Source organism: Protopterus annectens, chromosome 4.part0, assembly GCF_019279795.1.
Source record: "Protopterus annectens isolate FY-2018-M chromosome 4.part0, PAN1.0, whole genome shotgun sequence".
Classification (NCBI taxonomy): domain Eukaryota; kingdom Metazoa; phylum Chordata; order Ceratodontiformes; family Protopteridae; genus Protopterus; species Protopterus annectens.
In genome coordinates this window covers 1685438826-1685583004 of record NC_056733.1, presented here as the reverse complement: position 1 = coordinate 1685583004, position 144179 = coordinate 1685438826, and positions in this window count along the sequence as shown.

Below are 144179 nucleotides of genomic sequence, written 5' to 3'. Positions count from 1 at the left end.
TTTTTTTGACTTGATGAGTTTAAGTTCGCCACTTCTACTACCATTGTCTGTTCTGATTAATATACAGTGATTAACTAGATATAGATGGATTGAAAATTTTCCACACAGAGGTTTCTTACACTGTTTTGCTTTTGGACCCACTATACTTATTTAGTGGGTTGTTTGAGAATTCAGGGATACCACAGAGATTACTTGTTCTTTGGCATTTTTAGCTATCATAAGTTAGTACTCTGCTTTACATTTTTTAATTATGGTCTTAAGGTCCTGGGTGGCATGTTTCAGCATGGTCTTGACATAGTATAATAGGTATTTCTTGCAATTTTTTTCAGTTTTTTTTTCTGCATAGTATACTATGTCATTTAGATGTTCTGTCTGTCTATCACCAGCATTCAGTCCTAGTGGGGTACCTTAACTCCACTGAAGTGTATCCTGTGCTGTATTGTATATCTCACTATAAGAGAAAGAGTATTCAATTGATTTCCTTTGAACAGGTTTTTATTAGCAATGACTTTTAATAGATGGGTTCATTTATAGTGTTCCCTTACTTTTAGGTCCTACCTTTCTAATCTTTCAAATCTATCTATACAATAATTTTGGACTGGACAAGCAGGCCCGCTTTTGTGTCTATATTATAAGATCCTAGCTGACAGGTTCAGCGCAAACTCCCCCCCCCACCAAAAGGGCAAATATCTATCCCAGCAGAGTGCTGCCCCCCTGACATCTCAGATGCTCAGGTAAGAGCCGCCCTCTCCAAAGCAAAAAACACAGCATCAATAGGACCAGATGGTGTCCCGGGCTGCATCCTACATGAACTCCAAGAAGAGCTAAACCCAAACATAAAACTACTGTTCAATCTCAGCCTTACTGCAGGATATGTGCCCAAAGAGTGGCGTACAGCAACAGTGGTCCCTCTCCATAAAGGTGGTGCCTCAACGGATCCTGGAAACTATCGCCCCATAATCCTGACTAGCTTGGTCTGCAAAGCTATGGAAAGGATCATCATGGACCTCATAAATAAAGATATTGGGGACCTACAAACACTGGATCCTACCCAGTTCGGCTTTGTTAAGGGCAGATCCTGCCTCTTAAACCTAGTTGATTTCTCTGAAACAGTCACCAAGGCCATTGACGAGGGGAAGGTGGTCCACACAGCCTACCTGGACCTCGCAAAGCCTTCGATACAATACCCCACTCGGGCATTATAGATAAGCTCACCAGCTTAAATATAAACCCCTATGTCACTAGATGGATTGCAAACTGGCTCAAGGACAGAACCCACATGGTTAGAATTGCTGGAGCCATGTCAGACTCCAAACCAGTTACAAGTGGTGTCCCACAAGGCTCAGTCCTGGGACCTCTCTTGTTCGGTATATATTTCTCGGAGGTACAGGCCAACATGGAAGGACTGTGGCTGACCAAGTTCGCAGATGACTGCAAACTGGGTGCCATAATTGACTCTCCAACCGACACAAGCATCCTCCAAAAGGGCCTCATAGAAACAGACAACTGGTGTCAGAGCCATGGCCTCAAGCTAAATGCCAAAAAGTGTATAGTCATCCCCTTTGGCAAAAACAAAGTGCCCACAAATTACCACACAGGTGGTAATCCATTAAGTACAGAAGAAGTAATTAGGGACCTGTGGACACAAGTTGATAGCAATCTCTCATTTGACAACCACGTGGCCAAAGTGGTTAGAAAAACATTTTATATAGCCCACCTAATCATGAAGGGATTCACATCTAGATCAGGGGAGGTCATCGTGCCTCTTTACTCATCCCTCATCAGGCCCATAATTGAGTACAATGCCCCTTTTGGGATGTACCTTACCAGACACCTGCAGCAACTGGAAAGACCCCAAAAGTACCTCACCAAGAGGATCAAAGGGCTCAAACAGATGCCATATGCTGCCCGGTTAAAGAAACTCCAGCTCTACTCAGTGGCATACCGCCTGTTCAGAGGCGATCTGTGCCTGACGTATAAAGCCATGTCCAACCCGGAATTAATGGACATGCTGCACCACAGAAAATCCAAATCCCATCGAGCTACGCGCTCGAGAGACTTTAACCTCAGCACTAAAATAAATAGGACATGCTGGAGGGACAGATTCATAACCCAGAGGCTCCCTTCACTCTGGAGTAAAATCCCAGTCCAGGTTAGGCAGAGTCCCTCATTGACTCTCTTCAAGAGGAATCTTGATGAGTGGATGGGAGATCCTAGGTTTACCCCAGGTAGCACTTCTGTGTCACTGTTAGACAGAGGCACAGTATACTAACCTCGAAAAAGGGCATAGCAAAATAAATTTAAAATGGGTGGTGAAAGCCAAACACATTCTGGCTAGGCTTATAAATGCCTAGGGCAGATAGCCTAGTATGAACCTATGAACCTATGATGGTTGAAAACATCGAACAACATATGGTCAACACCATATGGTCAATGTCTTTAAATGTCGACCTTAAAAAAAGACAAAAGAAAAATGCACCCTAATAGGTTTAAGCAGGGGGACAAGCACTACTGCACCCACCACACCACCCACTACTTAAATATACCAACTCCAAGACCACACTACATTGCAGTAAATGGAAATTTCCCCTTATGGAGATTTCCATTTACACGCTCGAGATTCTGAGCATTTGATATTCTCGTGTCGACAATGTCAGATTCGACATTGTCGGCTATCGAGAATATGGTATAGACCCCTGCTTTCAGCTATAATCTGATGTGATCACTAATAAAGATATCTTTTTCTTGATAAAACAACAATGGTAGAGACTGTACAGAAACGAGTAAAGATAGTGATTTTAAGAACAGCAAAATGCCACTCAGGCTGACGATAATTCCAAAGACATGCATCTGGAGCATTTCTCCCTGGGCCTCCACTGAAAATAGGCTTTGTCCTAGTCAGACTTTCACATTCAACAAATGTTAAATAAAATAAAATAAATAAATAAACACATAAAGTGTTCAGAACAGTAACTACATTTAGTTATAAACTTGCTAATAAGATAAACAATGGCCATGCATTTTGCATTTATTTTACATATAAACCTGCCACATTAGCTGTGCTACATGTAATTTATCCAAAATTATGTTAAGTGTTAAGACAGAACATACAAAAATGTATTTTCTTGCTTATCTTACTCTGCTATAGTATAACTGCAATGCAGGACGGAGGGAGGGAAGGCATACTTAAAAATGCCAACAGTATCAAAGAGATAACAAAAAGTAAGAGGTTTTCCAGCCATAAAATGTGAGGATTCCCAGTATGCTATTTCCTTGCTTGCACGTGTGAAAGTATTAGACCTAAAACACATTCCAGGGTAGTATGTGAAATATGTCTACTCATTTCTATAATCCTATCACTGTCAGAATATTGGTGTTTTTGTAAATTACCCAGTTCCTGTTTGACTGAATATATGATTAGCTCATATTTTACTGTCCCAACTTTTTGCAATTTATAAGATTACAGAGACATTTCATATTCCAGAAATGTAATTTATACAGCTCAGTTTTAAACTTTATCCTTTTTGGACAAGACTAGTACTTCATATTTGGTTAAGTTAGCTACTATTTGTAAAATTAACTGATTTTAGCCATATGTTTTTTCCCTCAAAAGAAAAGCAATGTAAGGCATCCTTTGATAAAACAGGGGTACTTCAGGCATCCTTACTCACTGTTTTGGAATTGCACCAATTCTGACTAACAGGACTACACTCTTAAGTGTTTTTACTGGCAAGGCACAGGAACGTGTTCCTAGAAAAAAAAAGAAATGAGTTAACTGAAAGGTGTTAATCTGCTGAGCAACAAGGGAAGAACAAATTGCTACCGTATTGACATCATTTTACACCTCTGGACCCTTTTTATTCCTATTTCTTCTGCTGCAGATTATGTTTGTCCCTCTTCTCCATGATCTGACTAACTGTGCCCTGAGTTCTTATGTAGCTACTTCTCCTATCTACCAACTCCTGCTGATTGGTCAACCTTCCCCAGTTCTTTTTTCTTCCTTCATTCATTGTCTTTTTCTATCTTGATGTCACTCACTTGTTGGCCAATTCTGTATGTACAATCTCCATTCACTCTTCTGAACCACCCATGGCTACCTATCCAACTTGTTTTTTTGCTCATTATCCCTAGCTGCACTTTCCACAGTCTCCCATCAAGTATCTCCTAGACATCTGCCTTTCTCCACCTCTTTGTCTAAATTTGCTGTCCTCCTCTGTGCTGCTCTACTTGTCTGTCTTCTTCTGACTTGTATCTACCCAAATTTTACTGTTTCCTAACAGTCCTCTGCCTACTCTTTCCAACCTAACAATCCCTACTGTCTTCCTTTCACTTCCTCTTCCATCCTGCCTAAATAGTCCCTTAGGAGTAGCCAAATACTAATGCTTTCAAGGATTGCCACCTGTCCCTCTTTATACAGGAAGTCCCTGTTTGGGTAGTTGTGTACTCATGAAATAAAAATGCAAAAAAGGCAAATGTCATGATATTTTAGGCTAATAAATATTTTTACTATTTCTCTGATTATTATATAAAAGAGATATTCTATATCTGAAAAATCTATAAGCCTAAATATTGTGCTGTCATAAGGATGTTAATAACTAATGTGCTGACAACCTCTTTGCTCATGGGCAGAGGAGATATCAACCAAAAAGTAACGCAAAAAATCCTATAGTTACCTGTAAGGGCCACAGGTTCATAGGTTCATAGGTAGGTACTAGGCTATTGGCCCTAGGGCCTATATAAGCCTAGCCAAATGATACCCTGGCTTTCTCCACCAAAGAAAATTATTTTCCTGTGCCCCTGTCAAGAAGAGCCACAGAAGTGATCCCCAGGGTGAATTTCCTATCTCCCATCCAGTCACGTCTTAGATTAGAAGTATCATTGTGGAAACCTTTTCTTTTGCACAGTTCTAGTTACCAGTGCTGACTGATTCTTTTTTTCAAGAATGCACAATGGTTCCTCCTTTTTGCACAGCCTGGATGGACTAATCAACTTAAACTCAAAGGGTTTTGTCTAGACCCACACCTACCCACCAACGCCTTACTTTTAAGACACAGCTGATTAATTTTCTCTCGGGCCCAATAACCCACCCCACTATAATCTTGGTACCGAGCACCTACAATATTGAGAAGCTCTTTATTTACATGCCACCACAGCTTGGATTTCAGGCCTTTAAACAGCTAGGTAGGTGCATTTGCAGACATGCCAAACACAACCCAGATACAGTGTTAGACCTCCATTTTGGTAAACCTAGAGAGACCCAGGTGGCATAGCTAAGATTACTGCCCTCCTTACATTGTTCATGATAAATTATAGTTCAGTTGAACACTGTCTCAGAAAGCACTCATCTGCCTAACTGTACTGAATAAATAACTAAACCGGAATGAATTGTCTCCAGGCTTCTTTCTTTATTTTGACCAAGCCTAACCTGCTGGAAAATTTGCTAGCAAGTAACTTTGCTACCTAGCAGCAAGACAATACCTTTGCTTCACCATGGAAGCTAACATTGCACTGGTAACTAGAATTGTGCAAAAGAAAAGGGTTCTACAGTGATACTTCTAATCTTAGACATGACTGGTTCCCATGGCCCTTACAGGTAACCTTAGGATTTTTAGCTTTACTTTCTATCTGAAACATAATATGCTAAAAGAAAACATAAATAACTTGAATTCTAAAAGAAAAAGCATTTATTTAGGCAAAAAAATATCCGGTCCTTTCTATCACCTGTGAGTGTAGTGTGGTCTGCAAATTCTTATGTTTACATGAAAAATGTCCTACTTTGGGAATTTGAAAAGGTGGTATTTGTAATCGTTTCTAGCTCTCAAGCTTTCAGTGTATTTTCTCAAATTTCCTATAAAATCCACATCCATATCTACTCCAAAGCTTCTTCAACCATACTACTACCACCATATAAAACATACTACACATTTACACATTTCACATTGTACCCACATCACATGCTATTAATCTTTGAGGATCCCATTCTTTTTAGTACTTTATAAACAACTATTTTTTATTTTGGAGTACTGTTCAAGGTGTTCTTCCATATGATGTCCAATTATTTTCCTTGTTCATTTTCTGTCTTTTGCCTGTTGTACTTCAACATATGTTGTGAACCTTCATTGCATTCCTCCCTTTCTTAGGACCTTCCTGCATTCTCCACTCCCTATTGTGACTGCCACATTGCTCACTTGAGGTTGTGGTTATTCATTGGTTTATATGGGAGGGAGTCAGTTTTTTGTACCATCCATGTATTGTTTTATTCTGATTCTAGTTCTCATATCCTTTACTTTATAATGCTATAGTCTGTGTTTCACTGCCGTTCTATTTTCCTTTTTACAACTATCTGGTTGGAGACTGCAAAACTAAGTAAGTAAGCTATAGGCCATAATAGAAACTGCAGTACAGATATGATTTTATTTTTCAGTTTCTTTGTCCTCATCCTGTAATGGAGTTTGAGCCTCTTAATGAGACAGGGGCAATAAAAGATAATAAATTATTTTTCTACTTTTCATTATCACAGTACTATGTGTGGTCTGTATTTTACCTAGTATGTGAAAGCATAGTCATTTTTTTAATTTTTAAATTAACTACTTTTGATCTGCATTTTCCTAACTCTAGTAAAACCCTTTCTTGATCCATTATATTTTCTTCAATGTAAAAGACGTAAAAAGCACAATTTTGTTTAGTGTTTGAAGCTCAAGTTATTACAGGTGTTGTCACTGCTAACTCTGCTTATTCATTAACAATTGAAAGTTATCACTTCAGAGAGCTGCTGAATCACATCCCAACTGCCTTTAGGTTTGATACCATGGTTTCTTGTGTAGTCAAGTCGCTAAAAGCAAGATTTCTCTAACCCAAAATGGGAGTCTTTACCCATTTATGTACATACTGCTTGAGAGTAACTTGTCCTTAGTCTTCAGATAAAGATTTCTCCAATGACTTACTCTTTGAAAAATAGTTTTACTTTAGCTATTTATATTGATTTCAGCAAGGCATAATTCTGTCTGCAAAACTAAGAGCTGGGACCAATAAGGAAAATTATATAATTCCTGCTGTCTGGGGCGGCCACGGTGGTGCAGTGGTTAGCATTGCCGCCTCACAGCAAGAGGTTCTCCGGTTCGATCCTCGGCCGGGGTGCCTTCTGTGCGGAGTCTGCATGTCCTCCCTGTGGTCGCGTGGGTTTCCTCCGGGTGCTCCAGTTTCCTCCCACATCCCAACGACATGCTGCAGGTGGATTGGACACTCTAAATTGGCCCTAGGTGTGCATGTGAGTGTGCCTTCTTTGGAAGGTTGGGCGACGGGCTGGCAACTCGACACCGTAAAAACTCCACTGCCATTCAATGTGCGGACAAGGTGATCTGCTGTGGCGACCCCTAACCGGGAAAAGCCGAAAGAAGAAGAAGATATAATTCCTGCTGTCTAGTCTAGTTCATGCTAGCAGAATCACAATTTGACATCTGAGTATTAAAAAATGACAGGACCTTTATGGACTATGACAGAGAAAAATGTGAAAATAAAATAAATTATGACAGTGAAATGTTTCTGAACGTGATAATTTAGTGAAAAAAAAACAACTGGTGTGGGGTTAACTATATTGCAAGGCCAAATTCTTCTTTATACTAGCATTTAGGTAGACTATTGATGTACCACTGTATTTAATGATGAAACCGGGACATGATGGTTAAAGTGCATCTACTTCAGAAGGTATATGAAGAAATTCTGAACTTGCCTCCCTGGGTAACAGGTAAAAAAACATCAGTTTTCAGTTCTGCTCATAATTCATTACACAGTTATCATTCCTTTGGCTCATAAAATAAGAAACATAGCATTTGCTTTCTGCTCTTACATAAATGTTTTAGAAATCAAAAAAATACACATTTAAATAAAAGTAATGCAATAATGAAAGGAAGCAAAAGTAGGTAAAATAATATTAGTATGTGAATCAAGAGTGAAAATTAGATCCATTGAATTAACATTCTGTATTAGAAACTGTCTAATGAAAAACTTGAACTAATGCCTTTCTGGGAATTAAACCAAATTTCCGTTGACCATCTGTTCTCTTAATTCACAAAGCAATTAACCCCAGTAAGGTACAATAGTGATGGTTTTCTGCCATTACATAGCATATCAGAAGTTCAAAGAAAAATATCTGAAAATACATTAAAAAAACAAAGCACAGTAGTTGTAATACAGGAAGCCAAAGAAAAGAAAGTTCATTTTATGCAATTATATGGGTGCAAAACTTATGTTCTGTCTTTTTAACATTGAGAAAAGTAAATGTGGTTTCCATTTTCTACCTTCAACATACAATGCAAACATTGTGCAAGTTGATAAGATCACATTATCATAATAACCGCTGTTAGTGTATGTTCTCTGTCATTATGCAAGAAACAGAGAACATACACTAACAGCGGTTATCATGTAATATATATAGTTCCCACACATTAATCTAAATCAAAAACACCAGGTTTGGATGACATTGTATAAGTACATCATTTAACCTGATGCAGCAGGTGGTCATGCAACTTCTTAGGTTCATGATTCATATTACTATATTTCCCTCAGAAAGTTTCCAGACTTTTGTTACTGATTCTAAAGAAGGGAAGTACTGATTAATAACAGGGAACTACTGACCTTCCTGAAAAGTACATAGAAACTTATTATCTGACTGTATAATATACTATGAAGTGCATTTCAAAGTAGGTTTTACTGCATTATACAGTTCTGACTATTGTAGAAAACTTGCACTGGCATGTGCATTTATATTTGCATATGGAAGAAAAAATGTTGTGCTATATTTTTGTAAAATCAGAAAGTTATGAAAATATTATTATATATCTCCATTTTACTACACAGTTTATTAGTCATTGAGTACTTGGCAATATGTTATCATTAAGTGTTTCTCCATACAGCGATTATTATATTTTGCATTTCTGTCCTAATCCAATGTAATTATATATATATATATATATATATATATATATATATATATATATATATATATATATATACACATATATAAATAAATGTCTGCTATATTTTTTCATGCTTACAGTGATTCCAAATGTTAGCCAGTTGTGGTGGAACTTTTTGGGATTCTATACCCAGTATATGATACAATTCAACTTAAGAAAAAAATTCTTGAACCCAAAATTGGAACACAAGTTTCAAAGTAATTTAAATCCTAATTAGGAAGTCAGTAATATAAAAGCAGAACTCCCATTTACAGGATATCATTTAAAATGTAATTGATACTTCAATATGTGTACAAACACTTCCATTGTTTAGACATTCTTGTCAGTGAATTATAGGTTGGACTGATACTTTCATCCTCATTCTGAGTAAACTAAATATGAAACTATTGATACAAAGTAATTCTTACAAGTAGTAGTCCAACAAAGTTTGCATTCCTCATCAATTAAAAACAAGAACAGTAGCTGCACTGGACAAATGTTCTAGAAACTGAATTCTTAGTAGCGGTAGAGTAGAGTTTGTTCAAAGATGTTTTGCATCAAAATATGGAAAATATGTTTGTGAAATTTATTTAAATATAGTATTTTATTTTTTGTGCAGTGGAATATTTTTCCACATATATATGGAGTCTTCCCAATGGTCCATTTCCTTCACCCCACTAACCCATTCATTCTTCTTCTGGGCAACAGCCAGACACTTAACAGCATAGGCAATAGCTCTATGGCCTTTTTGTTCTTGGGCTGAAGGGTACCATTGGCTCATTTGCTTTGCAGAAAGGAACAAGAGTCAAACAAAAATAAGTTGGCCAGTTTTCTGTAGTAAGTGAATGTTCCTCCTCCACTACAGTCTTGCATGTATACATACCTCCAAACACATGTCACTCCCTGAGCTGATCTAGACAAACTGTCAGTGCCTCATGCACCATTGCTGTTATAGTCAGTGCTCCTCTTTATGTGTAATCAAGCAGAGTGACATACATCCTGCACCCCTGGATAGTTGTGCCAACAAATGCCACTCACTCCCACTGTCTCTCACTCATCCTCTCCAGTTCCTGTATTGCTAAATGCACACTAATTATCTGGAACACAGACAAGACTTCATGCTAATGTGCCATGCAGTAGGCTACAGTGGCATGTATTTATCTAGATTTTGGATCATCATAGCACACATCATAATTTAGATGTAAATTCCTTGCAGTTAGCACCATACTCTGCAGTCAAGCTATCTCTAACCTAAACTTATGAGCATTTAGATATTTATAGATTGGTGCTGTGAAACAAACAGTGTGATTTCAAATACAGTGAGAGCTCAAGGAAAAATATAATTTAATATACTCTTGATAATTATAGTAAATTGGCTTTAAATTTAAAACACAATAGGACATATATTTTTCCCAGGTTAATCAAATTACCTCAGTTAGATAAACTATTGGCATTACAGAGAAACACATTTTACTTCATTTTAAAGTTTTAGATTATCTCAATTTTGAGGCCATTCTGTTTGTACGGATAATACATAAAACAAGTGGCTTTTATACAGGAGTTTTGTTTTTAAACAAAGGCCAAAGTCTGCATCTTTTGTTGGTCATTATTATTTCATGCAATGAAGTACAGTTTTGATGATTTAGAGTGTCGCTGCAAAAGGATGTGGAGTCACTATTTATTTCCATGTAATACCATTGCTGCTGCATTTAAAAACACTGATATATCTGAATCAGGCTCATGGAGTTTTGGATTCTACCTGAGTTGCAAATATTTAAAGTGGTAGCTGTGTAGCATGGGAAAAACTATCAATATATCCCCCCTCTCTCTCTCTCTCTCTATATATATATATATATATATATATATGCATATACATACGTATATGGATGTGTGTGTGTGTGTGTGTGTGTGTGTGTGTGTGTGTGTGTGTGTGTGTCTGTGTAAAGCTTACATTTTAGGTCATTTAATTTGCTTTAATAATATTCCTAATAGAGCTTCAAGCATGCAGTTTGCCTAGACTTTATCATACATTTCTATTATTTTCCAGTAAAGCTATCATCAGCCCTATGTGAACATTGTCATGAGCATGTTTAAATCACCAAATGATTGCTTTAAATATATGTGAACTTTTGTTACAAACAGATTTTGTTTCACAAGCTTATCATTCATTTAAAAAACTCCATTTTGTATCTAGGGAGGGACAGTGTTCTCTGAAAGATGTCATAGATGGGTCAAAACATTTTTGTATATGTCTGTGTGAAGAATATATAAGCACGGTATTCATAAACTTCAGTGGAAATTATATGAAATAAAACAAGCTTGTGCAGGCACAAACACACACAGACCCCCCACACACACACACACACACACAAACACTAGCATTTACTTCAGGAAGAATTCTGAGTCCTTGTGTCTATGAATAAAAATATGCTAAAGAAACACAAATGGAACAAATTATAAAATAACTTACACTGAAGTGGCTACAGTTGTTGGTAAGAAGTTAGCCATAGTAATATGATGGACTCATTGTGATATCTTTAAATTTGCTAATGAGAAATAACACAGTACTTCATAGACAGTAGATAACATGCAAGAATGAAATGTGGGTTTAAGTTTGTCTATGTGTTTAGCTACATAGCCTTAGAATGCATCCCTGGGTATCTCCAGATGCTATCTACAATGCCACAGCTTGACAACATAAAGGACTTTGCTTTTCTTTGACTTCTGACACTGAAATATCTGGAGAACACTAGTGGGTTGCTGATGTGACATACATTACAGATGCAGCTGTGCACTTGCTCAGCATCATTGGTCACCATGTTATTTCCAGTTTGTTGTTCAGAAATACACATTGATTTCATGGCTTGTGACACATGAAGCTTTATGTCATACGTCTAGGGTAAAGCATTCATGTTATTAAGGCATTTTCTGTTGAAATTAGAGCAAGAACACATTGGATTTATACAGTTTAAGGACACCAACCCCTCCATGCATTACTGAGTTATATGCTCTTTGTTTTATATTCAAAGCTAAGACATGAAACCGAAGCTGTGCACTTTTTTGATTTTAAATTTGCAGTTTCTCTGTGAGAAAAGAATATCAGCCTTATATACTTTTTTCAATGGATTACAGCTAGATTAAAGGATCTAACAAATTCATTTTAGGAAAAAACCATGCCATTTGAAGTGATCATAAATAATCATGCAAAACAATTATTTTTATGGAATAACTCATACTAACACTAGGACTAATGCTTTTACACATGGTGTAGAGATGTGAAGAAAGGGCAAACTCTGTCATTTACTGTTGTGAAAAGAATTAATTACCTGCAAAATTATATTCTGCAATATGTGGCTAAAAACAAAAAAAATAGAGTATGTTATAATATTGTTGTAAGCTTATTTATCAGTTTGTTTGCCTGTTTATTTATTTATTTAATTAATTATCGCATTTGTTTACCAGAATGGTCTAACTGACTAGACAAGCTGCCCATTTTCAGCAGAGGCCTGGGTATGAAAGCACCACAAAAGAGTAAAACAATAGTGCATTTTAGACAATAAATGCAGACATATGTTAGGTCAGTATAAGTTAGCTACAGTTTGATAAATATTTTTGAGAGCTGTTATGGAAATAGTACACAATAAAAGAAAAAATCTCATAAAAATATTACATTTGAAAATAAAAACAGATAATGGCAAGAAAAATATCTGAAAAATTGCGAGTTTGACAATAAGGCAGGAGGTCCTTAGAAGTTACTATTAAAACACCTGTTAGATATTTTAGTGATACCTGGGTTGCTGCAGAATATCTGAATAATTAGAGATAAATAATCATATTGTGGGAAGTATAAGAGACCACATCATGAACAAAATGATAAATTTCCTGACATTGTTAATTAGACAAACACTGCAACTTAAGAACATTATATTAGGTTCATTGTGTTGAAGACAAGAAATTGTCTATGCTGTCATGAACAAGATGATGAGAAAAATTTCACCAGTCATAATTTGCTTAATATGTCACTTTGCTGACATTTGTACATGGGTGATGGTGAAGACTTTTTTGTAGTGTTCTTTTTTTTTTTTTTTAAAAAAAACAGCTTTGGTAAACTATAATTCTGTGTTACAAAGTATGGAGTTCAATAGCTGTTCAAAACAGTAGCTTCCATGTATGGATCACATGGGTAGGACAAGTAATATTGAGATCTGGTCGTGATACAGCACATTCTCGCATATCATCATAAAATGTCACAATGACAATAATCATACCATATACATTCAGTTTTATATAGCTGTCTGTTATTACGTTTCAGTGAAATAGAACTAGAACTGGCAGATTTGATTCTTATCAAAACTATTTTTAAATGTTTGCCCCTTTTCTTTAATTCCCTCATCACACAATTGTTTAAAAGAAGAAAGACCCTGCATGCCTTATTTAAAAAAAAAAAAAAAGGATAGCCAGATTCAGTAAAGCCTACACAGTCTGTTTACACTGTGTGCAAGTCACATTGTGGCATGCAAACAGTAAGGAGTGTTTTGGATTCAGTAAGCAGCTCTACAAGATGTGTACAGCTGTGCAAACAAGGTAAACACAGTGGTATGCTAATTACAGTATAAGAAGCTGAATTGTATGCTACTCAAACAATCCAAGATGGGGTAGCTATTCAGCGAGATATAAACCAAGTGTGTAAACTCAGTGCTGGTTTTCCCTGAGAATTCCAAAACTTATTAGAATACAGTCATGGAAAGATGTCTAAACAGAAACAATGTTAGGGGTTTCTTCTGCTTTAATTAATGTGTATGTGCAACAGGCTGAATTTTATGCTGCTGCTGCTACTAGACCAAGGGCAAGAAGGAAAAGAGTTTTCAGACCCCATTTAATGCATCAGAATCTACATGATGTGAAAATTTTACAGTGATACAGGGTGGATAGAGACACACTACAAGAACTCTGCGACCTCTGTCATCCTCAACTCAGAGCCAGGGCAAACCAAGGGGAACCCATAGCAGTGGAGGCAAAGGTATCTGTACCAATTAGACGTTTAGCTAAAGGAACTTTTCAGAGACCAACAGGGGACATACTGGGAGTGTCACAGGCATCAACATCCAGGATCATCCATCAGTTCTTGAATGCTATGCTCCAACATGCCAGTGACCACATATATTATCCCCATAATCCTGAGGACAGGGCCACAAATATGCAAGAGTTTTACTCTGTAGCATAGTATCCTAAAGTATTGGGTGCCATAGATTGTACACATATAGAAATCAATGCACCACCTGGGGAACAAGGAAAGCTTTAAATACATAGAAAGGCCTCCACTCTATTAACTGCCAAGTCATGTGCAGCGTCAAGGGAATCATCTTGAGTGTGTGTACTGGTAACACAGGCAGTTACCATGACTCAGATATATGGCGCACCTCCTAACTGTATCAGATATTCACTAGGGTTGATATCCCACAGGACCATTTACTGGGGGATGCAGTTCATGCATTGAAACCATGGCTGATGACAGCTATCATAAATACACACATACCTACTGAAGAATACCATTATGAGGCACACACTCAAACCAGAAATATTGTAGAGTGTGTGTTTCATCTTCTGAAGTTGCTGTTCTGATGCTTAGATCCATCTGGGGGAGCCCTGCACTGCAATCCATGTACATATACTGAAATATTCACTGTATATGCCATGCTACACAACATCATCCTGAGAAAACAGCTTCAGCAGCATCAACAAGGGAAAGGGGCGCACATCCCACCACTAATGGCAAGATCACCACAGCCTCACGCAGGTGAGGAGTCAGAGGGGGACCAGCAGCTGCTGTGGGTGTAGACAGATGTAGGTATGCTCAATATGCCCTCACATTGGCTAAGAGGCAATGCATAGCACACACACTCACCACCTAAGGGGCGAAAACCTTCCTCCTATGCACATACATATAGTACCATTAATGCCAATCAACTCTCACAACTTTTACCTACCCATGTAATTAGTGTGTACTCCTAGCATTAGATAGAGTCAGCCCTGAACTAAAACTGTTGCAACAGCTGGATTTACAAGGTAAGTGTAAAACCTGGAGTGTAATTTTTAATAATACAAATGAATGGCATATACTTGCATGTTGTTACTTGGTAGTGTAAACAAGTAAAAGGTGGGTGATTTGTACAGAAATGACTTTAACTGACTTTAATATGTGACAGTAGAGACTTATTTGACTTATATGTGTCCATTATCAAGTAGTGGGCCTCAGGCATCAAAGATTCACACACACGTCACCTCTCAAAAGCACTGAAGGGTCACAGAATGCCCTCAGTTTAGCACCATACATTTGCACTATAAAATAATTAAAGAGAGAATGTGGAAAGCATTGAGACAAATTTAAGTTTTAGACTTCACAACACTCACAAGATCATTAACAATACTGATGCAAAAATGCTGATGCTATCAGCTGTCTAACTTTCTAAGAACAATATAAGTTAAAGGTACAATTACCAAATCAACATCACAAATGCAGATATACTAAACACAAGTCAGCTATGCACCCTGAGCATCAGACACAAATGTTATGTATCCCTGAATCCAAAAGATAGAAAACAGGGATATAGCACAGTTATCACTTGCACAGGATGCTGTGTCGGGGGCAGGAAGCCTAGGCTGGCACAAATGGTTGGTGATCATGTGTGAGTAAGAAAGAAAAGGAGGCAGACATTTGGATAAAGTAACAAATGGCCAGTGACACAAAATGAGATTTAAGCTTCACAGCTGAATCACGTACTTATTGTGTGTGTCTGTATGGATCCTCCAGGCGAAATTGGTGTGTGAATGTCTGCATGAACACTGAGCTAGCTCTACATTTTAGTATGTTGGACAGGTGTAAGCCATGCATGGTGGGGGTAGCAGATCATTGTTGTCATACCAGACCATGAGAACTGGCTCTGCCAGGAGTTGCAATGACACATCCATGCCCACAGTCAGATGCACTGCTGCCACTTGAACATGACTGATGTCTTCTGGGTGAGCTCCCCTCATGAGGATGCCGAGGACAACAACCTCATGGCCTGCCATATCTGGGTGTGGACACCTTAACCACTGCAGAGCAGTGGAAGTAGTGCCACTTCAGGAATGTGATCCGGCATGGACATGTTGGCTAGCATCAGATGATGTGGCTGATTTATGCCCAAGAGACTGCTGTCCCCCTCTCAGAAGATGTTCCATCACAGACACTGCCTGCTCCAATGTGTCATTCATTTGATCCATTGACTAGGCAACATGGTGGATGCAGTCACGCATGTCAACCTGTGCCACATCAACAACCCTAACCATACATCTCAACCTGGAAACATCAAAAATCTGGACAAAGGCCCATGAAAAATAAGTACAAATTGGCACACTGATTAAGATAAAATTTGCATGCATAATTATGTAACCCCACTCACTGCAGTGGAAGTATGGGATACCAATTTTCAAATGCAAACTGAAGAACAGACAACCCAAATATGGCCCAAGACCCTCTAGTAAATGGTAACCATTTTTTGAAATGTGTAGCAAAAGAGCGACAATGTTCACTGGGAAGGGAAAGATGAAGAACCTGAATTTTGTTTTGGTGACTTGCAGTATGTGGGTTTTGTGGTTAAAAGTAGGGCATTTAATGGTAAGCAATATTCTAATCTTAGCAAAAGAATATTAGAGTTTGCTAGGACTTCCAGCAGTCATTCTCCATGGCCTGCTGATCTGTGGTGTAGCTAGAATTTGTGCCGTCTGGGGCTGTCTTTGAGTTTGCCATCCTTCCCCCTCACAGAATCATGGTCGAATGGGACCCCTCATACACAGCCCTCCCACCTGCAGCCATTCCATTGTCTCATTACTTGGCCCATTTTGCCCCATTTACCACAGACACTGTAATGTGCATACTGCTTTACTTCTACAATGATTACCTGGATTTCATTTAAAACTTTTATTTCAAATTTTATAGCACAGACACTAAAATACATCTGCTAAAAAAAGCAATGCAGTCTCAAAATGAAAATAGACTTAGCATTAAAACTTCTCTGCTCTTGAAACTCACATTCATTGAAACAGCATTGAAACCCACATTCAAATAAATTGCATCAAGCCAGTGGCTTATAAAGAATACTTTGGGCTGTTTTCAAATCATAGGCCCCTTGCACACAAAACATACATGTGTTCTTTGATACACCTTCTTGACTGTATTAAATTATATTCCTTGCATAATACAGCACACTTGTTAGAGCACATTTTAAATTTATTGTTTTGAATATTTTTCCAGTAAGAAATGAAACAAAATGCATGAACCAATAATCACAAAACTATCCAATCCAGAACATTTCCATCATAAAACTCTACTCAAAAGTTTTACAATCTACCAGTATTAGTAAATATGCACAATCTGTCCAGAAGTAAAAGTCATCTAAATAATTCCACGTTAAATTGATCTGTACCTACTGAAGAGGTCACACCTAGCAAACAACTTCATATTTCATTGTTTCATCTACAAATAAAGTGCCTGTTGCTCTTGAGGAATAAATTGCCTATGTTACATTACAAAATGATACGCTAGTAATATTGCAATAGGGAATGGATGGCAAACTGATAACAGGTTCATAGTTACTAGGTATCTCCACCAAAGAGGACATTCTCAGGACTGCAGCATCTACCCCCTTTAAAAGTACAACACAGTACAGTATCAGCAATCCATCTACATACCATTGGAGTAGAACCCGCTGCCTTCTGCATCAAAAGCAAGTATTCTACCTGTTGTGCTACTAACAACACAGTCTGACTTGACATAAGGAGCACTAAACTTCTCTCCTCTGAAGAACTATACTGCACAAGAAATTTGGAAAAAGCCAACAGCCAACATTTATTGGGGGGGGACAAAGGCCCAAAAACAAGGGACACATCTTAAACATTACTTGTATAATCTTGGAAAGTTGCTAGAATAAGATGTTTTCTGTTTTCATGCCTTTCCTGAAAGATAGGAAGACTGAAACTTAAATGGCTATCATTATTTAGTGAATTCAGTTCTGGCTGATTTGCTAGAAAACCACAGATTTTAAGAGGAACAGACCAAAACTTATATGAGCCAAACATCACACCTACAGTATCTTAAATTGCCACTGAATAGTTCTCACACAATTTAAATCGCCACTGAATAGTTCTCACACAACTTAAATAGCCACTGAATAGTTTTCATACACCTATTATCGCACACACGTGCACATACACACACACACACACACACACACACACACACACACACACACACACACATACACACCTATCTTAAATCGCAACTGAATAATTCTCACACACCTTAAATTGCCACTGAATAGTTCTCACACATCTTAAACTACCACTGAATAGGTCTGAAAAATTGCTTGCTTAAATAAATTTCTGACTCTCTGTAGAACAATAGATTTGGCACTGGCAAACGACACATACACAGTTCTAAGGAACCATAGATAGATTCCTTCTAATCCCCACTGAATAGTTCTGCAACTAAGTGCACTCACATCTTAAATTGCCACTGAATTGTTCTACAAATGAGTGTACAGTGCACACACACCTTAAATTGCCACTGAATAGTTCTGCAAAATCGCCATGAGTTACTCTGCTTAAACAGACTGGCACTGGCAGCAGTAACTATCGCCATGAATCACTCTGCTTAAATAAATAAATAGATTTCTGACTCTTTGTAGAACCATAGATTTGGCACTGGCAAGCAACACATATGCAGTTCTGAGGAACCATAGATAGATTTCTGCCACTCACCACTGAATAATTCTGTTAATGAGTGTACGCACATCTTAAATTGCCACTGAATAGTTCTGCAAATGAGCGCACAGAATATGTCTGCAAATAACCACTCTACTTAAATTGCCATGAATCACTCTGCTTAATGGACTGGCAATGGCAGCAGTAACTATCGAGATGAATCACTCTGCTTAAATAGATTTCTTACTCTGTCTAGAACCATAGATTTGGCACTAGCAAGCACCACATACACAGTTCTGAGGAACCATAGATAGATTTCTGCCATTAGTGTCTGCTAAAACACTAGGTAAAGCTTGCCTCCTTAGCCTAGCACTGAATAATGATAACAAGCAAGCAACACGTACACAGTTCTGATGAACCACAGATTTCTGCTGTACAGTTCTTCTATTTTTTCATTACAAGCTGGGCCCATTGCATGTGTATCAGCATACAATTTTTTTTTCTTTTTTTCTTACCTGGAGACTGAGTTTCTGGACACTGCAAAACTTTCAAATTGCTCTATATTCCCTTCAAAATGGTTCATAATAACAGTTCAACCAAGCTGATGTCATTCACACATGCCCCCTATAGGCTGGTGATGCGTGGTGACATCAGCTATAAATTTAAAGTTGTAAATTCAAAAATAAATGATAGTAAAAAATTGGGAATTAAAGGGACCACTCGTGAATTTGTGGCACCCCATTGTTTTGCCCTCAAAACCATTAAATACCATGGAATTCAGTATGGTTGAGAGGTATGAGTGCCTAACCATTTCTCTGAATGACCTATGGGAATGTTCCTGTACCTCCATGATGGCCCTAAACATATGCTGAGTGGCACAGGAAGACACACCTGGATCAGGTGGAGGATGGATAGCAGGCCTCCTCCAAGCACCCCTAACAACCATCCTGCACGGCACCTCGACCACACTTTGGTTATGTCCAAAGTCAACATGCAATGAAGCCACAATAACCACACTTCCCTGATCAAGTGTCTCCACCTCCACCTGCCCAATATCTCAGGGCTCACTGGAATGGGTTTGTGTAGGTCTACTGGCTGTGTCCAGTGGAATAACAGGGGATGGCTGAATGTCAACTTCAGTATCAGATTCAACCTCTGTACCCCCTTCCCCAATTGTGCCTATGTTTGGCCACCATCATTATCACCTTCTGCTGATACTCTGATATCAGGTGGTAAGATTCCTACATTTCCACCATCACGATCACCTATGATAATAAGCAACAGGTAATAAATGAATGGCTATGCTACTATAGTCAAATGTATGCTAACAAACTAATAGTGACACCACTACTGCAGACAGTACAGCAATACACACAACACACCTGACACCCACATCACACATATGGATAAAAGGAATATATTCCTTTGAACTGCTCATCACTACTGACAAAGAAGACATTTGGCTTACTATATGCAGTCGATGCTATGTTTCCCATGGATGATGGTCCTGAAGAAGTTAAGTAAAAGTTAAGGGCAACATCATCACAATTCACAGTAACAAAGGAGGTAAAACTTTTTGCCCTTTGTATGTCCATTAACTATACTTTCAATAAAAACTTGGATGACAAGTCCGACCTAAGCACATGTGTAATCAATCAAAATGTGTTGTTGACTGTAGAAAACTACAATCCCCCCAACCAATTTATTGTTAAACAGAAATAACATATTGCTGTAAATATTTTACTATACAAGCATAGTCAACAATTGAGATACCTAAGCCTACCTGGAAGCTCCTACTTGAACATACTTGCTGTCCATGAAACAGTAGCAAAAATGACAAGGACATGCTGTTCTTCACTAACCTGGGAGCTGTCTGGATCCCTGACAGTGGAGAGGAGCTCCTCATTTGCTGTTAGTGATGGCTCTGTACCAGGCCTACCTCAGTACCCATCCAATCACAGGCCACTGCAGCTGATCTCTTCCATGAAGATGACATCATGTCAGTGGCTCTATGGTGTACCTGATGATATGTCCTGTTATGGCCACCTATTGCCCTCATATCAGCAACTATCTGCTGGAAAATCTGCATTCTGCCAGACATATCTCCATGCACCCTCTCAAACAGAAATGCACTATGTTGCCTAAAAGATTCCATAATGACCTGTTTTTCAAGGTCACTGAAGAAGGGATTTTAGGGATTGAGACACCTGGGTACCATAGTCCTATATGACCTGAAACACAACAGAAGGTAATACACATAAGTATCACATAACTAAATAAATTCCTGTTTCTAGATAAAACAGACAAGGTAGCATGTCACTAGTACCCACTAGAGAAATATAAAACAGTCAAGATATGAACAACAAGAATTGTGTGGCTGTAGCAGTTTACATTCACAAACAAAGCAAGGCTGGATGCAAAACAAGGGGAGTAACAAAAGCAACATATCCTTGTTTGTGCCAAAAGAGAAATGCAGATTTGCTCTCCACTACCAAAAGAACAGGCAAATGACACATTTTGCTAACAAGCCATCAGTGAAATGCTAAAAGTGCTATTAAATTAACTGTTTATGAACATGTCTACAGATTTAACACAGGACATTCCAATTTAAGCTATTGCAAATGATGCATACCTATAAAATGCCCTGACAAACATGCCCATACCATCAGTTCACTTCTAAGTAATGCATACAGATAAAAGTAGCATTTACTAATTAATATGTTATATAATATTAAACAGATTTTTCTTAATGACATCTTAGCATATGCAGTATATAGATGAAAAATGGAAGCATACCTTCTCAATGTCAGCAGTCTTCTGTGCAGATATATTCCAAACTGATAGTCTCTTCTGTGTTATCCACGTAAACAAGTCTCATCACCTTCAGGTTCCCTAGCTACAAAGTTGCTTTTTATGGTGTTCTGTAGATTCAGGGCTGTAAGCATGGTGAAGATGCAAATGAGGTATGAACTCATTAGAATTGCTGAATCCCAAATACTTGGCTCCGTGTATCAGATGTAAATGTAGTACAGGCACTCCCTCTGTGTTTGTTAAAAATGGATTGCAACTGTGAATGGTTACTGGGAGGGAGAAGGAAAACACAACAGCAATGCAGACTACCCTTCCTCTAGTGGGTGTGTCAGGGTAGACTTACAAATTGTAAAAGTAATTTTATTAAGGTTGGAAATGTAAATAAGCAGCATGCAGTTCACAGGTTCTGTTCATCAACATCCAACCACCCATTTTATTCTTGACAACTGCATATTATTGCCATGTAATATCCTCACACATTTTAATGACAATGATATAGAATGTCTTACAGACTACATGTCTCAGATTACTGGTCAGATAAGACAAGCATGAGCCACAAACACAGAGAGGTAAGACGGAGCTGCATTTTTGTAAGCAATAGTCAAAAATAGTTGTGTGATCACTCAATGTATCACATCCAAAATTAATTAATGTATAAATAACTGTCTTATGGTTTGTTACTAATGTGGATGATGTTGCAGCTGGTTGTATGCAGAATGATTTCAGTTGCATGCTGCACAGCTGTTTGTGTTTCAAAGAGGGATAATGTGTTCTAAAGGCTCATTGGAGTGAGAGTTCAAATCCTGACCACTCTAAAAATATTCCATGTGTACTAATAAGAAGTTATGTACTCACCATAACATTCCATATGAGTAGGTATCTTCATTTGTCTGCAACCTGTGGGATACAGATCCGATCTCAGATCCGAGCCGGCAACTTCTAACATAGCATAGATCCAAGCTCCTAGCTCCTCCCCCTTACCCATAATCCCCTGCCTGCCCTGACTGACTTCAGATCAAGTTTGCCCCATAGCACAACAGATAACAGGTGTCCCAATGGGAACATATGCTAATAACATAAGAGCGATCCAATCGGTCAGGGGGAAGGAGGGGGGGATGGTTGCAGACAAATGAAGATACCTACTCAGATGGAATGTTATGGTGAGTACATAACTTCTTAATCTGAAGTAGGAACTTCATTTGTCAGCAACCTGTGGGACAGAGTCCCCAGCTACCTAAGTCTTGGGTGGCCTTCATGGAAGGATATTCCGGAGCACCGCAGAGCCAAAGGACGCTCTACCTCGGGAAACAACATCTATTTTATAATGGCTGATAAAGGTGTGAGATGAAGCCCAAGTGGCTGCGGAACAAATGTCATCCAGTGGAACCCTAGCTTGAAAGGCCGCAGAAGTGGCAATGGCCCTAGTAGAATGAGCACAGACTCTTTGAGGTGCAGGCCTTCCTGAACTCTGATATGCTAACAGAATACAGCTCGAGATCCATCTAGAGAGAAACCTTAGAAACTGATTTTCCGAAATTACTTTTGGCAAAGGAGATAAACAACTGATCGGATTGCCTATGACCAGCAGTTCTGTGGATATAAAAATGTAACTGTCTGTGTACGTCCAAGGAATGACGCTTGTACTCTCCTTTGTTATGAAAGTTGGGGAAAAACACTAGGAGATTGATGGATTGATTGATGTTCGCTTCTGAAGATACCTTAGGTAGAAAGGACGGATTGATTCTGAGATAAACCCTATCCGGGTGAAAAACCAAATATGGTGGTTTGACACAAAGGGCTTGCAATTCCGATACCCTTTTGGCTGAAGTTATGGCTACCAAAAAGACTGTCTTCCAAGAGAGAAATTTGAGATCAACCGTGGCAGCCGGTTCGAATGGGGGACCAGTCAAGGCCTGCAAGACTAAGGATAAATCCCATAGAGGTATCACCTCTTTAACTGGAGGCCTATGGAGGAAGGTACCCTTAAGGAAGGTCTTACACAGTTTGGAAGTGATAATAGGACCAGACTCTTGCCCCACATGGTAGTATGAGATTGCTGCCAGCTGTACCTTGACTGTGGAAGAACTAGCCCCCTGGTGAAAGAGAGAGGTTAGAAAATCTAGAATCGATGATATTGGGGCTGTAAAAGGGTCTAAACAATGGTGTTTTGCCCAAATGGTGAAGTGTTTCCACTTACTCCGATAAACCTTCCTGGTGGAAGGCTTGTGAGCTGCTACAAGAATGGCTTTGAGCGGTGATGAGATCCCGGGAGTCCTTATGAGGAGTGGAACTGGAGCAACCAAGCCGTCAGCTTGAGATTGACCAGGTTCGGAGTCGGAAGACCGAGAGGATGAGAGATGAGATCCGGAATGGGATCCAGAATCCATGGTGGATACACTAGGTGAGACCATAGGTAAGGGAACCACGTCTGACGAGGCCAAAATGGGGCAATGAGGATCATTCTGCTCCCCAGCTGCCTGGCTTTCTGTAACAATTTCAACATCAGGGGAAGAGGAGGGTAAGCATAAAGCAGACCGGGAGGCCAAGCATGAACTAGAGAGTCTCTCGGGGACTTCCCCGGAGAGGGGATCAGAGTGAAGTAATCGTTGCATTTTGTGTTTGAAGGAGAGGCAAAAAGATCGCAACAAGGTCGCCCCCATCGGGCAAATACTTGCTCTGCCACTCGGTGGTTGAGAGACCACTCGTACGGAGTCAGGATAGTACGACTGAGCCTGTCCGCTAAAATGTTGGACCGTCCCAGAATGTGCGTTGCTGTGAGAAAGCGGTTGGTGGAAATCGCCCATTCCCACACTGTCATGGCTTCGCGGCAAAGGGGGTAAGACCTGGTTCCCCCCTGTTTGTTGATGTACCAGACTACCGACATGTTGTCTGTCTGTACTGCAATTGTCCCTACTGGAAGAGATTTGTGTAGTGCTTGCAACGTCAAAAGCACCGCTCTCATCTCTAGGACGTTGATATGCAAAGAGGTCTCTACGTCGTTCCAAGTGCCTTGGACTGTTCTGCCTGAAAAATGCCCCCCCACCCCAGGCGAGAAGCGTCCGTGGTCACTGTGTCGACTGGTGGAGGTAGTGAGAAGGGACGGCCCGTGTGGAGGTTGGAAGAATGGAGCCACCACAGGACCGATTTTCTGCAAACCTTGCTTAAGGAAACGAGGTGAGACAGAGGGTTGCAAGACAGGGACCATTGTACCTGGAGGGTCCACTGTAGAACCCTCATGTTCAACTGGGCTAATGGCAGCAGAGGGATTGCAACCGCCATAGATCCTAGGGCCCTCAGAATCAATTCCGCCGAAGGAGTTTGCAGTTGGAGAATGGCCTGCACATGTAACATCAGGTTCCGAAGTCGATCTGGAGTCAAGAACGCAAGCATCTGTCTGGAATCCAGTCTTGCCCCTATAAAATCTAGCATCAGTGTAGGGATGAGAAAGGATTTGTTCATGTTGATGGTTAATCCTAATAGTGGAGCCAGACCGAGAAAATAGTCACTGCCTGAGCAAAGTAGATGCCTTGTTGGGGCTGTGAGGAGCCAGTCGTCCAGGTATGGAAAGACCTGAATTCCTTGGAGTCTCAGGTGGGCCGCTACTATCGCTAGGACCTTGGTGAACACCCTGGGGGCTGAGGTGAGACTGAAGGGGAGGACCCTGAATTGAAAGTGACTGGCTCCTAGCTGGAAGCGGAGGAACCTCCTGGAATGCCTGTCCACTAGAACGTGATAGTATGCATCCTTGAGGTCTATAGAGCACATCCAGTCATCCTCCCGCAATAAGGGGAGGACGGATTGCAATGTGTCCATTCGGAACTTTTGTTTGGGTACCGCCAGGTTTAGGAAAGAAAGGTCGAGGATGGGCATCAAGTCCCCCGTCTTTTTTGGCACCAGAAAGAACCTGGAGTAAAACCCTGATCCGACTTGATCTGGGGGGACGGGCTGGATGGCTCTTTTTTGTAGAAGCTGCTGAATTTCTGCAGCAGCCACCTTCTTTTGACTGGGTGGGACGTCGGGAAGGCTTCTGATTCTGGGGTTGGCTATGAAGGGAATTAGTTAATCTCTGGATATAATGAGAAGCACCCAGCGATTTGTTGTTATGGACTCCCATTTTGCCAGGTGCTTCAAAAAATGCCCCCCGACTGCCTCCAGAGTGGACCAGTCGGGAAACCACTCAGGGGTTCTGCGTGGGCCTCTCAGAGAAAGGTTCTCTGGACTCAAAATTCCTAGGACCCCCTCTGCCTCTGGGGCGGCATCCTCCCTGTCCTCCTCTGCCACGAGAGGACTGGTTGTCCTGAGCAGACTGAGACTGATGCGATTTTTGGAACCACATCTTCTTCTGACCCTTTTGGTTCTTGGAAAAGGACCTCTGGGGTGCAGAAAAGAGGACTCCGACGGCAGACAAGGTCTTCCCATCTTTCTCGCTCTGGACAAGAGTGTTTGCCGAACAGTGCAGAACCATCAAAAGGGGCATTTGCGAATGACGCCTTAAAGGGTTCCGAGAAGTCACAGTGACAGAGCCAGGCCTGTCTCCTCATGACAAGCCAGACTCCGCCTGCTCTAGCGGCTCCCTCTGCAGCATGAGACAATAGCCGCATAGAGGTATTAAAGATAGAGTGGAGGGTGGCCATTCGGGAAGAGTACAAATCATTGTCTCCCTCTGACATGGACCCCGGGGGGGGAAGCAGCGTACTCCTTAATTAGGTCCCGCTGCATCCTAATAACATGTGCCATATAGTTCAAGGCCCTCATAGAGAAGGTCGCTGAACTGAAGGCCCCGCTTCCCAAGACGGTCCATTGCGTGAGACTCCTTGCTTGGAGGATGAATCGTGGGGCTCTCCTGAGCCAACTCTTTCTTAGTGGCTGCAGCCACCAACATGGCATCCACATGGGGACCTCTGCTCCAATGTGATCTCTCTGCAGGGGGGCTCAAAATTTTGTCTGGGTGCTTGGGGATCGGCTCTACGGTGTCCGGTTCCTTCCAAGCCCTAGAGGATATGAGATCCACCAGGGGGTTGGGTGGAGGGGACCCCCAAGAGGTAGATGGTCCTGCCTTGAACGCCTCAAGGAATACGGACTCATCAGAGGAAGCCTTGGGGGCAGACCACCCACCTCTGATTTTGAGCATTTCCATGATGTCTCCAAAGGAGACATCCTCAGGGGGTGATCTCGGGGAACCTTCCCCTTCATCCAAGTCTGTATCTTCTGTGAGACTCTCAGGGGAGTCTATGTGCCTCCTTTTGCACTTTGCCTTGTGGGGAATCTCCTCGGGGGGGCTGTCTGAGGAGTCCTCATGGGCTGTAATCTGTTCCACTGGAACTCCTAAAGGCGCTGAGGCAGGCTGCCCGGAGGGCCGGGTGAGGGGAGCCAGGACCAGATGAGAAGGAGTGCAGGAGGGAGCCGAAGCCAGGACCGGAGGCCTGAAAGCACTCGACAGTGCCCTCTCCACCGCAGCGAAAGCCGAGGGGGAGCCGCTCTCAGATGGATCCGAGATCCGTCTCCCACTCGGATCCAAAGCGGGGATCGGACCCGGCACCGAGAACGTCAGATCCGAAGGACCAGTGTGCTCCAACCGGGATGGAGCCGAAATCACACCGAATCGCTCGGATCCGAAGCTTGGCCCACGGCGCCGAGAGGTCGGATCCGACAGACTCGAGGAGTGCCCAGCACAGTCGGCTCCGACCTACCCCCGGATCCAACGTGGCTCGGCTCCGAGCACTCCGAGCCTGGAATGCAGGTCGGAGAAGGAGCTATAGGAGCGAAAAAAGGGGTCGAGCTCCCCCCCCCAGAGGGGGGGAGGCAAGAGCACTCCCATCTGCATCTGGGCCTGGATGAATCTCATCATCTGGTCCATATCCGCGTCAGACATGCTAAAAGTGGACCTCGACGAGGCCACCGAGGCAGACCTGGAGTGTCACCTCGATGACCTCGACGGGGACTGGATCACCTCCTCCTCGGGTCCCGGGGAGAAACAAGGGGATCGGATCCGAGGAGGAGGAGATCGAGAAGACTTGGACGGGGAAGCCCTCTTGGCGGGCGGGGCCGATGAAGAGTCCTCGGCCCACCACTTAAGGTGCTTCTCCCACTGCTTCTCTTTCCTGGCCTCCCTATCCTTCAGAGCCGAAGCGGGAGGTTGAGTCCCGGTTGGAGGAAGGGAGGCAGGGGTGACCGCTACCGGGGGGGTAGCGGGCACCAAAGCACCGGAGGCCGAAGCAGAGTCTGGGGGTAGAAGGCCCGCCAGAACTAGCTTCGACCTTTGATCCTCGAGTGCCCTGGGGTTGAACGCCGCGCAAATCACGCAACCCGAAGAGAGGTGTTCAACCCCAAGGCACCTAATGCACCAAGTGTGGCCATCAGCCGGTGAAAGCTTGTGACAACACTCGGTGCATTTTGAAAAAATTGCCTCAGGGGCCTCCGACATACTGTAGGAAAGCACACTCACTAGGCCCCTAATTCAGTCACACACACACACACGCTACGACCAGCGGGGGAGGGAGAATTATTCTAAAATTAAAACAAATATGTTATATCTATAAAAGGAGAAAGGATAAACCTATCACACACACAACTAGTCACTCAGAAGAAAAAATACAAAAAAACTTTTTTCCTCACAAAACGCCAAGAGCTCTGAACCTAGCTGTTGCTTGAAGAGCAGCAAACTAGATCTGAGGTCAGTTAAGGCAGGCAGGGGATTATGGGTAAGGGGAAGGAGCTAGGAACTCGGATCTATGCTATGTTAAAAGTTGCCGGCTCGGATCTGAGATCGGATCTGTATCCCACAGGTTGCTGACAAATGAAGTTCCTACTTCAGATCAAACATTTTGTAGTGTTTATTTCATAGATTGCTTTTCATTACTTCAACTAATTTTCCATTTTATTTATTTCTTTTTTTTGCAAGTGTTCATGTGTGCATAGCTTAGCACAGACAAGAGAAACAGAGAAAATGAATGTAAGGTTTGGCTGTGCTTATATCATTAGGTGTGCTCAAACCAGGACTAGTGGCCCACACAGGAAGCAGACAGAACAGCTACAGATGGGGCATCTGTAAATGTATAAAGGTAAAAAAAGGATGCATTTTTGCAATTTTTGCTTTCCATCACACACCACTGCTATGCAATGTTGTGAGGTGATTAGCAAGGTTCTCCAATGTGTGCAGTCATTGAACACCTGCAGACAGTCAATAATTGAAAATGGATACATTCAATTAATTTGGTTGGGTACCGAGCAAATACACAAAGTGTTACTGATGCAGCTGTTAACAAAGAGAACTTAAGAATGAGTACAGAATTATTGAACTGTCAAGCAACTAGTTCTGCAGTAGTAGGAGTAATTGTAGGGTTAGAATATAGATGGTCCTGGGTTCTAATACAGGGCATACAACCTATTATTACTGTTGTGCTGGTGCAGTTTATAACAGTGAACTGAAAAATATACATGCTTTATTTCAACATTCTTGTGGCAATATTGATAAGTGCTGGACTACCATACCCATGGTCTTGTGTTCTTATACAGGATATTCCACACATTTTTACTGTTGGTCCATTTCTCATTATATGCACTCTCACTTATAGCACTTTAGATAGTGGAGCTCATATGAATTATATGTATGAGGAATAAGACACCCTTTTTGTGTTTTCAGATGCATAACTTAAGGTTATACTTTCTACTAAATTTCTATAATTCAGCTATCTGGACTTGGATGGCCTTCACAATTAAACAAGACTCATACACAGCTAATCTATATATAAGAACCTTGTCAGGTCACACACATACATGTGTAAGACCGCAAGCTGTCCTCTGTACTTATGAATGATTCCTGATAATGTATGAGCAGCACTTCTTCTGTGAAAAGATGGAAAATCAATACTGCCGAAGAAAATGCTTGTCCCTTATGTCAAGGTTTGAATACCACACTTTATAAATCAATTTTACCAGTGTATAAAGCCAAAAAACAAATGTGTCAGGTCATGAGACCCCTCAGTGCATGTCTGCAAACTTAACTCACCTGTTACCTTCCAACTTTCAAAATATATTTCCAAACCTAAACAGCAAATACCCCTCAAACTAAGGCCATGTGTCAGATCAACCTTCCAATTAAAAAAATATATATTTCCAACCTGCTTGGCACTGCTGCTTTCTCCTAAACACTGTGCCAATGTGGTTGGCATCATTGCTGAGATTTGTACACTACCAGTAAATCCTATATCAAGAATTGGTGGGAAATCATTAGTTGCCATTGCACTAGTTAGGATGTTAGACATATCTGTAGTTAGACATAAAGGTGCCCAGTTTAGGGCACAGAGGTGGGGTATTCAGGAGTCCAGGATATTTAATGAACTCCTAGTAAAGCACCACAGCCAAAAGTCTCTGCATGGAGACTAATCTTGCTCCTAGTACAAATCTGAGGCTTGGAGTAGTTTGGCTCTGGCTGTATCCAGTGCTACTAGCATCCCATGCACTGAAGAACAGTGTAGCCATCATTTTAATGACCTACAGATGTGCAAGAGGGATACTCACAACTAGTGGTTGACTTATTTTCAAGCTACTGACATCCCACAGCTGTTTAAGTATGATAATAAGAGAGTATTGGTAATATACAGAAAACTAAATATAAGCAAGACTGGTATGCATAATGCTGTTCTGCTCTTTTCTGTTCTGTCCACAGCTAATGCCAAAATAGAGCTTAATAGATGGGCTCATGCTGACAGAATGGAGAGACTGAGAGAAGCAAGTGGTATATGTGCAGCACAAGATAAGTATTATTGTAGCTTTAAAAGCTAAAGATAGATTTTTGGATTTTTATACAGTTGTAGCAAATTGAGCATGCATATCCTAACTGTAGAAGCAAGTATGCATACATTAGTCTGTTGCACAAACCAACTTTAGGATTCAAGTATAAGACTGTTGTCAGAGGCTGGGGGCTCAAATACCACGAGTAACAACTATATAATACTGTATTTCTTTAATAAACTGCATAAATTAAAATCTATGCAAGTGGCATAAATGCCCTGCTGTTAACTGTAATCTGTATAACTGAACCAAGCATAAGCCCGATATATGCACGTTTCAAGGATTACATTCAGCAATCTGTAGTTATAGTGCTTGTTAGGACATATACTTAAATATAATACTGCAGATATAATGCTTGTATAATTACGTTAATGCACTGCATGTCACATATGATGATACAAATTTTATCTCTCACCCAAACACTTATTTCTTTTTTATTTTTCTATTATGTGTCATCAAAATGTCTCCATGCCATCCATCTGTACCAAATCACTAAATGCTTCACAGCACAGAGAGGTAGGACAGCCCTAGTGGATTAGCCTGTCCCCTACTCCACCAGCTCCAGTACCGATGCCCAGCACATCTGGGACCCAATCTGGCAGCATTACCTCTGCTGCACCTGCACTACCTGTAACCTCAGGTAGGACTGCTCCAGGAGCTGGGGATGTAGTAACCTCTCGGAGCAGTGGCAGAAGTGGGTATTTCATCACCCACCAAGAGATGCCAGCGATGGTGTATGCCTACATCAGATGGGGAAGCTGCTGTCCCTCATGGTACATAGGAGGAGAAGATGTCAAGCACTCCAGTTGCCAGCAGAGAAACGGGACAGTGATGATAGTCCAGTGGGGGAGGACATGATTTTCACTGTCTCCATGTTTGATGGGTATGAACCTGTGTTGTCCCCTGCCTCATCCCAATCATGGTGTCCCCCACAGTCCTTTTCTCTTGTCTTGCTTGGTCTTGTTTGTTAGCATTTGCTTCCTCACCTACCCACCTTACCTGACCCAGGAATACCTACAACCCTTACCCAGCATTCTGCTCTTACTGAATTAAAAAAAATGAGCACCTGTCCCACAAATAAATTGTCCCATGCATACCTCTCCATTCTGCATGCATGTCTTCTTGACACACTTGCTTCAGTCCAATTTGCTATGCAGCATGATTATGTTGTTCTCACTCCCTTTTCAGGAGGTGATAGTCTAAATTCAGCTAATATTCTGCACATATTTTCAGTTTTTGCTGTTGAAAAAAATGGATAGCTATGGTTCTTTCCTACCTCCCTTTTGCACATTCTTGTATTGTTTTTCCTTTATTCTTCCCCTGCTTGCTCTCCATTTCACCACTCTCCTTTCTACCCCATTTTAATACCTATAATCTGGTCACAAAATATAATCACACACAACACACAAAAGTACCAGAAAAGGGAAAGGATCCCATCAATTTTTGCCTTCTATGTTTGTGCAGAGTTTGGCATCATGCACCAATGTCAAACAATGGTGAGCAGCTCTAAAATGCTGTGGTTACCTCTGAGCAGTGCTGCTTAACTTCACTGAAAACACTCAGCAACACATGTACTGTAAAGAATTACTGTCATTGCATTATCACTGTTTATTTAAAAGTATCATATATATCTGGCTTTGGACCCAGTATCATCTGGGCTCAAAGAAAAATGTGTTAATGCATTTGCAACTGCTGCCACATAGTCAGCTAAGCAGCAGGTATGTTTCATACACTCAATACTAACTCTCAGAATTTTAGAAATGAAGCTTGCATTTATGCACTGCTTAACTATGTGCAAACAGGGAAAGTAACGGACATGTGTATCTTGCATGCAGAAACACTTTCCCAAATGTTGCACAAACCTGCTGCTCACCACTGTGCTATCCAAAGTCAGTATTAGCATATATTAGCATATATTAATGGTGTTTACTGTCCATTTACTCTTCATACCATGAAACTACATGTGGAAACATAACAAACTGAAGGCTCAATCTAACAATACATCACATATTTGCAATGCAGCCATGTGTTACCTCCCCCATGCACTGCAACCCTGGTCTCTCAGAACTTGTACACAAATATATCAATTAACTACACAAATTAATAACAAATATGTGATATGCAATGCACATCAATCTGGTAACATGCAGAACTAGATTTATCTTCACAGTTGAACATGCCTACACATCCATCAATTGGCCCTGAGAACTATTGACCAATAAGGCTAACCAGCCATATCTGCAAGGCTATGGAAAGAATCATCATGGATCTTACCCAGAAGGACATAGCTGACCTTCAAAACTCTTGACCCAACACAGTTTGGTTTTGTCAAAGGTAGATCTTCCTTATTAAACCTAATGTACTTCTTTGGGAATGTCAACAAAGCCCAGGATTAGGAAAAACAGTACATACCATCTATCTTGATTTAGCCAAGAACATTGACACAATCCCCCATTCAGGTATCACAGAGAAACTCTCGTATCTGTGGATTAACCCATACATTACTAGATGGGTAGCCAACTGGCTCACCAACAGAGCACACACTGTCAAAGTTGGGGAATCCACCTCCAACAGTAGACCAGTTACCAGTGGAGGACTACAAGGATCTGTGCTGAGCCCTCTACTGTTTCCATACTATTTCTCTGAAGTCCAGGCAAACTTAGATGGCCTGAGGCTTACCAAGTTTCAGATGACTGTAAACTGGGCACAATCATATAGAGTCCTGCAATGATGCTAACATGCTACAGAAAGGGCTGACATAGATAAATAACTGGTGCCAAACTCAAGGACTGAAACATAAAGCACAAAAATGCCTCATTGTTCACTTTGGCAAAAAAATAGGCCCTGCTAATTATGATATAGATAGCAGCCCTCTAAGCTCAAAAGCAGTGGTGTGAGACTTGGGAACACAGGTTGATAGCAATTAAAACTTTGATCACCATGTGACCATAGTGGTAAGAAAATCATTTGACATTGCACACCTCATAAATGAGGGCATCACATGCAAGACCATGGAGGTCATAGCTATACTGTATTCAGCCCTTATAAGACCACTAATTGAATACAATGCTCCCTTATGTATGTACCTCACCAGATACCTGCAGCAACTGAAGAAACTACAGAGGTTACTGACCATGAGAATCCAGGGCTTCCAAAATGTGACATACATGGAAAGACTGAAACCTGGTCACTGTATTCAGTATCATACAGGCTGCTGAGAGGTGACCTGTGTTTGGCCTACAGAGCAGTCTCAAACCCTCCTCTAATGAAAATGCTGGACATCCGCAAATCAAATGGGGCAAGAATAACTTGCTTCAGAGATCTCAACCTAACATGAGACATAAACAGAATATTCTGGAGAGACAGATATATGTCCCAGTGATTGCCACTCATCTGGAATAGGCTCCCACTCTATGTGAAGCAGAGCTCCTCAATGACTCTATTCAAGTGCAACCTTGACAACTGGATGGGTGACCATAAATTCACCCCAGGGGTGACATCTATGTCCCTCATGGACAGAGGCAGTTGGTGCTGATCAAAATAATCACACTGCTAATAAAGTCCATGTAACTATGGCCAGTAAAGGTACCCAGGCTTTTATATGGATAAGCTTATAAAGGACCTAGGACCATTAGCCTAGTAACCTCCTATGAACCTATGAACCTGTGAACCTATGTAGGCCTCCAAATATCTTTTCTCCAGTACCCACTGCAGATATCATCCACTATAAGTTATTCTGCAGCCCTGTAAAAGTCTTACTTGTGTTGTGGAGATTCTGTAATGCACTGAGCTCTGTAGCCTGTGTATTTAGATAGGTAGGAAGTTATGTTCTCACTGCAGTCAAGTGTATGTGAGTGTGTGTCTATCTAGTCAGCAGACCATAAGTGTATATCCTATAGATACCACTCCACTCTCATGAATTAACAGTATTTTCACAGTTGAACATGCCTACATATCCATTTCATGCAGGCCTCCCAGCAACTTCTCTCCAACATCCACTGCTGATATCATCCATTATATGTTGTCCTGCAGCCATGTAAAAGTTACACTTGTGCTGTGGTGCTTGCATAATGTATTGTGCTTTCTAGTCTGTGTACTTAGGTAGGGGTTTCTGTTCTCACTGCAGTTAACTGGGCTATGACTGTGTGTGTGTGTGTGTGTGTGTGTGTGTGTGTGTGTGTGTGTGTGTGTGTGCGTGTGCGCATTTGCTTGACATTAGAGAAAGCCTTTTACACAATTTGGGACACTGCTATTACCATATTCTCCTCACCAGACACTGCTAATGTCATCACATATAAAGTGCTGTCTGAGACACTCCATGTCAGACATAAGCTATGGCACTTACCTTAAGTTCAGAGTTTTATAGCCTGTGTACCTTGATAAGTATGGGTTCTGTTCTGACTGCAGTCAACTGGGGTGTTTGAATGTGCACTTGCTTGACATTACAGATAGCCTTTTACACCAGCATGTGGGACACTACTATTTCCCAATTCTCCTCATTAGACACTGCTGATGTCATCACCTTTAAAGTGCTGTCTGAGTCAATCCAAGTCAGACTCAAGCTGTGCAGCTTGCATTAACTGCAGAGCTTTGTAGCCTGTGTACTTAGATAGACAGGGGATCTGTTCTCACTGCAGTCAACTGGCATGTGATCTTGCTTTGCATTAGAGAGAACTTTTTACACCAGTATGTGGGACACTTATTACCATTATCTCTTCACCAAACACTGCTGATGCCATCAACAATATCTGACTTGTAAATGAGCACTATCCCCACCAGGGTAGGGTCACAGACTGGCCTGGGGGCAAAGCAAAAGTAACTTCATCCTATACAATACAGATTACAGTGACATGGGTTTCAGTCTATCCATATATGTCATGGCACAGCTTGTAGGCCCTGTGTTTTATTGGTGAGAACCCCCTCTGTTCTCTCCTGCTGCATCATGTATCTGGTGAGGTACATGCAAAAGGGAGCATAATACTCTGTTAGTATTTTGGTGATGTTCAAGTAGAGTGTTGTTATATAATCCTCAGATCTGAAGAAGATGACGTGCACAACATAAGCTTCCAATACCAGTGTAGGCACTTGGTGGTCAATGGTCAGAGTGGCATCGATGTGTGTTCCCAGGTCTTGCATCACTGGGTTTCAGCATAACATGAGTGTTGTCAATGTTGTAATTAGCAGGGAATTCCACATTGCATAATAACAAAATAAAAATACATTTTGCATTTATTTGTAGACCGTGCGGCTTTGTCAGCAATCATTTGTCTGTTTTAGCCCCTCTTTTAGTATATTATCAATGTTGGACTCAATGATTGTACCCAATGTGCAAGAATCAAGAAATGTGGTAAGCCAAGGGTCATATACCTTTAGATGTTCATCAAACAATATTAACATTACACTGAACACAATTAAGGAAAATGCAGTTGAGTGAGACAGAGTATATTGATCGTGAGTGCAAAGGGAAAATGGATAGGAAAAAGATGGAAAGGAAATATAAGGCAAGTGATGATAGTGAAGAGTGTGAAGAATAGGAAAAGAAAGGGGGAGGGACAGAAGGGACAAGGAATAGAACACAGAGAGAAGATATAAAATGCAGTACCGTAGGTCACAGGGAAAAAAAGAGATTCTATAATGTCCCCTGGGATTCAGTAAACTTCCTGCATAAACTTCCTGCAGGCTTTGCCAATCTGTTTGCCTCAGAGCACAGAAGGTTAGCAGAATTGCAATGAATGCCACAATGATTACCATGGCTTAACATGTAGTTATGTATATGGTCAAAACACAGTACAGGACAGTGTATGCAGTGCAGAGTATTGTGAAATCCCATTGCAGACATTCTGTACATAAGTTGTGTAAATAACATGAAAGGTTACATGGACTGACATGCAAAAATATATATTTACACTTTGTAACTATCAATGCTCAAAGCTTCGGCAACAAAATTACAAAATTCCAGTCCTGGCTTAATCACCACTCTCCCGAAATAATAGCAATAACTGAAACCTGGCTTAAAGCATATATATTAGACTCTGAAATCCTTCCACCTTGCTACAACATTATTTGTAAGGATAGGGTCCAGAAAAAAGGAGGGGGTGTAGCCTTAATATATAAAGACTCCTTTACAATAAATATACATCCAATACCAGTCCCCATTTTTCGGTTGCCTGGAAATCTTAATGACATCCCTCCTTATAAACTGTAACAAACAACTATGTATTGTCACCATCTATATTCCCCCCGGTCATAACATCCCACACTTAGAAGACTTCCTAGGATGGATTAATCACACTATCCCCCAAGAAACTATCATTCTAGGAGATACTAACATCAACTGGCATAACCTAACCTCCAAATCTCCTAACACCAGCATTAATCTCCATAGCTTCACACAACTTATCTCAGTGCCTACACAGGAATTAAACACCCGAGCTGGAGCTATACTAGATTGGATCCCAATGTCTCTCCCCCACTACTCCACCAATACCGGTACCCTCCATAACACCCCAAGTGACCACCTACCCGCTTACACCCATGGAACCCATTTACACATCTCCAAATCTCAGACATATAAATCAATCAGGAACCTTGCCCAATTTAAAAAAGAAACATTTATAACTACCCTGCAAATTCAGAACTGGTCCTCATTAAAATTACTGCCCTTAGATGAAGCTGTACAATACTTTAACAGTACCTTTCTGAACACACTAAACAGCCTAGCACCTCTTCGTACTAAATGCTCAAAATCAAACTATGCTTCCTGGCTGACAAAGCATACCAAACAAACCCTTAAATCTGGAGACAAAGCTTAGAAAGTATGGAAAAAGGTAGGACCATAGAAAATGGACAAAATTACAAAAAACTTAGAAATGCTGCAAAGAAACTTATCATAACTGATAAGAAATCTTACTTCTCCTCTAAACTCTCTTCCCAAAATACCAACCCAAAAAAATTCTGAAAATCAGTATCCTCCCTTCTGAATCCAGGTAACATCCAAAATCCTTCACCTGTACCTGACAAACCCCCTCTCCAGATCACCCAAATACTCAATAACCATTTTATTGACACCATCCAAAAACTCATCAAAGACTCACCCTCAAAAACAAATCACACCTGCAGCACTACAGCAATAAATCCCCCCTATTCCACATAAATAATCCTCCAGTTAATCCATCTTTCTCATTCCAACCCAAGCCTACATCCCTTATTCCAAGACTTCTAACCAAATTAAAACCCTGCTCTCTGTCAGCCAATAACCTACCATCAGAATAATTACAACTAGCAACCAAGGCAATTGCCTTTCCTGTCAGCATTCTTATCAATCGCTCCATTACTGAATCATATGTCCCCCATTTATAGAAAAAATCCATTATCACCCCTCTTCACAAAGGAGGTAATGCCCATGATCTCTCAAACTACCGGCCCATCTTCATCCTCTTTCCACTATCAAAAATCTTAGAAAAATGTATTCAAACCCAACTACTCAATCACCTCATCAAAAATAACCGCTTATTTCCCATTCAGCAAGGTTTCTGCCCAGGCCATAGTACTACTTCAGACCTACTCTCCTTTACTGACACAGCAAACAAAGCTCTTGACGCTGGCTTATCCACTTCTGTACTCCTGCTAGACTTTTCTAAAGCTTTCAACATTGTATCTCACCCTAAGCTTTTGCAACACCTGCAGAAACTTGGCTCCTCCCAAACTGTAATAACCTGGTTTTCCTCCTACCTAAACAGCAGCCAACAAGCAGTCAGATGAAACTATCTGATTTCTTAGTAAACAACACAGGTGTCCCACAATGATCCATATTAGGACCACTACTTTTTAATATTTTCATTAATGATCTTAATAAAGCCTCTCAGGACAGCATACTAATTCAGTATGCAGATGATTCAACCATCATCTTGTCCTCCAATGATTACACTAACCTCCAGAAAATAACCCAAGATGCTTTCTCCTCTTAGAAAATTGGCTGAATGACTCTCAATTAATGCTTAACCCAAAGAAAACTAAACTGTTACTATTCTCTTCAAAACCTCTAACTACAGAATTCAAAATTCTCTCCCATAACAAAACAGTAATCAAACAGGTACAATTCACAAAACTACTAGGAATTACTATCAACAACAAACTCTCATTTGAACAACATATATTGAACACTGTAAAAAAGATCTATTTCAAACTAGATAAATTATATCGACACAAATTATACCTCGATAATCAAACTAGGAACAAACTAGCAAACACTTTGCTTATTCCATCCCTTATGTATGGCAGCCCCATTTTCACCGACCTCCACGGATCACTTAGTAGTAAGCTACAATAGTGTTACTACAAAATACCAAAATTTGCATCAAGAGTATCTAAGCACTCACACCACTGTACCACTCTCTCAAACCTATCTTGGCTAGAATTCCACCAGTACTTCCAATTTACTCAACTCTCTATGGCCCATAAATTAATTTTTCAACCCGATAGCTGCCCTGATCTCCAAACCATTGTACACAAATATACTTCTACTCGATCCCTCCACTCTTCTGAGAAAACTCTATTAAGTGTAACCAAACCCAACAAGAGAGCAGGACAATGCCTTTACTCCTTTAACATATCAAAACTATGGAATACCCTCCCCTCCACCATTACCCAACAAGACTCCATAAAACCCTTTAAAGATGCACTAAAAACCTACGTGTTACAAAATCCAAGCTGTACATGTGATATACAATGTAAACCACCTTAACTACATAACCCATTAAACAAGAACCTTAACTTGTAACACCTCTCATTTCATTCTATTCTAGTTACTAAGACCTTATTATCTGTCCATCACAATGTATCTCATTTCTGCTATGTAGTTTTTAACTGTAATTTGGGGCTTACAGATTAATATATAACATCTTCTGCAATTATATACTTTCCATAGTACTCATTTGGTTTGTTTTTGTCTTCTGTTTTTAAAATTGTGGAGCCTGTCTCCCCAGATCTGTAATTAAACTGTATAAGTTTTGCTGTTTGTTTACTGTAGAGCTTTTCTCCCCAGGCCTCCACTGATAATGGGTTCTGTGCCCAGTGGGCTTTCCCAGTCAACAAATGCCAATAAATAAATAAATAATAAATAAATAATAAACACTAAGTGTATGTATTGAATAGAACACGCAGGTGACATGTAGGAGTGAAAAAAGGTAAAGAGGACAGCTGAAACAACCTAATGTACAGCAGATGAGGGCATGTCAATGGAAGACAGTTGTTGCAGCAACTCCAATCACAAATCAGTATGGTACAGTACAGACTGCACAGTGAAAATGTGTATTATGTGACTGACACACAAAATGACATAATGAAGAAGATATCTTTATGAGATAAGCATCCTTATCATTATGAGATAAGCATCCTTACATGAAAAATGCAGAGGTCTTCTGTGATGCCCCTGCACTGGCCCAGTAATCAAGGAGCCTCAATCCTCACCAGTGGCAACAGCTAGGGGACATACACACTGGGAGGAAGACAAGTACACACAGTGAACTGCAATTTCCCTTAAGAGCGCACAGAGATCACAGTCAGTCTGGGGTTGGTTTCTCCCTCTTTCTCCACATCCCCAATAAGACTCCCCACTGGTACAGCTACAGAGTTAGAATCTCATCTGAGGGGCCAAGCCAAGACCTCCAGCACCCTCTCTGTCCAACCAGTGCTTTGTATCCCTGCCCAAGTTGCTGGCACACACACACTTTGAGATTTGGTTTATACACAAACACACAATCATACACACACACACACACACACACACACACACACACACACACACACACACACACACACACACACACACACACGCACCTGGGGAAGGCTGGCACAGGTTTACTAGCTATGCCCCCTTCTGCTCAGACTATAAAGTAGTTTCCACTGTCACCAACTCTTACTTATCAGCTATTATAAGGCCCTTACAAAGCATGTCCAATCCTACTGTGTAATGTTACTGTTATCCAAACAGTAGTCTGCCCAAGAGCAAGACTATTGGAGTGGCTTGTACAGTGTCACCAAATAGATATGCAAGTACTGTAAGAGCTTAAATATGTTTCACAGATACAAGCCACAAAGATAGGTTTAAATATACTTAATAATAAAAAGTTAATAAAAGAACAAGACAACACTCAGAAAACAAACACAGTTATTTCAGAATATCAAATAAACAGAAAATGCTGCTCACAAAGGCAAATGCTCTTGTTAAAACAAATAAAAGTTTTTAAAATATATACGTTAATCAAGAGCAAAAGTAAGGACCAGTTCCAATATTTGTAACTGAACAATTTATTATAATAACAGTTAATAAGCGCTTTCGCTATATAATAGTTTCATCAGATCAAATACTTTCTGTTATACAAGCTGCTTAAATACTAAAATAAAACATTTAATCCATTCAAATCAACCAATCATTAAGGCATATTAATTAATTCCCTTCTAAATTTAAAGCAGTAATACATAGATAAAGTGTGTAGTAAAACTTTAAAAAACACATCAAAGTATTTCTTATCTAACCAATATATATTCTAAAACACAAGATATATACATACCATAGTTTTAATAAATGTATGTATACATATAAATATAAGGCTAAAATACATATAAAAAAGTATATAAAAAATGCACTAACTACATATAACAAGCTTTACATATTAATCAAATTATATGTATATATAACGATATATATCTAATATAAAAAATATATATATAACATACATAAATACTAAAAATCTATTTATTAATGCCAAAATAAATAAATTATTAATTATTAAAATTACTTTATGTGTCTACGTTGCCTGAGTGTTGGTTTAATTGATACTTTATCATTTAGTCCTGAACCTCTATCTGCTTTTAACAAAATAATCCAATTATTTTCTTTTTCTTCAGTATGTGATACTATATTACCTCCTCTCATATCAGGCTTAATTACTTCTAATACCCTGAACAAGAACTCATGATGAATGCTGTTTAAAAAAGTGTGTTTAGCTAAAGCGTTCTGCATATTATTTTTTCTGATGTTATAAATATGCTCCCTTATCCTGTCACGTAGTGGGCGATTTGTCTTCCCCACATAAAATGATGAGCATACTTTACATACTGCCAAATAAACAACATTAGCAGTCATACAATTAGCATCAACCTTAAGATAAAACACTTTACCATTATCAGGGTGGTAAAATTCTGTATTACTATCAATATAAATACAGAAATTACAGTGCCCACATTGTTCTGTATGACCTGCATTAATAGGATGTTTATCCTTCTTGGGGTAACACAGAAGCCTCTTCAGATTACTTTTATTTTTATACAAAAAAGAGGGTTCTTCACCAACAAACTGGTGGATATGTTCATCTGCCTTAAGTATGTCCCAATGTTTACCAATAATTCTCTTGACTTCAAAAAGATCTGTTGTATAACAAGTTGAAAATTTCACATTCGAAGGTGTCAATGATTCATTAGTTTTAATAATATTTTGTGATGAGCCGAAATATGGTCGGCCTTTGGTGTCACGTAAATCATAAACTTCACCAGTGTATTGGTCAACCTCATCAGTTTTGTAACCTCTATCATTTAATCTATTTCTCAAACTTAATAAGTCATTCTCTAGGCCTTCTTCTAATGGATTTAATCTAAAACATCTTAATGTCTGCCCTTTAATGATATTTTTAAAAATATGTGGTGGATGCATGCTAGATCTATGCAACAGCATGTTACTATGACATGATTAACAATATACTCCTGTATTGATAAGCCCATTATGTAACCTCTGTACAAAAACATCCAGGAATTCTACCCTTTCAAAAGAATATTGCATAGTAAACTTTAAACAATCTGTCAATTTATTCATGGTATTAAGTAACTTCTCCAAGTCATTAGTTGTACCATTCCACAGAAAAAAGACATCATCTACAAATCTACAAAAAAAGATGACATGTTCCTTGAACAAGGGTTCATTAATTAAGATATTCTCTTCCCAGAATGCCAGAAACATGTTGGCGTAGCTATTGGCACATGGAGTGCCCATAGCCATGCCTTCATGCTGTCTATAGATTCTATCACCAAACATAAATATATTATTATATAAAACAAGTTCCAAAAAATGGACTATCAGATCAATCAATATTTCAGAGTAATCACTATGCTTCCTAAGATAATTCGTGACATAAGTTAAACCTAATTCATTAGGAATCATCGTAAACAAAGACTGTATATCTAAAGTAACAAAATAACAAGTATCAATATAGTCATAATGTGTAACACATTCATAAAGATCCACCAAAAACTGTTTAGTATCACGTAGGACAAATCTATTATCATTTAAAATTGGCCTGAGATGCTTTTCTATAAACACTGATAGGTGCTCAGTAACCCAACCCCTTCCAGATACAATTGGTCTCATTGGTGGGTTATACAAATTTTTATGTAGTTTAGGGAGTCCATATATTAATGGTATAACTGGTTTATTAATAATAAGATATTCAAAAACATTTTTCTCAATCAACTTACTCTTAGAGATATCCATAAGAGTAGAATGCACATAGTTACATATTTCATAAACATCATGGTCATTAATAATTCCATAATATTTATCTTCTAACATAGTGAACATAGTATTCATATAATGCTTGCTATCCATCACAACAACGCCAGAGCCTTTGTCTGCTGGTCTAATAATAATATTTTTATTTATTTGTAGATTAACCATACTTCTTCTCTCATTATATGTTAAGTTGTCAGATCTTTTGAGTCTATTAAATTTCTTAGTTTCGTAATAATTATAAAGTTCTTCTTCAGTGACCTTCATGAAAGCTTCCACTAGAGGATGATTCAATGGTACATAGTCACTGAGATTTTTAAAATTAAACCCATTATTATTCATATCATTAGTGCTATCACTGTCCTTAAAGATATATTTGAGCATTACATTTCTACAAAAAATCTTAAGGTCAGTTATGGTGTCAGTAAGACGGCCAGTTGTCTTTGGAATAAAGTTTAGACCCTTGCTTAATAAAGAAATGTCAGAATCAGTTAATTCTATGGAAGAAATATTATGTACTAATTTTTCTTTATCCACATTTTCTTTAATGTGGTGTGATGCAGAGAATCTCCCGATAATTTCCTTTTTTGTCTCCCCCTGCTCATGGAATGTGACCTTCTTGGGCCCTTGTCGATGCGTACAGGTAGGGGAAAAGACAAATTAGCATCAAAAACAGGTTCATTAGTGTTATTATTCTTTACCTTCGGTTTCACTATAAGTTCTTTATTAATTACAGGTTTATTCTTAATAATATTAACTTCGGGATATATAAGTTCAGCTCAGCTTGTAACGGGTATCATGTTGTAAAATAGCATTTGTACGAGTAGTAACAACAACTTTTGCTCTTGATTAACGTATATATTTTAAAAACAGTTATTTATCAGGACAGTCTCAAACAAATAAAGAAAACATATAAACTAATCTTTACTATATTCTTAACTATATCTAAAGGAAATTACTGTACCCTAGTTACTTACTATTAGCAAGGCAAGTGCAGATGGTGATGATGAGTGGATGTTCTTGCTAGGTCCAAAACAAAAGACAAAATGTCCAGCCTCTCTCTCTCTGAGAGAATTCCCAAATTAATATCAAACATTACTGCTAGGCCAGCTTGAATCACATCACTCTTTGTCAACTTAGTTCAGTTCCCAGGCTAAACAGAAACTTAACAGAATTTAACATCCATGTGTGAGAAATGCATATCTCTCGGATCTTTGAAGTTTTAAAATAATAAAACACTTACAAAACAATGCAGAAGGCACCCTAGTTCTAGGCATCTTGTCTCCTTGCTGCATTGAAACATTATAACACAATCGTAAAATAATTTAATTTTAAACTATTTTCTTGAAATTTTGCAAATTAACTCTGTATGTTCAAGTTTCTACTATTACAACATACAAATGCAAAGGTATATAGTTTATATACATTTCTGTTCTTTTCCAGTAGGGTACAATGTGGACACATCCTTGAAGCTCAGTACTGTACAAACCCTGTTCAACACACACTTCTGTAAAAGCAGTTTAATATATACATAACATACAGTTCTGTATAAATCATATACATTTTCACAAATGACATAGAATTATTTACAAAATTCCATATTGCTGGGCTGGCAGTAGAACAACACCTGTCAGGGGTGTTATATAAAATTGGGGTAGGGTGCGTATTGTGAAGCTGTGCAAACTGATTTGCCTGAATATGAGTGTAATCTCAGCAGAGGTCTCCAGGAAATGGACACAGCTAAAGGCTCATGGACAACAGTAAATGAAGCACACATAATCATGTACAATATCAGAATAATACCACCAGTAAACTCATATCTGTGATATAAAATATGTGATTTTGAGTGATCTCCGAGATGGTTTTGCACAAACACACTTTTATGACTATTACGACATGACTGCACTGTATGAGGGTAATCACACATACTCTTTTGACACTGTCGCATCCGCTGGAGGTGTTAGGAGTGAAACTGCTATACCTTTACGTGACATTATGATCAATACAGTCTAGTTGATCAGTGTCCACACTATCACGAATATTACCCATGCCATCGATGTTGTCAAACAGTTAAATATGTACTGTGTGCATCACTGGAACAGGTATCACGCATGCATCTGGTGTAACAACTTGATGGTGGTTCCATACCATCGGACAGTAATGTTTATGCAATCAAAAAGAATACCTAGGTATGGCCAATAAGATGTGTGACAAGTCACAGTGGCAAAGGTGATAGACTTCAGTCACACATCACTGGAAGATGTGTAGGGAGGTACATAAAGAAGGGTTCATTGTACTCAGTTGTTGGTGTGATGAAGGCTGTAAACTATGGAGACATTATGGCCTGTGATGTGGATATCCTTCACATACTCAGTAGCTGTGTTACATACAAGGGAGAAGTCAGCGCTGTGGCCACAAGCTGGTGGATGTTTCAAATACCATCTACCCCATTACACAGGTCTCATACCTACTGGCCTGATTATAGGGTGTGATGTCTACATTATCCTTGGAATTGAGTGTGTTTGCTTTCATGATGTAACAAATCACCCCATTTATTTTTTTCATTGCAGGTGTTGTCATGGCTGTGGCAGTAATCTTTGGTGTGTGTTGATACTGTCTGTATTATACTAATATCACAGTTGAAGTCAATGATTGCCCACAATCTGTAGTCCTTCAGACAGCTGTTTGTATACAGGATGTGTATGTCATTCACAACATCTGTGACTTAAATAATCAACGGAAAAGGATGTAGCAGACAATCCTAATATATGGACCTCATCACTGGACCTGAGGGTGGGAGGTTGGTGTAATGGTTAAGGTGCTTACCTTAGAAACACAAGGTGCAGGGTTTGATTCTGACATGGGGTAATTGGCTAGGCTTAAAATGGCCCATAAGGGCAGTTAACCTAGTACTAACCTATGAACCTATGAGATATAGGTCACTTTACACATTTCAACATATTTAGATGCCATATATGTGATACAGTGGTCTACTCACCTTGTGATATAGGTGATTATGGCAACATCTGACAGTGTTGAATGAATACCTCAGTGTGGATTTGTGCCAAATGCCTTGGGATTTTCAGGTTCAAAAGGATGATAGTGTTGCCATCATGCATGCCGTCAATGAACTCTTTCAGGACATCTAACAGATGTTACACACACAATGTAGCATTAACATCTCACACAGGTCTGTTGCACACAGCCAGGATATTATTAGTGTCGATTAAGAAAATTTCTATGATGACATGTTGGCCTACCTCACAGATGAAGGTATTTAGGGTGTGTCTATACATGCATGCATTGTGTGCTGTCCCCCCAACTCATTTGGATGCATGCTGATGTACTCCCTTCTACAGGAACATGGTCTGTATGGAGGATGGGTTGAAGTGTGTATTCAACTGTGTGAAGAAGGTGTATGTGCTTAGTCATGCTTTTAGAAATCTGTGATGTTGTCACAGCTCATTGCTTCTGTGTGATAGGCTTGGATGAAGGTAAACTAGTGCATACTCCCTATCTTGATCTGGTCTACAGTTTGGACACAATCTCTCATGCAGATATCGTTGAGAAACTCTCCCAGCTGGCGATTAATGCTTACGTCACCAAATGGATAACCAATTAGCTCACCGACAGAAGACATACTGTGAAAGTTGGAAAATCAATGTGTACCAGTAGAGCTGTCACCACTGCCATACCTCGGGGATCTATGCTTGGCCTTTTACTGTTTGGAATCTAATTTCAAAATGAAATAAACAGTACACACTCCTGCCAAAGGTGGCTTACAAACAACAAAAATCCAGGCTTAAAAACAAGATGTGAGCACACCAACAAAGCTGAGTAAAAGCCAAAAATATCCTAAAACACTTCTTTATTACAAAAGGATACTATTGTAATAAAGAAGTGTTTTAGGATGATTTTTTTGGCTTTTTCTCAGCTTTGTTGGTGTGCTCACATCTTGTTTTTAATTCTGGAATCTATTTTGACAGTTCAGCCTAAATAATGCAGTTATTATAACACATTATTTACTGTTAACAACTTTTTAAATGGTTCATCTAACAGCAGTTTGATGGCTTGCAATTAATTCATTAATGAGTACTTCCCCATATTTCAGTGTTTGCCTTTTGCCAGGTTGAGTGTGAAATTGCTCCCTGTGGATCATTGCTGACTCCAGTAAACAAATCGTAAATTGATTAAAACCGTAAGTAAAATAAATACATAAAGACATTAAAAATGTTTAACATTCACAGAATGAGCAATACTATGGTATTATTTGAGTACCTAAAGCCCCAGACACTCCAAGACTACTGCCTCAAAGCCAGGAAGAGGATCATCTTGTGGCTCATACTGGTCAATGCCCACCTCATGCTTGACCTCATATATAAGTTCAATGCAAGCAGCTGCCACAACTTACTTGAGCATATTATTCAGATCTGAGTGAGTTAAGTTTATCAACCATGGTGAGGGAGTGGAAGGGGTGTGTCTGTAGATTTGTGCAGTGATGCATATCAAGAGGAAAACACTCATTTAAATAACAACCTCAGTGCTAAATCACAGTGTTAAGGAAGTTTACTCAATTACATTTAAATGTTTCAGTTAAACCATTTAGGTAGGGAGGACATGGAGGATTATATCAAAAGTATTAATCTGGCTGTTAATGATGGAAAGTAGATCCCTAGTCTGTAAAAAATGAGAAGGTCTTGGGGAAATGTTTTTATCAGTAATAGCTTTGAATGATACAAGGGGAATGGTTTGAATTTCTTTAGTTATCATGGAAGGGAGAGGGATACAATGAGGGTAATACAGTAGACAAGGAAGACATGGGGCAACTGTTTCTTCAGCCACATGCAGAAAGTTGCCATAGTCTTCCCCAATACACTACACCTTGGAACAGATGAAGAATTTGTAAACATACCAAGCTTCTGACCATCAGTCTTGCAGATTCCTCATTAGGAAATAATTTGTCTAGACTAATTGAAGTTTTTTGACACCTATGTACTACGTTTGGCTAAGTGTCTAAGCAATAACCTTACACTTTATGGCTTTCATTGTCTGCAGGTCTTTACTTGCTCATCTCTGCAGTTCACTTAAGGAAAATAGTAGTATTCCTCAGAACCACATGCCTTCACTCCGTTGCATATGTATAGATATGCCTCACCCTCAGATTTATAAAACTCATGTATCCCTTACCATCAGATGTTTACAACATGGACAAAATACTTACCTGAAGTCAGCTCTGCTAGAAATCTAGGCACTGTTCTTAGAACATAACCATGGCAAGGGAATTTCCCTCTTTAGCTGAATGGATCAAACCCAAATATCTATAAACTTATAACATCCCTTGATGATATTGAATATGTGCTTCCATTACAGCTAGGCCCATCATCTAAATTTATGATCCTGTTTATATAGCTTGTAGATAAGAAGCACATGAAGGTAACTTCCTCTCAGGCCCTCAGTGGATCCACATCTCTGAAAGGTAATTTAAATCTGAGGCTAACCATAAAAGCAAAGATTGGGAAGTCTCCAGTCGCTGCTTGTCATTTAATCAGATTTGCTCACTAAAGTATTATTGTCTGGTTTGAGAGGAACATTCCCAATGTAATGTCTAAAACAAATGCAAAGCCAACCACTAACTCATTATCTTCATCATAGCCCATCTGGCATTGAAGTCATAGGATACCTCACTGGTGAGTTCCAAGGTAATAAATTCATAGAGTTTCCTAGAATGATCACACGAAAAATCAGTGTCCATAGTGACATAATTACATTGTCAGATGGTGGACTTTCCATATTGATTGCCATTCTAGCGGCTACAGAAAATAAGACAGGACCTTTGCAACACGAAGAAAACATTTCAGTAGATCCTTAAATATCACTGTGCAATCATTTTCAAAGAACTGCACCCATGTCATACTACTACTTAAAAGGAAAGCCTGATTAAGATAATAATGAATTTCTAACCAGGTTATGAGTTCCAACTGTAGTACTGATATCATCCTATCATAAGTCATCCCCAAAGGGTAGGTTCCAAGGTGATAAAGGATGAGAGTTCCACTCCAGTGAATGTAAAACAATATGTCCAAAAACAAAGCAGCCAGTGAAATACAAGTTTTCCTAAAAACAATAGGGAACATATTTTGTCCTGGTCCACTTCAATAAAAACACAACATTGCATGACATTTGACGACCTTTATCAAACTTCCATAAATCTGATTGTTGACCAATACTTATAGATTTCAGTCAAAAACATGACAGGTAATAATATCCATGAAAGAAAAGATAAAATAACCATAAGGGCAGTGTAACCACTCACCCTTGATAAGCAGAGTCCCCCACTTGCTCACTTATCTTTGCAAAAACAAGACAGCGTTACCTGGTTACCTTCAATTTATTGAATTACACCACCATCCAAATAAACACCTCTGCTAGCTTATTAATTTATCCAACAGAGCCACCACTCACTTTCCTTCCCCAACTATTGAATTGCACATCTAACACCAGAAGGGGAACAGAAGAGGGAAAACCTGCCCTTCACCCTTCATTTCCACCCACCAGCCTGAACAGGCTGTTCCCCCTCTCTCCGACTACAACTTCCATCCCTAACCGCCATTAGGTCATAGGACATACATCATTCATTGTACCCCTTCCTATGCTAATGTAGCAAACTATAACCTCATAACTTAGCATAATTCCTATGCATAATCAGATCTCCAAAACTCCATTCAATAAAATGTTGCCATCATGCCAACTCCCCATTATAGACATAAAACACTTAAATCACCATCATGGCTTGTAGCAGTACAATCCCAATACACCACCAACAATAAACCAAGCCAGCAAACTAACCAAACATAATATACCAACAAACTTGAGCATGCCCGATGCCACCCAGTCATTCAAAGTCAGTGATATCCCATCACTGTGCAGCATGTAGTGAATCAGCCCAACCCCATCACTACTGAATCTTCAGTAACTCAAAGCTAAATCCTCCTATCAACCCCCCCCCCCCCCATCTAGCTCGCAAGCCTAACCTACACCATGCAACCCACTAATCACCAACCCCTGCTGGCTGCAATACTACCCGACACAACTCAAGGAATATCCCAGCTACCAACAATACAGTATGAAATTCAATCTTGACCACACAAAATCCAACAAAACTATACATTACCTTGTGACTGCAGGGAGAAAAAAAAATAAAAACACCAGGCAAATAAACAACTCCATAACCAGCTGCAGTGCCGGAAAATGGTGAACTCATTTCATACCCCACCATCAGCCGATACATTTCTCAGCCTTCCCTCTCAGCTGTCAAGTCCATGTTCATTCAGCATACTCTCTTGCCTGTCAACTCCACGTTCCTTCAACCTATTAAGTAATGCCCACCTTACACATCCCCCTTTGCAACCTCAGTGTGATTTGTTGAGTCCACATTCCTTTAGACCACCAAATAATGCCTGCTCAGCATGATCTGTAAAAGAAAAACTGTAAATACTCCACACATGCAAAAATCAATTTCTTAATGATATTATGCACCACCAAGGGCATAGCTCTTTCATCAACTATATGAAATGCATGCATTATTTAATGTAAAACCCCTATAAAACTTCAGATGTCTTAGCAAAATCCCCTATAAAGTTTCCTCCTACCACCCCTATTCATGATATGTCTGACACCCATGCAAAATGAAACAATTTCATTGCACCAAAGGCCTATTCTATAAATAAAATTATCGCTTTAAGCATCACATGAGGTTTCTCAACAAAGTGCTAACTAATAATAACTTATTAACCCCTACCAAAGTAACCCACTTAAACTAGCTGACATGCAACTTCAATAACCCTTAACTCCCCAAACAGATACATTTGAAACAAAAACACTGCCTTGTATATCACATAATAACAACAAACACCTCCTTATCCCACTAAAAAACAAACTGGCTGGGTGACTAAACTCAGCCTAGGGTTCTACACATGTCCCTCGAAGGACAATAGGAGCAGTATGTGGAAATAAGAATCGATCTTGGCTAGTCTACAAAACCCTAAGCCATTACCCTCATAGCTTCTTACACCCCTATGATTGTTGTGGTTCTACCTTACCTGTAAACCACAAACTCCCTATAAACAACCCCCAGCATCACCTTGCTCCAACATACTTCCCCCTACAACCACATTGTGTCCCATACCAACAGTCAAAATCCATGCAAGAAAATCTATTACATTTCAAAGCCATTTCATCAGGGCACTGACCACTGCTCACCCATCTGTGACCTCCTTGTGCAACACCCAAGTGCCTGGGACATGCATTAAAACAGGGTCCATCACTCTGAATCCTCTTCCTTCAGGACACCAACCACAGCCCACTCAATTCTACACCTCTGACATCTGCAAAAGAAAACAGATCACCGTGTCTTTACAAGAACAGAAACAACATGAACCTCAGACCTGACCACTTGTGTCTAGGTAGCAAACCTTCTCACCATGACCCCCTTTCACTGGCTACCCTATGTCCTGTCAGATATAAGAGCCCCAAATGACATTTCTGACATAAATCAGCCATGACTTGTTCGGGTGCCACCTATGAATGATGGACCAAAAATATGACACACATCTGTGAGATTTACCCCTCTTAGCATTTGGTCATTAGAGGTGTGACACAACAGCTTCCAAATCCCTACTTTCTACACCTACGGTGGAAAGAATACAATTAAAGATGAGAATCAAACCCTTTATCCTCTGTATGCAACAAACACAGCAACACTATGCCCATCCCTTACCACTGGGTCTATATCGCATCATCAAATACGTGAATATTGAATGCTCACATGAGCGAATATTCACGTACTCAAAGTTTATGAAATTTTTTTTGTGGTAAAGTGAAGATCAGGATTTTTGTGCTTTCCTCACTGCAGTGCGATCTTGGAGTAGGAATATATATTTAGTGGGGAGTGGGGGGGATGCGCTCCCCAGAATACCGTTTTAGAGTACTTGAATATCCGCTCATGTGAGCGTTCGATATTTATGTATTTGATGATGTGATATAGATGCTTACCACCTGCTTTAAGCCAGTTGTCCACTCCAGGAAGTCCACAGCAAACTCCCATTATTACAGGTAGCAGTAAAAGTGCATGCAAACCATAGCTCACCACCTCTTTGAGCAAAACATCTGGACAAATCCATAAATAAAGGAATCTTTTTTTTTAACATATTGCTCATACATCTTGTACTGGTCTTGCAGGCTGATACAACTAGTCCAGTATTGCAATGTCATGAATTTCCTGGAGACTAGGAATTCTGCAGCCAACTGCCTGTCCTTATGTCTAACACCATTTATGAAAATGGACCAAATTATGAGAGAAGGATGTGTGCATTCTCAAAATACCTCTCCCTCCTACCAAATCTGTGCATGAGGAGTAACAGAAGTTTGCAAGATACACAACCAAATCATTCAAAAGTAGAGTTACGTATTTATACAATCAGCAATAAAAGCAACTCCAAGTGATTAAATAATTAAGATTACATAATCAAACAATTTAAAATTTACTGTACCATTACAATACCAAGCTCCAATATTGTGTAACTCACTCAGCGCCACCAAAAGTAAAAAAAACAAAATCTGCCTGAAGAGATAGATACTAACTTCTTCGACATTTGACTTTCTGGAAAGCAGCATTATTCACCCCAACCCAGGCCCATCCATTGATTCAGACTCTATCACCCCCTATCTTAACTCATAAATCCTCTCCCCTCCTCGAACTGATTGCCCTAAAATATGCCTTAACAATCAAAAGAGTATCAATCTTATTGTAGTCTACATCCCACCAGGGAAAAACTTAGAAAAGAAACAAACCCTAAGCTGCTGGCTTACCTCAAACTACCCTAGGACCCTCCCAAATGACCTTAGTGACCACCCTATCACCTTCATCACAAAAAAACAACTGGAAAGCACAACAAACCCCCATCTATAAAGCTAGTTAGAGAAGAGAAGAAATTTGTTTGAACTGACACCTTCCTCAAAATATTTGACTCATGCACCTAACCCGATCCATCAAGAAGCCAAAATAAGGATTGCACCTTGGCTAACTAAAGACCAAAACTAAAAATTGCTTAGAGACCAGGCCTGCTTAGAAACTCAACAAAGCAGATACTACCCAGATAAAAAATAATTTTTTCCATCATCTTTCAGGACAAGCGAGACCATTCAGGCACTAGCCAGTCAGTTACCTACTCTACCTCCTTAACCAGTCCTACTCCCTGGAAAAAAAATTTCCGCCTTTATCTTTTCCAATCTCCACCTCCGACCTATAGCAATATTGTCACCTATAGCAAAATTATGAAAGTGTGCTCACAACACTCTCCTACACTACCTTACCCTAAATATCCTCTGTCCCTCATCATAGTACTACCACTGCCCTCCTTTCCTTTGTTGATTCAGCTAACAACAATCACAATAAATTAAAATTAACTGTTTCTTTTTTTTCCTGTCAAAAGCCTTTGGGTCAATCACCAACTAACTACACACCCACACCACACACCCTTCACCTTGATAACCTAGCCCCAGTCCAGTGGCAAAGCACACTATCTCATTTTTGCTAAATACCATTTCTCTGTATTCATAAACGACCTACACTCAGTCATCCCCAATGCCACCTGCATTCAATATGCAGATGACTCCACCACTCTGTGTTCTGATGTCTCTCTCTTCTCCATCCAAGTAGTCACCAACACTGTTTTTTTTTTATGCAAAAAAAAATGGTTCTCTGAAAAACTCATCCTAATCCCCAAAAACTAAGCATCACCAATACCAAACTACTAGGTGTTACTATTGACCACAAACTCAAATTCATGTTCACATTAGTCAAAACGAAAAAAAACAAAAAAAGAAACTAGGTCATCTTCTCTCCACCCTTCTGTGCCCTCCTCCCCCCTCCCCTCCTCCAAAAAAAAAATGAGCAAACAACTGTGTGTTGTCTATAACCTAACTCCTACCACTCCACCACAATTATCTAAAAGACTCCTCACCTTAATTCTCTTTTTATCCTTTTTTTTTCCATCTCCTGGTATCTTAAGCTCAAACCTCATTACTTATTTCCTACCTGTATATCTGGGTATTTACCTATCATCATGTGCTTTTGTGAATTGAATATTGAATATGTTGTTAATTGTAAAACTCTGAACTCTAAAATTTAAAGAAACAGTCATCTGATTTTACTTTGTAATTCTTTAAGAACTGGCTTAATTCTAAATATCATATTTAATCTGAGTGGGTATTGTGCCTTTAAATGCAAAATCGATTTGCTTTCCTCCTATTGAGTTAAAACCTGTAAATCACCTCCCGTAATAAACTCTGGTACAAAATATGAAATCATGAATTTAAAAATATGTGCATCATCTGTATTTATCATATAATATACCAAATGTTGTAGGGTCACTGGCAGAAGGAAACAAAGTCCAAAAAATATCGCCACAGTTCTGTGTAAGGTCAGAGCTCAGTTCCACTTAAAAATAATGATGAGATACAGCAAGTAGTACATACAACGCAGATCTGATTTATTAAAAAACGTTAGCGCTTTCACCCAAAGGCTTCCTCAGACGTACATACACCACAACTCATGAAAGATTTAAATAGTCAGTAACAAAGCCCTATTGGTTAATCATAAACATAATTAAATGCTTAGCAACTACTAATTATGTGAAACGCTATGAAGACAGATAATAGCTTAAAAACATTCATATACAAGGATATATATATAAAATTACTACATATATATATATATATATGTTAAAAGGGTTGTAAACCTGTATGAACATGTTAAAAATATATTTTATGTGCAAATCTAGAATCATCAAAACATATGAAACATATAAAACATCACAAAGAAGAAACATTCCTAACTAACCACAGAAAAAATGGGGAATAATTGGGGAATAAATACTATAACTACTAAAATAGACATCAGCTAAATTAAAATAAACTAGTGTATGCAACTTCTTGTATTTGTGTGGGTACTACAAAATGGGGAATAAATACTATGGCTCCTGAATATAGACGTCAGCTAAATTAAAATGAACTAATTATATACAAATATAAAATAGAATATGTAAAAAAGTGTGTAAACATATCTACAACTGATGTTTCCTGGGTCTAAAACATCTCCTCTTCCTGAGAATGGGTCTAATATTGACCCTCTCATTCAGGCCTGGGGGTCTGTCAGCTTTACACCTGATAATCCACCTCATCTCACATTCTAGGGTCTGGTTGATGATATCTCCTCCCCTACTACTCTCAGCTATTTTATGAATTACAAAAAACCTAAAGGTATGTGAAGGTCCTGAAGATTTAATGTGTTTAGCTAGGGCATTGGTATCAGTGCCAAGTCTAACATGATATAAATGTTCCCTAATACGTTCTCTCAGTGACCTATTAGTTTTACCTATGTAGAATGAAGTGCAGGCTTGACACCTAGCTAAATATACTACATTCTTACTCATGCAATTGGTCCCTGTATTAAATTCATAAACTCGATTGTTATTAGGACAAACAAAAGTTGTGGCGTTATCTATAGCCACGCACTGGTTACACTTGTTACATGGAATCGTATTATAGGTATAACTACGGTCACTTTCATGCTTGCCTCGTATTCCTTTGTAACATAACATACTTCTTAGATTAAATTTATTCTTGTATACAATCTTTGGTTCTGGACCAACTAAATCCCTTATTTCCTGATCCAAACCAAGGACCTCCCAATGTCTAAGCAATGCATTTTTGATATATATAGCATCCTTAGTATAATATAACAGAGCTCTTAAAACCTCCTCCACTTGTTTTTCATTTACATTAATGAGTTCACACCTTTCAGAAAAGTAAGGTTTCGCTATAGTGGACCTGAGATCATGTACGTCTCGTAACATATACTCAAACATATGATCCGTGTATCCTCTTTCGAGGAACATATTCCTTAATTTAGCTAACTCTTCCTGATATCCAGTGTAACTAGGATTCAGTCTCGAAGCTCTCATAAGCTGGCCTTTCAAAATATTGTCAAAGACATATCTGGGGTGCATACTCTGACGGTGTAATAGAGAATTCTTATAGCATGGCTTCCTGTGGATGGAAGTATTAATTAACCCGCAAGGTAATCTATTAATACTGACATCAAGGAATGAAATAGAATCTCTAGAATAACATAATGTAAACTTCAAAAAATTGGTAGACTTATTAAGTTCCTCAACAAATAACAACAAACAATCAACATCCCCATGCCAAATAATAAAGAGGTCATCCACAAACCTCTTATAAAATCACACATTCTCTATAAATCCACTAGTTTTAAAGAGGAATTCCTCTTCCCAATATGCCATCACTATGTTGGCGTAGCTATTGGCACATGGAGTGCCCATAGCTACGCCATCTCTCTGTAGAAACACAGAATCTCCAAACATGAAAATATTATTATGCAAGATAGTTTCCATAAGTAAACATAACATATCTATCATCTCATCTGTGTAGAAAGAATGTAGGTGCAAAAACCTCTACATATAAATAACTCCAATCTCATTTGGAATCATAGTGAAGAGGCTGACTACATTGAGGGTCACCAGAACATACTCACAAAAATCACTAAGATGTCTTAAATATTCATATAACTCGAGTAAAAATTGTTTACTATCTCGCAGAATATGTGGGATTCTATCTACTATGGGTCTGACAAAGTGTTCAATGTAAACAGACATGGGTTCTGTAAGCCAACCTTGACCTGCAACAATAGGTCTCATTGGGGGTCTCACCACTGATTTATGTACCTTGGGTAACCCTTGTATAATGGGTAGTCTAGGATTACTAACTTTCAAATAATTATACAAATCTCTAGATACTACTCCATTTAATAACAAATCATCCAGCATCGTATAGACATTAAACACTAAGTCCGTAACCATAGCCATATCAGCTGGTTGATAGAAAACTTCATCATACAAAAGTTCACTCATAATGTTAGTGTAACAACCCACGTCCATTACAACTATAGGGCCTCCTTTATCAGCAGGCCTGATAACAATTGATTTATCAGCCCTCAATGTATTCAAAGCATGTATCTGATGAAAATTCAAGTTAGATTTATAAGTAGGCCTAACTCCTTCATAGTGTCTGTAAATATCTTCTTCCACAAGTCTAGAAAAAACATCCAGTAATGGATGTAGCTGAGGTATATATATGCTGTTAGTGCGGAACCCCATATCCATTTTACCTATATTGTCTTTCCCAAAATCTAACTTCAATTGTATGTTTCTTACAAAAGTCTTGATATCTATAATAGAATCAACCAAATCCCCTCTACTGGTTGGAATAAAGCTTAAACCTTTATCCAATACTTGTTCCTCATATTCAGTAAGTAGATATTAACAATCAATGAAACCCCGTTCTTTCCCACATTTTCTTTAACGTAGGGCCTTGTTGTTCGTTGCCTGAACCTTTCCTTTTCTGGCGACCCCTGCTCATAGACCTCTTTCTCCCTGCATAATGTTGCTGTGCTATTGGGAAAGGGTAGTCGGTGTCTTCCTCCTTACCACTACATCTGCATATACATGCTGCCCAGTATGACTATTATAGGGTTCACCTAAGTCTCTATTTACATTTTGTACATTACATCTATCAGTGGTCAAAGAAGGTGCAACATTAACAACATCAGATGGAACTTTAAAAGCATCACTGTTAGCCATATTAACTGCATTTTTCTCTATCACTTCAATGTCATTAACATTTTTTGCTTCTGTTACATTACTAGCCACAGTGTTAACATTATATGTCCTACTAGGGCGATTCGTATAACCCTCACTATCATGAGGCCTGGGCCAAGTAAAAACATTATTATTTTTGAAATCCATAGAGTCCCTTAGGATTTTTGATTTCTTCTGCTCTAGCAAATGTTTCTCAAACAGAGAGACGTTGTCGAGCACTTTATCAAGTCTCAAGTCAATGGCCAAGTTCTCATACTTCGCTTTTATCTTTGCATACAGCTCATTTACAGACTTACGTAATGCATCCTTTTCGGGTGCCTGAAACTCAATTAACAGTCGCATATAATTAAAACTCAACCCTAGGTTGAGTTGTTGCCATTTGTAAAGCAATCCTGGAAAAGTACTACCAGATGTGGGCATTTTTAAAATGCATAACCCACGCGGTACAATATTTTTTGCCAGACATACCTCGAAGTGCTGGCGTTGCAGCTGGAGTTTCTTAAGTTTTATAAAATCCATTTCCAGTTGATTCAAATCTTCCGTCAAGTTGGCTGCATTCAAATCAGTGTTTGCTTCCTGCGAATAATCCAAGTTCGGTTCGTACAACATAAGAAGATTTTCTGTGCCAGAAACACAATTAGAAAACCGTTCTTCCTTCCGATTGGTCAACTCAGACGTCGTCGGAACATAAGGCAATTCCACGTTAGCATCAAGTTTGTCTGCCATCCTCCTGGGCTGGTGTAGTATAAACAGCCAAATAAACACGAAACAGAGAAGCACACCAATCCAACGGAGCTTGGACCCCACAAAATAAAACAAATAAATAATAGAATATACCAAATGTTGTAGGGTCACTGGCAGAAGGAAACAAAGTCCAAAAAATATCGCCACAGTTCTGTGTAAGGTCAGAGTTCAGTTCCACTTAAAAATAATGATGAGATACAGCAAGTAGTACATACAACGCAGATCTGATTTATTAAAAACGTTAGCGCTTTCACCCAAAGGCTTCCTCAGACGTACATACACCACAACTCATGAAAGATTTAAATAGTCAGTAACAAAGCCCTATTGGTTAATCATAAACATAATTAGTAGTTGCTAAGCATTTAATTATGTGGAACGCTATAAAGACAGATAATAGCTTAAAAGATTCATATACAAGAATATATATATAAAATTACTACATATATATATATATATATATATATGTTAAAAGGGTTGTAAACCTGTATGAACATGTTAAAAATATATTTTATGTGCAAATCTAGAATCATCAAAACATATCAGGGGCTAGGATCCACCACATTATGTATGCAATCAAGTCATTGGACCACAATTACCAATATGATTCAGTCATAGTCCATGTGGGAGTAAATAACCTGAGACGTACCTCCCTAGACTATATGAAAAGAGACATCATAGAGCTCTTGGAATATACGTCTCAGGCTGGTTCAAGCCTAGCATTGAGCAGCATTTTACCTTCTCCAAGGATGATGCCACAATATGAGCAAAAGATGATTGACTTTAATAATTGGCTTAGTTTCTGGTGTCATTCTTAGGGGGTGCAATATTTGTCAGCTTGGAAGGAGATGATCAACAGACCACGTTGCTTTGCCAGGGATGGTCTGCTCCTCTCCCCTCTAGGCTTTCCAATATTAGCTAAAACAGTGTCTTCCCCCATAGTGCCTTTTTTAGGTAATGCCAAACTGAAAGTACTTCCAACATAGCAAATCAAAACCAAGAAAATCTAAAGATGTTAGTGCTCATTGCTAGGAGTCTAAACAAAAAACTCCACTCCCTAGAAGCTTTTGTTACTCTAGGGAATGCTGATATCTGTGCAGTCACAGAGATATGGTTTAAAGTCATGGAGAGCACACCAACAGTGCAAGGTTATAATGCCTTTCAAACATTTAGACCAGCTACTTCACAGGCAGGAAGTGGAGGTGTCTCTATTTAAATAAAAAATAAATCTACTTCAAGGCTGGTCAAACAGGGCAATGCACTTGAGATGCTCCATGTTCAAATCACCATAGGTAAAATGCCATTCCACTTCTTTGCAAGCTATTGTTTTCCCCCTCTATGACCCAAGAAACCCATACCATGTATTTAAAGTTATTAGAAACACTAACCATCCAACCCAGTACCACATTCATGGGTGACTTTAATTACCCCACTATTAACTGGGAATCCTATACGACACCAAATGTACATACACCGAGATCCCTGGATTATGTAAAGACAAACTCCCTGAACCAAATAGTCAATACACCAACAACAGGGTGCAACCATACTGGATCTGATCCTCACTAATATGGGAGACTGCCAAACACCCCCTACTGTAATGCCTTCTCTGGTAAGGTCAGACCACAAAATGGTCTACTTTGAAGTAAAAATAAAACCTTGATCCCCAGCTAAACCGTGAATATTCAGGAACTATTCAGAGCGTAACCTCCTGCTATTAAGTGAGAAACTGGCAAAATTTCAAGCCCCCATAAACGCTGAGAACATGTCTGCCTATGCAAAACTGTACAAAGAAACCCTGTACAAGCATGTGAATTGCTGTATAGAGGCAGCTTTACCCACTAGGAAGAAGTACAGAACTAACTCAAAAAACAAGCCACAGTACTGGAATCACAGAATCAATTGTATGTATAACAGGAGGAAGAAAATCATGGCAAAAATTAGGAGATGCAGCACCCAGCAGGATAAAAGCACTCTCATCAAATTAAACAAACAACTCATAGGACAAATAGAGTCTACCAAAGCCAAATTTGAGGTAAGCTTGGCCTCCCAGGCCAAGGAGAACCACAAGTCATTCTTGAGCTATGTCTGCAACCTCAAAGGCCTTATGGTCTTTGGTATTCAAGGGGGGTTAAGGGAAAACCTTAACATAGTTGTATATATACACAGACAAATGAAATGATACTTTAGCTTTAGGATCAGATGTCTGAAATGGGCCTTCTGGCTTCTGTTCTCAGCTTAGTCTAAAGTCATTTGTATTTCTCAAAGAATATAAATAGATCATTTAAAATTTACAGCTACAAGGCCATGAGGCCCATAATCCAGCACTGACCATCAGAAAACACCAAGTACTATAGTAGAACTATTTTCCTGATCTAGAACTGTACCTTGATATAAGAATGATGTCTGCACTTCAAAGGGCATAAAAATATTTTAAAATCTTAAGGATCAAGATTGTGTTATAGTAAAAAATACACCTACCTTAATACTACCAATGTTTATAAACAGCTAATTTAATGGAAAAAAAAAAGAAATATTAAGTGCAAAAACACATATTAAACATCTTAAATTGTCTACAAAGCATCAGAAGGCATGATTATTGTAAGTGTATAAAATAAGCATAAAATGATCATTTTCAAGAAATCAAAAGCAAGACATGAATATGTGACATCTTTTTGATTTTACTTTGTAAAATAAACTGGCAGGACAGCATGGGAAAAAGTAATTTATACGTTTCCGTACTGTGAGTGACCATTTCCATTAGTTTTCTCACATACTGTTTCAGTTGGGTGTCTACAGCACCTTGTCACATCATCTGAGAGAAGATCTGTCATCAAACTGCTTGCTGGATGATAAGTGTAAATGAAACTGGAGGTATACTTTCTTAAAAAATACCATGGAAGGCAAGCCATTTTAACTCTGTCTCCTAGGTGAGAAAAGCAGTTTGATTTCTTTACAGAGGATGATAGATAACCAGAAAAGTTAAGAAAAAAGCATGTGTGACTTTGTTTAAGCTTGTGTTATGCTGTTGACAGCCTCCCCAGGGGATGGACAAGAAACCTTGGTAAATATTAGAGAAAAAAAGTGATGTAGCAATTGCCCCACTTACAAGTGTGAACAGCATTATCATGCCTAGAATTAATCCCTATCCCATGTTTCACATCTGAAATTAATGTCATGAAGAGATGCAAAATAACAGCTCTATATTTAGTGCAGTAGCATATCATGTACTAGCAGGTGTCATTCCACTCTGTCTGACTGAGATCATTTCATTATTCTATTTCAAGGGTAGTGCGCCTGCCTTTTTGAAGTTCTTACATTATTTTGCCACTTACCTTTATTTTTCTTACACGGGAATAATTTCAGTATCTTAAGAATTGCTATTAAAAGTCAACAACTGCAGGTTTAGAGGCATGTCAAGATCTATACACCCCAAACTCTTTTGAAATATATACACTTGACACTATTGAAGAAATATTCAGACCATGACTCACTAGCAGTCTTCCTGTTGTGTACATACCATACAATATTTGAAGTAAATGATAGCAGCACGATGATGACATCACTCAGCAGTACTGTGTCTTATAATTGTTAAACGATAAGTAACATGCATTTGGATATCCAGGAATATAAGTGGCTCGTGCACATAGGTTGCATTCTCCTGCAAATCTTAAGCTGCATATGAATAGCTGTTCAGTGTAAAAAGCAAGCATAGTTGCCTGACTTTTCATGTGTGTATGTGTGTGTGTGTTCACGCATGTGTGTGTGTGTGTTTGTGTGTGTGTGTGTGTGTGTGTGTGTGTGTTTGTGTATGTACATATATTTATAGTAAATACATTTCAATCACTACAATAGCAGTATACAAAATGGCAATGGGGGATATAATTTTAGAATGAATATAAAATAAAGGGATTTGGTCACAAAGTTGGGAAAGGGGGCACTTCACCATTGGTCTATGTAGTGGCCACCATGCAATATTTTGTTTATATAATTTTTATTGAAAAATTCATTAATAAAGAGGACATAATATGAAACTGCAAACAAGTGCAAAATAGTACAATTAACAACAAATAAATCTTTAAACTATTGTAAAATATCAGTTCAAGTTTTTTGGACATTTGATATATCTTAACTTATAAGCATGCTATGTTCAGAATATATGAATACTCTGTTCTAGGGTGCACTCAGGTTATTTGCTAAATGTGGAAGTAGGACAGAATATTTATTTTTCCATTATCTGACTAGCATAGCCATTGGGATAAAAGTTAACATTACTCTGTCATCGATGCTTCTTTTTGTGAGACATCATTCATTCCTTGGAAACCAAGGCCCATGAATTCCCAAGGTCGCACAATATTTTAGCAAACATTTCTTTCCATATTTCACTGCATATTTTCCACTTGGCTTGTGTTCTTTTGCAGTACCAGTACATGTGCAGTAAATATGTTTGTTGTTCCCTGTCTTTTCTCATGCTTACCCATTACGATGATATACTAAACCATTCTTTTTATTCTTGAGATAAAAGAATTATGTGCACAAGCACACCCACATACACGCAGACACATCCACACACACACACACACACACACACACACACACACACACACACATATATATATATATATATATATATACATATATATATATATATATATATATATATATACATATATATATATATATATATATATATACATATATACACATATATATATATATATATATATATATATGTACATATATACACATATATATATATATACATATTATATGTATATATATATATTATTATATATTTATATATATATATATATATATATATATATATATATATATATATATATATATATATATATATATATATATATATATATATATATATATATATATATATATATATATATATATATATATATATATATATATGTATATATATAATATATATATATATTATATATAATATACATATATATATATATTATGTATATATATTATTATATATATTATATATATATATATATATATATATATATATATATATATATATATATATATATATATATATATATATATATATATATATATTATATATATATATATATTATTATATATATATATTATTATTATTATATATATATATATATTATTATATAATATATATTGTTATTATATATATTATTATTATATATATTATATATATATTATATATATATATATATATATATATAATATATATATATAATATATTATATATATATATATATATATATATATATATATATATATATATATATATGTATATATATATATATATATATATATATATATATATATATATTATATATCTACCTGACTTTACCGCAATGACACATAACCAAACCTTATATCGTCGAGACTACAGAATCAAAAATTCACTACAATGAAAACTTATTGTACCGGATGTCAGTACACTGAACTCCAAACTCCACATGAAAAAATGTAAACTCAAAAATTAACCTTTCTTTACATTTTTGCAGGGAATCAAGCCCCCCCACCACCCCAGCACCCCCACACCCCATGCAAACAACTCTTACCACACTTTTCGGCCACCAAACCAAGATCAAAACACTAAAGGTGGAGGAGTGTCCATATTCACCAAGGATATTCACACCACCAGGTTAGCTGCCAACACAATGCATCTGAAATTCTCCAGGTGCAACTAACACTAGGTAAGACTGCAATCCAAATTATAGCTTGCTACAGATCCCCCACCATGCCCCAAGATTCTCACTACACCTTTCTAAACATACTGGAAAATATTAATATACAACCAAACACCATAATACTGGGTGATTTCAACTATCCTGCCATTAACTGGGAAATCTACTCATGTACCAACATCTGCCCAACGGTTCTTGGAATTCATAAATTCCAATGCCCTGGATCAACTAATCCATAGTCTCACCAGGGGCTCCAATATCCTAGATCTGCTCATTACCAACATGGGAAATCGGTGCTCCACACCTATGGTCACCCCCTCGTTGGTCAGGTCAGACCATAAGCCAATCACCCTTAACATCCACATCCCCCCACCCCAGTAAGGAAACCTCCATAAAAAACTACTAAAAAGCCAACTTCATGCTACTCAAGTTAGAAATTACAAACTTCATGACACCCATGCAGACGGGAACTGAAAGTCCAACTACTGAGTCCTACACTAAGGTACTGTACGAGCACATCCACTCATGCATGAATCGTGCCATCCCAAATAGAACCATGATGCTCTCCTCCAAAAAAAGGAAGCCAATCTGGTGGTCCACTGCCATAAAAATACTTTACAACAAAAGGATAAAACTGTTGCAGAAAAGAGGAAAATCCCAGGATGCAAAAATCTCCCTTACCATCCTCAGTAAGAAGCTGAGATCCCTCATAAAATCCTCCAAAGCTAGTTACGAAAATAAAATTGCCAAAGATTCCAAAGACAACCATATGGCATTCTATAACTATGTCAAGAATCTAAATGGCAATGTTCAGACCTGCTCTGAGCTACAACAGAATGTCATTAAATATGCTGATTCCAAGGATATTGCCAATATCCTGGCACATCGATTAATTACCAACTTCACCCCCCTCTCACCCATTAAATGGCCCATCTCAATACAGAAAGATTGCCAAATTCTGGTAATAACGGCCACACAGGTAAGAAACACACTCTCCAAAGCGAAGAATACAGCATCCATGGGACCAGATGACATCCCGGGCTGTGTACTACATGGACTACAATATGAACTGGCACCTCACCTAAGTGTCATGTTTAATCCTAGCCTCACCTCAGGCTTCATGCCCACTGAGTAGCACACAGCTACAGTTATCCCACTCCACAAGGGGGGATCCACCTTGGATCCAAGGAACTACCGCCCCATCAGTCTGATGATCCTGATCTGCAAGGCCATGAAACATATTATTATGGAACTTAAAAACAAAGACATTGGCAACCTTAAAACACTGGACCCCACCCAGTTTGGGTTCGTGAAGGGCCGATCTTGTCTCTTGAACCTGATTGCCTTCTTCAAATCAGTCTCCAGAGCTGTGGACGAGGGTAAGGCAGTTCACACAGCCTATCTGGACCTCACCAAGGCCTTTGACACCATCCCCCATGCTGAAACTTACTAAGCTGGGCATTAATCCCTATGTCACTCGATGGGTTGGCAACTGGCTTACTGAAAGAACCCACACTGTCAATGTAGCCAACTCCAAATCCAGTACCAGACAAGTGACAAGTGGAGTACCTCATGGTTCAGTTCTGGGACCTTTCTTGTTTGGCATCTACTTCTCTGAAGTACAGTCCAACACTAAGGGACTCTGAATAACAATGTCCGCAGATGACTGCAAACTGGGAGCCATTATTGAATCCCCAAATGATGTGGATACTCTACAAATGGGCCTTACAGAAACAGATGATTGGTGCCAGAGCCATGGGCTCAAGCTCAATGCCAAGAAATGTATAGTTATCCCCTTTGGGGAAAAAACATGTACCCATGAATAACCACATAGGTGGCAGTACACTAAACACCGAAAGTGTGATAAGAGACTTAGGGACACAGGTGAACAGTGGTCTACCTTCAATAACCACATCACCACAACAGTCAGGAATTCCTTCTATGTGGCACATCTCATCACTAGGGCTTTTCATCCAGAAAAAAGGTGGTCATTGTCCCACTTTACTCATCCCTCATTAGACCCATTATTGAATACAACGCCCCATTTGTTATGTACCTCTCAAGACATCTGCAACAACTTGAAAGGCCGTAGAAATAACTCACTAAAAGAATCACAGGCCTGAAGCAGATGTCCTATGCTGGCCACCTTAAAAAAACTCCAACTATACTCTGTCACATATCATCTACTCCGAGGCGATCTCTGCTTAACATACAAGGCCATGTCAAACCCAGAGCTGTTGGACATGCTACACTTAAAGCAATCCCAATCCCTCAGAGCCACACGCTCCAGGGAATTAAACCTTGTCATCACAATAAACAAAACATGCTGGAGGGATAGGTTCCTGACCCAGAGACTCCCCAGACTCTGGAATAGACTGCCCATACATGTCAAGCAGAGCAACTCTTTGGCCCTCTTCAAAAGGGAACCTTGATTATTGGATGGAAGAAAGGAAATTCACCCCGGGGATCACATCAGTCACCCTGCTATACAGGTGTCCAGGGAAGTAAATAGTTTGGGAAGAAATAGCCAGGGAATTGTTATGGCTAGGCTTGTATAGGCCCTTGGGCTGATAGCCTAGTACCGACCTATGAACCTATACCAATCCCAATATCGCACTACAGTGGGGAAAAGGGTAAATTTCCCGATCCTCACTGTACTGCAATCTCCATTTAGAAGCTTCAAGTGCTGGGTAACATATGCAGCTGATAATTCTTTAAATAAATAAAAAAAAAATACTGCAGATACTGTAGACTAGGGTGACAGAAGTTCTGCTTCAAATGCAGAGATACCTGTTTGATGTTCTGACTTTCACTATTATAACCTTACATTGTACTGAATTTTTGATTATGTGATCTTGACATAAGTTTTGCTATGTGTCTTTTCAGTAAACACAGGTAGACCCATATCTATCTACTATTTCTCTTTATATATATATATATATATATATATATATATATATATATATATATACACACACACACACACACACACACACACACACACACACACACACACACACACACACACACACACACACACACTCACACACACACACATATACATATATACACAGACATACATACATATATCTGCATACTATTGCATACTGCAAAATATGTAGACTTTAGTTACGACTGATAAATAATATATTAACTGCTATTTATTCAAAAGTTTTGAATTCTGACTAATAGTAAAGATATACTGTCTATTGGATCCCATAGGGAGTTGGTCCCAGGTAATTCCATACTTTTATATTGCTTTGAGTTATATCTACATTCTTTACTGACACTACAATAGAGTTTACCATATCTAAATAAGTCTAGTTTCCATCTTTCTATCCATCTCCTCCAAATGTTATTGACATCCTCTCCTTCTGATAGCACTATTCTCCATTAACTGCATGCTTTTGCTCATCCTTATAAAGCGCACTCCATTATGTGCAAGTAGTAAGGATAAAATATATTTTTTTCCTGTGTCTCCTTGTTCTTTTGATATTTATAAAATTATTCAGGTATATGTTGTCCTGTAGTCATAATTGCATTTTGTGTAGCCCTGAGTGTGAATGTACTCGAAGGATAATCTTAATGACAGATTTAATTGAGCAAATATCACACTTACAGCTATTATTCACCCTTTTAATGATTTTGTCCTAGCCCCCCTCTTTTTTCCATTGTTGATTGAATTCTTTTATACTGTATTAAGATTTCTAATTAGGATGCCTTCATGAATGTTATCTAGTTCAAACATTGAATAAATAAGATAATCTATCTGCTTTATTTTACCACATACCTTTTTTCCTTTCGATTCCCTATTCTAATTAGTAAATGGGTGCATTAAAGTCCTGAGAAATGTTTTTCATACTGTTCAGAATTAGTGAATTGACACTATCTATATTTTCTGTTATAAAAAACAATCAGTGAAGTGCATGTAAAAATGGGATTCTGCACAACACTGTCTCCTGAATTTCTGAATTTTCTCCTCTTCCAAGTCCTAACTCCTCTATGACTATGATGAGTTATTGGATAAAAGCATTCCGTGCATAGAAGCAGGTATGTGGAACCATATACACCTTGCATTCATTTAAGAAACATTTTAGAGAATTCCTACATAAGGAGTGTAAATGTACGTGCTTTTTGACCCTGTATAGGTCTTTCAAGAAGAACTCTACATTTTGTAATTATCAGTGTATTATACTTCTGTGTTAAGTTGTGTGTTCTGTTTTTTATGCAACTATTACTAATTAATCTCTTATTTTGCAAAACTTACATACTGTGCTAAATGTATTTCTCTTAGACCCTGTATTACATTACTTTGCCTTTATGTCTGAAGCCCTACACTTTTAGTTCAATGTAATTCTCTGCTGTACTTTATTACCAACATCATGACTCAAAGGGGTTGGTAAACACATTAAGTTAACAGGTTATCAGAATGAAATAAATACATGGACAAATAGGTAAATAAATAAATAAAAGTGAGATGGAGTGAAATTGAGTTTCCTCAGGGATATCATTTTTTAACTTTAGGAATTGTCCCTGTCCTGGCCAATTGCATCAAAGATGTGATGCCTTGCTCCTTCCAGATATCAAGCATGTTTGATAATGTTTGCACTAATCTGTCATTATCAAAAAGAGAAATCCATGGTATTCCTTGAATCCTCAGAAAAGCCCAGTATGCAACTTATACTGGGTCCAAAACAAACCAAGAAGAAACTCTTCATTGTGGAGAATGTGATGTTCACTTCCTAAATTATGTTATGCACTTAGTTCATGTAATAAAAATCAAACTGTAAAATATAACTGTAAAACACAATACAAGCAAGTAATGTCAACATTAATCATACTTAAAAGAAGGATTTTTGGCCGTCTTTCTTTTTTTTTAAAACAAGTTTATTGTTTTTAACATACAAGAGAAATATCATAACAATTTTATACAAGTAATTAAAATAGGTATGATTATAACATTCAACAAAACAACCAAAGTATTTACAAAGACAGCCACTACAATTAGATCAATTAATTAAACTAAAATACCATACTATTGAAGTTAAGATTTTTTTAACAAGTTTTGTAAATTATCCCATACAATATAATAAGATGTTTTTCTAGTAGTTCTTGACTTTATTGTATTCAATTCCATATGGCACACTATATTCATAACATTTTTAAATTCATTGAACGAAGGAGGTGTATCTGAAATCCAATTTCTGGTTATTATTTTTCTAGACACTGCTAGAATAGACCATAACAAGGGAAGCTTAACCTTTTTAACACTTTGAGGTACCGGTGTGTTGAATAATATAAGAGATTTAGAAATAATGAAGTTATCTGTAAAAAGAGCCTGCAAAAATTCATTGATTGACTTCCAATATTCTTTCAATTTTATACAGTCATAAAACATATGAGCCCAGTCTGCATTAATTTCTACACTACATCTGTTACATAGATTATCTTTATTATTTATTTTATTCATCATCAAAGGTGTATAAAAGGATCTATGTAAAAATTTCCATGTAAAAAGTCTCCAGACAATGGAAGACGTAGTTTTATAGGCAGATTCCAATATATATTGTTTATCTTGTTGATTTGTTGGATCACCATTAATGGAAATGAAATAATTCCAATAGGTATCTACACAGTAAAAAGTTTCTTGTCTGATAATTTTATGTATGTATGAAAGCTTACCTTTATCAGAAACTTTATGTTGTAAATTTAATATCAAGTAATCAATCAGTGTTGGGATAGATTCTTTAACTGTTATAGACATTAGATCTATTTTATCAATGAGATGTTGTCTAAATGTCTGAACCTCTAACCAGCAAGTTTCTCTTAGATCAAATTCTTGTTTTAAGAAATCTAGATTTTTAACTTTATTATCAAATATCAACTGATACCAGTACTTTAGATCATTATCTGTAGCTAAATGAGTTCCTTCAGAAGTGGATGACAAAAGCATACCCCGAGTATACATTATAGAGAATATAATAAAATTCCATTCCTTATATTTAGGATGCATAACTATAAAGTTACGATAGCTAATAATAATGTTTAATGGGTAACTAACTATATGTTTAGGTGTAATAGGTGAAGTACAAAATTCTTTTAGTAACCATAACATGGAGTTATTTACATTCATATTTTTATGTGTTAAGGAGATTTTCATGAAGTGAATACTAATTATCTCCCAGTAATCTTTCCATTTTGCAACATATGACTGATCTATTAATAAAGTAATAACTTTTACAATAGAAGAGATAGTATATAAATTAAAGTCTGGAAAAGAAATACCCCCTTGAGACCAGCTATTAGTATGCTTCTTTAATGCAATCCTAGGTCTATTAGGTGCCCATAAGAAATTTAACATTAGTGTATTCAATTTCTTGATAATTATTTTTGTAGGTGGAAGTATTATTGATTGTATTAAGTATAATATCTTGGGGAATATTATCATTTTAATAATTGTAAGTCTCTCTTCCATAGTAAAAAAACATATTATTCCAGGTATTAAAAAGATTTTGTATATTAAGAAGACAGGTATTATAATTATTATGTATAATGGATTTAATATCTTTAGATAATATTATACCTAAATAAGTTATCTGACCTGAATTGGGTACATATTTAGTAAAATCACTAATGAGAACATTTTTTCGTGTATATATAGGTAGTATTTTAGTTTTTTCTTCATTGAATATTAAACCAGAAATACTTTTAAAATTTATCATTTTATCAAATAGAGACTGCATAGAAGAATTAGATCCTGCTGATGTAATTAGAACATCATCTGCAAAGAGTTGAATTTTAGATGTTGTATTTTCATCTATTTCAAATCCCTCTATGTCAGTACAGTTTCTGATCAAATTAGCCCAAGGCTCCATTATTAAAGTGAATAATAGTGGAGAGAGTGGACACCCTTGTTTTGTACCTTTAAAAATGGATATTTTTTGTGAGACATATGTTCCTATCTTAATATAAGCCAATGTTCCTTTGTATAGATGCTCAATTAGATTTACAAATGAATCTGAGAAGTTTGTGCATTTCAGTAAGGTAAACAGATAGTCCCAACTTACTGAATCAAATGCTGAACTTATATCAAGACTAATAAGTGTTAAATCTTTCTTTTTCCTATTTGCAAAATCAATTAATGTTAGAGTTCTCCTTATATTATCAAAAGTATTTCTATTTACAATGAAGCCTGTCTGATCTATATCTATAATGCCAGGGATGATTGTCTTCAATCTATCAGCAAAGATACTCATAAACATTTTATAATCAACATTAAGTAATGAGATGGGTCGATATGAAGTACATCTCGTTGGATCTTTATTAGGTTTTAAAATTGGCGAAATAAATGTATATTGCCAAGATGGGGGGGGTTATTAGCTCATTTTGGGCCAAAATAAAAACCTTATGTATTAATGAATACGTACTTTTAGAAAGGATTTTATAAATCTCTGGTATAATACCATCATTACCTGGTGCTTTGTTTGATTTAAGCTTGTTTATTTGTGTAACAACCTCTGTATATGAAATACTTTTATCCAATAGTTTAGTCTGTTGTTTATTAAGTTTTTTATTCATGTTTGTAGTTATAAATTCCTTTATTTTATCTTTAGGTTCCATGTTAATGTTATTATGATTAATTTTGTGAAAGTTATTTCTAAATTCATCTAGTATTTCTGGTAGACTAGAAACATTCTTCTTTTTCCTTAGAGAAAAGATTTCTTTGATATGATTTTGCTTATTCACCCTTTTTGTTTTGTTTTTAAGTCTATGTAAGTATTTGGGACTTATTGAGTAAGACAAAAACTTGTATTTCTCTAAAGTTATTTTAACTTTATGAGTTAAAATTTCTTTGTATTTCTCATTTAGTTTGTTTATTTCTTCAATGACTTTCTTATCCATAATATTTTCTTTATTATTATGTTTATAAGAGTCTAGTTTACTTTGAATATCTAATAATTCCTTATCCCAAGATTTCCTTTTATTATTATACCATCTGATACTTTGTCCATATAGATATGATTTTAAAGCATCCCAAACATAAACAATGGAGACTTCAGGAGTATTATTTATGTCTAGAAAATGTTGTACTTCTGAAAGTATATATTCTTTATAGTCTTTTAGTTGAGTTAAGTATGCTGGTATCATTTTGATCTGAACATTGTGAGTATTTTTTATCATGAACTCAACAACAATTGAATTATGATCAGATATAGGACATGAAATGATTTTAGAGTTAATTAATTCTGTTACCATCTGGTTAGAAATAAAGACTCTATCTATTTTTGAATAAGTTTTGTATCTGTTAGAAAAAAGGTATATGGTAATGATTTTGAGTCTCATTATTAATATCATTTAAATGATAAGAATTAGCAAAATCTTTTAAATGTTTTGCATTGGATGTAATTTTCCTTTTTCCTATAGTGGTAGTGTCATTTTCATGTAGTATACAATTAAAGTCACCAGCTAAAATAATATCTCCTATAGAGAATGATATGATCTTATCAAGATGGTATTTCACTGTATTAATACCAATTCCAGGTATCCAATATACATTAATTAAAGTATAAGTCTTCCCATTAATTTGTATTGTAACCATACAAAACATTCCTTTATCATCTTGATAAGACTTAATAGTTTTAGGAATGGGCATACTTTTATTCCATAAAATAGCCACTCCTCTTTTTTTCTGAGTGTGCTCTGAGCTAACCAATACTGTATATTTGTTTGTGGCTATTTTATCAATATCTTTTTTCAAGAGATGTGTTTCTTGAAGGAAGACTAAGTTAGCTTTATGTAAATTAATGTATCTTGATAGGCTTGCCCTTTTACACAGATTATTCAGTCCATTAATGTTTAAAGAAATTCCTTTTAGAGAAGTCATTTGGCATTTTTAAAACATAAAAAACTTATGATCAAAATAACAATTAACAAAATAGGTAATGTTATACCTCCTCCTTTAGGTGTACCTTTAGATATAGCTGTATTTATTGAATCTCTTATGGGATTTTGTATAAGATTTAAGTTTGTTTGTAGTGACAATGAGCTTACAAAATGTATTGTGGATGTCAGAACTATATACATACAACAGTGAACAAGAGAAAATAATGTAAGGATTAAACCTTGCACCCAGCCTGGAGTTAAAAACTCCAACTTAGAGTAGTACATACTACTCAAGTTAACCCCCTTTCCTAAGCAGCAGTACCTCAGCTGCCACCTTATCAATTTAATACTTGTTATATTTAACTTAAATTAACAACTTTCAATTAGATTATCTGGTAAGACAAAACTACACATTTGATAAAACAGCATTATATAAACTAGGAGAAACTTTTTTTTTTTTTAAACTATTCATACTACTATATACATCTATTTAATATAATACATTTATATTCAAATAGTATTCAAATAAACTTGATATTAAGAACCCAGAAGAGAGAGAAAAATAAAAGACATGAGAGAGGGAGAGCGAGTGAAAGAAAGAGAAAGAAAAGAGAGAGAAAAAAAAACTATTTTCTGTCATGAAAATGCAGTTAACAGCTTCCAAAAGACTTTAAATTACTTGTATCAAAGCTTTTTTCTCATACTTATTATTGTCAGTAGAATAAAATATTATATTTATAGATATTGTCATAAATCATACTGCTTAGTTATGTAAATTCTCAGAAACACTTGCATTATTGTGAAGAAAGCCATCTGTATTTTGTATATCTAAACTGCTGCTTTAAAATATGTCACATGACAATTTCTTCCAGAATAGAGTCATAAAGTTATTTATGCTTGTCAATCATATAAATCTAATGAATTATAACAATGTATATGTTTAGATCATAAGTTTTTTACATACATTAATATGCTGCAGCAAGTAAACTTTCAAAAACACTTGTATAAAAGTTTCACTTTCTATGCCTTCTAAAATATCACATTTGCTTACTATGAGAAACTGCATCATTTAAAATCATTATAACTTACATACTTTATAAATTATAACATAAATAATTAAGTAATTATATAAAATAACTCACATTTAAATGATAAAGAGTTCATTTTCCTTCGCAGAGTCGCATTTGCAGCTCTTCTACTTCCTGGTAGAGTGTTCTTCATGAATCTGCGATGTGTCAGTGTGAATTCTGGGGTCAAAGTTCAAATTGACTGCTTTCAGCTTCTCTGCGTGAATTCTGAGTGTTGAAGCTTTTAAAATAACTCGAGGACACTGTTCACGAGGTAACCCACATCCCAGATTGTCTCTCTTAACATTTTGGCGGGAATTTTGTTAAAAACAAGTGACTGACATTCATTTAACTGTATAAATGAAGCTAAACATAGCAAAACCTTCGCAAAGTATTTTACAAGTTATTACAGCCTCTATGAAAGTGAAACTAAGCCCAAAGTTATCAATATGTAATAGAACAAATTATTTTTGTCCCAATTCAATTTTTATACAGATCTTATTATTTACTGTACCTGTATGATCAAAAGCATGTCAATATATTAATATGAAAGAGAATAAAGAGAAAGAACAGAGAAAAGAGAGAAAAAAAGAGTAGAAAATAAGAGAATGCAAAGCTAAGATAAAAAAATGTAAAAGGAAGCTATAAAAAGTATTTACAGTGGAATATTACTTGTTGTTTATATTAATAAAGATGAAAATGAAACATACTATTTACTACTATTTGGTTCTAAATATTATTAATTAAAGCATGACATATTATTTGTAAATAAGCATAAGCAATATAATCAAGGAAGTATAATTAGCAATAGCATTTAAACAACATATAAACTTTTTACAAGGAATAAATAAGTTATTATTCCATTTATCATATTTTCATTACACTTCTCTCCCTGCCCTCCCCCACCCCTTACCCACTGCATAATCTAAATAGAATGTCATTGTTTAAACTAAAGAAAAAGAGAAAAAAAAAAAGAAAAAATGCATCAGGTTACTAACCTTAATTCTCTTTGTCAGAAAGAGAAACATATTGAATGATAGCTTGTTATTAGTTCCTCAGATATTTTGACTGATTATGAGACAAAACAATTCTTTGTACACAGAAAATAACTTTGATTAAATCTTTTTCAGAATATTTGTGGCTTTCTGAAAATGCAGTAACTATATTTAAAAAGATTAATAATGAAGAAAAATAGAGAGAGAAAAAAAAGAAAAAAAAACATAGAACAAGTCATTTGTTTTTTAGTCTCTTCTTCTTCTCTGAAGTCTTCCACGAAGTTTCAGTTGTCAACCTCTTTAATGAAGGACTAGCCCATTCCATTTCCTCTATTTTATCCAAAATCTTATTTTTTTTGATAAACAGCAATGCAGAGTCTAAGTCATCAAAAGTTTTAGGACCATCAGGAAGGAAGATTTTTAGCTTGGCAGGAAACAGAAGGTGGGTCTTAAATTGTGCTTTTTTAAGCTCCCTTATTAATGGCAGAAAAACTTTTCTTTTAGTTATTACCAAGGAAGAATAGTCATTGTCAAAACACACAGTTGTCTCATTAATTTTAACAGGAGCTTTTGCCCAAGCAGATTTAAGAACCATCTCTTTATCAAAAGATGATAGAAATCTAACTATAACTGATCTAGGATACTTTTTGTTAGAGTTAGTATTAGCTATAGATCTATGGGCTCTTTCGATACCAAAAGAGAATGCTTCTGGTAAGTCTAAAGTTTTAGGGAGCCATGTTGTTAAAAAAGAAGTAATATTGTTACCTTCAATATTTTCTGGCAGTCCAAAAATCCTAATGTTATTGCACCTAGATCTATTTTTCAGGTCATCAAGCTTAGTTTGTAGATGTGTATTTTGTTTCAGCAGAAACTCAATGTTGATTTCCTCTTCTTGGATTCTATTTTCCATGTCATTTACAGTCTCTTCTACGCCTGTAATCTGGATCTTCTGTTGTTGCAAATCTGTATGTAACAAGTCTATTTGTTTTGTAGTTTTTTCTATGAAGGTATCAATTTTAGTATCCAGTTTATCCATCTTAGCAGTAAGTTGCTGGATTGTAGATATCAGAGACTGTAGTTCTTTCTTGATGCTGGAGTCTTGAGAATTTGTCTTACTGGAACTCATTTCAAACAGAGAAACTGACAGGAAAATTTCCAAGGTGATTTCTGACAGGAATATTATTAAAATTTCCTTTCTTTTTTAGATATAGTTCAAGAAATAGATAAAACATATTTAGAAAGAAAATTACTTCATAAATTATTTTTTTAAGTAATTATTTCCTGTCAGTTAAGTGAAATTGGTGGAGCTGAAGAAATCTGCTGCTATCCTGTGTTCATCCTTGGCCACGCCCCCTTTTGGCCGTCTTTCTGAAATTAGAGCTAAGTGCAAGAATAACACACTGGCTGGGCACCTGCAGCTACAGAAAACACACACTGACTTCAAATTTCAAATTATTGACCATATGGACCTTTTGGAACTGGAAGGAGACATCCCTAATCTTTTAGAAAAATGTGAACTACTTTGGCAGCTGAAACTGAATTCCTTTAGAAAACTGGAGCTTAATTATTATTGCTCCATAAAAAGCATACTAGATCTTAAAAAATGCCCACTGTTTAAAAGACTATTAAAAGACTGAGATGGGACTGATTAATGCTGGCATTATTTGCTTATATTGCGCTTTAAAAACTAATATCATCATTGTTTACTTATTTTAGCGCTAACTTACAATGTTATAAAGGACATACTTTACATGGCTCATATATACATTAATCATTTTTGATGGCTCCACGTTAAATGCTACTTTAGATTTTAAACTAAGTACTTTTGATATACTTTTTCCTTTTAGGCAGTAAAAGTCTGATAGTGCACACAATGTGCATGGGCCTAGTTTTGCACACTCAAACTAAATGTTTTCTTTATTAGATGTCACACTTTAACAGAGCCCCATGGCCTCAGTGCTTTGTTTTTAACATTTATCACTGTATTTCCAGCTGCTTAGAAATTACTGTTCTGTTTTTTATCCTACTTAGGTTTTCAGTTGTATATATATATACATGTTCATTCATATTATTGTTTGTTTTTGACACACAACCTGATGAAGTATTTATCTGATATGAAAGCAATGTTTGTTAAAAGTTGTATATTTATTATTTATTCTGGCAGATGTCTAGTGGTAGATCTTTTTATTAGTCATTCAGTCATTTTTTAGTCATTTTCTTAATTAAAAAATATTTGGATTAGTTGGTTAGCCTATACAAAGTGTTAATTAACTAGTCTTAGACTGTAATTTGTCTCTAGCGTTTCGGTTCAAGTTTTAGGTGACACAGTCTCTGTTTACACTACGGTGTTAAGGTGAAGGAGGACTTGGCTAAAGGAATGTTTTTAAGGAAATAAAATAAAATAAAAAAATAAATAAATAATGCTTTTATTACACTAAACAGAACCACCCTCTGTAACGACTCCCTTGCTTCAAACAACCTGATTATATAGAAATAAGGAATGTTTTTGATGCTTTTCATTATGCTCAGCTAGGATTGCTTGTTTGTGTGTTTCAATACATCATATTCCATTTTTAACTCAACTGTGGACTACCTACTATTTTCTATTTTATTATTTTTTAGCAAATATTTTACAGTTATATTTTACAGTTTTATTTTTTTATTACGTGAACTAAGTACAAAAAGTAAAAAAGGAACTGAACATCAAAGCCTCCACACTGCAAAGTTTCTTCTTTTTTTTTAATTTCTCATTATAACACCACTTATAAAATTTCATTGGGAAGCAATTAAGTACTGCTGCTTTACGGGTTTTCATCTTTTGAATGAGATATTTGATCTCTTGGAAAATTATATTTTTATCTATCCTTACCTGCTGTCTCCTGCTGAGCTGTTTTCTTTGTACTAGTACTTGAACCCAAGCTGAATTGTTGAGATCCCTTCATTTCGGTTCTAATTGCTCCATTTCTTTTACAGCATCTCTATGGTTTTGATTATTTATAGGACACTTGAGCTTGCTTCTTTACAACAGTATCTACACTATTATTCCATATAGCCACAAATACTCACCGTTAGCCATCACACCTGCTTGTGTTATAGTTACATTTTACAAATTACATTTAAAAATATCAGACTCCTAACACTTGTTTTTTTTTCCCCAAGCCCTTTCCTGTAGTATGTATTATCCTTTATATGTCTACAAATCTACATCCTCTGTCTAATATTAAGTTCAGATTTGTTTTCATTCATTTTCATTCATTTGCAATTAAATCACGCTGAATGTAGCTTTCACTTCATCCCTCCATAATAACCCAAATCATACTTACCTAATTAGCTGGTTTGTATTACCTTACTGACCATAATTTTCAGACATTCATGTAATACAGGTCAATTTATAAAGTTTCATTTTCCAAAATGTCATCAGTTTTAAGATTAAGATTATTTCCTTTCAACAGAGTCCACTCTGCATCCCTGACTCAGAACATTGCATAGCACACACCTCTACAGTTTTCTCTCTTCATTTTTCTCAAAGAGTTTATTTTGTGCAAGCTTGTGGCATTATTTTATTTTATTCAGTCTGTCAGTGTTATCGTCTAAGACCACATTAAATTCTCCACCTATAAAAATATATTTATTTTTTCAATCTATTGTTTTACAAATTCTCTATATATCCTCATTTGACACACATATATTACCAGTTCTTATCTTTCTGCCTAGCACAAATTCCTTTCATATGATCCATTAGCCTTTACCTCTTCGTCTGATTTCTTCTGCCGTAGCTCCTGACTTATTTTGAAACAGTTTCCCTGCATACCTTTCCAGATTTCTAGTCTGAATTATTTGAATATTGCTGGGTAATCTTATTATTCAGTTCTCATCTTTAATTTTGAGCATTGGTTCCATTAATAATGCATGTCACTTTTCTCTAACTATATTTGATATATTCTTTTTCTCTTGATGGTGTGGTAATAGACTTCATTATTCCTGGTTATAAGTCTGCATCTTCCTCCTGTTTGCTGAAAAAATACCTTTTGCTTTGGTATAATGGAATCCATTGATCATCAACACATTAGGACAGATTTATCCTTTGAAAAATACCTATTCTACATTTACGAAAATGCAATACAACCTGGAAGGGCTTATTTTTAGATAATAACTATCTCCCCATCACTGACTCATTAACACCACCCTTATTTTAAATTCGCTTTTTTCTAACATTATATACACCTCTCTAATCCAGTGCCTATTTTCTGTTTCCCATTTCCCATTATCTTTACATTGCCACTTTACATATAATCAGTATTCTAATATATTCACCTATTCTAATGTGTTTTACCTGTATAACACAACATAAGTGTTTCCATATTAAAATGACTTACCTCAGACATCTTTATGTAGCCTAAACTGAAATAAGCCATATTGGTGTCCTCTACAATCCAAGAGTGTAATCTGCAAATAAAAATGACCATCAATAACATATTTTCAAATACTATCCAGCCAAATAAGTAATTCATGAACTAATTTTGACACACAGGGATGTGTCTGTGCAAACTACTCATTCATGCTCCTGCTTGCAGGTCTCAGCAGGCATAAAGTAAATAGCCTTTATCATCTCATCCCCAACTCTGTACTCAACTACATTTGCAGAACAGAGATAACCAAATATTAGAATATCACACATCTATAACATTTTGGACAAATCCATACTTAGAAAGATCACTGTGTTTTTAAATAACTCTTCAGTTATTTCATTTATAGAAGTTATTTGTACTATGATGTTGATAATTTAATAGCTTTCAAATGAGAATATATTAAGTACATTAATAGAGAGAGCAATAATTGATTTGAAAATCAAATGCTAACTGTCAAGCATAAGTTGCATAATCCATTGCTTGCCAGAAGAAAAATGAAAAGCTACCCCATTTCCTTGCATAGCTAATCCCCAGGCTGTAAACATATCCAATATAAAGGTAGCCTGAACCAAAAAACCCTTGTGGCTACACAGATCTGTATTGCAAAGGAAGTCATCAGTCATGACCAACAAAATAAACTTTATGAAGAATAAGCCAACTGGGAAGTGATATTCAAATAGAAGTAAGCAGATAAAATAATGTACTTCAGTGATCAGTAAAGCACAAACAAATTAACTGTATAAAAACTAGATATTCTTCTAAGTCTGCTGAAAATGATCATGCTTGTTTAGATGAGTGCTTTCATCATTATATTGACTTTATATATAATGAAAAATGTGCTCATACTTTCTATACTGGCAGCTATAATGTATGTACTTGTCCTTTAACTTTCATAAATACTCTATTTTATTTCAGGTATAAACTTCCTATTTCTTGTCACCCTTGGGTACCTGTTTAGAGTGCTTTGGACATGGAACTCGAGAATGAACGCAGCTCATAGTAAGCAACAGCACTGTATTTTGACAAGACTTTGTAGGTTGTAACATTCTATAAAGAGGGGAATAGACTGTCCTCACAGTTCTTTCCTCCACTCTGAGCACAGTGGCATTCTAGCCTGAAGTGTTATTCTGGTGTGTATTATTTGCTTGGTAAAGGATTCCTTCTTGTATTTATCAAATGTGCATCCATGACACATGCTATGCTGTCTGTTCTTAATATGTCAAGTTTGCAACATGCAAACTGGGCAGTGAAAGCCCCAAGCCTATGAAAATAAACATAACTCAGTCTGTGACAAGAAAAAAAAAAGAAAACACTGATATGAGATACCATACATTATTAAGCATGTTCTCATTGAGAGACTACATGTCCATTAAGAGTTCTGAAACAGTTTTTGCACTCTCTTGATAACATCCCTAATCATAACTAAGTCTATGAATTTAAAAATATCTAATAAATAACTGTAAACCTTATCAAAAGTTAAACAACTTGAATATGCTATTACAGTAAATCTGCATTCCACTAAGTATCTCTGTCAAAGGAAAAAACTTCAAAGACCAATACACGTAAGGTTCAGTTAAGGCACTTTTAATTGACTTGCCGCAAGGAGACAAAAACATACAAATACAAGGATTTGTCTAACTACTAACAGGAAGTATGTTCAGTCTAATACTGTTTTACAAGACATGGCCTTCTATGGCTGACGTAATCAAACACAACTTTCAATATTGTTCTACAGCAGATGTTTCTTAGATTTTCTGCTGACATGACTAGATTTGTGAGAAACTTTTGAGAAAAACAACCTGGCCTTGGTGGCCATTAATCCGTTTACAAGCATCTATTGTACAGTGTTACATTTCAAGGTACTTTTCTAACTCAGATACAAGCAAATGCTGATTGCAGTTCATATTTTGAAGCAGGCTTTGTACTAATTATCTGTAACTTCTACAGCTGTGTATTTTCTCATAGCATAGCGGAAATTCTTGTCTAAGTTTCATACGAGTACTATTGTTCTATTCATTATTTTCCTAAAGCAAGCAGAAATCACCTGCTTCCAAGTAAATTTCCAAGGCACAAGCAAGATTTTAGCTAACAATACAAGGTCAGAAAGCAACTGCAGTTAGTACAGATTTATGCAGTATGAAATAGAATAAATGTGTTAACCCTTTTCAAGCTCTAAATGCACTAAGCATATTGCTAATACACACATTAATACATATTTTTATAACATTTCCCCCCATTAATACTTTTATTCTACTTTCAAAATAAGCATAAACAGTTTGTTTTCTTCTCCTAACCTCTTCCACTCAGGATTTGCAGTTAAGAGAGTCATTCAGTTTAAACTTATGAAAGCATTTTCAGTCTTTTAACAGTTCTTCAAATTCAGTACTTTGATATAAGGTTTCAGAAACTGAAATGTCTATAAAGTCTTTAATCAGTCTTTTCATGCAGGGGATATCACAACAAACACATACTCCCAGTAGGAGCATACCTACACAAATGGCAATCAGGATGTTCATTAGGATGGTACCCCACCCCCCCAAACCATTTCTGGAAAAGGTCCATCAGTGGGTTTGGGCCTGGTTTGGTCATGGCCGACACTTGCTGAATTACCTCAAGATGATTGTCTATCTCGTGTTTATGGTCAGGAATATACGAACAGCAATCTTCTTGGATTAAAGCGCAAGTACCACCTCTCACCACTAAGGTGAAGTTGAGAGCCATGCGGTTTTGGAGCACTACAGTTCTCCTAGCATTCAGTTCATCAGTCACCAATTTGAGAGTGGAAAAAGTTGCATTACTCATTACTTTGAGAAGTTTCGAAAGTTTTCTCAGCTCCCAGATCGATTTCACTGCTCTGTATACTGGTAATATGCCTTCCCACGATATAACACTATCACTCAAATCCATGTGTGTCAGTCCTTTACCTAGAGAGTGATGGTCTTTCCAACGTGCATCGATTTGTCCCACTGGATTTACAGGTTTCTTGATGACCTCTCAGACTTTTCAAATTTTTCCATGAGGCAAAACTGCAGTGTGTCGTATGGCCGGAACGAGGTAACCCAAAAAACAACTGCTAGACCAATTCTCAGGTAACCATTTGTATGCCTTTCTGCCACAGACAAAATAATAGTCCTCTAATTTAGTAGTAACCTTGCTATGAATATACACTCACCCTGCATGAAACATTTTTCTATCAATTGTAGACAGTTGTTTATAAAGAACAGAATTATGTTTTACTTCATCAAGTGTTTTGTCCATAAATCCAAGAAATTAATCATAGTTTGTATTACAATAAAGATCTACATTGTTACCTTTAGTGTAACATTTATAAGGAACAGTCACATTGCAATTGCTCCAACCCACCTGAACAGTATCATTTTTATAAAAACACACAGTTCCCATTTATGGAACAGACACGTGCAATGCTATTTTATCTTGTGATGTAAATGTTGAGGTATCATGAATCAAGTTCTCCCAGGTCTCACTGACCCCTAGGGGGACCCTAGTCATTAATAACCCCCCGTATGCTGTCGGCAAAGCTGTACAAATCCAGCAATTCGAAACATTGAAAGTCTCAGCATACACATATTTAATTGCCTGGTAAGTGTTAAAGTTTGGATGCCAGTTTATGAGTAACGCTTCACGTTTATTCAGTTCAGTCTGTGTGGCTGGGAAAAGAAAAGGCCACAACAAAAAGATTATTGTCACTAGTACAGTTAACAGGATTATTATGCAATACTTCTGAGGAAAGGTTGTTCTGCATTCCTGTTTCTTCTGGACTCTATCATTTTTGCTCTTGGCATGTAACAAGATTTTTGTCCAGTTTCAAGTTTGTAACTAATTTACAGTGCGTCAGGTGGATCCAGGAGGCATGCTCTGCGACTTTGACTACAGTGCGTGTTGACAAAAGCACTTGATATGGACCTTCCCACTTCGGAGATGCTCAATTCTTCTTCTTAACTATCTTCAGCCAGATCCATGCTCCAGGGGGCACTGCCATGTCTGACGGTCTGGTCCGTTCTTTATCTGAAACAGAATTTAATTGCAGCAAATGTTTAGAATTTAAGAGGTTTCGCATATACTCAGCTAATGTACTGTCAGCTTCCTGGTCTGCAGGCATGAGAGAGTTCCACTGAGATATATAGTAAGCCCTTCCAAATAGTTTTTCAAAAGGAGTCAATCCTTTTGCATTCGGAACAGTTCTCATGCTCAACAGTGCCAGGGGCAGACAGTACACCCAGTTGCTCTGCGTTTCTGTTATTAGTTTTCTTAGCTTACTCTTTAAAATCCCATTATGCCTCTCTACTAGCCCTGCTGATTGTGGGTGATACGCACAGTGATTCTTTGGAGAATTACCAAAATGTCTACTTAACTGTTGTATGGTCTGATTTATGAAGTGTGTGCCGTTGTCACTGTAGATCCTTTCAGGAATGCCAAATCTAGGGATGATTTCTTTAACAAGAACTTTGGCCACAGTCATAGCATCTGGAATTTTAGTCAGAAAGGCTTCCACCCATCTGGAAAACATATCTACAATGACAAGACAATACTTCCTATTTTCGCATTTATTCAACTCTGTGAAATCCATACAGATAGTATGAAATGGATACGGTGGTGTAGGGAAACTCCCCTGCTTAGGCTTTAACGCCCCTTGTGCATGATGTTTATTACAAATGTGGCATAACGAACAAAATTTTTAGAATAGTTTGTAAATCCATATGTCGTGAACACTTGGTTCACCAGCTGTACCATCCCCCCTGTTGAGACATGGCACTGTCCATGGCTCAACAAAGCTGCATATCTAAAGAAATTAGTTGGCAATATCGGTTTTCTTTCTTTAGAGATGTACAGCCCCTTTTCAAGAATTGCTCCTCGTTTTATCCATCTTTATTTTTCAGCTTGTGTAGTAAGTGTCTACATTATCTTTAACATTTCTAAGTCTAAAATCTCAGAGGGTTGTAATTCCTCATTCAAAAGAAATGCTTCTGAAGCTGCCTGCTTTGCAGCTGTATCAGCCCTCGCATTACCTTTTGAAATCCTATCCTGTTGTTTGGTATGAGCTGTGCATTTACAAATAGCTACTTTCTGAGGTAACTGAATAGATTCTAAAAGATCTAAAATAAACTGTGCATGATTAATTGGTTTGCCAGTAGATGTTATCATTCCTCGATTTTTCCACTGTTGCGCAAAAACATTTATAGTAGAAAAAGCATACTGGCTGTCAGTAAAAATGTTCACACATTTACCCTTTGCTAAGGTACATGCCTGTGTCAAAGCAATCAATTCTGCTGCCTGTGCAGATAAATTATGTGGTAAAGATTTCGCTTCTATAATGTCAGTATCAGAAACTACTGTATATCCTACTAGGTTCTGTCCTGTAGAACCCCTTTTGCATGAGCCATCCACATAGTATGCCACCTCGGCATTATCCAAGGGAACATCTGTAAGATCTTTTCCAGGTAGTGTCTTTTGTTCAATCACCTGCAGGCAGCTGTTTGGTGTGCCATCTGCAGGGGTTGGGAGCAAGGTAGAAGGGTTCAAAGTTGTACATCGTTCAATTGTCATATGAGGTTGGCTCAAAAGTATAGTCATACAGGAAAGATGCCTAGCAGGGGAAAGATATGCTACCTTCTATTGCAGTAAAATAATTGCAACTGCATGAGGCACTCTCAATGTGAGAGGGTGGAACAACACTACTGTGGCCGAAGCCTGTACTGCCATTGCAGCTGCAACTACTGCTTGTACACAGTGAGGTAAAGACCATGCCACGGGATCCAGTTGTGATGAATAATAAGAAATAGGGCGTTGCTTGTCCCCATGATGCTATGTTAACACTGATGTCATATAACCTTGCTTACAATCTACAGTTTGGAAAAAAAAGTTTATGATAGTTTGGTAATCCCAAAACTAACGAGGACGCTATTAACTGTTTCAGTTTGCAGAAAGCAGATTCTGCTTCTGGTGTCCATTGTAACAAATCCTGTGCTGACATAGGCTTTTCATAAATCAGGTTAGTCAGTGGTCAGGTTAGTCAGTGGTGCAGATTCCAAGGCATAGTTTGGAATCCAACTCCGACAAAAATTATTCGTACCCAGGAAGGACATCATTTCCTTCTTGGTGGTGGGTTTTGGTGTTTGCAAAATCGCTATTTTTCTGTCCTCATCTAATGTCCTACCCTCCTTGTATATTACATATCCTAAGTATTTAACTTGTTTTTTTCGAAAGCTGCAGTTCATTTTTGTTTACTTTATGTCCTTCAGTGGCTAAAAATTGTAATAGCGCTATGGTATCTTCTTTACAATCTTGCTGGGTGGGGGACGCCAGCAGGACATCATCAACATAAAGCAAAATTTGGCTACCTCTTGGTGGTGTAAATCCCGCCAAGTTACTCGCCATTTCTTGTGAGAATATTGTTGGACTTTCACAATACCCCTGTGGTAGTTACGTGTATGTGTACCTTTTCCCCTGAAATGTGAATGCAAACCAATCCTGACTGTCAGGGTGTATCGGTATCAAAAAGAACGCATTGCTGATATCTACCACAGAAAAATATTTCTGTTGAGGTTTTAAATCATTCAACAGGGTGTGTGGGTCTGGCACCGTAGATGCCATTGGTATTACTGCATCATTTACAGCTTGTAAATCTTGGACCATACGCCACTCTCCATTCGCTTTCTTAACAGGAAATAAGGGTGTGTTACATGGTGAATCAGGAGATTCCACCAGCACTCCTTCCTTAAGTAAAGCTGCTATAATAGGTTTGATTCCTACCGAAGGGATACTGTCTCTTTTGTGGTGTAAATGCTGACTTTGGCATTATAGTAACTGGTCCTGCTGTACAAATAAGTCCTACATCTGATTTTCCTGTTGACCAGAGAGTTTCTGGTATATTCTGTAAGGCATTCTCTTCCTCCTTAAATAGGTGTGCTAATCAGCTGTCCTTGCTAGACTGCAAGTGTACAGCTGGGCGGGTCTGAGTTATCCAATTCAACTTCTGCATTTATATTCCCTGTTCTGACAGTTCTAACTCTGTCTGTTTCTCCCATCTCATGACTTTTTCTCCTAAGTCTACCCATTTTATATTCTCGCCCTTAGTTAAGCTAACATGTGGTAATCAATTAGATTTATAGAGTGCAAAGAACTCCTGGGGCAATGAACAGCTAGCTACACTGTTCCCTTCTGTGTCCCAGTACAGATTACATAATATCAATCTGTTTGCACAATTTCCAAAAAGTTCTTGCTCATATTCCTTATCAGGTCCTGGTGTGTTACAATAATACAGAGTACAGTGCAATAAATGCTGTTTATCAATGTCAAGGGAGGGGAACTTGCTGATGGCTATATTCATCAATTCTTCAGTCACTGCCCCTGGACCAGTCATAACCAAGTCCTGGGGCTGTACCAATAAAATGTTTTACCTTCCGTTTGCACTGCAAAGGTATCAGTTTGTCACTGTGCTTCCATACCCTGCATAGTCAGAACTACTGCTATACCAAATAGCTGCATAAGGTCTCTGCCCAAAAGGTTTACTGGGCATCTTGCAGAAACAACAATTTTGCTTTTCTGGGTCAATCCTGAAACAGGATCAGTTATCACAATATTATGGGAGAGGGGCTCCCGATACAGCTGTCCATTAGCTGCTTTCACTAATATGTAATCAGGTGAATCTGAGTTCTCTGGCATTTTGGAGGGATGTATCAGGGTCCGTGATGCCCCTGAGTCACACAAGAATCTGACTTCCCTCCCTTCTACCAGGAGTGTAACTTCTGGTTTTGTGTCTGATAAATAGAGCTCTAAGCTCAATAAAGCCAAATCCAATATTTCATTTTCTTCGCTATCCGTGACTTCCTGCACTTCCTCTTTTTCTTCTGTCACATTCTCTACTCCCTCTATCACATTCTCATTTGTCCTTTCTCTGCTATCCCCTTCTAGTGATTCCTGACTACCATATAGTCAGTCCTCACCCTCCTTATTTTCCGTGGTTGCCTTCTTGTTTTTCTTGCAATCCCTTGCTAAGTGTCCCTTTTTACCGCATTTAAAACATTCACCCCTTTTCTTTCGCCCTTCAAAGTCCTCTGATCATTGATCAGATTGTTTGTTTCCCTGGGCATTTCTCTTGCCCTTTTCCCAGACTGTACTACATAAACTTCTGCTCCATCTTCTACAGAAAATACTTGGGCTTTCTTTTTCTTTTTGCTATTAAAATGCCTTTCAGCATGCCTAGCATATTCAAGTAATGACTGTAATCTGCTTGTACGATGATCTACCATGTGCTTTGTAATAAAGCTGCTTATGGGTGCAATACTGCCTTTCAAAAATGCATTCTTTAACTGCTGCTCATATGGGGAATCATGTGTCTGATCTTCAGGAACCTGCATTCCACAGTGGTTATTAAAACATTCTAATAGTCTGCCATAATATCTGTCAATAGCTTCACCTTCCTGTTGGATGCATTGATTAATGAAAATCCAGTCTGCCCTAGGCTTCCATTTCTCAGAGATTCGGTCTGTAAGACCTTTCACTCTGTTGTCTTATTCTGCGCTACTATGTGGGAGGGGCCTGAGCGTAGCGTCACGGGGATTCCAGTCGCCACTAATCATGTGCCAATCTGGTTCCGCAATTTGTCTGACTTCTTTTTCTACCTCTTCTCCATTTAAATTATAACTCAGCCTCATTCCTTGCAAATCTTCTAAGAACTTTCTAAAATTAACTTTTGGATAGGGAATTCCCTCAGTGGCTTTCCGGATGTCTTCCGGAGTCCAGGGTCTATACACTAGAATGGTTGGGTCCTGACCTTCTTGCCCTGCCTGAGGATTAGGTACTTCTATAAGTGGACATATTTCTTCACTCATAAATCGTGAATTTCTACCCATTTGATATAACTCAATGTCTCCTTTTGAGTTTCCTGCCCGTGTTCGAGACCTGGTCTTGACGGGATCTCTAATAAACGGTTTTGCTTTTGTAGTGTCTCCACTTATAGTGACAGCAGGATATCGCAGGGGTGGACTAACTTGTTCACTTGCCTCATATTCTGGAAAAGGAGGCAGAGGGGATGATGCTATTACTAAGTAATTGTCCTCCTTGTCTAAAAACATTGTTTTTCAATTATTATTCTTTTGTTCCCTTCGGTTTACTTCCTCAATCCACCTGTGTGCCTGAGGAATTCCTAATTGACGTTGCTTTTTTACTCGACCTTTAAAATCGGTTTTAAGCTGTCTGACAAGTTTGACAAGCGGGGATTTTTCTAATTTACCATCAAATTCATACTTATTAACCCATTTTGAGTAGTATTTAATATTATCAGCATGCTGTGACTGCATGTATTTCGCATCTTCGGTTAACGGTGGATTTTGGGACATTTTTGTACAATTATTACCCATTTCATTCTACCCTTTTAATAGTTACATAATACCTTATTTTTAACGTGGTACCACGGATGTTTTTATAGTCTCTTCAGAATGACTGCATACCTGCTCTGTTTCCCTGATCTATGACAAGACAGTAATCTTTCTGTCCCTGACTTATAAACAAAGCCTCTAACAGAACAAATACAAATCTAGTCCCTGATCTAAAACAGAAAAAAGAAGGTGGATTCACCTTACCTGAGCCTTCGTGATTGATTACCTGGTTTAAGTAAACCCGTCCTTCAGTTGCAGATCAGAGAGTGGCTGGCCTCTTTTGTATGACAATTCAGTTGGAGGGCTTTTCAAATAAGAAGAACCAATGTGGTTTCTTCCCCGTAAAGGTTTCAAGCCACCTGGCCTGTCTGATCCGAGGCGAAGTGAGGGTTTCCGGTCTGAAGGACCAATCTGTCAAAGGAAAAAACTTCAAAGACCAATACACATAAGGTTCAGTTAAGGCACTTTTAATTGACTTGCCGCAAGGAGACAAAAACATGCAAATACAAGGATTTGTCTAACTACTAACAGGAAGTATGTTCAGTCTAATACTGTTTTACAAGACATGGCCTTCTATGGCTGACGTAATCAAACATAACTTTAAATATTGTTCTACAGCAGATGTTACTTAGATTTTCTGCTGACATGACTAGATTTGTGAGAAACTTTAGAGAAAAACAACCTGGCCTTGGTGACCATTAATCCGTTTACAAGCGACTATTGTACAGTGTTACATTTCAAGGTACTTTTCTAACTCAGATACAAGCAAATGGTGATTGCAGTTCATATTTTCAAGCAGGCTTTGTACTAATTATCTGTAACTTCTACAGCTGTGTATTTTCTCATAGCATGGCGGAAATTCTTGTCTAAGTTTCATACAAGTACTATTGTTCTATTCATTATTTTCCTAACGCAAGCAGAAATCACCTGTTTCCAAGTAAATTTCCAAGGCACAAGCAAGATTTTAGCTAACAATACAAGGTCAGAAAGCAACTGCAGTTAGTACAGATTTATGCAGTATGAAATAGAATAAATGTGCTAACCCTTTCCAAGCTCTAAATGCACTAAGCATATTGCTAATACACACATTAATAGATATTTTTATAACATTTCCCCCATATTTATACTTTTATTCTACTTTCAAAATAAGCATAAACAGTTTGTTTTCTTCTCCTAACCTCTTCCACTCAGGATTTGCAATTAAGAGAGTCATTCAGTTTAAACTTATGAAAGCATTTTCAGTCTTTTAACAGTTCTTCAAATTCAGTACTTTGATATAAGTTTTCAGAAACTGAAATGTCTATAAGGTCTTTAATCAGTCTTTTCATGCAGGGTATATCACAACAAACACATACTCCCAGTAGGAGCATACCTATACAAATGGCAATCAGGATGTTCATTAGGATGGTACCCCACCCCCCAAACCATTTCTGGAAAAAGTCCATCAGTGGGTTTGGGCCTGATTTGGTCATGGCCGACACTTGCTGAATTACCTCAAGATGATTGTCTATCTCGTGTTTATGGTCAGGAATATACGAACAGCTATCATGTTGGATTAAAGCGCAAGTACCACCTCTCACCGCTAGGGTGAAGTTGAGAGCCATGCGGTTTTGGAGCACTACAGTTCTCCTAGCATTCAGTTCATCAGTCACCAATTTGAGAGTGGAAAAAGTTGCATTACTCATTACTTCGATAAGTTTCGACAGTTTTCTCAGCTCTCAGATCGATTTCACTGCTCTGTATACTGGTAATATGCCTGCCCATGATATAACACTATCACTCAAGTCCATGTGTGTCAGTCCTTTACCTAGAGAGTGATGGTCTTTCCAACGCACATCGATTTGTCCCACTGGATTTACAGGTTTCTTGACGACCTCTCAGACATTTCAAATTTTTCCATGAGGCAAAACTGCAGTGTGTCGTATGGCCGGAACCAGGTAACCCAAAAAACAACTGCCGGACCAATTCTCAGGTAACCATTTGTATGCCTTTCTGCCACAGACAAAATAATAGTCCTCTACTTTAGTAGTAACCTTGCTATGAATATACACTCGCCCTGCATGAAACATTTTTCTATCAATTGTAGACAGTTGTTTATAAAGAACAGAATTATGTTTTACTTCATCAAGTGTTTTGTCCATCAATCCAAGAAATTAATCATAGTTTGTATTACAATAAAGATCTACATTGTTACATTTAGTGTAACATTTATAAGGAACAGTCACATTGCAATTGCTCCAACCCACCTGAACAGTATCATTTTTATAAAAACACACAGTTCCCTTTTGTGGAACAGACAGGTGCAATGCTATTTTATCTTGTGATGTAAATGTTGAGGCATCATAAATCAAGTTCTCCCAGGTCTCACTGACCCTTAGGGGGACCGTAGTCATTAATAACCCCCCCCCCCCGTATGCTATCGGCAAAGCTGTACAAATCCAGCAATTCGAAACATTGAATGTCTCAGCATACACATATTTAATTGCCTGGTAAGTGTTAAAGTTTGGATGCCAGTTTATGAGTTACGCTTCACATTTATTCAGTTCAGTCTGTGTGGCTGGGAAAAGAAAAGGCCACAACAAAAAGATTATTGTCACTAGTACAGTTAACAGGATGATTATGCAATACTTCTGAGGAAAGGGTTGTTCTGCATTCCTGTTTCTTCTGGACTCTATCATTTTTGCTCTTGGCATGTAACATGATTTTTGTCCAGTTTAAAGTTTTTAACTAATTTACAGTGCGTCAGGTGGATCCAGGGGGCATGCTCTGCGACTTTGCCTACAGTGCGTGTTGACAAAAGCACTTGATATGGACCTTCCCACTTCGGAGATGCCCAATTCTTCTTCTTAACTATCTTCAGCCAGATCCATGCTCCAGGGGGCACTGCCACATCTGATGGTCTGGTCCGTTCTTTATCTGAAACAGAATTTAACTGCAGCAAATGTTTAGAATTTAAGAGGTTTTGCATATGCACAGCTAATGTACTGTCAGCTTCCAGGTCTGCGGGCATGAAAGATTTCCACTGAGGTATATAGTAAGCCCTTCCAAAGAGTTTTTCAAAAGGAGTCAATCCTTTTGCATTCAGAACAGTTCTCATGCTCAACAGTGCCAGGGGCAGACAGTACACCCAGTTGCTCTGCGTTTCTGTTATTAGTTTTCTTAGCTTACTCTTTAAAATCCCATTATGCCTCTCTACTAGCCCTGCTGATTGTGGGTGATACGCACAGTGATTCTTTGGAGAATTACCAAAATGTCTACTTAACTGTTGTATGGTCTGATTTATGAAGTGTGTGCCGTTGCCACTGTAGATCCTTTCAGGAATGCCAAATCTAGGGATGATTTCTTTAACAAGAACTTTGGCCACAGTCGTAGCATCTGGATTTTTAGTCAGAAAGGCTTCCACCCATCTGGAAAACATATCTACAATGACAAGACAATACTTCCTATTTTCGCATTTATTCAACTCTATGAAATCCATACAGATAGTATGAAATGGATACGGTGGTGTAGGGAAACTCCCTTGCTTGGGCTTTAACGCCCCTTGTGCATGATGTTTATTACAAATGTGGCATAACAAAATTTTTAGAATAGTTTGTAAATCCATACGTCGTGAACACTTGGTTCACCAGCTGTACCATCCCCCCTGTTGAGACATGGCACTGTCCATGGCTCAACAAAGCTGCATATCTAAACAAATTAGATGGCAATATCGGTTTTCTTTCTTTAGAGATGTACAGCCCCTTTTCAAGAATTGCTCCTCGTTTTATCCATCTTTGTTTTTCAGCTTGTGTAGTAAGTGTCTACATTGTCTTTAACATTTCTAAGTCTAAAATCTCAGAGGGTTGTAATTCCTCATTCAAAAGAAATGCTTCTGAAGCTGCCTGCTTTGCAGCTGTATCAGCCCTCGTATTACCTTTTGAAATCCTACCCTGTTGTTTGGTATGAGCTGTGCATTTACAAATAGCTACTTTCTGAGGTAACTGAATAGATTCTAAAAGATCTAAAATAAACTGTGCATGATTAATTGGTTTGCCAGTAGATGTTATCATTCCTCAATTTTTCCACTGTTGCGCAAAAACATGTATAGTAGAAAAAGCATACTGGCTGTCAGTAAAAATGTTCACACATTTACCCTTTGCTAAGGTACATGCCCTTGTCAAAGCAATCAATTATGCTGCCTGTGCAGATAAATTATGTGGTAAAGATTTCGCTTCTATAATATCAGTATCAGAAACTACCGTATATCCTATTAGGTTCTGTCCTGTAGAACCCCTTTTGCACGAGCCATCCACATAGTATGCCACCTCGGCATTATCCAAGGGAACATCTGTAAGATCTTTTCTAGGCAGTGTCTTTTGTTCAATCACCTGCAGGCAGCTGTTTGGTGTGCCATCTGCAGGGGTTCAGAGCAAGGTAGAAGGGTTCAAAGTTGTACATCGTTCAATTGTCATATGAGGTTGGCTCAACAGTATAGTCATACAGGAAAGATGCCTAGCAGGGGAAAGATATGCTACCTTCTCTTGCAGTAAAATAATTGCAACTGCATGAGGCACTCTCAATGTGAGAGGGTGGAACAACACTACTGTGGCCGAAGCCTGTACTGCCATTGCAGCTGCAACTACTGCTTGTACACAGTGAGGTAAAGACCATGCCACGGGATCCAGTTGTGATGAATAATAAGAAATCGGGCGTTGCTTGTCCCCATGCTGCTATGTTAACACTGATGTCATATAACCTTGCTTACAATCTACAGTTTGGAAAAAAAAGTTTATGATAGTTTGGTAATCCCAAAACTAACGAGGACGCTATTAACTGTTTCAGTTTGCAGAAAGCAGATTCTGCTTCTGGTGTCCATTGTAACAAATCCTGTGCTGACATAGGCTTTTCATAAATCAGGTTAGTCAGTGGTGCAGATTCCAAGGCATAGTTTGGAATCCAACTCCGACAAAAATTAGTCGTACCCAGGAAGGACATCATTTCCTTCTTGGTGGTGGGTTTTGGTGTTTGCAAAATCGCTATTTTTCTGTCCTCATCTAATGTCCTACCCTCCTTATATATTACATATCCTAAGTATTTAACTTGTTTTTTTTCCAAAGCTGCAGTTCATTTTTGTTTACTTTATGTCCTTCAGTGGCTAAAAATTGTAATAGCGCTATGGTATCTTCTTTACAATCTTGCTGGGTGGGTGACGCCAGCAGGACATCATCAACATAAATTAAAATTTGGCTACCTCTTGGTGGGGCAAATCCCGCCAAGTTACTCGCCATTTCTTGTGAGAATATTGTTGGACTTTCACAATACCCCTGTGGTAGTTACGTATATGTGTACCTTTTCCCCTGAAATGTGAATGCATACCAATCCTGACTGTCAGGGTGTATCGGTATCGAAAATAACGCATTGCTGATATCTACCACAGAAAAATATTTCTGTTGAGGTTTTAAATCATTCAACAGGGTGTGTGGGTCTGGCACCGTAGGTGCCCTTGGTATTACTGCATCATTTACAGCTTGTAAATCTTGGACCATACGCCACTCTCCATTCGCTTTCTTAACAGGAAATAAGGGTGTGTTACATGGTGAATCAGGAGATTCCACCAGCACTCCTTCCTTAAGTAAAGCTGCTATAATAGGTTTGATTCCTACCTCTGCATCTTTTCTTAAGGGATACTGTCTCTTTTGTGGTGTAAATGCTGACTTTGGCATTATAGTAACTGGTCCCGCTGTACAAATAAGTCCTACATCTGATTTTCCTGTTGACCAGAGAGTTTCTGGTATATTCTGTAAGGCATTCTCTTCCTCCTTAAATAGGTGTGCTAATCAGCTGTCCTTGCTAGACTGCAAGTGTACAGCTGGGTGGGTCTGAGTTATCCAATTCAACTTCTGCATTTATATTCCCTGTTCTGACAGTTCTAACTCTGTCTGTTTCTCCCATATCATGACTTTTTCTCCTAAGTCTACCCATTTTATATTCTTGCCCTTAGTTAAGCTAACATGTGGTAATCAATTAGATTTATAGAGTGCAAAGAACTCCTGGGGCAATGAACAGCTAGCTACACTGTTCCCTTCTGTGTCCCAGTACAGATTACATAATATCAATCTGTTTGCACAATTTCCAAAAAGTTCTTGCTCATATTCCTTATCAGGTCCTGGTGTGTTAGAATAATACAGAGTACAGTGCAATAAATGCTGTTTATCAATGTCAAGGGAGGGGAACTTGCTGATGGCTACATTCATCAATTCTTCAGTCACTGCCCCTGGACCAGTCATAACCAAGTCCTGGGGCTGTACCAATAAAATGTTTTACCTTCCGTTTGCACTGCAAAGGTATCAATTTGTCACTGTGTTTCCATACCCTGCATAGTCAGAACTACTGCTATACCAAATAGCTGCATAAGGTCTCTGCCCAAAAGGTTTACTGGGCATCTTGCAGAAACAACAATTTTGCTTTTCTGGGTCAATCCTGAAACAGGATCAGTTATCACAATATTATGGGAGAGGGGCTCCCGCTACAGCTGTCCATTAGCTGCTTTCACTAATATGTAATCAGGTGAATCTGGGTTCTCTGGCAGTTTGGAGGGATGTATCAGGGTCCGTGATGCCCCTGAGTCACATAAGAATCTGACTTCCCTCCCTTCTACCAGGAGTGTAACTTCTGCTTTTGTGTCTGCTAAATAGAGCTCTAAGCTCAATAAAGCCAAATCCAATATTTCATTTTCTTCGCTATCTGTGACTTCCTGCACTTCCTCTATTTCTTCTGTCACATTCTCTACTCCCTCTATCACATTCTCATTTGTCCTTTCTCTGCTATCCCCTTCTAGTGATTCCTGACTACCATATAGTCAGTCCTCACCCTCCTTATTTTCTGTGGTTGCCTTCTTGTTTTTCTTGCAATCCCTTGCCAAGTGTCCCTTTTTACCGCATTTAAAACATTCACCCCTTTTCTTTCGCCCTTCAAAGTCCTCTGATCATTGATCAGATTGTTTGTTTCCCTGGGCATTTCTCTTGCCCTTTTTCCCAGACTGTACTACATAAACTTCTGCTCCATTTTCTACAGAAAATACTTGGGCTTTCTTTTTCTTTTTGCTATTAAAATGCCTTTTGGCATGCCTAGCATATTCAAGTAATGACTGTAATCTGCTTGTACGATGATCTACCATGTGCTTTGTAATAAAGCTGCTTATGGGTGCATTACTGCCTTTCAAAAATGCATTCTTTAACTGCTGCTCATATGGGGAATCATGAGTCTGATCTTCAGGAACCTGCATTCCACAGTGGTTATTAAAACATTCTAATAGTCTGCCATAATATCTGTCAATAGCTTCACCTTCCTGTTGGATGCATTGATTAATGAAAGTCCAGTCTGCCCTAGGCTTCCATTTCTCAGAGATTCCTTTCACTCTGTTGTCTTATTCTGCGCTACTATGTGGGAGGGGGCCGAGCGTAGCGTCACGGGGATTCCAGTCGCCACTAATCATGTGCCAATCTGGTTCCGCAATTTGCCTGACTACTTTTTCTACCTCTTCTCCATTTAAATTATAACTCAGCCTCATTCCTTGCAAATCTTCTATGAACTTTCTAAAATTAACTTTTGGATAGGGAATTCCCTCAGTGGCTTTCCGGATGTCTTCCGGAGTCCAGGGTCTATACACTAGAATGGTTGGGTCCTGACCTTCTTGCCCTGCCTGAGGATTAGGTACTTCTATAAGTGGACATATTTCTTCACTCATAAATTGTGAATTTCTACCCATTTGATATAACTCAATTTCTCCTTTTGAGTTTCCTGCCCGTGTTCGAGACCTGGTCTTGACGGGATCTCTAATAAACGGTTTTGCTTTTGTAGTGTCTCCACTTATAGTGACAGCAGGATATTGCAGGGGTGGACTAACTTGTTCACTTGCCTCATATTCTGGAAAGGGAGGTGGAGGGGCTGATGCTATTACTAAGTTATTGTCCTCCTTGTCTAAAAACATTGTTTTTCAATTATTATTCTTTTGTTCCCTTCGGTTTACTTCCTCAATCCACCTGTGTGCCTGAGGAATTCCTAATTGACGTTGCTTTTTTACTCGACCTTTAGAATCGGTTTTAAGCTGTCTGACAAGTTTGACAAGCGAGGATTTTTCTAATTTACCATCAAATTCATACTTATTAACCCATTTTGAGTAGTATTTAATATTATCAGCACACTGTGACTGCATGTATTTCACATCTTTGGTTAACGGCGGATTTTGGGACCTTTTTGTACAATTATTACCCATTTTATTCTACCCTTTTAATAGTTACATAACACCTTATTTTTAACGTGGTACCACGGATGTTTTTATAGTCTCTTCAGAATGACTGCCTACCTGCTCTGTTTTCCTGATCTATGACAAGACAGTAATCTTTCTGGCCCTGACTTATAAACAAAGTCTTTAACAGAACAAATACAAATCTAGTCCCTGATCTAAAACAGAACAAAGAAGGTGGATTCACCTTACCTGAGCCTTCATGATTGATTACCTGGTTTGAGTAAACCCGTCCTTCAGTTGCAGATCAGAGAGTGGCTGGCCTCTTTTGTATGACAATTCAGTTTGAGGGCTTTTCAAATAAAAAGAACCAATGTGGTTTCTTCCCCGTAAAGGTTTCAAGCCACCTGGCCTGTCTGATCCGAGGTGAAGTGAGGGTTTCCGGTCTGAAGGACCAATCTGTCAAAGGAAAAAACTTCAAAGACCAATAAATGTAAGGTTCAGTTAAGGCACTTTTAATTTACTTGCCGCAAGGAGACAAAAACATGCAAATTCAAGGATTTGTCTAACTACTAACAGGAAGTATGTTCATTCTTATACTGTTTTACAAGACATGGCCTTCTATGGCTGATGTAATCAAACACAACTTTCAGTATTGTTCTACAGCAGATGTTACACAGATTTTCTGCTGACATGACTAGATTTGTGAGAAACTTTTGAGAAAAACAACCTGGCCTTGGTGACCATTAATCCGTTTACAAGCGTCTATTGTACAGTGTTACATTTCAAGGTACTTTTCTAACTCAGATACAAGCAAATGCTGATTGCAGTTCATATTTTCAAGCAGGCTTTGTACTAATTATCTGTAACTTCTACAGCTGTGTATTTTCTCATAGCATAGAGGAACTTCTTGTCTAAGTTTCATACAAGTAGTAGTGTTCTATTCATTATTTTCTTAACGCAAGCAGAAATCACCTGCTTCTCAGTAAATTTCCAAGGCACAAGCAAGATTTTAGCTAACAATACAAGGTCAGAAAGCAACTGCAGTTTGTACAGATTTATGCAGTATGAAATAGAATAAATGTGTTAACCCTTTTCAAGCTTTAAATGCACTAAGCATATTGCTAATACACACATTAATATATGTTTTTCTAACAATCTCCCTTCCCCTCTCATACATATTATCCATCAAGTCCAGGCTTATTGTTCAGCATAATTCCCAGAAATTAGCTGCGTACTATGTTTCTTCCTGCATTTAATCATGAATGATTGTGATCTATTTTCTGTATCACCCTCAAGGGCCAATAGTGCATATCCTCTTGTAGCTAGATCAGTGCTTTGATAGTCTCTTTGTCAATGTGTTTAGATTTCTTCATTTCTGAAATAGGCTATACTGTGTACTTTACAGTCCCATTTTGTGGAATTCTTTCTTTCTGTTTCTTTGGGTCCAATGGACACCTCTGATTTTCCTACACCTTACATTGTTTGTAGAGGATTAGATAATAATCCTCCAGGAATTTCACTTCCATGGTCTCTCTTGCATTTTCTACTATTGCTGATAATAGATTATTTTGTCCTGAAGGAAGTTAGGGGTAGGAGGACCTATTACGTGCTAGGCCAGCTACAGCCATGATCCTCCATTTTATGTATTCACTCAGTCTTCTTATTCAGCTACTCATGTAAGTACTTTATGCAAAATGTCATTTATAATGACTTATGTTCTGAATTAATTTTTTTTTACCCTTATAATCTTGAAAAATGTCCATATGTTGTGCTTCTCCAGATTTAACCTGTTTTGAATGCAAGCTCTAGCCAGCCAATATCCAGTTATGCTGTCTAATCTTCCCTTTTTTATGGATGGTATTTGCACATTGTCCGCTTCTTCTGTTATAAAGAGAAGTTAACTTCAAGTTGCTTAAACTATTCTTGTTTCTGCACTGATTGTTCATGGCAAGTAGGGACATCTTGAACAAACATTACAAGTTGTTCAAACATAAAAAACATCTTTTCATTTTGCTGTGACTACTCCATTTTCTCAATTTATCTATGTGAATTTGGCACTGTAAAATGCCTAGAGTAATATTTACTTACTAAAAATAGTGAGAGTAAATGAAGCAGTGGGATTTCACAATAAGTTATGCTGCTAGCTTTTTTTTTTTTTAATGGCCACACCACACACTCATTTTTTTCTTTTCTCGAGAAACAAAAATAAGAATACAGCATCACAAACTCTTCTTAGTCCCAATGTGTATGATGATATCTCTCCAGCACTCCATCTGTAGCTCTGGAGACAAATAATTTGTTCTAAGAAGCAACTGGTGTGCATTTACTTGAGGTCAACAATTTAGAGATTACATAAATAAAGCAAGGAGTTAATAGTATTATCATAACCCCTGAGGTTCACAGATGACATGCTTTTACCATATCATTTAGTATAGTTTGTTAACTCAAAAAAGGCTCAGTTCCTAAATGGATTTGGAAATACAAGTTTTACCTTATTTAAGTGGAGATTTATAATAAACTTCTTAAAGTGTAATGTTCAGAGTAGCTGATGTTTTCAAATGCAAATATTCTTTTTCTGTCTTTATTGAGACTACTTAATTACTCTGAAGTGATTAAGATAAGCTTTCATATACAAATACATGTAATACCTCAAAATTAAATACTGCATGGAACTGTAAAGTATCATAAAGCTTCAAACATGTCATAAGTTGACTGCAGAGAAAAACTGCTCAAAGGTCATAATACAAGCAGCACAGCAATTGTTCAGTGTTTTTAGATCGTGTCATTATTTTGGGTTTATTAGCTTTAGAAGTGTCTCTATCTGATAATAAACAATTGAAATCTCCAGCTAATATGATTTCCCCTCTAGCATGTAAGGTAACGGTATCGAAGTATTTGTCTAGATACCCAGTTCCCATCCCCAGTATTCAGTATGAATTAAAGTATAACATTTCTTATTAATTTCTAATACCACCAAACACAACATTCCGTCTTTATCAGAGAAAGTGCTAAGGATTTTAGGCAGGGTAGGGGAATTTTTCCACAGTATGAGAGCACCTCTTTTTGTTTTTATAATAAGAGTCAGCAAGAATTGAATAACCATTAAAAGATAATTTGTCTAAATCTTTTTTTGTCAAATGAGTTTCTTGTGAAAAGATTATATGCGCTTTATGCATTTTAATAAACTTAAGTAAACTGTTTCTTTTTATATTGCTGTTGAGGCCATTAATATTGAGTGATAGACATTTATATACTAACATGAGTATGATATATTTAGAACATCTGAAATATGGTTTTATATATCCTGATTTATGATAGCTTTTATAGTGACTTGTCATGGATGAAACAAACAATCTAACTTTCAGTTTTGAAACACATTTCTATATACAGACACACATGGAACAATGTTTTCCTGGTTTGATTAAAAATGTTATCAAACCACCCACTATCCACATCTTATACTTCAAATACCTCAAACTCTGTTTCTGCCTTATATGGAAAATAAAACATTCTGCACTATAGATATAAAAATATTGTAACTCAAACTATGGTAATTTTGGATAAATTCTAGAATAAAGTATTACAACCCCCTACATATTTAACATGTTTAGAGTGTGAATAACATATATTGAAAACAGAATATATATTAAAAAATGAAAAAAATCATCTCATTAACTATTCAAGAAGGAAGAGTATTAGTAGTGTATATAAACTCCTTTAGAAAATCATTTGCCTAATATTCATAGCACTGAAATGAATAATACAATTTATATGCAACCACAATGTATATCCTGCAAAGCTTCAATACAATGACTTATTTTCATGAACTATAATCAAATTAAATCTATTAATTGTAACTCATTACACACATTTTCAAGGTGTTAAGATGAAATTATGTGTTAGTAGTACTAATCATATGTGTATAAGGATTGTCATCTTACTTGAATAAACAACTCTATAGTAATGGATTAAGAACCTGAACAACTATGTCTAAATATATCAATATCTACTTATATATGTTATGCAATATATGCAAATGAAAAAGAGAAAAAGGAAGAGAGAGAAAAAAGAAAACACATGTATATACATAACTATTCAAACTCTGTTATTTCAAAATTGAGTGTTACCTTTCAAAACAGCAATTATGGTAGAAAACTATCACAAACCCATAAATATATTTAACCTACTATTTGTTCATCAGTAGTAAACTTACAAATGCTATTGAATAAACATCTTTACTCCAAATAATTAATATTATAACCTTCCTTAATTAAATAAATAATGATTGACTCAATGGTCAGGTAATTCTGCATACAAACAACAATAACAGGGTCTATATTATATCCTCGAACACTTAAAAAAGCAAACGCTTATTGATCGAACTTATTTTCGCAAAACTGCAAAATATTGAAGCATCAGAAACTCAAATTTTTTCCTAGGGAAAGAATTCGGTTGTCCGTTTCTGTTGCTTCGGTATTTTCACTGTTATGGTGGAAAGTTACCGGTCGGATTCAGGTAAGTGTGCGATTGTGCGGATGTGAGTGTTAGGGTGATTTAGATGAGTTACGGTTAGGGCTCGGGTTAGGTGTGTGTGCGACTGAGTGGACATGAGGGTTAGGGCAGATTTAAGTGAGTTAGGGTTAGGCAGTGGGTGAGGTGAGTGTGCGATAGTGACGGGTCTTAGGGTTAGGGTTTGGGTTAAGGTAAGTGGGTAGTTAGTGGTGTGTGCATAGTTTAGTGTAGGGTTAGGTATCAGATTTTAGGTGTATGTGTGTGGATTTCTGTTTGTTTGGTGTGCTTATATTGTATGTATGTGTTTTGGATCAGCAATTTTTTTCCCTAGGAAAATAATCGCTGATCTGACAGTTCGAGATTGTAAGCTTTCACTTAAATTAGGTCGATCAATCAGCATTTGCTTTTTTAAGCGTTCAGTGATATAATATAGACCCCAATAACATTACTCACTGATACCCATAGCCCACTTTTTCGGAGGAGAGATGTTTAATACTTAAATACTTAACATGGTACTATACTTTACTATCTAAATCTGAAACTAAAGTGCTACTATTTACTGTGTATGATGTACAATATTATGAAGCATAATGTATCGACAAATACAAATGTTTTAATCAAGTCTTTAAATACCCATGTATAGCTTTTCACATGTTAATGGATATATCAGTTTTTAGTGTTCATAGTTTGCTGACAACTCTGTCATGTCCAAAAATTCCTTGGGACTACCTACTAATAATTTTACTTCTGAACCATCTAGCATATTTAATACATAATAAACTATTTCAGAAAATGACTCCATTATTGAAAAAGTATGCATTCAGAAGGATTCTACAAGGTCTCTAAGATAAAATAAATAATCTTAACTATAAACTATGTATTATGTATAGTCCTCACCTTTAAGAAATACTTTCCTCAAACCATCTGTGTAAGTACAACCAATGATTACAAGACTATATATTACAAAGCAAACACCTATACAACTCCTCCAAACACATGACTGTACATTACTGATTTTACCTTGGAGTCATAATCCTATAGTCTATTTTTCTTGCATATTGATAAAAGTGTGTTTAATAGAACTGCTTTAGTTCTCAAAGTTTTAAATATTAGGTGTGAGATAGCGTCACAACACATCTGGAAATAAATAAGCTTTGTAAGCCAGTGTAACTCATAACAGTACATAAAAAACTTATATAAGTGGCCTTATATTATGTGTTGTAAGTTCAATAATCTCTCTTCTCTTATTATTATCTGGCTTTTACCTATATCTTTTGTGATCTTATTCAAACATTGGGAGCAAATCAACATTCATGAGTTTGCTACATGTGTTTATAGTCTTTATTGTCCCTAGTACAGCTATTTACTATGATCACAAGTTTTCCTTTTGTTCTCTCGATAATGCTTAAGTTTAGCTATATAGGTTATTTTTTAATGCTTGCTAAAAAATAAATAAATAATCTTTCTTCCCTTTCCCTCTCCTTTCCTCTTATTTGGTTGTTTACAAAAACTACATCAGCCCCTGACATCTGACCTAACCTGACTTTGATTTGTACATGAAACTACTGCTACTAATCTAAGTAAGAGCTGAGTTAAAAGTTTCAGAGTCACTATCTGCTGGCTTCATGCATATTTAAGTTTAACCCAAGATGCTTTATCAGTAGATGAGACGGGTATCTACAAACTTCAACAACTCAATTAAGCAAAATCAATCAACATCTAATGCCTTTTCTTTCTATAAATAAACAGCTACTGAAGTACCTCAATGCTTACATATTTGACCCAAATAGTGTAATTCATACTTATTATGAGCCACTGACACAGCATTAATCAGCTGGCAATTTGTAGTCATTTGTATAACAACGCGTAATATACATTACTAACTTACATTTGCTAGCAATATAACTTTATAACAAATCTGCACATTCACTAATGGAACTTTAAAATTGAATCTATTGTCGTGGATGTAATGATTGTTAAGCCTGTAAACACCTGCTAATATAATTGAAATACTTTTATTCCAGTACCTTTGTATCTGTTCAGCTTGCTTAGATCTTGGAAAAACAAACAAAATGACATGTCTATGCTGTTTGCTGCCTTCCTAGGTTATTCAATGAAAACCTGTAAGGGAAAAGCATTAAATAAGCGAATGGCACTTTATTAGCTTTCAAAGGCTGCCGTTTCAATGTTCCAAATGCTCAGCATGAGTTCAAAGGTCATCACCAATGCTCCAATGTAATGGGATCCTATCTCACCTCATTCATAACAGATGGGTTCGGAGCCGATCCGTTGGCTCTATCCCACAATGCACCACTCCTGCTTCCACAGATCTCGTTTGCCGCTTTTCAAGATGGATGTGGTCTCGACTTGGCTGGAGCTAAGTGATTTTCTTGACCTTTTGGTCGTTTTAACAGCTTTGTGAGTGTTTGTATTGAGTTTGGAGAAAATTTGTATTTTATTGTTTTTGTGGACTGGGCAAGGCCCGTTTTAAGTTACGTTTTTCCCTTATTAATGGTGACAGAGTTAATTTTGGGCTAGATCCATTTTTTAAGTTAAAGGGCTTTTGCCCACGTAGTTTCCCTTTCTGTTGTTTCACTGTTGTGGCAGGCTAAGCCCGTTTAAGTTAGAGGGCTTCAGCCCATATTTCAGTACTGCCCTTTGTGTTATTGCTAGTCACCTGTGCCTACTTGTCAAAATGTCTAAGTAGCAAAAGTCGGGTTTTAAGAAGTGTGCAAAATGTAATTATAAGATGTCTCTTACAGGTAGCCATGCTATCTGTGTACACTGCCTAGGCCCTAAACATTTACAGGATTCTTGTAGTGTATGTCACGCTTTCTCCTCCAGGGTTCTCCAGGAGAAGAAAAATAAGTTGATACTCAGGGGTCTGGTTAAGCCTTCTTTTGAAGAAGCTTTGGCTTCCTCTCCAGCATCCAAAAAGAAGAGATCGTCGGCCCCGACCAGTCCGTCGGATCCGACAATTAAGAAACAAGGCTCGACTTCTTCTTCCTCGGCTCCAATGGCTTCGGAGCCGATGGCTGAAGAGTCTGCCTCGGTGCTTCTCTCCTCGGCTCCATTGGTTTCGGAGCCACAGGTTAGTGCATCGAGAGGCCATTCACCTGTCTCAGCTCCATTGATCTCGGAGACAATGGAGGTTTTCAGCTCAGACTCTTCCCCCTCGGCTCCGAAGCTGCCTTCGGCGCCAACACTGCTGCAGTCAGTTCCAGTCTCGGCTCCGACAGTGTTGGAACCTTTTCGGAGCCAATCTCCTGCCTTATCGGAGCCGAGGCAGATGTCTTCTCGGCCCCAATCTGTTTCCTCCAAATCCTCTAGGCTATCTGATTCGGATTTGGATAGGGTTATCCAGAGGCTGTTCCAGTCCCCAGTTTTTACCAAAATGATCTCGGCTCCAGCCCACGAGCTCGGGCCCACTCCACATCCCATACATTTGATTCCTACTCCAACCCCTTGGAGCCATTGGAGTTGGTGCAGGTGGATAGGGAGCTAGGACCCCTCGAGTTCCTCTGCTCCGACTTTTAATCCCCTGTCCTGTGTCGTGTGTCAGTGGTGGAGTCTTTCTCGGCGGGGCCGAGGGCAACACTGTAGAGCTAAGTCTTCCCCGAGCATCTGCCGTCGGGCATTCTGGTACCTCCATGATCTCTCAGCAAGTGCCCCATGCAGAGTCTGGAGGTCCTGCTTTTGAGGCCATGAGGAGTGCGCTGGCCATGACTTTGTTGATTCAGCAGGTTTCTACCCCAGCATCCCAAGTTCTGGGTACTGGTGCCTCTGGAGACATTCTTTCCCACGACAGTGGGGCCCTGGGGCCTGAGGATACCCCCTTGGGGAGGTTCCCTTCTTCTGGGGTGCCCTTACGAATCTTCTTCGGATGAACCCCCAAAGAAGAAACTGTGCAAGAGGAAGCACGTCGATTCCCAGGATGAATCCATCACTTCAGATACTGACCTCAAGGATGCAGAAGGGTCCCCTAAATCATCCTCGGATGACGTCTCTTTCTCGGATATCTTTGAGATCTTGAGACAGAGAGGTGGTTGGCAATCCAAAGCCCCTTCCGCTGAGGAGTCAGTTTTCCTCAAGGCCTTTGGGCCCAGCCCTCCTCCTCCTGGGTGTCTCCGCCCTTCGAATTATTGGACTTAATCTCTCGAAGGGTGTGGGAGCATCCTGACACAGAGGAACCGGTGCCCACCAGGCCCAATAAGTTTCTTTCAGCTCCTCCCCAGAAAGAATTCCTCTCTAAAGGTGTTGCAGTTGATGCTATGGTGGTGGCATCTGCCACTCAGCAGGACATGGCAGAGGCTTCAACGTCTATTCATCCTCCTAATAAGGATTCTAGGAGGATGGATAGGTACGGGAAGTGTACCCTTTCTTCAGCGACCTTTACCATGCGGTCCCTGAACTATCTTTGTCATTTTACAAGGCTCCAAAGGGTCCTCTTCAAGGAGTTAGGAGAATCCCTCGCGGGTAACCTTCCTGAGGCATTAGCTCAGACTGTAGGCGCCCAGATGACTACCCTGAACTCTGTTGTCAACTCGTCCATGAGGCTCATCTCCTATGCAAGCGAAGGGGCGAGTAGAGCAGCGGGCACAGGAGTGGCTCTTAGGAGACAGGCCTGGTTACGCTTGTGTACATTCACGGAGGCCTTTAAGTCTTCCTTCGCTGATGCCCTCTTTGATGGGTCTTCTTTGTTTGGACCCAAGGTGAAGGACACTCTTACTCAGTGTGAGCAGGAGGGCAAGACCTTGACTGCCTTTGGGGCCCATTTTTCCGTTCCCTCTAGACCTTATCCCAAGGCTCAGAGAGGAGGGAAAATGTGGTTCAGAAAATCCCAAAAGTTCTTCTCTACTCCACTGAGCGATTCCCCCTCCAGAGGCAGGGGGGGACTCAGGAAGACGCTGTCCTAGAGGTGGCAGAGGCCCCCGTAACTCTGGAGACCGTGAATCCTTTTGTGGTTCCTCCTATCCTCAACGTCCCTAGGATGTGGCCCGGCTGTGCTTCTCCGGAGCCAGTCGGGGGTCGTTTTGTGAAACACCCACAAGCTTGGGAATCAATAAGCAAGGATCAGTGGGTGCTTCGCATTGTAACCGGAGGTTACCTCATTTCCTTTTTCAAGCCCCCTCCTCCTACAAGGAGAATCCCGGACATGCCACCCAGTCAACGGGATCTGGCAGCCTTAGAAGTTTCAAAGCTGTTAAAAAAAGGGGTCATCCAGCCCATCCCCGCCGACCAGATCGGATCAGGAACTTACTCAAGGTTATTTTTGGTGCCAAAAAAGACAGGGGATGTAAGGCCCATTTTGGACCTCAGCCTTTTGAATCATTTTGTGAAGAAGTCCATGTTCCAGATGGTCACCCTTCAGTCCATTCTCCCGTTATTGGAGAAGGATGTCTGGATGTGCTCCATAGACCTCAAGGACGCTTACTATCACATATTGATACGTCAGGAGTCCAGGAGTCATTTGCGCTTTTGCCTAGGAACCAGTCATTTCCAGTTTCGTGCACTGCCCTTTGGTCTCACCACAGCCCCCAGGGTGTTTACCAAATGTCTGGCAGTAGTGACAGCTCACTTGAGAAGTCTCGGATTCCGAGTGTTTCCTTATCTCGACGACTGTCTCCTCACTGCCACCTCCAAGCATCTACTGATTCGAGCATTGAGGGCCACAGTAACTTTGGGTCACTCGCTAGGAATCTCTTTCAATTGGAAAAAATCTGTGCTGCGGCCATCTCAGTGTATCACCTTTATAGGCGCAGAGTTAGACACAAAAAGTATGTGGGCATTTTTGCCATCAGAGAGAATTCAAGTTCTACAATCTCAGATCCAAAATTTGTTACCCAAATCTCAAGTTCCTGCCAGACAGATTCTTCAGTTATTGGGTACGATGGCTGCAACCATCCTCCTAGTACCGTTAGCCAGACTGCACATGCGAGTGCTGCAATGGCTGTTATCAGTTCAGTGGTCATACCAGGAACTTCCCTTGGATCACCTAATTCTGATTATGGAGAATTGCCGTCGAGATCTCCGTTGGTGGCTATGTCGGTCCAACCTGGACCCGAGTGACCTTCGCTCTTCAGCCTCCTGTTGCCACAGTGACCACGGATGCCTCCCAGATAGGGTGGGGGGGTCATTATCTGGACAGGACTGTCCAAGGCACTTGGCAGGATCGTGAAGCGCACCTTCACATCAATTTCCTGGAAATGAGAGCAGTGCTTCTGGTTTTACAAGCTCTTCATCATGCTCTCCCCCAGGGTACTATTGCGATTCTATCCGACAACATGTCGGTAGTTTGGCACATAAACAAGCAGGGTGGAACCAGGTCCTACCCCTTTGCAGGGAGGCCATGAGAGTATGGCACTGGGCCATAGCCTCTCGACGTTTCTTAGTAGCCACGCACATTCCGGTGAAAGCCAATGTGATTGCAGACAGGCTCAGCAGGACTCTCCTGCTGCCCCATGAGTGGTCCCTCAACAACAGAGTGGCTGCGTTGATCTTCACCAAATGGGGTCTCCCTTGTTGTGACTTGTTCGCCAGCTCCAACAATGTGAAGTGCAGAGAGTTCTTCATTCTGACGCCCCCTCAGGGACAGTCTCCAAGGGACGCTCTAGCCCACACTTGGCCCCTGGGTCTACTTTATGCTTTTCCTCCAATTCCCCTTCTCCCGAGGGTGATTCAGAAGGCTCTCCATGTCAGGTGCAACATGATTTTGGTCACCCCACATTGACCCCATCAGGTTTGGTTCCCGTTTCTTCAGAAGTATGCGGCACAGGGCCCTTGGATTCTGGACCCAGTACCGGATCTGTTATCCAATCCATTGGGACTCCCGCATCTGTCCCTCCGGTCGCTGCAACTGGCTGCTTGGTTACTCCACTTCCATCCTTAGTTAGAGATCTCTCTCTTTCTTCAGAAGTAATGCATATCTTGTCTTCTTCCCACAAGCTGTCTACCGTTAATGGAAAAGGTTTTGTTGGGCACAACAGCGAGGCGTTGATCCTCTTACAGCCTCAGTTCCGCAGGTCTTGGAATTTCTGGCTTCCTTATTTCATTCTGGCTCCTCAGTCTCCACACTTAAAGTTCAGCTGGCGGCTATATCTAATTTTCATGTTGCTATAGATCCCTCTTTAATGGCTAACAGACTTTGCAAGCCCTTTCTTAGGGGAGCCTGGCTCCTCAGGCCTCCTGTGGCTCATCCCGTGCCCCCTTGGGACTTAAATTTGGTTCTGGCCTCCTTAACTGCCCATCCCTTTGAGCCGGTAGCCACTTGTGATATCAAATTCCTGTCATGGAAAATGGCTTTTCTAGTGGCTATTACTTCTGCTAAGCGTGTTTCAGAGCTTCAGGCTCTCTGTTCTTCTCCTCCATATTTGATCTTTCACAAAGACAGAGTTTTCCTTAGATTGAATCCATCCTTTTTGCCCAAGGTAACATCCCCTTTATGCATTCAGCAATCTTTGGAGCTTCCAGTTTTCTTTCCTAATTTTTCCAGTAGAGCAGAATATACCTTTCACCAGTTGGATGTTCACAGGCAACTGCGTTTTTACTTGGCTAGGACCACTCAGACTAGAAAATCTGACCAACTGTTTGTGTCCTTTGCGGAGAATAGGTTGGGTCTTCCAGTTGCCAAAGCCACCATTGCTAAATGGATTAAGGATTGCATCTCTTTCATTTATTCCCACTCAGGCAAGGAGTTGCCTTTCCCAATCAAAGCTCATTCTACCAGAGCTATGGCCACCTCTGTAGCTTTTCATTCCAAAGTTTCAATAGATGATATTTGTGCGGCAGCTACTTGGTCTTCTCCGCACACCTTCATTTCTCATTACAAGCTTGATGTGACTTCCCGAGACAGAGCTTCATTTGGTTCCGCAGTTCTCAGGAGTGTGTTCCAGTGAGCCACCCGGGGTTTTTAGGTGCTAGGGATGCTGTCCCATCTGGTATGAATGAGGCGAGATAGGATCCCATTACATCTTTTATGTACTTACCATAACTTTGGATGTATGGGATCCATCTCGCCTACATTCATACATTCCCACCCTCCTTCCCCCTACCTTTTGGATTTGGAGGAAATATAGATCTAGCTAACCTCTCCTATGGAAGGTCTCTAGTTGGTTACAGTTATTGGTATATGTGTTTTCTGTATCTGTATGAATGTATAAAGTGAACAAACAAGATCTGGGGAAGCAGGAGTGGTGCATTGTGGGATAAGGGGTAGCCCAGCCAATGAGAGACTTCGCTCTAGTATAGTGGCCGAGTCGGAGCCGACGGATCGGCTCCGAACCCATCTGTTATGAATGTAGGCGAGATGGATCCCATACATCCAAAGTTATGGTAAGTACATAACTAAAAGTTTCTTCTATTCATAGATTTGCGCTTCTGGCAATTAGGCACGAATATCCTAAGCCAGCTCGGGACCTCTAAACTGTTTTCAGATGTTTTTTGTGCCTTTAGGTGGGAAAAAAATTATTAAAGAACAACAATACCAAGTGAACTAAAGCAAAGAAGTTCTCAAGCTAGATCGCTGAATGCAATGTGTGTCTACGAAGCCAACAAGAGGATCATCTTTCTAAAATGTGAATAACTGTCATAACTGGTTGCTCAAAGTCCATAATGACCATATGAAAGCTGACATCTTTAAAATACAATACTTTCGTGTATTTTTTGCTATGAAAGAGAAGAAAGAGAAAAAAAAAACAAGCATATACACATATATCTATATGTACAACCCACTCTCTTTCCTACACCAACATCTCAAAATATAAAAATGGGCAAATACATATGTATAACCTTTCCACTCTCTCTTTTCCTCTTTATATAATCAAACTGCAACACCTATATTTACACATATATAATACAATCCCATTCCTCTTTTTAACTACTACCTAATATATATATATATATATATATATATATATATATATATATATATATATATATATATACACAACCCTTTCCCTCTTTATAACTTATATCCTATCCTATTTAATAACATAAATATATATATATATATATATATATAGCAAAGGTCCAATAACTGTCTAAAGCTAAAATGTAACTATAACTTCAAAACTATATTTTATAAGAGTATATGTGACAGACTATCTTCCTTCTGTACATGCACAATTAGATTAAACGTAACAATATAACAGTCATTTTTCTTAGTAGTATAGCACATTTAAGAAAATACACCCTACTATAAAACCATTCATAGTTCATTAAAGGGAAAAGGCTAAAAGGCAGGTAAGCAGAAAACAAAGACAAAGCAAATAAAAACATAATGAGAAATAAGAGAAATAACATGAGCAAAACAACTACAAAATGTTTACCTTGTTAATAGGTTCCAGAAGTATACACTAGGGAACCAGTTATCCGCAGTCAAAAGGGGAGAAAAAGGAGAAAAAAGAAAGTAGATAAAAAAGCTTTTTCATGTTTACTTGTCTTTCAGCTTTCTGTTACGTCCTCCTTTGATAGACCATCCATTCTTTGTTGCACATCTCATGAGACTTTGTGCAGACCAGCCCATATCTGCTGAATCAGATAATACATTTTTATTTTATACATAGTCCAAGGCTTCATGTAGGGAGCTGAAAATCCTTTCCCCATCAGATAGATATATTTTAGTACTTGTGCTGTAATGTTAGACTTTTTTAATAATTTTATTAAAGGTAAACATTCTTTTCTTCTGGAGATAACAGAAGAAGTGTAATCATTGTCGAAGTGGAAGTTTTTCCCATTTATTTTGACAAGAGGGTTTGACCAGGCAGACTTTAATACCAAATCTTTGTACTGAGTGGATAAAAATCTGGCTATTATAGATCTAGAAGTAGGGGAATTTCTAGTGGATATAGTTTTAGACAGGGGCCGATGAGCTCTTTCAATTCCAAATGAAAGGGATTCAGGTAAGTTCAAAGCTTTGGGTAACCAAATAATTGCACCATATTATTCCCTTCCTTGTTTCAGACACCCCATAAATTCTTATATTATTTCTCATTGATCTACTTTCTAAATCATCCACTCTTTCCAAAAGCAATGTATTTTGCTTAATTAAAAAATCCTTATGATTTTCACATTCAGCCAGTCTGCCATCACTGTCATTAACAGCTTCCTCTATACCTGAAATTTGATCAGAATGTTTTTAATTACCTCATTAAGTAAGTCCAGTTGTTTTGTACTGTCCTGTTTTATATTATCTATTTTGTTCTCCAGTTTATCCATTTTGATGGAAAGTTCTTGTGTATTTGTAAGGCTGGACTGTAATTCCTTTTTCATCACACTCTCCTGGTGTAAATTCTTTCTTTCTTTCTGAATTCTTTGAGTTGCTCATCTCTGTATCAGTTGTAGAAACACTTCTGACAGGAAAAGCCAAATGTACACGACAAAAAATTAGATTTTCCTTGAAAAACAGTGACCAGATGATAGACTGTCTTCTTATAAGTAAAAATAAACTTGTTTTCTAACAAATAAATAAATAAATAAATAAATAAAATTTCATGTCAGAATAAAAAAAAGGCAGAGCTAAAATGTAGTGCTGTTAGCTGTTTGGTATTTTGGCCACGCCCCTCAATCTTTACCTTTTCATGGATGTTTCAAGATGATAACCTTTGATGTTTTATATTTATTTGCACATCAAGTTTTGCTTTTATAAAGTTTATATATTTACTTATTATTACAACTAATATTTTTTGTTGTTGTCATTTGTATCAGCAGCAGCAGTCTGCTAGTCTTCTAACCTGTGTTCTCCTGCAGTTACACAGCTTCTGTTTATGCTGTATAGTAGCAGCCTCCATCCTTAGGCTGTCATTTTGAAGTTAAACTTGCATGGGTAGGATGGGTAAGGGTCATCTGACTGTTGTCCTAGGATTCCTGTTACATGAGGTGCAAAACTTATTCTGAGTTTGACAAAAGCTTTATTAGCAATTGTACATGTTTATCAATTTGACCAATTCACTAATCTTTATTTGAAATTGCTTGGCAGTTTCTCATACCAACTGTTTCAAACATGTTTTTGATATATGCAAATATGTATATTCTTGGTCATCTTACTGTAGTCCCATTCAGGTTTCTGGAAACCTTCCACTTCATGTATACTTATTAGTAGGGAGCATACCGTTCAACTTTCCAGATTTTCACCGAATGCCCATATTTTGCCTCATATTTTTGGTCTGTTCCTCCTAAAATTTGTGGTTTCCTATCCAATCACTGGGATGCTTTGATGACTGAAGTCACTAAATAATGATATACATTTGAGTTTCAGACTTCAAATCTTTCAAGAAATGTATGTTAATACAAACCCTGTTACTCTAGCAACTTTCAAAGTTTATAAGTGCAACATTTAAAATATGTCCCTATTTTTGGTCCTTTGTCCCCCCATTTTGTTAGGCTTTGCCAAGATTTCTTAGACTAATAGGTTGAGAGGTATGGTTGGGAAGCATCAGGTTAGAGTTCTACCCACTCCATTCCACCATTATCCTTGGGAGGTGTCCATCTACAACTTCATCTTTAAGCCCCCTAACAATCAGTTTTATGATACTTTAGCTAACTGAGTTCACCTCTTCAGGAACTCAAACTCATGATAAATTTTAAGATAAGTATTTTTCAGTTGAGTAAGGTACAGTGGAATCACTTTAGAGCCAAAATGCCTACAACATGTGAAAGTACACACTCGTAATTACTTAACATTTCACAGGTTATTTATTTGACCAAAAGGCTTAAATAAGTCTCTGCCAAAATCATTCCATAGGCTATTTTTGACAGTATGGAAATTTATAAAATCACCTAAACCTAGAGTCCATGCTAAAACTGTAGAATGATTAACAATTTCCTTAAGAACAATTAGTTTATAAATGATAGAATATCTCAGTACATATTGGAATTTTCAATCTAGCAATGGAACCTTTGAGGTAGATTATCTGAGGCTTTGCATCACATATTTATATGCGATAAGTCATTTAGAACAACTTTTTATCAAAGTAAAACTTAATTCCTTGAATTTCTACATGCTGAAAGCTGGAGACAGTGTTATCAGATTCCTCAGAAGTATAGCAAAATAGTTATGGCTACAGATCATATGTATGCATAGAAATCCCTAAGAAACAATTATACTTCCATTATGTAAAGATGTTACATGATAGTAATGAATGTTCATTTGAAATAGAATAATACAGAAAAACATTTAGAAATTCTAAACTGAAAGTGTTAACAGGTAGGAGTGATAAAAAGTGGTACACAATGCAGAAAATAGTAGCAATGACTCAGAGACTGGAAAATCAAGTGGTTCACTCCACTTGTGTCAGCACTGAAACTAACTGAAACAACATACAGGAATAGCTCATTTCTATTAGTCAGTATAAAAGGTTCACAGAGATATCACTGAGTGAAGTAACACTGCAGATACCGAAGGCTAAATTTATGTGCCAGAGAGGTTATTATTATTATTTTTTGTTACACCTAGGTGAAAAGATTTGTCTGTACTAAACATGAGAACTAATATAATTGCTCTAAAGAAATATTCTGAAAGCTGAATTAGCCCTTATGTGCTCCACAATTTTAGAAGCTGCACCTATGGAATACTACCTTTTAAGCTAATTTGCTGTTTGTATAAAAAAGGCTCTAGATTTAAAACAACCCAACATATTTTGTTTAAATTTTCATGAAAATAATATCTGTAATATACCATTGAAAGGCTTCTACCCTCAAAGGCAAATACACAGCTTCATTTTATTTACTTTATTTTTTATTTATTAATGTTAACTAGGTTGGTAGATGTATCAAAGGACCTCTTCAGCAACAACCCTGGCCACAAAGGCTGTTAAGGATAAACTGAAGTTATATATAGAAGTGATACACAAATCAAGAGTTTACAATTTAAATCAGGGGTCTATATTAAAATAACGAATGTTTACTTACCCGAATACTTAAACTCTGGCACGTCTTCATTGAACCACGAAAACTTCAATCATCCTGAAGCACTAAATTGGAAACGTCGAATCATCATGGTTGGTCCTTCTGCAGTATAGCTCGTAAGGTAAGTGTGCGATAGTTACGGACCTTATGGTTAGGATGCGGGTTAAGGTAAGTGCATAGATGGTAATGTATGTTAGATTTAGTGTAGGGTTAGAAGTAGGGTTTTATTAAGTGTATGTGTGTGGATTATTTAGTTTGTTTGGGTATAGCTTTTTAAGGTAAGTGTGTGAGAGTTACGGACCTTAGTGTAAGGGCGTGGGTTAAGTTAAGTGCATACATGGTGGTATATGCAAGATTTAGTGTAGGGTTATAAGTAGGGTTTAGTTTAGGGTTAGAAGTAGGGTTCTGGTTAGTGTATGCATGTGGTTTATTTAGTTTGTTTGTGTAGGTAGTATGTATCGGGTGGTGGGATGAGACAACTATGACATTTCGAGTTTTTGAATTTCGCGGTTTAAGGAATTCAGTGTATTTGCGGTTCGCGGAATATGTGTTGTCGTTTAGGTATTCAGGTAAGTAAACTTTTGTGCTTTTAATATAGACCCCAAATCAGATATAGTGACACATATATTGAATATGACAGTAAAGAATTTGCATTACATTACAAAAAACAATGCAGAATTTCAACAATTATCCATCAAAAGTATATTTATTACAATGACCAGTATAGAATGGGGAACATAGTATCAATTTCAAAAATCCTTTTCAATAACTTTATATATGCAGAAATACATATATTTCTCATACATACAAATGTTGCTATGTGTCAATGTGGTACTTCTGTTCACCGCTTATTTTTTTATGATGTTCTGATAATACTGTCGACCTAAAACAAAACATGTACACCCAAATTATTTCTGTAAGAGTTGCATTTTATTTTATTTCTTTTAATTCAGTAATTTTCGTTGCTTCAAGTGGAAGAGTATTTCATGAAACAGGAGTTATCTTAGATAATTTATTTTCCTATGTGTTTTATGACAGATATTCTAAATAGAGTGGTTGGGTTATCTGTGGTAGATCAAACAGAATGCACATTTTTCTTTTATCTATGTGTAGAGCATTGAAGAACAGGTTGGACACTTTTCAGTATAGTAATTTGAAACCAAATCATATTTGCTCTCACAGTAAGTAGAAGCCATTTGGCCCTTTCCAGAGATGGACATGATTTTTTCCTGTGCTGCCCACGGACATGAGACAATTATTATTATTTGTTTTTTAGCTGCTACTCACAACTTATATGTATTTTGTGCAGAACTGAAGGCTATTATTGGTAAGCACTATTCAGTGTGCAGCATTTTATTTGGATTACTAAACATTTGTTGCATCCTGAGTAAGTAAGATACAATATCTGTAGTCTATATTTAGTCATGTTAGAACTTGTGTTATATTGTCTGTTTGGGGAAAAATGTAAGCTGAATATGATATTATTGTGTTACTGCTGGAATGGGAGGTCCATTAGGGTTCCTTATTAATTTTCAATGTATGATAAATAGAAATAAATGTTTTTGTTGTTTATTTCTTTTTTATGCCATTTATATTCATTAATAATATCCAAATGAACATAAACTTAGTGAACAGGAAGAAACATATAAAATAACACCTGACTCCATTATTAATTTGAGATTTCATCAGACTAATAGTGTAGTTGAAGAATTCTTTAAATTATTTCTGCCTCTGAACATATGACTAGAAGTCACAATTGAAAAGTAACTCATTCATATGTAACATATGTACATGGAGTTCACTATGCAACTTGTGTTAAACAGCTGACATTATGGAATCACAAATGTACAAATAAAAAGTTTAAATAGGTTACATTGCATTATGCCTCCTGCTTAGCTGCCTTCCCCTTTTAAATACATACAATATTTACTGGGTAATTTAACCCATTTAATATTGTCAGGTATTCATTGAAGACCGAGGTGAAAGCTACGCTGACTGATAAACTATTACTTAATTCAGTGCAAACAGCTAGGCCATATCTTATAAAGTCATAGGACTTCCCAAAACAGATGAGAAATTCATGATAATGTTTTATTGTTAGTATGAAAATAAAGGATATAAAGGATATCTACACTTCAGGCAACATCCCTGGAAATAGAAGGAAATAATCTGAATGATATAGGATATGTTGTTAGTATTAACACTCAAGCGGTGATATTGTTACTTAAAATTGTTTATATATGTAGATATATATATATATATATATATATATATATATATATATATATATATATATATATATATATATATATATTCTATTATCAAGTACTATCAGCAGATAAGTGTAATGTCTCTTAGTTCAACTGTTGCACCTATCTTTTGCCAGTTTGGAAATGGATCAATAGGAAAGAGACAATGTTTGTGATTCCATCTACGAGACTTTATACTGACTTACTGAAGACATATTTATCATTTGGTAAGATACTGAAGACCACCTTGTGGAATTTTTGAATTTAAAATTGCACTACTTCTAAAAATTCTAAATGTGGTAGTCTAATAAAGTATTGAATTATTAGTTGTTAAAACTGAGGTCAGTCATGATATAGGTACTGTTAATTCAATCCTGTTTTGCAAAACTACATTTAATAAATTCTATACAAACTAACTGCTCATGGCTTCTATATAACCATGTTATTAAATGGTAAGCATTTCAACTGTCTGAAATCATCTGTGATGATGAACACATTTGTATAGAACTGTGAATTTTGAAATAATGTTTTTAATTAGAGGGTTCACATAATAGACTCAGATACATATTGAATTATAGAAATTATATACTAAAAGATTTAAGAATTTACCCTGACTTGAAGATGATATGGTTTAATGTAAAAAAAGTGCTGACATTTTAAAAAAAATTGACCAGCATATTATGCTCTTTCATAATGTCTACTTAAGTCCCCATAAGCTTGTTATTGCGGGTAAAACTCACTTATTATATACACACTGTCTGTCTTGGGATCCCCTTCAGAATCTCAAAGTTTAAAACTGTGAAATTCCAATGACCAAGACCAGAAGATCGAAGTCTTGAAACTTTAAATGTTCTGAATGGAGATTGCCATACAGCATGGAATGGTATATTTACTGTTTTCATCACTGTAGAGCGATCTCAGAGTTGGTATATTTATTTTGCTGGGGGTGTAGGGGTGCAGGGGGCTTGCCTCCCTGCAAAAATGTAAAAGAAAAATGTTTTTGTTTTTATTTATTTTTTTATTTAGTTTTCAAAGTTTCAAAACCTCAATCTTCTAGTCTTGGCCATTTGAAGTTTGAAGTATTGAAACTTCAAGCTTTAGAAATAGATCCTTGTCTTGATATCCTTATTGCTCATGTATTTCATATTTTCCTTCATGTAAATCTGTCTAACCAATGTGGCTATCTATACCTCATAAATTAAAACAATATACATTTCTGAATGTGAATTTTGAATAGTTCAACTATCTTGCTAGTATTTTTTACACTAAGTACATCTGAGGTAAGCAATGTAATATCTCTTCCTTCTGCTTTAGTGGCATTTTTATTGCAAAACACTAGACTAAAAGATAAAGACAGACAACTCAAAAGTGACTTTTAAAACATCCTCTTACTCATTATGGGAATTCTCAAAAACAGTTCTTCAGCTTATTAAGTTTTCTTGGCTGTGCTATAATAATAATACAGCCCATTGTTTCACTAATTGAAATCTTTTTTGTAGTATTCTTCTGTTTATTTTCACCTGGATATTATAACTGTAATAATTCACTTCACTCTGATCCTTGATAGCCTCATGCCAAAGATGGATATTAGTTAATCTACATCTTTAATGGGCATCATCTGACAAGATCTCTTTAAGAACCCTTTCCTCTGCCTGAATAATTGCACAATATTATAGACCTGCTACGATATAATGTCTAAAGTGTTATGTGTTGCTACTTTAGATTCCATGTTGTGTTGATCTTTTATTTTGTTATGCTATATTGTGTCTGTTTCATAAATATATTAAAATTAGTAAACAAATAATAGGTTCATAGGCAAAGACTAGGCTAGGCATTATTGTAGGCCATTTTAAGCCAAGCCAATTTATCCTAAAGATGAAAATCAAATTCTGTACCCTGTTTGTCTGTGTGTGTGGGAGGTGTGTACGTGCATGAAAAACACCTTAAGCATTATGCTAACCACATTCCAAAATCTGATTCATATGTAAATATTAGGGTGTTGGTCTGCAGACTATTGCAAGCCTGGCCAATAACCAGAGGTCAGAATCAAAACCTGTGCCTTATATTTGTCAGATAAAGACCTTAACCTTTATGCCAATCCCACTCCCACAACATTTCACTACATCATGATCCTAATCACCAGCATTGCTAGAACATGGAATACATTTTACTCCTTATGTGCAATAACAGAAATGTTTCCTTGCCTGGTGAAGTTAAAGTTCTTTTCTTTTTAGTGTTGGTTTAGTGTACAAAAACACTGGACACTATTTTTTGCTTGGCCTTTTTGAGTAGAGGTCATATAGTTCCTAGGTGGAGAGAGGAAATATTGGCATGCAATGAAAATAAAAGGCCCAGTATAATGCTGGATTTGCCATTTCTTTTATGACACTGCTTTAATAGTTGAATCATTTTAATACAGCATGTGCGTACAAAGTAAACTCAAGAATGTTATTCTCTCTCATCTGCAAAGCTGAGGGATAATGTCCTGACTGCAGTGAAGCTGACTGGATTTCATGTAGTTTCTCAGGCACATCTAGGAACTGGCTCTGACTATTGGCTTCTCGGTTACCCAACATAGGTGAAGGAAGGCAGCTCTGGATTGCCACATATGTGACACCTTGCAGGAGCAGTATGTGATCACCTATGGAGTTCTGAGGATCCAATTGGAAAGTATCAAGTGGAGACATACTTCCCCTTGGGAGGTTGTGATTGTAGGCTTGGAGGATGTTGCAAGGAGGAGGGGTGTTCACATTGAGAGAGATAAGACCTCCTACCAGAGCCAAGCTGTCCCCTCCCAACTGCTGGACTCTTGTTGGGGTATGTATGCAAGAACCATGATGGTAGGGCTCTTGCCTAGTCCAGGAGTACCCAACTTTTCTTTCATCAGAATGAGAAAACCAACTGAGCAAATATGGAGGAGTTATTGGGTGAGGACTTGTACTGTAAAAATATTATTCTAATGTCAAGAATTTCATTGCATGTTAATCCTAATTAACACGGTAGCATACGACCATTGTCAGTCCATGCTGTTTAGGCCTCAACCTATGTTCAGTAAGAGAACTGTAGATTTTTTAATTCCGATGAAATGACAACATGATAAAGACAAATTCTGGATATGGGCTTATTTTGTCACCTTGAAAAAATGCATACTCAGATTTAATGGAAGATGAGTTTAATGCCACATGGCAGCTGGACATGTCCTAATAGTTATGTAGGTGGTGGAGACTATCAATATAGGCTTATATCTGTTAAAGAGTTTGACATCTTCCTGTGATTTATTTATTCTTTTAACTTCTTATTAATCTTTTCTTATGGATCAGATCTATATTTTTGCAAATGAGTTAGGTTATGATTTAGGACTAAAGGTAATAGAAGAACTGCTCTCTGAATTTGTTTGGGCTAAGTCACACTTCCTGTTCACTTTTTTTTCATTTTTTATTTCTTGTAATAGCATTTAAAAAGCTGAACAACATCAGCTTCAGGGACAAATAAATAGTACAATTTGTTCTAATGTTGTGAAAACAAAATGCATTTATGACTTTACATAGTATATATTTGATCCTGTTAGAAAATCTAAAAAAATAGGTAATTGTTTTGAACCAAATCGAAAAAACATCTGCATTATGGAAGCTATGAAATTATAATAATAAAGTAACAGCAGGAAATCCAAATTACAGTTGATTCTTTAAGTACAACTACAAGCTCCAGTTCTTTCTCCATGCATACTTTCTCTATTTAATGTATTGTTTATGAGAGGATACGCACCTCTTTGACCATCAACAAACCATATAAGTATAAGCGGTACAAGCTGTCACATTGCTTTCAGAAACATAAACTCTGCCTCCCCAAATGCCATATAAATTGTCGTTCAACAGCGATCCTATAACTCAACACCTAGCCTCTACTCCAAAAAAGATAGCTGGAATTTAGTTATTTTTGATGTGTTATTCATTGAAAATAGCATGAAGGGCAAAATTGTCACATTAACATATCTCATCTTGATGCTGTCAAACATGTATACTGCTCCCAATAAGCTATATTACTTTTGTTTGGCACTGACCATATAAGTGTCCAGTGCATTCACATACAGCATGGTGTCACAACCCTATCCCCAAAATATGACAACCTTCTTGTAGCACCATGATGTTTGATCATGAGGAAAGTGAAATAAATGATCACAGTAATGAATGCATAGTGCAGCATAGCCCACACAGATTAATAATAAGCATCCATAAACTATTTCAAATGTCTAAACATTTTATAGAGATAACTAAGGCAGAAGAAAGGAGAAACACCCTCCACAGGTTGGAAACCCACTAACTTCATTTAATGTAACTTATTCCCTTTAATAGATCCCAAACCTTAAGAAGCAGTGCAAAGCACAGATGGAGTACAGAGAAACTATACAGATCAGAAGAAAGAGGCAAGCTACAGCTGGATTCATGCAGTGAAATGCTGCTGCAGTTGTAATTCCAGCTTTTATACTTCTGCCAGCATACATATTAGCAGCAATATACTTTTAGAGTAAAAAAAAAAAAAAAACAAAGGCCACAAAAGGAAAAGTGCCAGTATCATACTTGGGGGATGTCATGAAGATATTCTTGCCCAGATATAGAGTAAAACGGCTAAAATCGCACCTGGCATGAAGCCTTATTTAGGTGCACCACAACAGATAATGTAAAAACAAAGAATACAGGGAGTAGCATTCTGGAAAGCGGAGAGGAAAAGACAGGGTAAGACTGTAAGAAATACAAGTACGAAGACATGTACATTGTTTAGAGTTATATTGTATGATACTTGTTCTGCATTTTCCTGCTTGCCACTGCATTTGGGCTGCTGTTAAATGGAAGACTAATGATATCCTGCTAGTGATATACAGTGTGTGTCCCGCTTTACATCTTGGATAAATATGATGTTATTGACCACGGAATCTTAATTAAGTGCCCGTGAACTCCTTGTTGTATTTGTTCCTCTTGTTCCTCTGTTTTCAGCAGGTTTGCATCTTCGTATCTGTGTCTCTCACAGTACATTGCTGTAGGCCTGATATGTCCTTTAAGCCACTAGTGAATTGTAGCAATCCACAGGTTTCATTTGACTACTCTGGTGTTCAAATTTTATAGGATTCCACTTAGAGAAGTACTTCAGATAAAAAAAATTACAATAACATTGTTATATAGATTAAACCTGGCTTTTCCTGTCCCTTCTGACTTCATTAGTTGATATGTTCATAGGCGATTACTAGGCTAATGGTTTAAGAGTCCTTACAATCCTAGCCAGTATAACCCAATTTTCGCCAATGCATGCCTATAATTGCACCTTTTTCTACTTCTACTCTCTCTGTCCCCACTACTAACTTACCCTACCCTACCTTCCTCTACACATACTTCCTTGAGGTTACCCTTATACCTTTTCCACATCGATTCCTAGTATCCCCTCTATCACACACTACCCTTCTCTACTCATACCATCCGACGCCTTCAACAAATAATCTGTTACCATAGTTCATAACCTCTAGAATATTAATAATCATTATGATAATCATCTATTATATAAATAAGTCTGCATCTTCCTATTATCAGGATTTCCAAATAATTTATGCTTGAACGCTAGGATTTTATTATGTCTATTGAGTTTTTATTCTGGTAAAGTAATGTGAAGTTTTTCAAATTTTGTGCTTGAATGTTATGACTTTATTATGTCTGTTAAGTCCTCATTCTGACAAACTAATATGTTGTTTTCATATTTGTGCTTGAATGTTATGACTTTATTATGTCTGTCTAGTTTTTCATTCTGTTAACCATGTTTATCTGGAGCTTTTCTCCCCAGGCCTCTGTTAATAATGGGTACCACATAACCCAGTCAGACTTTCCTGACAAACAAATGCCAAATAAAGAAATGGCCTGCATGGGCAAGAGGATGGCATAGATGTGTGTCTATGCATTGAGTATCATACAGATTGTCCGTGACCCTAGGTTCATAGGCACTACTGCAAGTGTAAATTTGTGATTCCTCATCCATTTATCCAAACTGCATTTGAAGAAGACCGCAGAAGGTCTGTGCTTAATGTGAAGAGAAAGGAGTGATGTCTGAGACACGTATTTGTCTCTCCAGCATGTTTTGTTTGAGTCACTGACTAAGTTTGGATCTCTAGATCAGGTGACCCTCATGCTGTTTGATTTGTGGATCTGTATCAGCTCCATCAGGACTGGATTTTTGAGTGGCTTGTAGGTCAGACTTAAGTCACCACTTAATAGTTAGCAAGAGACAGAGTAAAGGGGTAGGGCTTTTAGTCTGTCCACATTGAGCATGTTTACACTCTGTATTTTCTTAGGAACCTCTGAGGTTTATCCAGCTGCTATAAGTGCCTAGTCAAGTACATGACAAATGTCGCATTGCACTCAATTATTGGTATAATGAGGGTTGAGTACAGTAGGACTATAATTATCTTGGATCTGCATGCCATACCTTTACTTATAAGTTGTGCCACATAAAAGGACATCCTCCCCACGATGGACAAATGGAGGTCAAAGTTCAGGCTACTATTTCTTTGTGTACCTATATCTCTCACCTCTGAGTCTACACATTTGGGTGTGCTATTAATGTTATAATTTACAGGGGTGTTTGTCTTCCTAAAGGGAGTGATGATGCATTTTTTTTAGCGTTTAGTTTTAGGCCATAATTCTGGCACCAATCATTTGTCTAATTTAGACCCTATTGAAGGATATCTGCATCTTTTTGGGATTAAATGATTTCCCCCAGCTTGCAGTCATTGGCAAACTTTTTCATCCAGATATTCTTGGTTTTACTTCTGCCTCCTTCCTTTGGATTCTTGGTTGGATTACTTTATTTTTTGTTCATCCAGAGGCCTTCAAGATTAGCCCTGACTTCAAAGAAGTATATTCTGAACAGGAGTGTTCTCAGCACTGAGCCCTGTGGCACACCACTATTAACTGTCATCTTGCCGGATCTGATTTCACAGACTTTAACCACATTTGTCCTGTCCACGGGCCAATTGGGTATCCATATGGTGAGATATGGATTTATGCCAAGTTTTTTTAGTTTAGTTATAATTATGTCAAATGACTTGAACATTCTGAGGTAGGTGGTATGTGCTGTTTTACCTTCATACATGTCCTTAGTAACTTTCTCAAAGAAATCCACCAGATTCAGTAGGTATGACCTGCCCTTGACAAAGCTGAGTTGGGTTGGGCCCAGTGTTTGGAGGTTTCTTATGTCATCATTTATCAGGTTCATGATTATTCTTTCCATGGCCTTACATATAAAACTATTCAAACTTATGAGTCTGTAATTTCCCATGTCAGTAGATGATCCTCCATTTATGCACAGGGATAACTATTGCTATCAACTCTATCAAGACAACGCCAGTCTGGACGCTGTGGTTAAACAATGAACATAATGGTTCTGAATGGTTCTGATTTAAGCTGTTTAAGAGGAAACCAAGTATATCATTAGGACCCATTGAAGGTGTGTTTTTAGACTGAGAGAGCGCAGAGGCAAACTCTTTGTTGGTAATAATTGCTGGTGGAGTGGTGGAGGGTATTTCTTGGGGAAGAACTGAGGGTGATGAGATGAAATTTGAGCTGAATTTCTTTCCAGCAGATTTGCTACATCTTCTGTCTGAGTATAGGTGATACAATCTACAACTAATTCCACACATTGAGTGTTGCCCTTAAGATTGCTGACATAATTGAAAATGCTTTATGGTTATACTTAGTTTTGGATGCTATTTTTACCTTAAAGTCTGCTTTCAGAGACTTAATTCATTCCCTGAGTCACCTGTTTAGACTGATGATAGGCTTTTTGCTCTATTTGTTTACATTTCCTCTTACTTCTCAACAGCAGTTTCTTTCTTTTGTTGTACAACCTATTAATATGAAGCGGCCACCAGGGTGGTTTGGTTTTCCTGTTTGATTTGGGTTTATTTTGGTCTGTTACTGCTGTTTCTATACATTTGTTTATATGGCCATGCAGGGCTTTTGGGTATGCCTCTGGAAGGAATCTTTCATTTTCTGGATTTAAGGGAGCTTGGAAACTAGCTATGTCATCCCTTAATGGGGTTTATTTACCTTAGAGAAGCTCTTAAAGTTTTGGGAGTTAGGTTGGGTGAATAGTTTTACCTTTATTTCAAGGGAGACTGCTGTGTGATCTGATCTTAACAGTGAGGACATCACATGGGGGGTGTGGCACTCTCCCACGTTTGCAAGTACCACATCTACGATATTCATTCACTTAATGGGAATACGGACTAGCTGCTGATAGACATTTGAATTTACAAAGTCAAGAAATCTTTGGACATGCAAGTTAGCGGTTCTGTATGCCTCACAATTAATGGACGAGTAGTTAAATTTACCCATGAGTATGGTATTAGGGCTGGATCATGAATCATTCTAGCAATTTCAGGTATGATGTTTGGGTTTTCTGGTTCATAGTGGGGGGCTGTAGTTAGCAAGAATAGGGTAATGGATTTTTCCCATGGTTATTTGGACTTGGAATGGCTCAAGCACGTCATTTTCTTTGACCAGCCTTGAGGTGTCCTTATCCTTTATGTAGATAGATACACTTCTGCCTTTTGCTCTTTCTTGTTCAGTGGGTGGTCAGAATGTATGAAAGTTGTTACAGCTCTGCACTGTCAAAGTGCTTTCAGTGGCCTTGAACCATATTAACGTATCCCTTCTAACAACACTACTTAGTTGCAGCTAGGAATGTGACTACTTATAAATATCACCACAGAAATATTACTAACTATGCACTACTTTGCCTAAGTGATTCTCCCTACTTAATTTCCTAATTAATGTTATGTTCCTCCATATATACGTTCAACCATATATTTGTCTATATTCAAGAGTTTAAAGTCTTGTTCTATTTGATACTATGTATATATTTTTGTTTTTAAAATTTTATCCTGTAAATGTGTTAACACTCATTTTTTTTATCTATAATGTCTATTACTTGATGTAATGACTTTGTATGTAAGCTTAAGCTGGAGATTTTCTCCCCGGGCCTCTGCTGAAAATGGGCACTGTCCCAGTCGGACCATCCCAGTAAACAAGTATAAAATAAAAATAAAATAAATGTTTCAGTAACTGCACAGATGTCAGCATTTGACAGAGTGAGGAGATCATCCAGGCAGTACATTTTCGAGCTGAGACTCTTAACATTGAGCAATAGCACCTTTAGCTTGTCCTGAGTAGCTCTTGTTATGTTAGAAGAACTGTCTGTTTGGCAATGCCTAAAAAAGGCACTACAGGGGTTGATAATGTTTTGGCCAATATCAAAAATCCTAAAGACGACACATGAAGACCATCACTGGCAAAGCAGTGTGGCCTATCAACCATGTTCTCCCAGGCTGACATGTATTGGACCTTCTTTGGAATGACACCAGTAACTAAACCAGTTGTTAAAGTTGATCATTTTCTTTGGTATTGTGGCATCATGCTTGGAGACAGTAGAATGTTGCTCAATGATAGGGTCGTACCTGCCTCTGACACATATTCTGAGAGTTCTATCATGTCCCTCTTTATATAGTCCAAGGAGGAATGTATCTGGTTATTCATGTGCACGTGTACTGTGACTGAGTCATACTGGTACTTAGGGGTAAGTGAATTGAGTGCTTGTGTGATCTTGTGAATCCTGGCTCCTGACAGATAGCTAACTGTAACCTTCCCCTTATCCAACTTGGTAAGAGGAACATCAGTGTACCTCACAACGGAGTCGCTTATGATGAGAATATTGGGTTGAAGAGTGTTTCGGCTTATGGGCTTGGTAGTTGAGACGCAATGAGATGTGGCTTTATGTGTTGCATGATGAGTGTCTTGTTTGTGTGCATGCAGAGTTTCTGAGGACTGCGCCTGTGATACTTTTGAGGTTTGGTAAGTTACATGTGAGCACCTTTCCATATGTTGGTCTATGTGTGTGGTCCTTTGCGGATGCAGTGAGTGATGTCTCTGAGTCACTGATAACTTGTTTTTCATGCTTTGTGTCTGTATGTGTGAGTGTAGCCTCTGTTGTCAGTATTTAACTACATTTCTCACATACTGTATTTGTCTGTTCAAGAATTAAGTGGTTGTCAGTTGTCCATAAGGAAACTGTTACATTGCCTAAAGATGTGCATGTCCACCAAGCTGGATGCAGAGATAGCAGGAAAGTGCCCATCCATGGTTGCAGGTCTTAATATGTACTTGAAATAATAAGAATGCAGGGTGAGGGAAGGGTGATTACTTGGTGTGATATACAGCTATAAAAAACAAAAACTGGAACTAGGCAGGATGCAAAGTAGACTCTACTGTGTATTACTGTAATAAAACCTTTAATCCACACTTTCGTAAAAAAACTTCATCAGAATACCATACCGTATTTTGATGAAGTTTTTTATGAAAGCATGGCGTAAAGGTTTTATTATGCTAATACAGAGTGGAGTCTACTTTGCATCCTGCCTAGTTCCAGTTTTTGGTTTTTGTATATCTGTTTCATTACTGGACATTTGACTGTTGCCTACTTGATATACAGCTATCCTTACCAGCAAGGCTGCCCAGCACCAAAACGGATAATATCGAGCAGCAATAGTCCTAGGTGCTATAATAAGGTAAGGGAGACCTAAATAGTCCTAACTAAATGTATAAATGCTACTCACCATGAAAACTAGTTGTCCTGTGAGTAACACAGGACTGAGGTAAAGTTCTGAGGTGTTTTTTTATAGGGAAATTGCAGCTTCTTCTGATTGCATGTATACAAGTCACCAGAAATTGCCGCTGTGGGCAGAGCACCTTCTTGAAAAAAGAGAGGCTTATATACGATCAGTAAAATGCAAGTTTTACACCAGCTATGTCTTAAGACCAATCAGATAAGCACAAAATGAGCTTTCCTCCAACAGTCCCCAGCTCAGATAGGTGAAATCAGCCCTCTCCATCCTCAAGAGTACAGACTTTGGCCCTCTTAATGTAAAATGACTGGTCTGGAGTCCTAGTGTTAAGGAACATCAAACAGATGCCTAAGATTAACCAAGATCAGAGTAACTTAATATCTTTTTTGAATTACTTGAATTCTATCCTAGATCATACTGCTGACAACTAAATCAAGCATAAATGAGTTAAGACTGAAGCTCTGCTGCTGAATTCTAGGCAACTGCTATTACCTGCACATCTCCTCACTTAAAAAAAAAGAATAATAAACTGGAATTTGTTGCAAGTATGTTACATCTAGGAGTGCTCCTGGGATATATGCTATCAGTTAAGGACTATGTAGCAGGTGTTGTTAATCTTTTCTATTTCCATCTCAGGAACATCTCTCACAACAAGTACCTGACATCTGTATTTGAATTTATTTTGCTATACATTTCACATGCTGGTCTACAGTATCTTTCATTACTGCATTTACCCTGTACTTCATGAATGAGGAGTGTCGGTGTTGACTGCTTTCATATTGTGCAGCACTCTTCAGCCAGGGTATAGACAGGGACATGTTATCTTAATTATGAGAGCCCACTGTGCTGTTATTTCAATAGATTGCCTGTAGCCGGAAGATAATGTTACTTTCATGTCAGTTTTTCTGCAATATCTGTCTGCACTGTTCACTCTGTTCATCAGGAAATGGAGAGCTGTTGCCTCATGGAATGCAACTCAAAACATTGTGTAGGTTTTCTTTTCCCTGCCGTGGAACATTTCATCAGACACGTCTACCTTCCCCACCCTTTAAGAGGGTTCCTTTTCAATGCTAGTCAGTACTGTATTGTATCATTTTAATTATCCACTTTTTCATTAGCATCTTGCACTGAATTTTTCAAATATTTCACTAACTCTAATCTGCAAATACCTGCACATGCAGTTCCACCACAAATAGAAAAATCTTCTCTATAGTCACAATTTTCTGAAATTTACACTCTCACTTATTGCAACTATAAAGTAGATATTTTCTGGAAAAAAAAAACATACAATTTCACTCCTTTTTTAGCCTAGTGTTGCTCCTTTTGTCGACTCCTGCACTCAAAAATGAGTGTTTTCAACATGTTCATATATACATTTTTTCCTATGGTTCCTTCTTCACCTTGTGTCCTCTCTTACTGCTGCATGAAAATCAGCAGAAGTAGCACACCAGGGTTGAACTATCAAAAACGTAATATAAAAATCAAAGTTTAGGGTTGGGACAGTGGCCTAATGGTTAAGGTGTTTGCTTTACAAACACAAGATGCAGGGTTTGAGTCTCACAAGGGATAATCGGCTAGGTTTAAAATGGCTCGCAAGAGCAGTTAACTTAGTACTGACCTATGGACCTATAAGATGCATATTTCCAATTTGGCATCTGTCTTCCTTTTATTATCAACAAATATTACAAGCAAAGCAAAACTAAGAACCCATGTGCATTGTATTTTTCTGGTAGCTTTTTTTTTTGGATTATTTGGACATGCCAGACTTGTCAGTATTTTAGGTTTCTCAGTAGATTCCACCCATCATATGCTGCTGAAATGATTCCCAACAGAAAACTACTGCTGTAAACTAATCAACCAATTCAGCTAATTTGTAAATGACATTGAGAGAGTAAAGTAAACCAGTAAAAGTAATGATGAAGGTCATCGTACTCCCTGAGTGATGTAGTACAGGGGAGAAATGTCCTCCACTGCACTCTTATTAACTCTCTGAAATTACTTCCAGTACCTTTTAGTTTGGTAGTTTTAAATACAATTCAACTACAAATTTGTTCTTTCATTTTAAATAAAATTACTTATCCACAGCTTAATAAGCTACCATGTCCTTAGTAGCATCCAAATGTTTATTCATAACACCATTTAAGACTCACATGTTTCGACTACTTCTGTACATAATATGTTGGTTGGCATGAGCCCTGAATCTGGAAAATACTAGAAGGAAGAAATACCCCTTGATAAGGCTAATTTTGTCAGATATATCAATCTGCTATACTTTTTCATGTTCCATGTTTTTCTATGGAGATCAAAGATTTTGTTAATATCCATTTGGCTTTTTATTTCACATCACTACTACTGCCAGCGACTGTATGCAAAAAATCTCCCAATTTAAGTATAAAAACTGGTTTTATTTGCCTCTGAACTGTATACTGAACATGCACACAAACTATGACATTGCCAACTGAATCCTATATTAACCTAACAATAATTTTAACACAAGTGACTTGAGGATACTATTGTGTAATCAGATTGAAAATAAAATAGTCTCTTCTTGATTTTTTTCTTTGTTTACATTTTAGTGAAATGCAGTTTTATATAAGGCACCTTGCTACATAGAAACACATTTTTAATGTTATATGTCAGTTACATACAGTTTCCTGAGTAGTTGAAAGCAGTCTGTCTGGCATGTTTTTTTGTAATAGCAACTATATTATTCCTGTTTTATTCTTTTCCTGATGTAACTCTAGTGAGATTACCAAAAATGTCTAAGATAAACTCTTCCTAACAATGGTGTGTACTTTTAAGTTTTCTTTTTGCTGTATGTTAATTAAGATCTCCAGCACTCCTTTTAACACGATTTAGCACATCCTCAAGGTGTTAGACATTATGGAACCCCAGCAATGAAATGTAAGCAGAGCATGCAGTCATCCAACACTCATTCTTTATTTGTGCAAAATTAAGTTAAACACATCACAAATGTTTTACTTTATATTGCTGCAGGGGAATGATTTCACACTCATGTATAAAACACATTGCATTGCAACTCTTGACAGCTGAGTGATTTTGTTGCCCTTTGGAAGCGTGATGAAAAGGCAGCACTGAATTTTATATATAGTTTTTCTTTTCTTCCTTTCTCTTTCTTTCTCTGTTTGATTTTTTTTTAAAAAGAATGAATAAGAAATTAATTAACAACTAAATATAAATAGCAAAGAAATCTGACTGTATTTATAGCATTCAAAAACATACATGGCTTAACTCCTGCAAGAATGAAATTGTAGAACTAATAACCTGCAAATCACAAAAATGCTAAGGGTTACTTTAATCCCAAGAAGACAGACTAGTAAGATTCTACATATTTGCAGGCATGATAAAAATATATATCCTCAATGGAAAGAATTAAACCTGATTCTTCTTAGATTTTTTTTCTTTGATAACAGGAGACCCTTTTTATTGTGGTACGCAAAATAGTGTTCTTTTAAAAAATGCACAGCACTCAATATATAATCAAAGAGTAAACTAAATATAATATATGATTAAAAAAATACTTTTTTAACCATAAGCCAGTAGGTATCTAACAAGTCAGGAAGACAAAATCACCCCCCCCCCCCCAGCAACTAGGATTTCTGTAACATATAACAGCACACTAAGATGTACTTCCCTGGCTCTAGTTTCATAGGAACAGCTCTGTATAAGTAATAATATGTGAGAGACCAACAAATAGAAAACAACCCCAAGTTTACCAAAAAAGGAAATGCTTATTCAGACTTAGAAACAGGCCTTGATACTGACTAGTGGATACGGTTTAAGCAAAGTGCTCATTTTCACCTAATTCTAGTTGCAAGACTCATAGCACATTTGAACGATAAAGAGAATAACTTAGTGATCCCAACTTAAGCCCTCTAGACAAGACAACTTTCCGTACTAAGATCACCTCCATATGGATCCCACTTCATGGAAAGGTATAAGTTGTGGCAGCCAGTGTCTTTTTCCTTCCTTTTCTAGGATGAGCAGGCAAGGACTTTATCTTTAGGGGGCATGTGCTAGGCCTTCTTCTGCGGACCAGGATAGGTAAGATTCATTACTTTGTGGCACAGCTGTCAGGTGCTCCTTCCATGACTACTAAGGGGTGTAGTGAGTATCACTGCAACAGAGCATGCCTTTTATAGCCTAACCTAAAATGAAATTAAATGAAATTTCTCATTTGGGGACAATATGATAAACTGGAGGGAAAAAAAACATAGATATCTCCACCCATCCCCTGATAGATCACTCATTTGGAGCCATCTAACTGTCAGTATTTTTTCATTACATACTTTGTCAACTTTGAAGGTTGGACTCTTCTTTTTGATAATCAATACTCCTATCTATCGTAAAGAGTCTGCTCTGACCATTAACCTCAAATGCTGCAGCATCCATGCAGATTTCCTACACATTCCTTGTGTGCAACAAGACTTACCTTCCAATAATCTATTATTTATTGTATAGTACAGAAAAAAAATCTTGAAATCATTTTCCTTTCTATACTTCATGTACGCTTTTCTCTTATATACCTACATTGCTCTTTAATGTGCTTGATATGCTCTGTAACTCTATGATAACTGAAGTTCAGATTAAATTCTAATCCAATTATCTACTCAGACAACATGGTTCCTTTTTAAACAAAATAGTTAGGCACATCATATATTGTGACTTCTGTTGTTTAGAAGGCTTTTATTTAATTAAGACTTCCCAAAAATAATATCTAGTTACTTCAGAAAAATCATTTGTAAATAATATTATGAGTCTTCTTCAAGTTCATGATTGCTTTGCACAGTAAAACTCTACATATAATTAAATATGTGTTAACATAAACAAGGAGTGAACTCAGGAATGTACTTTACTAAGGTCTAAGGAACATTGTTCTACATTTTTATTTTCAGTATGTTTACTTTTTAATTCAAAAAGATGATATATCAGTTAACAAAGATCTTGTTCAATTATTGATGCCCTGACTTACTGAAAACAATGAACCTGATGCAAATGATAGTAGAGGTCAAACACAATTTAAAAAAACACACGCACTTCAAACTTTCATTCCCATAGTGCATTTTTCATCTGTTTATTAAGGTTACTGGGGGCTGCATGATCCTTATGCAATTTTATTCAGTTGCCAGTTTCTCAACACTTCTATAATTCAGGAATAGAGTACTTATACATGAAATTCTGAGAAATTCTTCATCTACTGTTTATCCAAAAAGGAAAAGTAGCAGATTGCATACAGAAAACACAATTCAAAAGCTCTACCAGGTTATTCACTTTAACCTGCAGTTGATTGATATGTCAGATTAAGTCATGCAGTCAGTGGCAGCTTAAATATATCTTGGACTCTGGGCAGTTTTCAAGCTATGGACCCCACCTACCCACAAACACCTGTTGGGGGATGGGCCATTTATAAATGCTGATGCTCTTTTGGATTCATCTTCCCGATTTAAGACCATTTGACTTCCTGTCATTGTAATCCAACAGTGTCCAAACCCATAAACTATAGCAACTTGAATGATGACATCTTAAATATCTGACTACAATAAAAAAAAATGACCATAGTAAGGTATTCCAATTGCTTACACAAATGCATACTAGTCTCACAAAAACAAACTAATTACTGTTTAACTTGATCAGGATAGCAGGGTAGGCCATTAACTTCCAAAAACAGCCCCCCGTATTCAGCAATCATGGCCTCATTGTTGACTGCGTACACCTCAGATGTGTGACTTTGATAAAACTAATAATTAGTGCACAATAATGTATTTCAAGTTTGGTTCACATAATCACTTAGTAGCCCAGGACTTCAGCTTATTTCACATAAATACACCTAAATAAACAGACTGTTTAAACTGATAAAATAACAAGAAACAAAGTTAAGGTCATCCATAGACAATCCTCATACCCACTTAACAACTATAATCAATTTGTTGTGCATACCTTATCTGATTGTGATAAAATATAACACCTCTCATCTTCTTAGAGTAATATTCAGGACAATGTCGAAAAAGTAATAGTCAAAGAGTCAGAACAAGGGACACATTTTAAATATTGCTGTTATATGCTTAAAGAGTTTCTAGAATAAAGGTTTATGCATTAACATACATTATCTGAAAAATGTGAAGTCTACAAGGCAAATGTTTGTCACTATTTAGTGTCTGCAGTTCTATGCAAAGTACCATAATACCCATAATAACCATAAATTCTCTGAAAGAAAAAAGAAGAAATATGAGGTAAAAGTGGAAGCATTCAGTAAACTCAGGGACAGATGAGAACTAGTGATTTCAACTTTGTTTAATATAAACACTAGCCAGCCCACAAGTATTCCAACATATTTCACACAAATACACATCAGTCCTGTGAAGCCAGATGACTAGCTGAGGAAATGACAAGAAAGTAAGTTAATTTCATATTCAAGCAATACCCACCACCACCCAGCAGTTACAGCCACTTTGTTGTGTACACATTGTCAGATTGTGAAATAAAAATAATATCTCTTAGCCTTTTAACATAAAACCAAAGAACAAAGCCAAATAATAATGGTGTACAAAGGCCCACAATCACAGAAAGATTTTAAACATTTCTTGTATATACTCATAAAGTCAGAGCAATAAACATTTTTACATTGTCATGTTTTTGAAGAATATGAACTCCAAAACTCAAATATTTATCATTATTTAATAACTACTGTCATCAGCAATTTGCAAGAAGACCAAAACCTAAATGAAGACTAGATCAAAATGAGGCAAAATCAAGTACAATCTCCAAACCTAGGGACAGTTTTAACTTTGTTTCTCTCAAACAGTAGCCAGAACATATTCCAAACAAATTACACTAGTCCTGTAAAGCCAAAATATAAGATAAACAAATGACAAGAGGGTAAATTGTTTTCAACCCCAGCCAAAAACTTCATAACCATATATTCACTACTTAAGAAAAATGTCACTAAACACATGATCAAAACAATCACATGTCATAAATTTTTGGCCAGATTCAATAAAGTCCACAAGGTCCATTTATACTGTATGCACATTAGATTCAGTAAGCAGCTCTACATGGTGTGTAGAACAGTGCAGAGCCGCCCAATCAAGGTAAAGACTGTGGCATGCTAATTACAGCATAAGCAGCTGAACTGTATGCTAATCAGCCATTCCAAGATGGAGGATCTATTCAACAAGCTATAAAGCAACCATGTTGACTCTGTTGGTTTTCGCTGTGAATTCCAATACCTATTGGAATACAGCCACGAAAAGGAGTCTACACAGAAATAATGTTAGGGGCTGCTGTTGCTTTAATTCATGTGTATGTGCAACAGTCTGTGCTGCTGCTGCTAATAGACCATGGCCAAGAAGGAAAAGAGTTCTCAGACCATGGTTAACTTATCACAATCTACATATCATGGAAATTGTAGAGTGCAACAGGGTGGATAGAGACACACTACAGGATCTCCACAACCTCAGGCATCCTTAACTTAGAGCCAGAGCAAACTGAAGGGAACCCATCCCAGTGAAAACAAAAGTATGTGTAGCTCTTAGAATTTTAGTTATTGATACCTTTCCACAGGCATCAGCATCCAGGATCCTCCATTAGTTCCTGAATGCTATGCTCCAACATACCAGTGACCACATATATTTTCCCTGTGCTCCTGATGACAGGGCCAGAAATATGAAGGAGTTCTACCCTGTTGCACACTACTCTGAAATACTGGGTGCCATAGATTGCACACATGTAGAAATTAAGGCACCACCCAGGGAACAGGTAAGGCTATACACAGATATAAAGGGCTTCCACTCTATTAACTGCCAAGTCACGTGTGATTCCAAGGGAATCATCTTGAATGTGTGTGCTGGCAACCCAGGCAGTTATCACGACTAACATGTTTGGCACACCTACCAATTATATCAGATGATCACTAGGGGGATATCCCACAGGGTCATTTACTGGTGGATGCACATTATGCACTGGAACCATGGCTGATCACACCCATCAGAAATGCATACATACCTGCTGAAGAATGCCATAATGAGGCACATGCTCAAACCAGAAATATTATGTTTCATGTGTTTGGACAGCTGAAGTCATGGTTCCAGTACTTAGAAACATCTGGGGGAACCCTGCAGTACTATCCATGTACATGTACTGAAATATTCACTGTATGTCCCATGCCACATAACATCATCCTGAAATAACAGCTTCAGCAGGGACAACCAAGGGAAGGTGCACATATCTAACTACCAATGGCAGCAAGGTCACCACAGCCACACACAGGTGAGGAGTCTGAGGGGGTTACAGCAGTTGCTGGGGGATATCCAATCATAGGTGTGCTCAATATGCTCTCACATTGCCTAAGAGACAATGCACAGCACACTCACTTGCCACCTAAGGAGCTAAAACCTTCCTCCTACTCGCATACATATAGTAACATTGATACCAGACAATGCTCACAACCTTTACCTACCCATGTAGTGGCTGTGTACTGCTACCATCAGACAGAATCGGCCCTAAACCAAAACTGTTGCAATTGCTGGATTTACAAGGTAAGTATTGAACATGGGGTATATTGTGTAGGAATATGAATGTCATCATCTCCTTGCATTTTGTTACTTGGTAATGTAATCAAGTAAAAGGTGGGTGATTTCTTAGAGAAATGACCTTAACATGTGATAGCAGAGACTTATTTGACTTATATGTTTCCTTTACTACATAATAGGCCTTGTATGGGTCATTCAGGTGAAATTGCTGTGAGAGTGTAGGCATGAACATTCCCATGCTCTGTGCTAACTCTATGTCTTGGTATATCGGACAGGTGTGAGCCATGCATGATAGAAGTGGCAGTTCCTCATTATCATACCTAACCATGAGAACTAGCTCTGCCAGGAGTTACACTGGCACATCCACACCCACAATCAGATGCACTGCTGCTACCTGAATGGGACTGATGTCTGCTGGACAAGCTCCTCTCATGCGAATACTCAAAACTATAACCCCATGCCCTGCCATGTCTGGGTGTGGATAGCTCAATCACTGACAGAGCAGTGGAAGTATTGCACTATGGGACCATAATCGGCATGGCCACGTTGGATAACAGCAGATGATGTGGTTGATCTACCCCATGAGGATGCTGCCCCCCTCCAAGCACATTCCATCAAATACACTGTCTTTTCCAATGTGGCATTCACCTGATTCACTGACTTGGAAACATGGTGGAGGCAGTCACAAATATCAGCCTGTCCCACATCTATAACCCTAAGCATTTTTCTGCAGGACCTATGGGAATGTGCTATACCTCCATGATGACCCTAAACATAATGTTGAGTGGCACAGGAAGAGACAATTGGATCAGGTGGAGGATGGACAGCAGGCCTCCTCTGAGCTCTCCTAACCACCCTCCTGCATCTCACCTCACCCACACTTGCCACAGTAACCACACTTCCCTGATTGATTTTCTCAATCTGTACCTGACAAATATCTGAGGGCTCACTGGAATGGGTAGGCATAGGTCTACTGGCTGTGTCTGATGGAATTAAAGGGGATAGCTATATGTCAACCTCAGTGTCAGGTTCAACTTCTGCATCCCTGACCATGCCTCTGTTTGATCACCATCATCATCAGAGTCTGCTGATACTCTGACATCAGGTGGTAGAAGTCCCCCACTTCCACTGCTAGGGACACCTGTGATCATAAGCAACAAACACAGGAAAAATTAATACATGCACTATTGAAGTTAAGTATATGCCAACAAACTAACAGTGGTGACACTATTACATACAGTACAGCAATACACACAACAGTCCTGACAAAACATTGCACACTAAATATTTCTTTGAACTGATCATCAGTACTGACATAAAAATGTTTGGCTTACCAAGTGTAGATGATAGTCTGCTCCCTATGCTGAATGGTCCTGGAAGAAGTTAAGCAAAAGGTAAGGCAACATTATCTCAATTACCAGTACCACAGGGGTAAAACTTTTTGCCCTTTATATGTCCTTTAACTATACTTTCAACAAGAACTTGGATGACAAGTCCAACCTAATCTCCATGCATAATTAGTCAAAATGTGTTAAGTGTAGCAATCTATGACCCCCCCAACCAATTTCTTGTTAAACAGACCTAATGTATTGATGTAAATATTATACTATACAAGAGTATTTAATAATGGAGATACAAAAGCCTACCTGGAAACTCCTCCTGGGACATATTTGCTGTCCCTAAAAACAGTAGCACATATGTGAAGGTCATACAGTACTGCACTTTCCTGGCAGGTGTTTGGATCCCTGACAGTGGACAGGAACTCTTCAGTTGCTATTAGGGGTGGCTCTGTAGCAGCAACCTTGGTACCCATCAGGTCACAGGCCACTGCAGCTGCTCTCCTCCATGCAGATAAGATCATGTCAGTGGCTTTATGGCACACCTGATGATGTGTCCTGCTGTGGCCACCTACTGCATTCATATCTGCAACTATCTGCTTCCAGATTTGTATTCTGCCTGACATATGTCCATTTCCCCTCTAAAGCAGAAAGGCACCATGTTGCCTAAGTGCTTCCACAATAACCAGATTTTGAAGGTCACTGAATGGTGGTTTGGGGGATTGAAATGCCTGGGTGCCATAGTTCTAGGTGTCCTAAAACACAACAGAAGAATAACACACATAAGTATCACATAACTAAAAATACCTCTTCCCAGATAAAACAGAAAAGGTAGCATTTCAGTATTACCCACTGAAGAAACATAAAAATGTCAAGATATTTGAAATATAAAAAAAAAAATAAGAATTGTGTGGTTGTAACATATTATATTCACACACAAAGCAAGGCTGAATACAAAACAAGGTAGAGTAACAGTAGCAACATATTCTTGTTTGTGCCAAAAGAGAAATGCAGCTTTGCTCCCCCATCCCCCAAAAAGCAGGCAAATGACACATTTTGCTAATAAACCATCAGTGAAATGAAAAAAGTGCTATCAAATGAACTGTCCCTGAAACATGTGTACAGATTTAGTACAGATCATTCCATTTTAAACTATTGGCAATCATGTATACCTGTGCAATTCCCTGACAAACATGCCCATACCATCAGTACATTTCTAAGTAATGCATACAGATAAAAGTAGCATTTACTAATTAATATACTTATATAAATATGAAACAGTTTTTTCTTAAATGAAATTTCAGTATCTGCAGTATATAGCTGAAAAATGCAAGCATGCCTTTTCAAGTTCAGTAGTCTTCTGTGCAGATATATCCCAAAGTAATAGCCTCTTTTGTGTTCTACACATAAACATGTCTCCTCACCTTCAGGTTCCCAAGCTTCTTGGATGCATTTTTATGGTGTAGATTCAGGGCTGTAAGCATGGTGAATATGCAAATTAGGTGTCAACTCATTAGAATTGCTGAATCCACACTTTTGATTCCATTTAGCAAATGTGAACATAGTGCAAGCACTCCCTCAGTAATTGCTTCTAATGGATTGTGACTGTGAATGATTACTGGTAGGGTGAAGGAAAACACAGCAGAAATGCAGAATGCCCTACCTCTAGTTGGCATGTCAGATTAGACAAAGTGTATATGAGTAACTTTATCAAGGTTGGAAATGTAACTAAGCAGCACACAGTTCACAGGTTCTGTTCATTAGCATCCAACCTCTCCTTCATTTATTGACAACTGCATATTATTGCCACTTAATATCCTCACACATTTTAAAGACAAGGATATAGAAAGCCTTACAGACTGCATGTCTCAGATTGCTGGTCAGATAAAGGATGATTAACAAGCAGAGAGATAAGACAGAGCTACATTTTTGCAAGCAATAGTCAGTAATGGTTGTGTGATCACTCATTGCACTACATTCAATACTGATACATGTACAAATAACTGTTATGTGGTTCTTATTACCATGGATGGTATTGCAGTTGGCTGTATGCAGAATAATTTCAATTACCTGCTGCAAAGCTGTTTGTGTGGAATGAAGAATAACACACCCTTACTCTATTCTGAAGGTTCATTGGAGTGAGAGTTGAAATCCAGAACTATGTAGAAATATTTTATGTGTACTAACAAACATTTTGTAGTGTTTAAATCATAGATTGGCTTTCATCATTTCAACAACTTTTCCCCTTTATTTCAAATTTTTGGCCATAGTTTGTGTGATGCGCAGCTTAGCACAAACAAGGGAAATGGAGAAAATGAATGTCAGGTTTGTCTGTGCTTATCTCCTTTGGATGACGCTTAGCAGTATACAAAATGACTAGTGGTCCACACAGGAAGCAGACAGAGCACTTGCAGACAGGCCATCTGTAAAAATGCAAAGATCAAAAAGAACACATTCTTGCAATTTTTGCTTTCCATTACACAATGACGCTAAGCAACATTGCATGGCAGTTAGCAAGGATTCCCAAAAACTGCAGTCATGGAACAACTACAGACAGGGCACAGAGAAATAACAATTGAAAATGGATGCATTCAACTAATTCTGTTGGGCACTGAGCAGACACGCTAAGTGGATTTGCACAGTGCTTAACACGGGTTCCTATCAGAAGAGCGAACACTTAAATTAACGAACGCTCTTATATCAAACTTTAAAACGTGAAACCTGAAAATGCTAAAGGCACGGAACATTGATATTTTTCCCCTGGGAAAAATATTGATGGTCCATTCTTCAGACTTTGCTGTTTTCTCCACTGTGGTGAGATCTCGGAGATGGTATATGTAAGTTAGAGGGGTGTGGGGGGCACAGCCCTTCACTTTATTTTGCCTGAATTTTTTCCCTGGAAAAAAATTCACTGATCTGTTCCTTCAACATTTTAAGGTTTTGCATTTTTAAATTAGATAGAAGAGTGTTCGCTATTTTTAGCTTCCGGTTTTCTGATATAGATGCCTTAAAACAGAGAACTTAAAAATGAGTAGGAAATTATGGAGCTGTCATGTAATTACTCCTGTGCAGCAGATGTAAGTGTAGAGCTGCAGTACAGATGGTCCTGGGTTCTAGTACAGTATTTGCAACCTATTTTACTCTTGTGACAGTGCATTTTATAGCAACGAACTGTAAAACATACAGGTGTTATTTCAACATTCTTGTAGTAACAGGTCTAAGTGTAGGACTGCCATACACTTGTTCCTGGTTCGAATACAGGATGTCCTAGACATATTTCCTGTTGTTCTGTTTCTCATTATATTCATACTCACTTATAAAACTTTAAGTAGTGCAGTTGGTATGAGTTATATGTATGAAGAATAAGATGCCATTAGTGTATTTTCGGATGTATGACTGAGGGTATACTGTCTACTATATTTCTGTAAGTAAAATTCTGCTATCTGGACTTGTATGGCCTTCACAATTAAATAAGACACATATACAACTGGATATATTTACAAGACCCTTGTCAGGTCGCACACATACATGTGTAACACCTCAAACTGTCAGCTTTATTTTTGAATGATTCCTGACTATGTCTGAGCAGCACATATATGTATGTGTGTGTGTTTGTGTGTGTGTTTATATATATACATATATATATATATATATATATATATATATATATGTGTGTGTGCATGTGTATGTGTATGTATATGTGTGCATGCATGTGCATGCATATATATGTATGTATACTCTTACAGTTATATTTGCTTGAATGTATATATGGAAAACTTAAACATTTATATACTCTTATTCAATTGTGAAATATCTTGCAATGCTCTACCAGGTTCTTATCTACTCTCATTGTATATTTTGTACATTTGTATTTTCAACCCAAAAGGGGATTATCCTTTTATTGTATGCTAACGGCTGTAAAGTCTACAGTCTGTGTGCTACTACTCTGTAATGTCTCTTTTGTAAATTTTTCTTCTCTCTGTAAATTTAGAGAGTTTTTCTCCCCAGCACTCTACTGAAAACAGACACTTGTTGTCCAGTCGGACTATCCTGTCAAACAAATTTTAAATACATTTTAAATAAATAAAAATGGAAAACCAATGCTATGGAAGAAATTATTTTGTTCCTTATGCCTAGATTTGAATCCCATGCTTTAAAAATCAATTTTATCATTGTATAACTGAAAAACAATTGTATCATTTCATGACATTTATGCTCCCGGTGCATGTCTACAAACTTAACAGTTTCCTTCCACTTTTCAATACATATTTCCAAGCTACATCACCAAAAGCCCTCAAACTAAGGTCAAGTGTCAGATTAGCTTTCATGTTTCAAATACTTATGTCATTCCTGCTTGGCACTGCTGCTGTCTACTTAATACCTCACAAATGTGGTTGGCATCATTGCTTGGGTTTGTGCACTTCCAGTAAATGCAATAACTGGAATTGGTGGGAAAGCATAATTTTCTATTGCTCTAGGTTGGGTGTTATACATGGTTGTAGATAGTGGGGAAGTTGCTCAGTTTAGAGCACAGAGGTGAGTTGTCCAGAAGTCTAGGATATTTATTGGACTCCTGGTAAAGCACCACAGCTAAAGGTTTCTACAGGGCAACTATCCGGGCTCCCAGTATAATTCTGAGGCATGGAATAGTTTGGCACAGGCTGCATCCAGTGCTACTGTCATCCCTCACACTGGAGAACATTGTAGGCATAATTTTAATGACCTACACAGGAGCAAAAGGGCTACCCTCAATCATTGGTAAACTGAATTTGAGACTGCAGACATCCCACAGCTATGTAAGTACGACAATAAGAAATTATTTGTAATACTTAGAAAGTTAAATATAGACAATAATGGTATGCATAATGCTCTTCTGTTCTTTTCTGTTCTCTCCTCAGCTAAAGCTGATGTAGAACTCAATCAACATGCTCATGCTGCTCAAATTGAGAGACTGAGGGAATCAACTGGTATGTATGCAGCACAAACGAGGCATTATTGTAGCTTTAAAAATTAAAGATACATTTTTGTATAAGATTGTAGCAAATTGAGCATGCATATCATAACTGTAAAAGCAAGTATGCAAACATTAGTCAGTAGCACAAACCTACGTTTGGAGTCAAATATAAGAATGTTATCAGAGGTTCTGGGTTAAAATACCATGAGTCAAAACTATACAGTACTGCATCTCCTTAATGATATTTACATTAAATTAAACCCTATACAAGTGGCATAAATGGCCTGCTGTTAACTGTAATCTGTATAACTGGAACATACATATATGCAATATATGTACATGTCAAGGATTACTTTCAGCAGTCTGTTTGTATAGTTTGTATTTGCTAGGACGTATGCTTGAATGTAATACTTCAGATAAAATAGTTATATAATTGTGTTGCTGCATTGTATGTCACATATGATTTTACTAATGTTAGTTATTGTTTTCTCTCTCACCTCAATCCTTATCTCTCTTTTTTATTTTCTACCATGTGTCATCAAAATATCTGCAAGAATAAATGCTACACAGCACAGCAAGGTAGGCCAGCCACAGTGGATCAGCCTGCCCCAGCTCCACTGGCTCCAGCAATGATGCCCAGCATGCCTAGGACCCAACTTGGCAGCAATGTCCCTGCTGTCCTTGCACTGCATGTGCAATCAGGTAGTACTGCCTCAGAAGCTGGTGCAGTGGCACCATCCAGGAGCAGAGGCAGAGGTGGGGATTTAATCACTCACCAGGAGATGCCACCATCGGTGCATAGGGCCATGCACTGCACTATTGGTGTACACTTATACTGGATGGAGAGGCTGCTCTTCCTCATGGTCCATAGGAGGAAAAAATGTCAAGGGGATGTAAGGGGACAGTGATGATAGTCAAGTGGATGAGAACTCAGTTGTCACTGTCTTCATGTTTGACTGACATGAACGTATCTTGCCTGCTCCCTCACCCCAATCATGGTGTCCCCCAAACATGTGTGTCCCTCACCATCCCTGTGTCTTGACTTGCTTGTTTTGTTTGTTTGCATTTGCTTCCTCACCTACCCAACTTACCTGACCCAGAAATACCAAAGTCTCTTACCCAGCATTCCTCTCTTACTGAATTAAAAAAAAATGGGCCCCTGTCCCACAAAAAAAAAATGTCCCAAACATAGCTCTCCATTTCACACGTGTCATCTTGGCACACTTTATTCAGTCCAATCGGCTATCATTTGTGTTCAAAAATAAATGTGTTCATCCATTTACACCTACTGCCACAGATTAGCTAAGCTGCAGGTACATTTCATAGACTAAACACTAGCATTAGCTACAGAGTATCATCACAGACAGTCCAAGTCAGACTTGTGCTGTGGCGCTTGTCAAAAATACGGAGTTCTGTAGTCAGTGTACTGAGATAAGTAGGGCCTCTGTACTCACTGCTGCAGTCAACTGGTGTATGTGTGTGTGTGTGCATGTGTGTATGTGTTTCTGCACTTGTTTGACATTAGGGAGAGTCTTTGACACCAGCATGTGGGGCAATGATATCACCATATTCTCCTCAGCAGACACTGTTGATGTCATCAGATATAAAGTGCAGTCTGGGACAGTCCAAGTCAAACTTGAGCTGTGGTGCTTACTTTAAATACAGAGTTCTGTAGTCAGTGTACTTAGATAGGTATGGATTCTGTTTTTTTCTCTCACCTTAACCATATCTCTCTTTTTGCATTTTCTATTATGTGTTGTCAAACTGTTTCCATGCCAACCATGTGTACCAAATCTCTAAATGGGCACAGCACAGTGAGATAGGCCAGCCCCGGTGCCTCAGCCTGAACCAACTCCACTGGCTCCAGCAATGATGTTCAGCATGTCTGGGACCCAACCTTACAGCAATGTCTTTGCTGCTGCTGCACTACCTGTGCCCTCATGTAGTACTGCCCCAGAAGCCGATGCAGTGGTACCATCCAGGAGCAGAGGCGGACTTGG